This window comes from Coptis chinensis, chromosome 4 (genome assembly GCF_015680905.1).
Source record: "Coptis chinensis isolate HL-2020 chromosome 4, ASM1568090v1, whole genome shotgun sequence".
Classification (NCBI taxonomy): Eukaryota; Viridiplantae; Streptophyta; class Magnoliopsida; order Ranunculales; family Ranunculaceae; genus Coptis; species Coptis chinensis.
The window spans coordinates 12615479-12757989 of NC_141459.1; the positions used below are offsets into that span (position 1 = coordinate 12615479).

The 142511-nt window shown below is 36.8% G+C and overlaps 14 protein-coding genes, 1 long non-coding RNA gene and 1 pseudogene across 37 annotated transcripts in view; 6 read left to right on the forward strand and 10 right to left on the reverse strand.

Moving 5' to 3' along the window:
* The first annotated feature begins 13600 nt into the window (after positions 1-13600).
* On the forward strand, positions 13601-15684 carry LOC147501944 (14-3-3-like protein). The gene is made up of 4 exons (XM_086606931.1): positions 13601-14508; positions 14590-14712; positions 15262-15378; positions 15472-15684. The coding sequence occupies exons 1-4, from the start codon at positions 14032-14034 to the stop codon at positions 15520-15522; spliced, it is 768 nt and encodes a 255-aa protein (XP_086463057.1). The 5' UTR covers positions 13601-14031; the 3' UTR covers positions 15523-15684.
* Positions 15685-24521: 8837 nt separating this feature from the next.
* LOC147501945 (VQ motif-containing protein) lies at positions 24522-25663 on the reverse strand. Its single transcript, XM_086606932.1, is given in 3 exon segments — positions 24522-25186; positions 25189-25276; positions 25354-25663. Coding segments are annotated over 3 exon segments (636 nt in total). The 5' UTR covers positions 25521-25663; the 3' UTR covers positions 24522-24805.
* A 1509-nt stretch (positions 25664-27172) lies between these two features.
* On the forward strand, positions 27173-28062 carry LOC147501946 (uncharacterized). Its single transcript, XM_086606936.1, has one exon. The coding sequence runs from the start codon at positions 27274-27276 to the stop codon at positions 27835-27837; it is 564 nt and encodes a 187-aa protein (XP_086463062.1). The 5' UTR covers positions 27173-27273; the 3' UTR covers positions 27838-28062.
* A 1297-nt stretch (positions 28063-29359) lies between these two features.
* On the forward strand, positions 29360-32788 carry LOC147501947 (alcohol dehydrogenase-like 2). The gene is made up of 10 exons (XM_086606933.1): positions 29360-29544; positions 29635-29771; positions 29857-29903; positions 30400-30725; positions 30980-31062; positions 31644-31719; positions 31892-31956; positions 32046-32141; positions 32267-32428; positions 32525-32788. The coding sequence occupies exons 1-10, from the start codon at positions 29496-29498 to the stop codon at positions 32639-32641; spliced, it is 1158 nt and encodes a 385-aa protein (XP_086463059.1). The 5' UTR covers positions 29360-29495; the 3' UTR covers positions 32642-32788.
* Positions 32789-33222: 434 nt separating this feature from the next.
* LOC147501948 (alcohol dehydrogenase-like 1) lies at positions 33223-38421 on the forward strand. 3 transcript variants are annotated; one of them, XR_015221515.1, is made up of 10 exons: positions 33223-33405; positions 33514-33650; positions 33758-33795; positions 33939-34264; positions 34508-34590; positions 34692-34767; positions 37427-37491; positions 37590-37711; positions 37930-38091; positions 38202-38421. XR_015221515.1 is itself a non-coding variant. In XM_086606934.1 (10 exons), the coding sequence occupies exons 1-10, from the start codon at positions 33354-33356 to the stop codon at positions 38316-38318; spliced, it is 1152 nt and encodes a 383-aa protein (XP_086463060.1). In that variant the 5' UTR covers positions 33223-33353; the 3' UTR covers positions 38319-38421. The 3 variants fall into 3 exon arrangements, 2 of the variants coding, with proteins under 2 accessions (XP_086463060.1, XP_086463061.1); XM_086606934.1 differs by having other exon boundaries at positions 37590-37685; XM_086606935.1 differs by lacking the exon at positions 33758-33795 and having other exon boundaries at positions 33299-33405; positions 37590-37685.
* A 7195-nt stretch (positions 38422-45616) lies between these two features.
* Positions 45617-46919, forward strand: LOC147501949 (uncharacterized). 2 transcript variants are annotated; one of them, XR_015219910.1, is made up of 3 exons: positions 45617-45749; positions 45968-46390; positions 46474-46919. XR_015219910.1 is itself a non-coding variant. In XM_086603842.1 (2 exons), the coding sequence occupies exons 1-2, from the start codon at positions 46316-46318 to the stop codon at positions 46732-46734; spliced, it is 336 nt and encodes a 111-aa protein (XP_086459968.1). In that variant the 5' UTR covers positions 45770-46315; the 3' UTR covers positions 46735-46919. The 2 variants fall into 2 exon arrangements, 1 of the variants encoding a protein (XP_086459968.1); XM_086603842.1 differs by lacking the exon at positions 45617-45749 and having other exon boundaries at positions 45770-46390.
* Positions 46920-49325: 2406 nt separating this feature from the next.
* On the reverse strand, positions 49326-51830 carry LOC147501950 (uncharacterized). The gene is made up of 2 exons (XR_015221516.1): positions 50291-51830; positions 49326-50080 (listed from the first exon to the last, which is right to left on the reverse strand). It is a non-coding gene; the product is annotated as an uncharacterized LOC147501950 (long non-coding RNA).
* A 204-nt stretch (positions 51831-52034) lies between these two features.
* On the forward strand, positions 52035-55218 carry LOC147501951 (Myosin heavy chain-related protein). The gene is made up of 3 exons (XM_086606937.1): positions 52035-52540; positions 52727-52841; positions 52970-55218. The coding sequence occupies exons 1-3, from the start codon at positions 52515-52517 to the stop codon at positions 55088-55090; spliced, it is 2262 nt and encodes a 753-aa protein (XP_086463063.1). The 5' UTR covers positions 52035-52514; the 3' UTR covers positions 55091-55218.
* A 2582-nt stretch (positions 55219-57800) lies between these two features.
* LOC147501952 (pentatricopeptide repeat-containing protein At5g56310-like) lies at positions 57801-61236 on the reverse strand. 2 transcript variants are annotated; one of them, XM_086606942.1, is made up of 3 exons: positions 59789-60754; positions 58752-59563; positions 57801-58658 (listed from the first exon to the last, which is right to left on the reverse strand). In XM_086606942.1, the coding sequence occupies exons 1-3, from the start codon at positions 60582-60584 to the stop codon at positions 58620-58622; spliced, it is 1647 nt and encodes a 548-aa protein (XP_086463068.1). In that variant the 5' UTR covers positions 60585-60754; the 3' UTR covers positions 57801-58619. The 2 variants fall into 2 exon arrangements, with proteins under 2 accessions (XP_086463068.1, XP_086463069.1); XM_086606943.1 differs by having other exon boundaries at positions 57801-59563; positions 59789-61236.
* A 601-nt stretch (positions 61237-61837) lies between these two features.
* On the reverse strand, positions 61838-63480 carry LOC147501953 (histone H3.3). The gene is made up of 3 exons (XM_086606946.1): positions 62651-63480; positions 62478-62549; positions 61838-62384 (listed from the first exon to the last, which is right to left on the reverse strand). Exons 2-3 carry the CDS (start codon positions 62547-62549, stop codon positions 62046-62048), a joined length of 411 nt encoding a protein of 136 aa, XP_086463072.1. The 5' UTR covers positions 62651-63480; the 3' UTR covers positions 61838-62045.
* Positions 63481-63891: 411 nt separating this feature from the next.
* Positions 63892-65492, reverse strand: LOC147501954 (uncharacterized). Its single transcript, XM_086606945.1, has one exon. The coding sequence runs from the start codon at positions 65411-65413 to the stop codon at positions 64079-64081; it is 1335 nt and encodes a 444-aa protein (XP_086463071.1). The 5' UTR covers positions 65414-65492; the 3' UTR covers positions 63892-64078.
* Positions 65493-68587: 3095 nt separating this feature from the next.
* LOC147501955 (Pentatricopeptide repeat (PPR) superfamily protein) lies at positions 68588-74185 on the reverse strand. Of its 3 annotated transcripts, none has more exons than XM_086606939.1 (5): positions 71238-74185; positions 70559-70682; positions 70389-70485; positions 69344-69456; positions 68588-69241 (listed from the first exon to the last, which is right to left on the reverse strand). In XM_086606939.1, the coding sequence occupies exon 1, from the start codon at positions 74035-74037 to the stop codon at positions 71419-71421; it is 2619 nt and encodes an 872-aa protein (XP_086463065.1). In that variant the 5' UTR covers positions 74038-74185; the 3' UTR covers positions 68588-69241; positions 69344-69456; positions 70389-70485; positions 70559-70682; positions 71238-71418. The 3 variants fall into 3 exon arrangements, with proteins under 3 accessions (XP_086463065.1, XP_086463067.1, XP_086463066.1); XM_086606941.1 differs by adding an exon at positions 70948-71100 and having other exon boundaries at positions 69344-70485; positions 71238-74135; XM_086606940.1 differs by lacking the exon at positions 69344-69456.
* A 14-nt stretch (positions 74186-74199) lies between these two features.
* LOC147501956 (putative carboxylesterase 2 pseudogene) lies at positions 74200-75483 on the reverse strand (annotated as a pseudogene). Its single transcript, XR_015221517.1, has one exon. The product of XR_015221517.1 is annotated as a putative carboxylesterase 2 pseudogene (transcript).
* Positions 75484-82725: 7242 nt separating this feature from the next.
* LOC147501957 (O-fucosyltransferase family protein) lies at positions 82726-89141 on the reverse strand. The gene is made up of 12 exons (XM_086606944.1): positions 88793-89141; positions 88572-88664; positions 88287-88386; positions 88128-88195; positions 87111-87199; positions 86842-87022; positions 86632-86760; positions 86399-86532; positions 85480-85693; positions 83984-84168; positions 83703-83798; positions 82726-83231 (listed from the first exon to the last, which is right to left on the reverse strand). The coding sequence occupies exons 1-12, from the start codon at positions 88940-88942 to the stop codon at positions 83078-83080; spliced, it is 1593 nt and encodes a 530-aa protein (XP_086463070.1). The 5' UTR covers positions 88943-89141; the 3' UTR covers positions 82726-83077.
* A 40620-nt stretch (positions 89142-129761) lies between these two features.
* On the reverse strand, positions 129762-136172 carry LOC147501958 (uncharacterized). 16 transcript variants are annotated; one of them, XR_015221522.1, is made up of 8 exons: positions 135791-136172; positions 135462-135515; positions 135317-135365; positions 133645-135235; positions 133359-133528; positions 132925-132980; positions 130196-130251; positions 129762-130016 (listed from the first exon to the last, which is right to left on the reverse strand). XR_015221522.1 is itself a non-coding variant. In XM_086606947.1 (6 exons), exons 2-6 carry the CDS (start codon positions 135485-135487, stop codon positions 132494-132496), a joined length of 267 nt encoding a protein of 88 aa, XP_086463073.1. In that variant the 5' UTR covers positions 135488-135515; positions 135791-136141; the 3' UTR covers positions 131765-132493. The 16 variants fall into 16 exon arrangements, 1 of the variants encoding a protein (XP_086463073.1); XR_015221519.1 differs by having other exon boundaries at positions 129762-131213; XR_015221520.1 differs by having other exon boundaries at positions 129762-130251; positions 135791-136170.
* Positions 136173-137408: 1236 nt separating this feature from the next.
* LOC147501959 (signal transducer, putative (DUF3550/UPF0682)) overlaps positions 137409-142511 on the reverse strand; it is a 7034-nt gene continuing 1931 nt past the window's right edge. Inside the window, 7 exon segments of the mRNA XM_086606948.1 lie at positions 137409-138038; positions 139856-139992; positions 140077-140262; positions 141473-141564; positions 141766-141957; positions 142046-142112; positions 142445-142511. The exon segment at positions 142445-142511 is cut by the window's right edge and continues 173 nt beyond it. Of these exon segments, the coding sequence (XP_086463074.1) occupies positions 137828-138038; positions 139856-139992; positions 140077-140262; positions 141473-141564; positions 141766-141957; positions 142046-142112; positions 142445-142511 (952 nt within the window). The 3' untranslated portion in view covers positions 137409-137827.

The following is a 142511-nucleotide window of genomic DNA, read 5'->3' on the forward strand; positions in this document are numbered from 1 at the left end:
AAGCTTTCCAGGAGTTAAAGGTTTATTTGGGAAGAGCCCCTATCTTGTCGCGACGGGCAAGAGAAAAAACCGATCTCAGACTGGGGGGGTCGGAGTACGCAATCATCAGCTCCGGTTGATAAGGGTGGTGGACAAGATAGAGAGGCGGTGTATTTTCGTGAGCAAAACCATGTTAAATGCGTAAACCCGGATATAGCGGGGATCGAGAAATTCGCCCGGGCGTTGGTTTTCTCAAACTTTGAAACTAAAACCGTGCCGATGCTCACTCGGTAGTGGTGGTGACAAATTTACCACTCGACAGGCCCAAAGCGGAAAAGTCGGGAAAGAATGTTGAAGTGGGCGGGTAGTCTTTGAGTTCATAATGCGACATAGAGTACCGTCGGGGACAGCAGAGAAGCCGCACGGCTATGGCGTAATTCCCCGCGTAATTCCCGGCCGAGGACCCTACATGGGGAGAGGAAATGGTTATGGAACGAGAGGCGATCCTAGTCATGACCCATTCGACCCTTGGATATGAGAAACGGGTGGAGGGTCTTCGCAGATGGATCTGCGACCGACACCGGAAGCGGGATCGGGGTGGTGTTGGTTACACCGGAGAACAACCGATTAGAATTATCGATGAAGTTGGGGTTCACAGCTTCGAACAATGAATCGAGTATGAGGCGGTGATAGCGGGGTTGGAAATGGCGGCCGATCTCGGGTGAATAAATTAACGGTGTATTCAGATTCCAATTTGGTAATATGTCAAATGAACGGAGAGTTTGCAGCCCGGTGCCCCAGGATGGCAAAATATTTAGAGGTATTACAGAGAAAGGCTAACAAGTTTACTCAGATCAAGTTCGCCCACCTGAACCGCGGTGAGAACCGACACGCCGATCGTTAGCATATGTTCTTGGCGCTACTTTAACTGGCGGGCGGGCGAGCCGTCGAAATTAAGGTCTTTGAACAAACCAAGTACGTCGAGGGTGAAACAGTTTTGGAGTCACCGAGAATGAGACAGGTGGAGGGGAACCCATAAAGAGTTTCCTTTGGCGGGTCGAGATCGAGGACAAACGGGAGAGAAAAGAATGGAACAGTGTCTCAAAGATACACTCGATAGATGGTGACTTATACGCACGCAATGTCACGGACCGTTATTGAAATGCATTGGGCTTAAACAAAGCGTAAGAGGTCTTGAGTGAGATTCATGAGGGGATTGTGGAGTCATTCTGCCGGGTAGGGGCGGCACATCGATTATTATCTCAAGGGTATTTTTGGCGCGACATGAAGCGGGACCAAACGGAGTATGCAAAAGAGGTGTGAGAAATGCCAAAGATTCTCACCGATACATGCTCTCGCTGAAGTCTTTGCATAAGGTATTCAGCCCTTGGCCTTTCGCCATGTGGGCTTCGATATCGTGGACCGCTCCCCGGCGGTGGCAAACGAAGGTTCGTGTTGGCCGCGACGGATTATTTCACCAAATGGGTTGAGGGTGTGGCACTGCAGCAGGTTAAGGAGGAGCAAGTCAAGAAATTCCTGTGGGAAAATATAATTTGCCGATTTGGGCTGCCGCATACCATAATCGCAGACAACGGTACTCAATTTCATCAGCAAAGTACGCGAATTCCTCCAAGCATTCAAGGTGAAGCAAGGATTCTCAGCTCCTTACAATCCAGAGGGGAATGGTCAGGCAGAATCCTCTAACAAGACAATAATGGATAATTTGAAGAAGAAGTTAGAAGATCGAAAGGGGCGGGCGCGACGAGTTGAATCAAAGCTATGGGCGCATCCGAACAACACCACGAACTTCCACTCAAGAGTTGCCATTTGCCATGGCCTATGGAGTGGAGGCGGTGATTCCCGTAGAGATGGTGGAGGCGACAACGAGAACCAGAGCCGTAGAGGGAGGAGTCAATGAAGTTATTTTAGCTGCGGACCTGAACCTTACAGAGGAAAGGAGGGATATGGCGCGCATCAAGTTGGAAGAGTACCACGAGATTTGCGAGGCAAGATGACAAGAGGGTGAAGCCACGGCAGTTCAATGGGGACCGCGTTAGAGAAGAGTAACCCCAGCCACCAGAAAAGAGAAGGACGGAAAGTTGGGGCCCAACTGGGAGGGGCCATACACCGTGGTCGAGAAGGGCGGGGCCGGGACCTATCGGTTACAGACTACGAAGGGGGAGGACATCGCGAGACCTTGGAACATAAGAATGTTGAAGAAATTTTATGAGTGATGCTTTGTACAGTTTTATTTTAATTAAAGACAAGCTCTGGAATCAACAGAGATTCTCATCTAAGTGTATGATGATGTTATGTGTCGCCCATGCTGTCATCGAATCAGGTGCAATCGAGACCAAAGAATTTGGCGGTGTAATGGCCGTGAACACTCAAACCAACTGGGGGCAACCGAAGTTCCCCAACAGCCTCCGGTAGAGTAGAGACAGCGGGGGGGACGAGCCCTTCGTGGACGATGAGGTCCAAAACAACCGGGGCAAACCGAAGCCGCCCCAAAGAGCCCTCACGGCTACCGAGAGATAACGGAGGGGACGAGCCCTTCGTGGACGATGAGGTCCGAAACCAACTGGGGGCAAACTGAGCTGCCCCCAAAGAGCCTCACGGCTGAGAGAGATAACGGAGGGGACGAGCCCTTCGTGGACGACGAGGTCCGAAACCAACTGGGGGCAAACTAAGCTGCCCCCAAATAGCCCCACAGCTGCCAGAGACAGTGAGATGGGAAGCCATCCGCGGATGCGGTGGTCCAGAAACAAATTTTGGGCGGACTGTGCGGCCCCAAAAACAAATTGTCACAGACAGCTAAGCATAATATAGTTGAGCAACTTGGAAAAACATTTTCCCCAAAAAATATCTGTAATACATCGAGATTGGCAAAGGTTTGAGCCCGCTGGGAACACCCAGAAATACGGGGCACGCATAATATCCAGAACACCAAGTAAAGAACAAGTATATTACAAAAGATATTGAGATATAAAACAAAGGGTTGAACTCCGATCACTGCTCCTCGGCGGGTGCGGGAGTAGAGGTGTCCTCGGGCATCTCTTTCTGGGGTGAGCCTTCGGATATGTTCACTACCTCATCAGTGGCCACCGGACAAAGGTGCCGCCCTTTTGTCGCATGGCGGTGGAGGGGAGGTAGCAGCTGGATCGGCGGCTTGGTCAAGGGCAGGAGGCGGCGAGGGAAGAAGTCTCCCAAAGAGCGGTGCTTCGGCCATCGGCCATCCGACGCTCTAGCGATTTTCTTTTTTTTCTGCTAGAGTCGCGGAAGCGAGGAGGCTACCGAGGACCGGTCAAGGGTGGTTTCTTGCGCTGGCTCCATTCTTTGCCTTCTCACTAGTCGGTTTAGCTGAAGGTCCGCTATTTGGTTGACGGAGAGCCCCTTCGCGGACCTTATTGTCGTTGTGTGCCTTGAGGGCGCGATCACGAGAGTCATCGCGTTCTTTCTCCAACTTTGGCATATTTTGCCTTCCGGCCGTCCGCCCATGGATCTCCGCTTCCACCGCCTCCAGGGTGTCCAAGGTGTTAGTCAATCCCCGGATGACGTAGCCTATGTCCAGGCTCAGCTGAACACAGAGAGGAGTTAGAGGTGACACAAAGTAATGATGCAAGGCAAGAGAATCAAGATGAGACTCACCTTCTCCCACCCAGTGTAGATGGCAGCGCGGTGGGCAGCAAACGTTCCCGAGTCACCGTAGGCTTGATCTCGTGGAAGATGGGATGAGAAGAACAGAGAGGCAGCCACCGCGGCATTGTCTAAAGCGGAGTCTCTAGTGGTGACGGGGCGATCCCTGGCCTTGAACTCGGGATGCCAGATTTCAGGCCCAACGGGCACGGGATCCTTACCATGACGGCGCGATGGGACCAACGGCCGTGGGGCCGCAGCTACTGGGGCGGATGGGGCAGCAGGAGTGGAGGTGTTTCCCGCAGTTCTACACCTCTTGGCGGGTGGCCCCTGCGGCGCCGAGTCGGTCTGCTCATCTTCAGGGTCGTTGTCCCACAATTTGAGTTTGTTGACATCCATGTTCTGGGTGGGCGGAGGTGAGTCGGAGACTGCAAAATCGTCCTCCCAATCAGCAAGGGAAGAATATGAGCCGGGGACACCTGCTGGGGTGGATTGGTCTGGAGCAGCGGTAGAGGGTTTCTTGGTCCGTGCAGCAGCGGCTCTAAGGGCCTCGGCTTGTGAATGAGAGATCTTTTTGGTGTAGCCTCTCTTCTTAGTCTTGGGGGGAGAAGGTTTGGGCAATCTCTCTTTAGGTGGAGGCAGACGATAGAAAGGGCCTTGATACGGGCCGAAGTCTTTGAGGGTTGGGTCGAGAAGGAGCGGAGTGGCTTTTTCAGGATCAATGCCTAGAAGGCCGCACTGGTCATTTCCCAGATCGCGGAGTTTCTGAAAGATTGCGGAGTAGACACCGTTGTAAAGTTGTGAATGAGAATCGGGCCTCCAACCTGTGACAAAGAAAGTTAGCGGCAGGGTCAAAGACGGATAAGAATGAATACAAGGACACACCAACTGCTCAGATATACTTACCGCTCCTGAGAAAGTGTAAGTGCCTTAGAAACCTCGGAAGGGATGTCCGTAGCGAAAAGTTCCCTGACACATACAAAAAGGGTAATGGTGCCACACTTTATCGAGAGGTGGTGATGTGAAGAATGAAAGATTTCTTTAGGTGGGCGACTACAAAAGGATTGATAGCCTACACTGCCAAACTTGGTACTCTTTTTGATGAAGTAATGGGCAATGACATCGCGGAGTTTGATCTGGGGAGAGTTGGTTTTGTTGTAAAAGTTGGCAGCGTACATGACACACCAAAAATTGCCAATGCCTTGACATGGCGGAATGTTGAAGTGATTGCATACTTCTATGTCAAGCAAAGACAGGGGGAACCTTAAGCCGGCTACTATTTGCCCAACGGTAACGACCAGGCTCCCTGGCCGCGGTTCTACAAGATGGGGAAAATGAGTTATGCCCGACACATGCTCTAACAGCACATCATCTGGGATGCCATAAGCGGCTTTGATCAAGGTCTAGGTTGGGTCTGCGGTAGGATGAGGGGGGTGGGGGAAGCTTAAACGATCTCCCCGAGGTAGAAGGGATAGCGGCAAGGCTTGTCGCCGCGGAGGTGGGAGAGTCTGATCCGTTAGCGATGGTGTTACTAGATCTAGAGGGTGGGGTCTCCGATCGATCAGATCGGACGACAGAGGAGTTCGAGGACTCCGAAGCAGACATGAGATTCGAGAGTGGGCGAGGCAAAGAAGCAGTGATTTCCAAAATTCGATCAAGATAAAGATATCCCACAGCCTAATGGGCGGGGAAAAGAGATGAACAGTGATCGGAACTAAATAAAAAACCAAGAATGGAAAAGAGGGAAGAGGAAGGAGAGCAAACCTGACCTTCAATGCAAACAAAGCAAGGAAGAGAAAGCACAAATGACGGAGACAGTAACCGGTAAGAGAACCGCTGGAGGAAGATGCTAACAAGAAGAGCGGAACAATTAGAGTAGAGGAAGAGGAAGAAGAGAGAGAGGTGCTGAGGTTAGAGAATGAAAGAGGGAAGAATAATGGGAAAGATGAAGGGTTTGAGGGTTTGAGCGGGATTCGAGGCATCAGGGGTAACCAAGTAATTTTCCGGAGGGTAATATCCAAAGGCCAAGAGAAATGGTCCAGAGGATGGGCGCCGCGTGGATATCGAAGAACGAGGTGTCGTCGTTCCTTGGTAATCATGACGCGTCGCGGGCATGCTAAGCACGCTGTGAGAGAACAACAGAGCAAGCACGTGTCCGTTGAGAGATAGCGTGCCCGTTGAGGGAAAGCACACGCTGATATCATTAAGCAAAAAGAAGTAGGGGCAGCGGATCGATAAATTTGAGAATATCTCGGACCCCCAAACGAAGTTCTTCACGAGGTTCGGGGGGCCGAGAGGGGGCATTTGTATCTACCAAATTCATGACCATGGGGATGACATGTCTCAAAGACCGAGGTAACTTAAGAAACCAGAGAGTGAGAGTACAGGATATAGGCCGTGGTACTTGAGGCAGTAGTGGACGGTTAGCGGTTATGAACTGGAGAGGTGGAGATCATGGAATCAGGAAGCGGTTAGCGGTTAGGGAGTATAAGAGAGAGAGAAAGAGAGAAAGAGAGGGGAAAAGAAAAAGGAAGAAACTGAGAGAGAGAAGAGAAAGAGGCTGTAAGATCAGAAGTTACATAGGGATTTCAAAGGTTGTAAAATCTGATTATACACTTACAATTCCTTAGTTTTAATTCCAGTGCAAAAAGTATTGCCAAACAGGATAATTATTAATTTTTGAAAATATATGTTTGAATTCTATCCTAAGAGCAAGTCCAATGGAGGGCTGCTAAAAGGGGCCACATAAGTTTTTTAGCAGTCCCAGCCATATTTAGCAGCCCAAAATCAACAAAATCATTCCAATCACACTTTTTAGCAGCTGTTATACTGTCTGTATAGAGCAGTTATTAAAAACGTGAATTTCTTTCTCTTCTCCATTTCTCTCTTATCTCTTTTGTCTCTTCCCTCTCAATCTCGCGGCATCCTCTCTCTCACCTCAATTTATGTTAGATTATTTTGATATACATTCACCAGGTATAAATTATTACAACTTTGAAATTCAATTTTATTGAGTTTATTTTGATTGGTTGTGAGTTATTTTGATTGTGAGGTTATTTTGATTAGTTTAATGTTGAATTGTTTGTTGAATTAGAATGTTGGAATTGTGAGGTTAAAGATATTAGTTTAATGTTTGTTGAATTAGAATGTTGGAATTGATGTTTTAAAATGTTAGTTTAAAATTGTGCGTTTTGTTTAAATTGAAGTTATAAAGAGGATATTGTTGATTGAATTGTAGGTGTCACGCAAAATGAATAACAAGGGTAAACGATTTTTCAGTCGAAAATCAGTTAGTAGATTAAATACAATAGTCAACGTCAGCGCTAAACGTCAATGAAATCTATAATTTGCAAAACCCTCCAGTAATTGAATTTATGGACCCAGTCGATCCACTAACACATGCTACATTGGCTAGAAATCCGAAAACTCACATCTCTTATCGTGTAAATATGGTAGGCATTTGATTGTTAAATTTGATTTTTTCAACATCATATTTTGTATTTTCTTTAATTTTAATGAATAAATGTTTAGGGAGGAGTGTGTGGGGGGAGATGAAATTGCGGTGTTGTTGGGCATCCGTGAATAATTGGTGGAAAATAATGGTTGTCAAAGAAGATTGTTTTGAAAGTATAAGAAATGAAATTTTACAATCTCCGTTTGGGTCATTGTTTCGATGTGGTTATCAAAATGCCTGTCACGCCCCGAGACCCCAGCACACATCCTAAGGACGATGAGTGAATCTCGAGACTGACACCCTCACAATTCTACCGAAATTTCGACAGAGTTTTCTTTGTTTAATCGACCTTCGTAAACCCTAAAACATGTCATAAACCTGTCATAACCTGGAAATCCTAAACTACAAACTTCCAACAACCATATATATACAACCCAACCTTCTAAACAACATTATATACATCCACCCACTGTTTAAGTATAACTGCTACTCGAATACATCAAATAAATACATCAAAAGGAGCGGAGCTCTATAAATATACAGCCAAAATGCCTAGACTATCTCTATACAACCCAAACTACGAACTTGACTCTGTCCTCGTCAAGCATAAGGGAATCCTCCCAAATCGCCATGACCATCATCGCTAGGGTTAGGAAAAACCTCCTCCGCAACTGGCTCGTCTGAAATGTTAAGTAGGATGAGCAACAACGATGCCCAGTAGAAACACACATAACCAATAAATAGTCTACTTATAGAAAATATTTAAAACATCGCGGGGTTTCTATAATAGTATTCAAATATTGTGACTATGTATATATACATCACTAACTAGCGTAAAATCATCTCGACATGCTTCATTGATATACAAAATAGAGTTTTCACAATCATCATACAACTATTGTGGTCGGCGCATCCTATTAGAATGGTGAGGGTAATGACCGTACTTTTCGGCCTCGATCCAGCAATCTCTCGGTTCAGTACTTTCCAGTGTGAACCATGCACCGTTGTTTTCCTGATTTTACCGGCAGGGAGCTGAAATGTCGTTGTTGTGTTCGTACACACAAAATCCCCAAAGCTTTTAGGGCTCAGGTGGGCTCTGTGACCACGACCCCCATCTGGTACACACCTAACTTACGGTGGTCAATTTGTTCGATGATCGCAGACCGCTTTCCCGATCGACACACATCCAGGAGTGGACTAAACTCTCACTCCTCGCGTCTAAAATCTCATCGAGGTAGCATGTAACCCCACACAAGCTAATCACCATACAGCGTGACACGTACAAGCATGGTTATCTAGAAAAGTAGAAAAAGAATTCCCGGACTACATCTAGTGATGCATCCCTTTAAAGGTGTCCCACCACCTCGAAAGGTGTACACCACAGTTGGAATCCTATAGCGAACTGCCGTCTCCGGAATTTCGACAACAGTTCCTTCTTTATAGGAATTCACAATTCCTTTTCTAAATCCCCTCGTGATAAGCATAGTAATATCTATATATATACTCGTATTACCGATTGTTTTCAAATACTCTATTTACATATTTAGTTTTTCTTTTTAAAACTGTTGGTTCTTTATGTGTGAGTTCCTGGATTTCCCACCATCGAGTAAAAACAACCTATGACTCCTAAACGGGCCAGACATAGTAAATAACAACCGATGATTCCTAAACGGCGAATCATCGTAAATAACCACGAAACTCTATCCCGGGGACAATCCAGAACCTCACACATATTTACAAACAACCCGGGTAATCCTCACCCGCATACAAAATCCATCTCTCTGTCTCCTTACTGAGACAAGAGACGTGAACCCTTCCCAAAACCAGTTTTTCTCTTTTAACAAAGAAAGCAAATCTCCGCTACCCCGATTTTACCAAAAAACCATTTCACACGAAAGCTATATATATATACATTTTATATCGAGGAAATACAGTGCAAAACATGAATATCACATATACATGCATGGTTGATAAGCAACTATCTATTTCCTATTTAAACAATTCAAATCATGCATGAAAATAAGCAGACTATATATATTGGTATGTAGGTTCCTACCTTAGCAAGCTCCGTTCTCCTCAAGCCCACTTATCCGAATCAAGCCCGCTTAACCGAGTCAACTCTAATTCACTCCTATAACAGCATATACATATACGTCGTTTATTAGAATTGATCGAACAACAACGAGGAATTATTATCTAGCGTAGGCCGAGAAGAAATCCCGATGTTAAGAATTTGGTTTCGGGTATTTTTTTTTCCTATAACTACGGTCAACAGAGCTACAAGCCATTTCGGGCACTGTTACTCTGACGGTCTCTACGGCTATTCCGGCCATGGCAGGCCCTCATATCGACGTCAATCCTATCACATCTCAATTCAAATTCCAAATTTTAACTACAACCAATCCCACGCCCTTCGATTCATATTACATCTCTCGAAATTCACATTAACAGTTATAAATCGACATGAATCTCTCGAACTTCACATTAACAATTGTAAATCGACATGAATCTCTCGAATTTGAAATGATTAACCAAATTCTTACCAAATCAGCAGCAAAAATCGCTCCTTAGCTTGCTTCTCCATAATTTCGCAGCGCTCTCTCCGTCTCCAAACCACCCAAACTCTAGACATTAAACCCACCCCATTTCAATTATACTTCCTCAATACAACCAACTACATAAAAATCGAGTTCAAATTATTTCTTGTAAAGTTTAAATTCACTAACCTTTCACTTTGAAACACGGCGCGACTCCAAGGATTTTCGACCGATTTTAGTTAAGCCATTCCTCTCCAAATAGCTCTTGTCGAATTATACAACCACCCCATTCAATATCTCTCATCAAATACAACCTCAAGCTATTGAATTTGAATCTAAACATTAATTTGAAACGAATTTAACTTACCTTTCGCGGAACTACGATGAAATTCCACTCAATTTTCGTTGCACACTTGGTTTATAGTTTCTAAGAATTTGGTTTGAATCAATCGGTTTGAATCAATTTGGGGAGAAGGGAGTTTCTCTCTCCTAGGGTTTTAAAGAAGTGCGAATTAGGGAAGAAGAGGTGCGATTTGATTTCGCGATTTTTGTTTTTTTTTTCTATTTGGGCTGCGATATATTTAGGCCCAAGCCCAATATATCCTAATTAGACTTAACGTCCTACTTAGACTCCTAACCACTAACGAATTTGACGTCGCGTCGTAATTATTTTTCCGGCTCATCCCGCTAAATTTAATCTTCTACATTCTATCTCACCGCATGCTATAATGATGACCCAATCATGCGTGTAAAATTTTGTTAACTTCGTGCCGCTTCGCGCTTGAGAAAATCGCTAACCGCCATTTTTGGTCAAATTTTCGTATAAGATTTGCTCATCTAACGGGGCTTAGGAGTCGGAGTTAAGTTTCAGTAAGTTACGTACGGTTGAAATATAAACCCGACGACCAATTTACATAAATGACCCTAGATTTATTATGAAATTTACAAAAATACCCTTAATAATAATTCAAGTCTTTACAATGCCGACCGTGGTTTGATATACGCTTTGATCGAGCGGTGGTGGGACACAACTCACACTTTTCACTTTCCACAAGGCGAGATAGGCATCACTCCAATGAATATTACTATGCTCACGGGAATGAGCGTAAGAAGGGGAAAAACTGTTACGTTTGGAGAAGGTCGGTTCGCAACTTTTGATTATGCACATAAAAAATGGCCGAATATAAGGCGGGGCATTGGGCTAAAGGGGGTATCAAACCCTCCTTTTTTGTGAATGAGTTCATGGAGAAGATGAAAGACAGTGACGAAGGTTGGTGCCAGACGAGTACATATTGGGAGAGATATTTGAGAGCATTATATTTTTACTTAATCACGCAGCTAGTGTTTCTTCTCCATGGGTGATAGTTCACTGAGATTAGGTTGGATAGAGTGTTTGGTTTGGTTAGATTACATGCATCAGTATGATTAGGGTGGTGTTATATTTGGAGCTTTGATTTACGCATTGGATCAAATGTGCCGAGTCACAGCTAATGTTGCGGATGGTCAATGTGGTGGCTTCACCCCTCTTTTACAAATAAATTTTAAATTTTTAGTATTATAATTTTATGATAGTATTATAATTTTTAAATTACGTACAAGTTTGATTTTGATATTTGTTTTTATGATAGTATTGGTGGCATGAGTACGTACCTACCATGACTCCTCTTCTGAGACCGAACATGGACCGTGACATCGTCCCATGGATTAGAGCATGAATGAATGACTTTAAAGATCGTCGAAGTGGTTAAGGACGCCACAACATTCACTTAGATCGTAACCAACTCGAGACTAGATCGGCATTGGCGATACAGTGGATATCATGGTTTCATACTCGATATATGGAATTAAATGTTGATGATGTGGAGGGAGATACTATGGATGATATTTGGTTACGTGAGGCGATTCATCGTGTAAGTCGTTCATATAATCTTACAATGCGCCAAATCGTCTTTGAGTTTGGAGGTATCATCATGTGGTACCTGGACGATAGGTGTTGGCACCAAATCGTTGAGACACCTTTCATCCTACACCCTCCTCCGAAGAATATGTGCCCATTGGGAAGAGTCAGTCAATGGAGGTCCTATCTTAGAATGCATGAAGATTTGTGGTCACAAGCTTCTCTATATTTAGATATGAATGGTGACTACGATAATTACTGGGATCGCATCTCAAGGGGTCATATATTGCCTGCTACCATGTACAGAGCTGCTAACATGGACTTTATAGGACATAAGGCCATTAGAAGTGATTTGCGTATCCCACACCCTGCTGAGCCTTACTTTTCATCTCAAGGTCCTTACGAGTCTTTTGTTCCAACTCTTTCCGATTCGGATAACATATGGAGCTATGACATAGTTACATCTCAAGAAATGCATGCCGTCATACCTATACCTCTTGTTGATCAAAGTTATCTTTCGAATCTTGTCTCGGATTTTGACACTTTAGATGAGGTTAGTATTTGGTTTATATATTGAAACTTGAATTATATTTGGTTTATAGTGATGATTTTTATTAAAGTTATTGATTTTTTTGTAGGCTACACTTGGAGCGCGATATGTCGAGTCACAACTAATGATGTATGGGATGTGCGATTTGTTTATGACTACAACCGACAAATACTATCATTATTTGGTGCCCGAGCGAGAAGAAAATAAAAAGATACATGATAGAGTCGCGGAGTCAGAAGCGCAGGTGCTAGAACTGACATTGCGAGAATCACGGCGAGCAGGTAAATCAAAGAAGAAGCAAGCTGTCGAGAGTTCGAGTGGAAATTAGTTTATAATTTGTTTTTATGTGTGTTTTGATTTACTTTTATGGATTTTGTTTAGTTGAATGAATTGAATCATATTTGTTTAATCAATGAAAATTGTTTAGTTGAATTATATGTGTGAATTGTTGTCTCTATTGTATAAACGAAATGGATTGGAATAGAATGAAGTGGAGTGAGTTTATATATGAAAAGAATAATGAGATCTGTCAGTTTTTGCGTCTGGCAGATACAGACGGCAGAGTTTCTGTCGTTCATCAATTTAATTAAAACGGGATACGGACGACATAGTTTTTGCTGTTTATACATAAATAAGCAACAGACGACAGAAATTATACCGTCTGTCTCCCGGAACTTATTATGGCAGCTGCTAGCGAAGGTCTTAACTTTGGATGAATTTTTAACTCCTTCCAAATTTAAAACCCTTTTAGCATCTCGAATTATATTTTTGTGTTTGGAGTGCTATATTTGCCTTTAGCAGCCTATATAGTCAGCCCTTCGTTGGACTTGCTCTAAAATCCTAGTTGCCAAACACACTTTGCATAATCTCTACACTATATGATAGACGGGTTTGTAGGAGCCACACTTCTCAACCGAACAGTGTATTTCTAATCTCTCTATTTTAAGATTTTAGAGCCACCTCCTTACGTTTATTTAAATTACATCTCTCCTATTTATTAATTACGATTTTAGAGCCACCTCCCTACGTTTATTTAAATTACATCTCTCCTATTTATTAATTACAATTGGCTCCCTGATCTCTATTAAAATTGAACCACCTCCAATAATTTTAGGATAGTCTTCTTAGAGCATCTCTTTATTTAAATTACAAATCTCTTCCAACTATTTATTAATTACAATGGATGCGGATCGCGGGCCCTAATGTCGATCTCTATTTTTTACTAAAATTTTTTGAACCACCTCTTTTTTTTTTTTATGACCCGAATTTTGCGGCCTGCAATTGGTGAAATTTCAATAATTTTAGGATAGTCTTCTTAATTTAAAAGCTAAAATTTATGTATAGGAATTGTATATCTTTCTCATTTTGTGAAAATTATTTCTCTTTTCTTAGTGAGAGAAACAACTTGGCGAACTGATACGTAGCACAGGACACATACTAGTTAGAGATCTATACTTGGTTCGCTCGTGCTGTGCGTGGGTGCCTCACTCGCTCGCTCTTACGAGCTCACACCATTCGCAATCAGATCATAAACCGTTGGAGTCTACGACCAAACTTTCCCAGCAAATATCGAGACATGACACACACACTTTGTTATTTTCACCCTACTTAAAAAAACACAAGAAAATTTCAAAAACGTAGGATTCCCATTTGTCCTTCACCCTATCATGGCCCATGGACAGCTACCCAACCGTCTGTGCCAGCTCTTTCACGTATCTCATTACTACCATACCCCCCACCACAACCTACCTATCCAACACCCAACCATCACACCACTCCCCTCTAACAAAACTTCGAGATCCACGGTGGATAACTAGTAAGTAACAAAACTATGTCACGACATTTAGCACCCTAGTAAAACTCTCCACAGAATAAGACCTCTCCCATTCCTCCCTCTCCTCTTCTCCGCTCTCGTTTTTTTTTCCCTTTCCTCTAAAAAACCTCCTCCCGTTTTATCAGAAATAAAAAACCGAGCCAAATGGCAACACCACGTGAGGAAAACGTGTACTTAGCAAAACTAGCAGAACAAGCCGAACGTTACGAAGAGATGGTAACTTTTATGGAAAAAGTAACCACTTCAATAGACGCCGAAGAATTAACGGTTGAAGAACGCAACCTACTTTCTGTCGCGTATAAAAACGTTATAGGCGCCAGACGCGCGTCGTGGCGTATTATTTCTTCCATCGAGCAGAAGGAAGAGAGCCGCGGGAATGAAGAACATGTTTTGACGATTCGTGATTATAGATCTAAGATTGAAGCTGAGTTGAGTTCGATCTGTGATGGGATTTTGAGGTTGCTTGATAATAGATTGATTCCTTCGGCCTCGGCTGGTGATTCGAAAGTGTTTTATTTGAAAATGAAAGGAGATTATCATAGGTATCTTGCTGAGTTTAAAACCGGGGCTGAAAGGAAAGATGCTGCCGAGAATACTTTATCTGCTTACAAAGCTGCTCAGGTTAGGATTAGATTTGGTTTTGATGTTAATGTTTTGGGTGTGTTGGTTGATATGATGGATTGTGTTGTTTTTTTGGTGCAGGATATTGCGACTGCTGAGCTGGCACCAACTCATCCGATAAGGCTAGGACTGGCTTTGAATTTCTCTGTGTTTTATTATGAGATCTTGAATTCACCTGATCGTGCTTGTAATCTCGCCAAACAGGTAAATGGGTAGTATGGTTGGATATGTTATTATGTTAAAAATGATTTTGAAGAAGATAGAATTTAGATGGACATAAAATGATTGGAGGTGATTTATTTCGTGATTGACATGATTTATTAGACCCAAGAATAGACCTAGCAAGAATTTTTATTTTTTTGACTTGTTGCATTTGTTGTCGATGATCTACGAAACTCTAGTTTTGGCTTTTTGTGAGATTACGTTTGGATCTTTGCTTATTAGTTTCTGAAGGGCTAGGTGCGCTCCATTTGACATTGCTGAAACTTTAAAGTCCATTTTACTATTATATTTGTACTGTGAACTGTGATATATGTATTTCACCCGAAAATATGATTTTGAAGAAGCTTTGACTTGTAATATTTCTGGAAGTCTCATTTTTAAGACGGGAATTTGGACATTTTTGGTATTACAAATGGAAATAGTGCATGTATTTTTTACAAGTTACAATCACACGAACATTTCAGAAATTCGAAATGGGTCAGTTACTCTTGTAACTAGTATATTGATTTTTGTTTTGGGGATTATGTTCAGGCATTTGATGAAGCTATTGCGGAGTTGGATACCCTGGGTGAGGAGTCCTACAAGGATAGCACTTTGATCATGCAGCTCCTTCGTGATAACCTCACATTGTGGACATCGGACATGCAGGTATTGGATCTATCTTGAGTCCTGATTTTTCTGTTCTTTTTTGAGTGTATAGTTGACTCATTTTGCTAATATAATTTGTGTTTGTCTGTTTAGGATGATGCCGACGAGATCAAAGAAGCACCAAAGGGGGGTGATGAGCAGTAGTGATTCTATTCATCTCCAGATTAGGGTTTCTCTATTTGCTCTATTTATCTTTTACAGAATGTGCTTGTTGGTGATTCCCCAGTTACTCTGAATTTTTAAGAACTCTTGCATTGTTTTCTCGGACCTTTTAAGGTACAGGGTTTTGTGAGTTTGTTAGTTCTATATTCTATGTGTCTTTAATTGCCTTGATCTTTAAATGGTTTTGTTTAGTGTACTTATGCATTTTATTACCACACCTCTAGCCTGTATGATGATGTCATCTATCTTGAGGTTGGTGCTTGCTCTATAACTCGAGCCCATCTGACATAGGCACGTTACAACTTTGGTGATAGATTGTATCTTCTTGTTGGTTATTTCCCATCATATTGGATTGCATCACTCTTAAAATTCATGTTTTTAAATCATTAGATATCTCATTTTAGTCTCGAGTTGTAAAATCAAGTGGAATGTGATTATGGTGGATAGTTAGGCGGTCATCGAGGAGAAAGGGTTGGAACACCTTAGTAGTTATGATATGTCTGGTAAAACGGAAGCTCAACTTGGAAATCCAGTGGTCTACTGGTCAAGCCTTAAGGGGTTGGTCCCAAGATCTTGTGAAGGCACGAGGAAACTTGTGATGTTAAAAGTTATAACATGAGTGAATCGGTTTGAGAGAGAGGTTTGATAGTGGAATTTGTAGGTTACTAGGATGGATCTTGGATGGGGATGATTTAAGTGCAGATAATAATTAGTTCTGGCGGACCATTTGTAATGCTTGATACAACATTAGTTAATGATTAGTATAGTATAAAGTTCAACCTTGTCTTCTTTGGTAGTGATGTTTTTGCTTTCAGTAGCAAGAGACTTGTTTTGTCTATTTACAGTCGTCAGTCTCTGGCTATGCGCCATTATTAGCTGCTTATCTTAGGAAGTGCAAACTAAGTTTTTTGTGTGTGAAATGATTTGTTTATGCTCTGCTTGGGATTGTTGAAGTTGGTGAACTGGTGGTCATATTGGTGGTTGAACCTTGTGTCTGGAAAGATGATACTTGGTAATAGCATTGTTTCCACATTGGTAAAAAATATTGGAATTTCAAATGATATGATGGTTAGTTGGTAAGTCATACCCTCATCTATTGTTAATTTATGGGGTGTTTCGTTGTAAATGTTCTTAGATTAATGGTTTTTAGGGTAAGTCCAATGGTTTGGTGCGCCATCCCGCCAAACCACAATAGCATAGTGTATACAGTTAGCGGCTTAGCGTTTCCCAACCCAATGGTTATTTTCACGGTTATTTTCACAACCGCCAATGCCTATGGCGGATAGATTTTTTTTTTTTTTTGGACTCTCCAACCGCCATTCCCACAGGTGTGAAAAAAAAAAAAAAAGTTTTTTTTTTAGGACTCTCAACCGCCGCCATTCCCACGGGTGTGGGAAAAAAAAAAAAAAAAGTTTTTTTTTTAGGACTCTTAACCGCCAATGCCTATGGCGGGTAGGATTTTTTTTTTTTTTTTTTTTTTGGGACTCTCCAACCGCCATTCCATGGGAAAAAAAAAAAAAAATTTTTTTTTTTTTTTTGGACTCTCTAACCGCCATTCTCAAAGGAGTGTGGTTTAGATTTCTTTTACCTGCCACTTTGAGTGGCGTGTAGACTTGACGCTATCTCGTTAAAACTGGCGCTATATATAAGTAAACTTATACCGATAGCGTTGGCGGGTTAGCGTTTTGACGCACCATTGGATCAAAATGTCCGTGATATTTGGTGTTTTGTCGCCCCATTGGACTTAGCCTTAGACATGTCATTCCTTGGATAAGGTTGGGGGTGTTTCATTAGAGGGGTGTTCAGGTGTTTTTTGCAAGTGTTCTCAAGTTCAGGTTCCGTAGCCATGTCACTTCTTGGATGAGCCCGGTGTTTCATAAGGGTTATGGGGCGTGTTCAGGTTCTGCGAAAGTGTTCTTTGGTTCATGGTCCTTGGAAGGGACAGTGATTTGGAACTTTAATACATTATATCCAATCTGTTGTTATGTAGTGCATGTAGTTATGAGGGAGAGGTGGCACTTACTTTCGAGGAGAAGTGGGTAAATGGAAAAGGTGATCATGTCTATTAAAGAGGGATGGTAGTTTCTTGTCGAATGGGAGAGACTAATGGGGTGGGTGTTTATTAGTGAAAAAACATTTTTTGAAAAATAAATGGAAAAAAAAAAGGTTTTGATCCCAAAAAGTTGTTTTATGATAATTAAAACTTGAGGGATGGTTTAGTTTAGTGATTTATCTTGTCGAATGAAAAATCACAACCAAACATGTTTATTGAAAAACTGTTTTTAGAATAAATACTTTTTCATAAAAATGTTTTTTAAGAAAAAATGATTTTTTGAAAAAATGAGAACCAAACACCCACTAAGCATAGACCATCCTACTAGTTTTTCTCATATTTGCATCTTCCTAATACTGATCCTAGAGACCCAGTAGAAAGAGTAAGTAGCTTATTTATTTTGAGTTTCTTGTGGTCTCATCCAAGGCTGAAATGTTAAGTTAGCATTTCAAGACGTATAAAGGCATATCACTCGCATCAACAAAGAAGTATCTAATACTCAATCGTAATGACTCCTAGTTTATGGGTAGAAGGGTTAGAGAGTAGTAGGGGTTACTTCGGATTGGATAAAGGGCTTTCGGAAAAAATTTCAATTTTTTTCGGATGATAATATCTTTTCCAAATCCGATCCAATTATTTTTCGGATGACAATTTTTTTTCCGAATTCGGAAAGTTCATAAAATTAGATTTTTTTTGGAAATTTCGGAACCGCAAAATATAGAACTAAATCGGAAATTTGAATTATATAATCAGATTCTCTTTTAGAATAACTATTTTTTATCTAGTTAATACATTCATTTTTAGCAATCATTTTGAAATGTATTAATTCAATAAACAATTTAGACCTTTTAACACGTTTAGTCAGCAAATTTTTTCTTCATATGTTAATGCATTAATTCAGTAAATAGGAATATGAGATAAATTGAGACATATATTAGAATGACAATATTGATTTTTGAAGTTGTGAGAGAGACAATATTCTACTTCTCTAGGGTTTTTATTTGGTTTGTAAATTATATGTAGTTTTAATGCAGTAACTATATGAAATAGACCGCTATATGTTAAAAATTTGGAAATTAATCGGAAATCGGATCGGATTTTGAAAGCACATCCAATTCGGATCCAATTATTTTTCAAAAAAATCGGATATCGGAATTTCGGATATTGGAACACAAATACCATTGCCAAATTTGAAAAAATATCGGATCGGAATTCGGAAAAAAGAGACCCTAGAGGCTAGGCACCCTAGGTTGGGTCAGCTATGGTTTAAAGAAGACTTTAACACGAGACTTCGTGTGGGTTTTGGTCTACTGCAAGTCATATGTGTAAATTAGGGAAGGTGTGATTTGAATTGGCACCAGTGAACTCTCTTTAGAATTTTACTATTGGCTTGTATTGTTTTTCATTAGGGCAGGGAATGGGTTGAGTTCGGGTCGGATATGGCTATACGAATCTGAACTACCCAAATAGTTTGACAATATCCGAATCTGTATAAAATTGAAATTTTCAATCTGAATCCGAATCGAACCCGATCAACCCGATCGGATAACATTAAAAATAAAATAAAAAAAACTAAAAATTATATCCGAACCCGAATCCGATATACCCGAATTCAAACCCGACCCGAATAAATAAACGGATATAAAAATCAACCCGAACTAGGGTGATAAAAGGGTTGGGCCAAGCTAGCCCTCCCCTCAAACCATAAAAACTCTCGTGATTGAGGGCCAAGTCAGTCCGCCGATTTTGTATTGAGGGTTGGGTCGAGTAGGATCAAATATGAAAACTCAAGCCCTTAACCCGCCCTTCGACCCTCATTTTTGAGGGCCAAATGAAGGCCGGGTTAGGCCCGATCTAATTATACTTTATTATTTTTTTTTTTTTTTTTTTTTTTTTTTATTTATTTTTATCATACTTTGATTATGTATATCAATTTTAACTAAGTATACAAAACTAATTGTTATGCCTTTAGAAAAAGAAAAAAGAAGAAGAAGATAGAGATGGTGGAAGAGATGATATTTTTAAAATATCTACATTTTTCATACTTAATTATGTTGTTACTTGTTAGGTTGAATTTGCTTGTATATATGACTTATATACATATCATTAAATCAATTACAAAAAACGCATATGTTATGTTATGTTTTAATTTATTTTCCTATTGAAAACTAATTTAGTGATTTTTTTTTATACAACTTAGATAATTAGAGTATAATACATAAATATAATATAATGTAAAATAACAAGAAAACGTATGAGGGATGATGAGGGCTTAATGAGGGTTGGGAAGGGTCAGGCCAACCCGCCCCTCAAATTTGTGAGGGCCAACTTTTGAGGGCTTGAACATGCAATTTTTAGGGGCGGGTCGGGGCAGGGTTAGGGATTGAGGGACAAATTATCACTCCTAACCCAAACCGAACTATTTGGATTCGGATTTGGGTTGGGTCCAATTCAGGTCAAACCCAACCCAATTTCCTGCCCTATTTTTCATGGGTTAACTTAGGAGTGACAATTTGGCCCTCAGGCCATCAACCCAGCCCGAAAAAATGCGTGTCAAAACCCTCAAAAGTTGGCACTCACAGATTTGAAGGGCCCTCATGCTTGTTAGGGGCGGGCTAGGGTCTAGGTTCTGGAGCATGGGCCCGACCATTTGGCCCTTCCAAGCCCTCACTTCGCCCTTCCAAGCCCCCTCACTTAGCCCTCAGTACTCATAAGATATATTTTATTTTTTTACATTATATATGTATGGTACCATAATTATCCCTATTTGAACTAAATATTTTCACTACAAATGATGTTTAATAATGGTAGTTTACCACATATCATATGGAAGTATTTTGTAATTTGAGTAAAAGAGATCAAATATAAAAAAGAAAGTGATTTATGATTATTTTGTGTAAACCCAAAATAGGAGTGATAATTTATGTATTATACTATATATTTGTGTAAACCCTAACCTAAAACAAAACCATGTTTTCTTATTATTTTATATTATATTTATGTATTATACTATAATTATCTAAATTGTATAAAAAAAATCATTAAATTAGTTTTCAATAGAGGATAAATTAGAATATAATATAACGTATGCACTTTTGTAATTGATTTAATGATATGTATATAAGTCATACATAAAAACAAATCCAACCTAACAACATAGTTAAGTATGAAAAATGTAGATGATTTAATAATATCATCTCTTCCACCATCTCTATCTATTATTTTTTCGAAAGGCATAAGAATTAGTTTCGTATACTTAGTTAAAATTGATATTCATAATCAAAGTATGATAAAAATCACAAAAAAAAAAAAGTAAACTAGTAAAGTATAATTAGACCGGGCCCGACTTGGTTCTCATTTGACCCTAAAAATGAGGGTCAAAGGGCGGATTAAGGGTTTTGAGTTTTAATGTTTGATCCTACTCGATCCGGCCCTCAATACAAAATAGGGGCGGGCTGACCCGGCCCTCAATCATGAGGGCTTTTATGGTTTGAGGGGCAGACTAGTCCGCCCGCCCGACCCGACCCTTTTATCACCCCTAGGTTAACTAGTACTACCCCTGAGCTAATTAGGAATTTAGGATTGCCCCTAAAAAAACACACACAGTCAACCCATTTTATTTATTTTTTATTTGGAGGGAGAATCTAATTTCCCATGGAGACCACTGCAAATCCATCATTCAATGACAATGAAAATGGCTGTTATCAATTTTCACCTCAAACTTAATTTTGCACTTCGTTTGCACACTGCAATCCATTGCTAAATATTTCTTTGTACACTGATTCTTGCGTTATTAAGTACAGTGCAGAATCCATTTATAAGGTGAAACGTTTCGGTACTTTTCTTCGTGATTTGATCATTTGAATTACAAACTTCATTTTGAACTTTCGAAGACCAATTTTTTAGAGTGGTTTGGTGCAATGACGCGTCTCAAGATTTTTTGACTTCTTGGATCAACAACAGTCCTAAATTAAGCAATTCTCTCAACTCTTCAGACACAAATCACATCGAGTCATGGACTAAAAAAAAGTCAGCCTAATCTTTCTCAACCAATATTTTTAGGCATTCCCTCTGCTTCCCTGTTCAAGCCTTGACGATTTCAGGCTGTCACATTTTCTTCCTTTAAATTCAATCTCAAAAGCCCAAAACCAAAACCATCTATAACCAAAACCTTTATTCAGTTCTTCTCTCCCACTTCAACAGGAGAAGAAGAATGAGGTGAAGAAAATAGAGGGTACCAGTATGATTAATACAGTAATACTATATACCAAAGAAAAGAAGAGTTTGCTGACAATGCTGCAATTGGCGACCAGTGAGATGCGCAATGGTCCTGATTGGAACTAAACTTTAAAATTTCTCTCATTATTAACAAGGATAGATCCTAAGCAAGCAAAGGATGTCTTGAAGATGCTTAAGAAGCGTTTTGGAAGTGAAAATCCCAATGTACAACTTCTTGCATATTTTGTGTTGGAAACCTGGCTAAAATTTGTGGGGAAAAAGTTCTTCAGCAGATTGTTGAGCAAGGAATTTTACAACAGATGGTCAAACTAATGAAGACGAAGAAGTTTGATGTGAATCTAAGGGAAGAGATATTGCTTCTCATAGATGCATGGCAAGCAACCTTTGGGGGGAAGTTATCCTCACTACTACAAGGCTTATAAAAAACTAAAATCATCTGGTGTGGAATTTCCACCTAATGCAGAAAACATTGCTTACTACCAGCAAATTCATCTGTCCACTTCAACATCTGAGGATGAAGTTGATGCTTTTATATGGAGTGATATCTGTTATCAGCTTAAATGAAGTACAAACTGCTTGGTGTTCAGTGGATGGGTTAACAGAAATTCTAACTGAATTGGATCCACAGTTCCAAGGGTGTAAAACTAACACGTACTGTCGATCTTATCAAACGAGTTTAATCCTTCTCATGAACAATATACAACAGATGAGGAACTATTACTATTACGCAGGCATTGGCTTTGAGTGATGGCTTTCAGCGTGTGCTTTAACATGACAGTACAGTGGAAGAAACTCCTGTGGTAGTAGTAATATGGGAAACTACGCAGGCACCTTTCCCCAATGTTAACCATGAAGATGATGAGTCTGAAGATGATTTTGGCAAATTAATTCACAGGTTCAAGGCACAGTGTGCAGGGGAAGAGTTCACTTCCATCTCCATCCTCCCCCCCACCCCCAGGCAAAGAAACCTAGCAGTAGGGATGCCGGTATGGTTTATCATCTTAGCAGCAATACCTGCAAAGCTGATAGTCTGACCAAAGTGCCAGAACAGACATCTCACTGCTGATCTGCTTCATTCTGACATCACTCACCATACTGTTAAAATACTAACTTCTAGTATAGAAATTACATAAAGAAGACAAAATTTCAGTAGTCCTGATTGATGTAGTCGTTTCTGATTATTCAATCTTTTTTCTCAAAAATTTCTAAGAATGTAAATCAGATTAGAAGTTGCAAAGATACAATTAAATCTATCTATTTTTGTTTTAAATTTGAGTTAAAGGGTTCTCGTGAAGCACAGGACAAAAAGACTAAGCAGTATTTCAGTCGAAGTTGGATGTGAAAAAAAAAGATCACGAGGAGACTTGGAAAGAAAAACAAATACTTAGTTCATTCCAGAGGAGTGAAAATTTTAAACGTAGAACAGTCATCCTAACAGCAGGCATCTCCGATGACTTATGAGACTGAAACTAGGACATCAATGAAGTATTCTCAACAGAGATTTCCTTTCTCCATGACGCACTCTGCACTCTAGGCATCTGCCACACCAACTTGCTAGGTTTTTGGTAAACCTAATGGACACCAAATCAGTAAAAGAAGTGGGATAAATGATGATGAGAAGCTTAACCGTACTTATGAAGTTAACCGTACTTATGAAGGACATCTCTATAAAGCGAAGGTGCAACTTCTCCTTCCTCTCTTTTCCACAAAGAGGTAAAGTGACTCCAGTTATTTACGGCATGAACAATATGACAAGCTCAAGTATGTAATATATACCATAAAATTTGGCAAACTAAAGAGACTTTCTACGATACGCAGGGACAACCACCACCTGCAGCTCATGCTGCTGCTATACATACTCATTTCATAAAGTCCACCTGATATCTACTACATTCATTGCTTATGTACATAAGAAATCCAGTTTATCAGGATGGGTGAACAACATAAGAGTCAGCCATCTCAGCATGCGCCTCAAAAGTGCTACTTACCAACATCAATGATCTTCACTATACACAACCACATGTCCATCTCAACCACCAACCCTTCATTTAGCTAGCTTCCATAATTACTCTGCTTAGGTATTGTGTCTCCAAACTCTAAACTTATCCATACCAGCATCCTTATCTCTACTAATATGATGTTTGTGGGTCTCATCCACAACATTCTACAAACATCTCAAAATTATTCACCAACACTACTCTTATAAGTTGAACATAATCTTTAACCCTTGTGTTTATTTCTATGAATGCAGCAAAAGTGATTCCTACGGTTAATTCTTCCCATTAATGGAAGAGTATGCTCCTAACCGTACGAGTGTCTGCATATCTCCGTACTTACTTGAGATGAAACTCTAAAGAGAGAAATGTTCTTTCACTTCTTTCTAATCACATAGCATGTACAAAGAACAAGACATTGAAACATCGCCCCTATAAGTTATATTCAGTTGTGAATTCTAACCATTTCTGCAATGGAAGAACTTCATTAAGCCTTTCTAAAACTAGAAGTTCTAGCAACAAAATTCCACAAAAGCGGATAGGACTGAATGCTAAACCTTCGAGTACACTGGTTATATCAATAAATTTTGCTTTAAAATCAACACTAAAATTACACAAACATGCATATAAACTACACAAAATTGTCTATATCATCGATTAGCACAAACATTTAAATAATTCAACACAGACCAATATGAAAGAAGTACATTCTCTTTACATTACCATATCAAAAGAACAACAAAATCTAGAGAAATATGTAATTAAACATTAAAACATCCATTTACATGTTTAACAGTGTCAGAACGTAGAACCCATTTCCTTTCAACAAACTGCCAAACCACCCCGAAACTTAAAAGTATCTATCCAACGAAATATAAAACCCCTAACTTCATTTTTTTTTCACAGTAAAAAAAAGAGCTACCTCAAAAGTAATCTTCTGTGACTTCTAAACCCTCAAAACAGCCTTCCCCAATATAAGTCACTGGAAAAACTCCAAACTAGCTGCCGTAGGCGACTTTGGCGAAATCAAAGGGTAAGGTGACCTTGGTGATGAAACTAGCCCAAACCCCAAAGGTGAGCTCGGTATTACAGACTGCGATGCCAAACCCATAGACGAAGGAGTGGACTCTCTAAGGTACTTCATGTAAGCTGAAATTGGGGAATCAGCTGCAGCATGGACGGTTGGAAAAGGCGGTAGAGGCGAAAAAAGCGACGTCGATTGATGCCCACTGTTGGCAGAGATGGATTGAATAGGGATGGCGTTGTTTAAAGGAAGTGGTGGAGGGCGAATACGTTGAAGGCGTGAAATTTGAGGCTTAGGAAGATGCATGGGTGGTGGTGGTTGTTGTTGTTGTTTTTTAGTGGTGTAGTGAAATGAGCAGTGGAACCAGTGAGTCTTTGAACAACGTTTCTGAAATCATTTTTGTTTATATTGTATACTGGTGGTTGACTTTGTGGGTGTTGCTGATAGTTTTGATATTGCCCTTGCCCTTGTACTTGTTCTTGTTCTTGTTCTTGTTCTTGTTTTGTTTATGTAATTGTTGTTGATGATTAAATGGTGGGGGTTTTCTTATGGGTTTGGAAATCTTGTGATGAGAAGTTTTGTTGAGTTGTTTGAGGTAGTTATGTTGATGAGTAGTTTGATTGTTGTTGGTGTTGCTGCTGTTGGTAGTAGTAGTAGAGTGTTCCATCATAGCGTTGTTGATGCTGTTTCTTTGATTTGAAGGTGTTATGTTTCCTCAAGTGAGGGGGGATATGTTTTGAGGGTTTGACTAAACACTCTTAAAGTGTTTTGGAGTGTTGACTTGGTTCACTGTTTGAGCTAGAAGAGAGAGAGTGTGTGTGAGATAGAGATGGAAATCTGGTCAAAAGGAGTGAGTTTGAAAAATGGTCGGGAGAGGAAGAAAACGATGCTTCGGGTCTAGAGTCTACTAGACATAAGACGTATAGTACAAAAAGTGTGACACAAGACATGATCTATGATTTTGTTGTACTACTGCTGTTGGACACAGAATTACTTTCAATCCAAAGACCCGTGCTGCTTTTGTGATAAACAATTTCATCTTGAGAATCAATTCAGAATCACGACTCTTGAACACAGTTGCATTTGCACGACTCTGAGTTCTGAAAGCGGTGTTAGCTTGTTAGGGAATAGGAAGGGGTGTGTGTATCAGTGTATGGGAGTATGGGATTATGGGTAGGTGATTTTTGTGAGTTTAGCAACACACCCTTTCGGAAGCCAAATTCGCTCAAAACTATGCTGATTGCTGACCCAAGAATCTGACCGGTGGAGTGGCGTGAGTTTTGGTGTTTGACCTTCAACAAAGATTGAAGTTCTGCACTTCTGCCAATAAACTAATATCGGACTTAAAATTTTAAAGTCCAAGTCTAACTCATCCGTTTGCATCCAATCGATCCATAAGCCTGACCCATCCAAGGCACATGTTCAAACTTCGAAGTTCACTCCTCTATTCCAACCAAAAAAATGTTTGGGGTCTCTTCGATCTGGTCAGGGCTCTGTCCCAACGGGTTTTTAATTTTTAATTTTCGTAGTTTCAGGTTAATCCTATTAGGGGTGCAACTCGTGCGGGATGGGTCGGGTTGAGGTGGCCCTATTAGGCCCCAGGTGAAAATACATCAATCCAAAGTCCAAACCCTATTCGGGTTAGCCGAGTTTGCTCCGTTTTTTCTTTTTACCAAATTTGAAAAAAAATGTACAAAATCTCTCACTATCTCTTCTTTTTGGAAAATGCATAAGAAATACATAAACAAATTGAAATTTGAGAACAAAAATTTACTAATTTGGTTATATTTTTCTCTAAATCAAATCAAAGATATTCAATCCATATGATTAACGTTTGAAAAAAAACATGCAAGAAACAAAATAAATGTTAAGACATGAGATTAGTTCGATCATCCTTAGGATCGGGACTCATGTTTCTCGGGTATATTTGACGTACCGACGAGAGCCCAACCCAAATTAATTTGGGTTTTCACTTTCCAATCCAAGTCCGACCCAATGAAAATTTTATGCAACCCAAGCTTGCTAGAATTTGGGTTTCAGTCCATCAGACCCCAAGTTGCACACCTAAATCTGATCCATTGCCAGCAAGTAAAAATGGGATCCTGGATTATGCACAGGTGCAACTCTTTAATTGAGTTGCTCAAGAGCATATCTATGAAAACTAGCCGTTACACAACCCACTGAACTTCAACAATTACTACCGTTGGCCTACAGAAAAACTAGCCGTTTGGTCACTTTGTCTCCTTTCAAATATGACCGTTGCTCTTTGATTCCATCTCAATTCTTCTCACTGCTATATATCCCCACTTCATTTATCTCTCTGCTTATCTTTCTCTCCTCCACTCACCATTTCAGGTCATTGAAATCACCTGAAACTAACATCCAAAGCAACTTCTTTCCTTGATTCTTTCAAATTTTTTATAATGGGATTGTCAATCGACAATGGCTCATCTGCGATAAACCAATCACATCACCGTACTCACAAGGTCTTCTTACTAAGCAATTACATTCTCTTAGGTGCTGCATCAAGTTGCATTTTCCTCACACTCTCCCTTCGTCTATTCCCTTCACTTTGTGGATTCTTCCTCATTTTACTTCACGTTTTCACAATTACTGGTGCTGTATTCGGTTGCACTGCTGCGTCGAATGGGACTAATAAATGGTACGCTTCTCACATGGTGTTTACAGTACTTACAGCTATATTTCAAGGATCAGTATCTGTACTCATTTTTACACGAAGTGGTGAATTTCTTGGGAAATTGAAGTCTTATGTTAGAGAAGAAGATGGTGTTATGATCCTGAGATTAGCTGGAAGTCTTTGTATTTTGATCTTTTGCTTAGAATGGGTGGTTTTATCACTTGCTTTTGCATTGAGGTACTATGCTTATGTTGAAGGTGATGAGAGTAGTAATAGTTCAAGAAAGAGGAGTGCCAAGGTTCAAGAGGAAGATATTCATAATGACTGGCCATGGCCCTTCCAAGTGTAGAGAACGGTTTCCTGATTTGTTTGGGGAACAATTGCTTATGTTGTTGCTTTGACTAGATTCCAATTTATATGTATTGGAATTTTATTCGATCTAGTACACTAGGTTTATATTGAAATTCCTTATTGTATTGATTTTTTATTTTATTTCAGTCTGATTTGTGGTTACTGTATACTGTTATGGGGTTGATCTATATAAATGCTACTTGCAGTTTGCTTTTTCTCAAAAGGTTTTTGGGTATGAATGGGCTTTAATTTTTCTGGGCTGAAGTTCTGTTCTAAATGCATGTATACAAAGCTGTCTCCGTCTTAATTTCTCTGTGGAACTCAAACACGTATTTTTCTCCAGCTAAAGTTGTTGGGACGACGTAAACAATTCAAATGGGAAAATTTCATTGTTACCACTTTCTAGTTGAGTGGTTGGTCATTGTACTGTAGGCGTAGTAGTGGACTAGTGGTTAGATTCAACCATAATGGTGTGGAACGATTTATGTAAGTAGCGTCGGTTCTACTGCAAAAGTTGTGGCCGTAATAGCCATACTGCCAAACACGCATATGGTGTGGAACGATCATCAAATTAACAGAAACTTTTGCCAAATTTTTATTTGTTAGGAAATCATCCTCACCTTAAAAGATGGCTAAAATCCAAAATTTGTATGTGCAGAATTTCCACGAGTATTCATTAATTTTGAATGAAACAGTACAAAGTTAGGATTGTAAAACTTTTTTAACATTTCCACGAGTATTCATTAATTTTCCACGCACCTAAAACTAAAACTGTTGGATCTTCAGTCATCAGATGAAAATGCGAGAGAGGTAATGCCAAATGTAGATAAAAGTTGTGGTTTGAAAAAATAAATAAAAATGGTTGTGGCTTGTGCATCACACTTAACAGAATCAGAAAAAAAGAATGAAAATTTAGTTGGGCTTTTGTTATTTTTATGTATATCATCAACTTTTATAAGTGTTCCATTCTTATATTTTTAGTAATAAATTAAGAGCATGTCTTCAGTGCACAGGTAATTATTGGCTTTTGGATAAGTACTTTTGCCATTAAATACACACACACCCTTGGTATGGGTGGCCGAGATGTAATGGCGCACCATACATCTCGCGCACCATAGATTTAGCCATAAATTAATCTAAAAACTTAGTTTTTATATTTTTTGGACAATATTTAAATTGTCATGTTATGATGTGTGTGACAATATTTAAATTGTCATGTTATGGTGTGTGTATTTTGAAGTTTGAACTGTAATTTCAATCCAAAAACAAATAAATTAAAGTATAGACTGTTCAATTGGTTTCAATATTTTTGTAGCTAAATTGTTTAAATATGTTTGTTATGTTGTAAAGAATGACAACTATTATTAATATTTATTAATATAATATCACGAATTTTTGCAACAAAATATTTAAAACACGTATTAATTAAACACTGCGTAATTGCAATATTACGAATTTTTGACAAAGACCGTACCATTTTTTTGAGTCTTTTTGTTGTATCCGCCATGTAACGTTATATTATATTAACATGCCACAGCTAAACGTTGTTAACAAAGAAAGGAGAATCTCTCACCTTCCCGTGTCGTCTTTCTTGAAACTCCATCTGCAAGAAGTGGAGGTGAGAGACTGTATCTAATCGTATCTGAACTCTGAAGAATGGGAAGCACATCACCAAACACAACAAGAAAACCTATAAGATGCAAAGGTTAGACTTCTCTCCAACTCTTCACTCAAATTCAAGCCAGTACGTGTTCTTTTATAATTGAGTAATAATATGAAGTTTATAAAAGTGCAGCTGCAATAGGTAGAAAGGCGGGGGAACCTCTGGTTATAGAAGAGATTGAAGTAGCTCCACCTAAAGCTTATGAAGTTCGGATAAAAATACTTTGTACATCTCTTTGCCATACTGATATTACCGTTTGGAAAAGGGAGGTAAGCTGAACATACAATTAGCAGATAGTACTGAATATTTGCTTCTGTTTTTTCACAGTGAATTTCCTTGTTTTTTTCCTTTTAGGCACCTATAGGAGTATATCCAACGATTTTCGGGCATGAAGCCATTGGGTAACTGCATTTAATTAAAGAAGTTCCCTTTCTCTTCCAGTTAGCTAGATAGCCTGGTGTTCTTCATCAAATGACCAGCTGCGATTCTGAAATAATCACTACGACGATGCATTACAAACTTCATCTTTATCGACGTTGAACAAAAAATTATGTGGAAAGTGACCTTCATTTTTATACTTTAGATAGTATGACAAATAATAATTTGCCACAGTCGGCTAAAACTACTGCTCAAGTCATTAGAAAAACAAATGCAAATGTAGACTGATAGTGAAAGTTCACATTTCCTAAATACTGATTTCTATGGCAAATCATATGTATATGTCAAGACTGATTGAACTGTTATGATTAAAGAACTTAAGACCAAGTCTAACTTAACAGCACCTGTTTTATTACTTAGACATGTTAAAGAATAAATTAGTCGATTATAAGGCTATTATCCTTTTCTCCAGAAATATCGTTGTCAAGCCGGTAATAATGGATCTTTTTCAACATATAGGGTGGTGGAGAGCGTGGGAGATTATGTAGAGGAAGTGAAGGAAGGAGACAGAGTTGTTCCTTCTTTTCTAGCAAATTGCAATGAATGCATTGATTGTAAGTCGGAGAAGAGCAATATGTGCACAAAATTCCCGTTTAGAGCAGGTGCTGGTATGCCGAGGGATGGGACGAGCAGATTTATAGATTCCAATGGAGATGTTGTGCATCATTTCTTGTCTGTGTCAAGTTTTGTTGAGTATACTGTGGTGGATATAGCTCATGTAGTGAAGATCAGCACAGAAATTGCTCTAGATAAGGCCTGCTTACTTAGTTGTGGTGTCTCAACTGGTAAAATTACTTTAAACACATTGTCAATCATCTAATAGAAAGAAATATTTCAGATGGTATTCATCTGGAGTAAATCAATTTTTTTTTTTGCACAAGCATTTTCAATTGCAAATGTACGTGATTAATCAAAATTGCAAATAGATTATTGTATGAAATGAACAAGTGATGCTGTTGAAAATACCTGATGCCTCGGGTAGGTCTCCAGCATTTTCCATACAGTTATTTGATAAATCTGTGAATGGAGATGCGTGCAGGACTTGGTGCTGCTTGGAAAGTGGCAGACGTCCAAAAGGATTCAACAGTCGCAATCTTTGGACTTGGAGCTGTTGGACTGATGGTAATATAAAATGACATATGGAAGTATTTGCTTGGAACAACACATAGTTCATACGACTTTGTAATGGATATGATTAACAGAAAAGAATTAAGACATGATTTCCCAAAATCTCTATTCTTCTAGTAGGAGGCATGAGTTTGTTCACACGCTGATCTTAAGCGCATCAACTTGTTCATGTTGTCTGAGTAATTGGTCTGTGACCAGAAAAAACTGTTATATAGATTATTGCTTCCAAATCCACTTGTATTAGGTAATGAACGGTGATGAGTTGATCCTGAGTCCGAAAAAGACTGATGATCAGCTGTGATATGATCCATGTCTTAGACAATATTGGCAACACCGAAAGTCGAGACATAGTAACTATCATTGTAATATCTGCATTCAGTTGAAGACCGATGTAACTTCAAACAGTGATAACCTCATAGGTTGGTGGGGCGTCTTTCTCCCCTGCATTGTGATTATTTTTGAAGTCGAAAACAATGAATAATCTTTTTACAATAGGAACAAAATCCTCAACAATTATACCCCCTAAGCTTAACTTCTGTTTGCTACTTTCTTAACACTTGTAATCTGATCCACAGGTAGCTGAGGGAGCAAGACTGCGGGGAGCTTCAAAAATCATTGGTGTGGATATGAATCCTGAAAAGTTTAAGATCGGTATGTTTTAACTAAATTACTTGGAAGTTGTTCTACATTGCTGCCTTGCTGGGGAGTGATTATGACTAGGGACTAGGGAGTTAGTCAGTTAGAACAACAGTAGTAGACCAGTAGCTGTAATGTAGATCACCATTCTGATATATGCTTTTGTCAATTATATCGAGGAGCTCAGGGAAGAAATTTGGAGTGACTGATTTTATCAACCCAAAGGACTGCTCAGAAAAACCGATCAACGAGGTCAGTTGAAATTTTCACTAAGCACATATATTTAAATGACTTCCGTGTCATTTCCCCCCTGATTTGGTCGTATATGATATTGATGTCAGGTGATCAAAGAAATGACAAATGGAGGGGCTGATATCTGTTTTGAGTGTATAGGACTGGCATCGGTCATGAATGACGCCTTCACTAGCTGCCGATGGGTTTTCCTCTTCTCTCTATCTCTCTATGTTCTGGATTGAGTTTTCTGTTTACAGTTCACATGCTAACTAGTAACAACTAGCCTTACGCAAAGACAGAGATCTATAATTATTGGATTGGAATGCAGGGGTGGGGCAAAACAATTATCATAGGTGTGGAGATGCACGGCGCACCACTAAGTGTAAGTCCTTATGAGTTGTTATGGGGCAAAAGCATCACTGGCTCCTTCTTTGGAGGAATAAAACCCAAGACTGACATTCCGCTCCTAGCTAAACGCTATATTGACAAGGTAATCGAGTGTGTGCATTTTTCACTCCCCACAAAGTGCGCATGCTACATTTGATGTAAACGTTAGACTTAATACTGTTGCATTTTCGTTTTGCAGGAGCTCGACTGGGACAAGGTCATAACTCACGAGGTTGGCTTTCAAGACATTAATAAGGCCTTTGATTTACTCATCCAAGGAAAGAGCCTCCGATGTATCATTTGGATGAATAAATAGTTGCATTATTTTTTTTCATGTAGTTGCCAATAAACAAGAATGTTTACAAGACTTCGGGGGTAGATTGTTACCACAAGCCTTGAATTTGAGCTCATGGATGACAACTATTTATTTGCGGAAATTGAAATAAAAAATTGTTCCGAACAACTCTACTTTTGGAAAATGAGGCAAGACTACAGCTAACAGTCCAAAACTGACCTTGCCCTCAAATCCTCAATCATTAAGTTTTATATATCTGTTTTCTTATCTGAACTAATGCTCTCAGTCCTCTCAGGCTCTCACCATATATTTAATTTTCTTATTTTGTCGTAAAATACTACTACCAAATATAAAACTTGGCTTTCTCTTCTGAAAATTTTATCTTGTTATGTAAATAAATACTCTTTTCCTAAAAAAGTTTGCATATAGAAGAGTGTTCAATATATTTTCAGTGACATTGTACGTGGTACCAAAAAAATGAAAATGAATCTATCAAGTATCAATTAATCAACATCGTAAAAAAGAAATATTGTAAAAGAAGACTGATATATTTTTAAATTAAACTTTCCTGGATTATCTTATTCTTATCAACTCTTTGAAAGAGAAAGACCAACTACGAAATGGACAAATGGTTAAGTGATTTTAGCCATTTATATAAGTTTAGCTTTGTCTACTTAAGGGGGCTAAGATTTCTCTTTAATTTCCAACTCTCACTCAGTCACTCTTAAAAGATATGGAGAAAGCTCCATTAGTCAGCACTCTAGGCAAAACAATCCGTTGCCGAGGTTCAAACTCTTAAGTAACTTTTGATTTTCTTTTCAATTTGTAGTACGTCTCTCTCTATCAACACTAATCACTTCAGATTTTTTGTATCTTTTTTTGGTGAAAAATAGCTGCAGTATGTAGAAAGGCCGGGGAAGCTCTTGTGGTTGAGGAGATTGAAGTAGCTCCTCCAAAAGCTTATGAAGTTCGGATCAAAATATTATGTACCTCTTTGTGCCAAAGTGATGTTACCTTTTGGAAAATAGATGTATGTCGAAGCAACATAATTTCAAATCAGATTTTTCACAATTCATATTTTAACTTTTTCTAGATACTTTGATTTTTGATGGTCTTCTACTTCATTTTCATATTTAGGGACCATTACCAAGGGTTTTTGGTCATGAAGCAATTGGGTAATTTGGTCTTATTTATGAACGTTATCTGTCTTTTTTATCTGCCTCGTATTTTCCATTGCTACTATAAATGTTTGTTATATTGCTAAACTTCATACAAATTCATACGTCTCCATAGTGGCATTAACATATTTGATTCACAGGGTTGTGGAGAGCATAGGAGACAATGTAGAGGAAGTAAAAGAAGGTGATGTTGTAATTCCAGTTTTTCTTTCGGATTGTCAAGAATGCGTTGATTGCAAGTCGGACAAGAGCAACTGTTGCACTCAATTTCCATTCACAACTGCGCCGGGGATGCCGAGAGATGGAACCAGCAGATTTAGAAGTTTAAATGGAGAAGTTATATATGACTTCTTGTGCGTTTCAAGCTTTAGTGAGTATACAGTGGTAGATATTAGCAATTTAGTGAAGGTCAGCCATGAGATTCCTCCTGACAAGGCTTGCTTACTTAGTTGTGGTATCTCAACAGGTAAGCTTGGGTGGTGATATTGGATTATTGGCAGAGGCACTATACGTCTATATGTAAAGTACTATACGTCTATAGCCGTTAAATTTATTCATGAATGTTAATAGTCCTGCCCCTAAAAAGAAATCATTGAGATCTCTATATCACCAAAAGAAACACACACACACACAGTCACACACACACAAGATAACAGAACGACCCCTAGCCAACTGATAAGACAATCAATTCTTCCTAATGGGATTGCAGGTGTAGGTGCTGCGTGGAAGGTGGCAGGCGTGCACAAGGGATCTACAGTTGTTATCTTTGGGCTTGGAACTATTGGACTCGCGGTATTTAACTTCAAAGAGTTGATAGAAATGCTTACTATTAAAAGTATAGGATTTGATGGATTAAACGGCCTTGTCGTATGTATATCAATGTTGCTTCACAGGTTGTGGAAGGTGCAAAAATATTTGGAGCTTCCAAAATCATTGGTGTTGATCTAAATCCCGAAAAATTTGAAATTGGTATATCTTTATTTCTTATTGTTGTCATTGGATTTTTGAGTTGATTATCTGTTTTCTTCCACAACAGCGCATCTCGAGTTTGTTTTTTTTTTTTGAAAATGTTATGGGGTTAAGGCAGACCCCCACCGGTTTTTATTGCAAAAAGGTTAACCTTACAAGCCCCCTAAGAGTTGGATCGGATCATTAAAGGAGGTACACAAAGACGCAATATCAACAGGCTTCAAGCCTAACATACCTTAGATCACTAGATATGCTACAATCGAACCCTATGAAAGTAGAGATAGGAATCCTACTTTTTAGTCATGATTTCCTTAACAATCTTAAGATGATATTTCCTAAGATGAGTGTGCACTTTCTCATAGTTACAAAAAAAACTTTCACAAGCACAACACACATAAGTGAGTCCCAATGTATCATCCCAAAACTCTTTTGTGTAGTCTTCAAGATATCTCATATTTTTATTTTTGATTAGCGACTTTACCTTCTTCATCATTGTAAGTGTAGACTCTATTTCTCCTGACGAACGCTCTTGGATCATTTTACTCTTTTTTGGCTTCATAGTAATCTATTGATTCTCAAAAGGTATTGCATACTTTGACGTGCTCTTAGGCAATGCAAGCATAGGAGCCCCTATATACGTATCCCCAAACAACTCAGATTCACTCTCTGAGAGATCGTCATCTACATCCTCATTTCCAACAACTAATCTTTCATACATGTTTATTTCTATACTATTTGAGAGTACGTTGGTTAAGAGGAGTAACTCTATGCTGGTGACTTTGGATTGGTAGATCCAATATAGTAGGTATACTTGTTCTCTCGCTACCAAATCTCCTGCCCCAACAATAGTTGTTGGGCTTGTCATCGGTTCCTTGCCTCTAGCGACATTTGAATAAGTTATTCTATCTGTATTTCCACGAGTATTTTGTCCATTTGTACTATAACTCTCTGCTTCATTCATGTTAATACCATTGCCTTGATCATTGTTTGGTTGCAATACTATGCTCCTTTGTGTGCGTGACACGATAGGAGTACCCTCGTTTTCTGTTCTGGTCGCTACACTTTGATTCTATGTAGTTCTTCCACTACTTTGAGGAGTGGCTCTACTAGTACTAGCCTGGTGTAGTACACTTCTCTAGGGTGTGGCCCTACTAGTAGAGGCTTGATGCGGAACTACTCCTTGAGCAGGTGTTTCTGCGTTGTTGCGCACTATATTTTCCTCCTATGGATCTTCCATTCTCTGTACCATCGCCAATTCTGAAATCCTAATCTCATTTGGAACTGGTGTGGCATTCACTGCGGCAGGAGCTCTAACTCTCTATAGTTGAGTTTGGGGCACTTAGAATTGAGATGCCCAAACCTACAACATTTCAAGCAAGCTACTAATTTCACTTGATGTTAATGGAAGTAGGGTATGTAAAGTCCAAGCCAATAATTATACAAATCCTAGCAAAAGACAATTTTTGTCTCTTTGAAGTGGCATCATCCATACACTTAGGCTCAGCTAGTAAACTAGCTAACCAAGAAATTCCATTTAGTGTCAAAAGTTCTTTTGGTACTTCTGACAATTTTACCCATATTGGAACTGTTTGGGTTTTGTTTCTTAAGCTTTCAACTCCTGCCGACCATGGTCTAATTACAAAGATTTTACTTGAGATGAAGAGAGGCCTCCTTCAAGCACCATGTTACTATTTTCAGCAAGTGAGAACTTGATGAAAAATAAATTACGATCTGTTGTAATATCCATGTGACTATTCAACTTCCATGCTTTCTCAAGAAAGTTCTTGACGTATGGGAAAGTTGATCGCTTGTTGAGAAAATATCCTACTAGTATGTCCTTCCACACCTCCACCCCCTCATCAATAATCTCTTGAGGGACAAATGCCACTCCATCAGTAAGTGGGGGTGAAAGACTTTAGCATTGTTGAAGTGTTTATACTTGGTCTGTTAAAGAGAGCACTCCAAGAGAGTTGAGGTTGTTCTAAAGTTGTCATCTTTAGTACAGAACATATCTAATTAAAGGACATAGCAATATTACATTCTTCTTCGTTGGTCTTCAAAAGCTTACAATAAAAAGACAGATTGAATGAAGAAATAAGATAAGATTGTTATTCACCAAACTGTTTTTAGCTAAAAGAGTAAGAGTTGGTATACTAAGAAGAATAGGGCGTACTATTCAAGTAACTCCCACGCTCTCATAAATCGCCCAGAGTAAGGCCCTCAAGTTCATACACCATATGTTCATGTATCATCTTTATTTTTTCCTAATGAAGATTTCCAGTTTTTTACAACGGAAAAAAAGGTCTAAGACAAACTAATTTATGTTTTTGTCATCTCTATGGTGGATCTAATGCTACTTGTGAGTTGTGATTTTAATTAGAGAGAAGTAGAGAACTAGTGGGAAATGCACTTGGGAATTCCATATATGAATATATTCTACCTCATTAAAAAAATCTAATCTAACTAGTCTAACTAGTCTATGTTGTTTATAGGAATCTAGGGGGTCTATGAACGGTTTCTGCACTATTATATAATGACACTCTTGGTCGATTCACTCGATTGGTTTCTTAAACTTTTATCTGACATGGTTTATAGATCGGGATTACTTGCTTATGAACTACAAGTATACCGAAGTTTTAGTTGCCAAATCCTGATGCAGGGAAGAAACTTGGATTAACTGATTTCATTAACCCAAAGGACTGTGTGGAAAGACCTGTTAATGAGGTCAGTTGATTATTGTGTTCATTTTTAAATAGATTATTTTAGCAATAGTATTAAACAATCATGCATTTGAATGAATGATCTAAACATTTTATTAATAGGTTATAAAAGAGATGACAAATGGAGGAGCAGACTACTGCTTCGAGTGTATTGGACTGGCTTCCCTCATGAATGAGGCATTCAGCAGCTCCAGACCGGTTTTTTTCTCTTCACTACTCCATGTGTCAATGTCTAAACTCTAAAGACTTCGATAATTACTACCTTGTCAATTCTTATGTGATAGAGGCTATGTGTTACACGGTACATATGAGTATATGACTAAACAAAGACAAGGCGTACGTGCGCACACACATTTTAGTTACTAGATTTATCTTTTAATAGATCAAATTTCAAATAACAGAAAAACAGAAATAACAGAAAAACTGAAAATTTGGAATGTAGGGATGGGGAAAGACTATTGTTTTAGGTGTGGAGATGCATGGTGCACCACTAAGCATCAGTGCCCTTGAGCTCTTGATGGGTAGAAGTATCACGGGCACTTTGTTTGGAGGAATTAAAGCCAAATCTGATATCCCAGTCTTGGCTAAACGTTACTTAGACAAGGTAATAATAATTTTCTGTATAATTTCTTAACTGTAAATCACAATGGGCCTGTCATTTGTTTAATGATGTTCTCATTTCCAATATTTTCTGAAATTTTTTGTTTCGGGCAGGAGCTTCATTTAGATGAGTTCATCACTCATGAGGTGGACTTCAAAGACATCAACAAAGCTTTTGATTTACTCATTCAAGGAAAGAGCCTTAGATGCATTATTTGGATGGAAAAATAGAGCAATTGTTGACTCACAAGTTATCGAAATTATCACCTTCAATTAGCTTTCCTATTGTCTTTCTTTTTCTACTAATGTGAAGTGCAGTCTTAGTTATTGGTAACTAGTGTATGCCCGTGCCATACGGCACTGTTTCAAAACCCAGCCCATCCGACCCAATTTAAATTTCAGCCCAACACGCCAATAGAAGCCTAGCCCCTACAGCAGTTTTTGTTGCTTCTTAATCCACTACTCTTGTTGCTTCTTAATAACTTGTCTACTCTCCCACTATTTTTTGGATTTGCCAAGTCATATTTTAAATCCAAAAGTAAATAGGTGGGTGTGGGGGGCCTACACCGTTATGTTTTATTAGATAGAAGATATTATTCAGAATCAGAAAATTAAGCTAGAGGGGTTAGTTAAGAATATTTAGTAGTCCTAAGACTCATCTTAAATTTTTTTAGAATTTAATACTCCAATTTGACCAGAATATGGAACTGACCACCTGTTATCCAACTTTACCAGGAATAGACGAAAATATCCTCACTTGGAAACAAACATAACCGACTATCTACCCAGTAACGTAGTGGGATGCAAAACAAAATTTTGAATTTCACACAAAAATTTCACTTATAACCACCTGCCTTTACATTTAAAAATGCATATAATGAAAAAACTAAAAATATTATGTCTCCAATATTTTGTGGATGCATTTGACACTAGTCATTAAGTCTAAACCCCAAACCACTAGACACTAAACCCAAAATCTTTATAAACTAGACTCTAAGTCTAAACCCTAAACCTTAAAATACTAAATCCTAACCCCTAGAAATTAGACCCTAAGCCTAAACCCTAAACCTTAAGACACTAAACCCTAACCCCTATATCCTAAATTTCTAAACATTAAACCCTAAACCAACCCGTTGCATTTAATAGTAGTTAATCAAACCCACAAAATAAATAATCAAATGCATTTAAAAATGCGTGGTGTGTAACTGTGTATGCATTTTAAAATGTATAAGTTTATAACGTGGTGCATCTGCATTTTAAAATATATAAGTTTATAACATGGTGCATTTGCATTTTAAAATGTATAATTTTATAATGTGGTGCTTCTGCATTTTAAAATGTTTGCATTCAGTAAAACTTTTTTCATAGAATCTGCAAGTGTATCCATACAATTCAAAACCACTGATTTTAAGATTTAAGATGGGGGATTTACAAACCTATAAAATAAGGGGAGAGTCATGTGTATCAAAACTAACATGGCAAACATCAGAGATACGAGGTGTTGAGAAAGAAGTACAGTCAAGTAAAAGAAAAGAATACACCATTAATATCATTGATAATCACAAACCGAAACTGTTGAACATCAACCAGATAAAAGTAAGGTGTTCTCCTACACCTTCCCTAAAAAATTACACACTCCCACAACTTTGTCAAAATAAATTCACATTTTCTAACTCTATATAATTCTATGCCCAAACAAAGGGTAATGCAAAGGAATTTAATAAACTCACACACACAAATGTAGTTTTTCAAACAATACTTTCCCATTCATGATTCTCGATCGCTCCTACAAACCATTAAATTTGTATCAGCGAGCCCGAACTTGCTGATGTGAACCCAAAGAAAAATTAGGATCTGAGATATCATTGTGGGTTTCACTGTTGCCTCTACTGCAAGAGATTTGTTCATTACTCTCCAAACAATGTCTTGCTCATTAGATGATCAGGAATTGTTTTGGCTCATGGATTAGCATCATGCGCTTTTAAGAAGAGATTAAATTGAGAGGAGATTAAAATAATGATAATTGCATAAACTAAAAAAAGTTATGTAAAGAAGAAGAACAAAAAATAAATTAAGGGTAGTTATTATTTATCTGATAAGTAGTTATTTTGCAAGGGCGAAAAAGTAAAGAAATTATCTCAAAAAAATCACAAGTGGCGGGCAGTCTCGAGTCAAAAGCCCAAATTCTAATGCTTTTCTATAAGAGCATTTACAATGCAGGTGACTATTATCCCCCCCTTATCACCGCCACCTCAGCACTTATTCACCCCATTTTCACCAAATCGGTGAAAACCAAGGTGAAGCTATGCAATGCAGAGGTGAATAAAATATCTCGGACGGGATGTTAGATTCCGTCTGGAGGTTTTTGATTGAGACGGAATGTAACATCCCATCTGGTTACTCAATACGAATAGACGTGAACAGGCTCCATTTTCACTTTCTTCCCAGCCTCCATTGCGATTTTCAAGCCTCCATTAACAATCTTTTATCACAAACTTCTATTCCTAATGACTTCTCCACCCCCCAATGCATCCCCACCAACCTCACCACACGAAGAGCGTAGTAGATGGTTTGGAAGTTTTAAAATTTCCAAAAAAAAGGGGCAAAAAGGTTTGTCGTCACGAATGCAAAATGTGGGCGAGGAGGACGAAATTGAACTTGGGTTCAATTTTCCACAGCTGTTGTGAAATCGAGGAACACCCACCATTAGCATCAACTTCGATCCGACACGTAGCTAATCAAGTGGTGGAGTCTCAAGTAAGTTTTAGATTTTTTTTTTATGTTAATTATTATTATTTATGTAGTTTATATCAAGTTTGTTGTTGTGTAATTAGTTTGAATTTGTCGCATTATTTAAAAAAAAATTAGTTGTAATTATATCGTATTGCGTGTTGGTTGAATGTAGGAAGTACACTTATGGAAAGTGCGTTGTACACTTTCAAATGTTGTGTCGTGGTGGCGTTGTATGAAGTAAAAAACAGATCCTAATTTTGTCACGGTTACCAATAACCACACCATTTGGGAATTTTTTGAATTCTAATTTGGGACAAAATGATCAAGCGTTGTTGTTTGGGATAGTTGAGCGGTGGTGACAAACTACCCACACATTCCATTTCCCATGGGGTGAGCTTGGGATTACCCCTCTTGATTTCACAATACTCATGGGTATCCCAATTGGTTATGGAGATCGATGTCGTTCCTTTTGATAAAAATTTAGAGGTTTTTACTACGGCGATGAGTTTCTTTGACGGTTTTGATTTGGATGAAGATGATGAGGAAGACGGGTTTTTGAGATTATCGGCTGAGCAGTTTAAGGGAGGAGCTATAAATATGAGTTGGTTTACTTCGAGATATTTGAATAGACTCAAGGAGAAGCCAAAAGACTATCATATTGGTGAGGAGTCGATCCACGAGTATGTACGTGCCTTCCTTTTCTACTTTGTTGGCGCGGTATTATTTGGATATGTTGATAGTTATTTACGTATCGGGTGGATGGCCGATGTCTCAGACGTAGAGAGGATGTGGGATTATGACTGGGGTCAATCCATCTTGACATACCTTTACCGCTGGCTAGACCTCATGATTGAGGAGAAAAGCCACTAAAAGGCAATTTGTGCGGCTTTGTTTGGATTATACCGGTAAGTCTTATTTATTAAGTTATTGTTTCTTTCATTTATTTATCTAATTGTTATTGTTTCATTTTATTTATTTATATATATATATATATATATATATATATATGTTTATATATATATATATATATATATATATATTTATTTATTCTATTGATTTAGTATTGGTGGTACGAACATTTTTAGGTGTGATGTATCCCCGTTGAAGAGGTTGGAAGAGGATGAGACTCATGACCTGATTCCACGTATTCAAGCATAGGGGCTTCATCGTGAGGCGAGGGGTATGAGGATCTATCGCATAATATTCACAACACTTTCGTCAGCCATTGAGCTTTTAGGAGCTACCATTGAGTGGCAACCGGCAACCGTTTGAGTCCTTCATATTTCGGACCCTTATGTGGATATTTCCGGATGTTCCCGAGAACACATCAATACATGAACTATCCTATATGTGTCATAGAGCAATGTTTCTTTCTTAGCGGCGAATGATACTTATAGGGTCAGTAACTACATGGTACCTTGGGGACAGATGTTGGTGGCAAGTATCTGGAGAGATTGTTATACCTTACCCACCACCCATAGATATGACTGTAACGCCCGTATTTAAAATACATTTTTTTTTATTTATTAATTAATTAAATTATTTATTTAAAAATTGGCTGGATTGGATTCAAAAACGTGGGCCTGGTTTCTGGGCCCGAGTCTGTATTGGGCTTGGGTTTCAAACCCAAATATATATTCGTATTGTTCTGGAGAATAGGGTTCTAAGAATAAAAATATAATAAAAATGGAGGTAGAGCTAGAAACCCGTTTTCTAGAGCGTGGAGCGCGACGACTCGTACTCGGAGGAATTTCGTTGAGTTGTTCATTATTGTGAGTAGATATTTTATAGAATTTTTTTATTAAAGTCTCGTTACTGTCGGTTTCTTTTCGGTTGAAATTTGTGTGTTATTTAAACTTGAAACTATGGAAATTTTATTTGAACTGTGATACTTTGCCTTAAACTGTCGAAGCTTCAAGAAGCTGTTAATGGCGGCGAGCCAAAACCAAACGGTTGTCCTGTGTACGGTTTGATACTGTTAGTATATTATTTGAAATTGTTTGTGTATTCCTCTTGTTGTATTGATTGGGGTTGGACTGTGGAAGCTCTGGACAGGGAGGCGCGAGCTCATATGGTTTTCTTTAATTCATCTTTGTTGTTGTGTTGTTGGGTTTGGTGTTGATTAAATCGTGATTAGGGAAGGGGCTGTAATGCCGTCGAGATTAATTGGTGTGGAGATCAGTTGGAGAGGAGTGGGGCAGTTCATGCTCTGCTTAAGCTCTGTAAAAAGTGCTAATGGCGGTTAGAGGAAATCGCGCAGTCGATTAGAGTAGGTGAAGTGTTATTGTTGGGAAGTGTCGGGTCGTGTAGTGTGTGTGAGGGCGGTAGATGGGAGCTGTCGAAGCTCCATTAATGGCGGCGGGAAGTATTTCAGATATGGATTTAGGAAGAGTTTTGATGTTATGATTTTCGGTTTTTGCTTTAATTAAAGGTGTTTGGTTTTTGATAAGGAGTAAAATCGGTTTGATGAAGTGAGGAGTGGGTGGCCGGCGCGATTTGGTGGCTGGTGGTGGAGGAAGAGAAGCCTGGAGAAGATGAACAGTAGCCGATTTGGGCTTGGGCCTTAGGTGATTGTTGGGCCATATTCATTTCTATTTTCTGTTTTGGGCCGATTTTAAATCTTTTGAGTTTGGGCCGATCCAAATCTTTTAAGTTGGGCCGATTCTATTTTTTTGGATGGGGCCCGTTTTAGTTTTTGGTATACATGGGCCGGTTTTCTTTTATTTTGTGGGCTGGGTCATTTTGGTTTTAAGTGGATCTGTTCCCTTTAGACATTTCTAGTTGAGCTAAATCTATTGTTGGGTCGGTCTCTGGTTTGGCTTTGATGTTGGATCAGGCTAACTTTATTTAAATATTTGGTTGAGTCATAGGCTCGGCTAGTTGGGTCAGAACCGTTTCCTTAGTCATGAGCTCATGAGTCATGCACCTTTGACCTTAGCCATGAACCATAGCTATGACCATGAACCTGTTGAACATAGAAACGACAGTTTGACTTTGACAATGATAGTTTGACTTTGACCATGACGTGGTGACTTTGACTTTGACCGTTGATTTTTATTTTATTTTTTTTTTCATATATTTAAGACAATGGACAAATATAGTAATAAAATATTGTCGGAAATTATATAACGTTGTTTGTCATTATCTAATTAAGATTTGACGTGAATAGTATGTAAAGCATATATATATTGGGCTTTGATTGTGGACTGTTGACTGTTTAATTGTGTTACGTTTTTATATATTAAATTGTATGGACAAATCAAATGCTAAAATGTTGTGGAAGATTGTATAATTTTGGTTGTCATTATCTAATTAAGATTTGACGTTGATATTGTGACATTATATCATATGTTGGTATATATTATTAAATGCAATAGTTTTGGAGAAATAAATATATAGACACTCCATTATTTTATTTGTGAGATGCTAGTAGAGTATTTGTGGTTATTTCCCACGGGATTGTAGCGTAGTGCAATAATATATTGGCACGTGAAAGAATGAAAGTGGTTATGAGATATAATTGAGTTATTTCTAAATATTGTGGCTTAGTGTAATAAGGTAATTGACCTGCACGTGATATAGTGGAATGATTATGAGTCATAAATGTATGACATTTGAATAAATTACGTAACGAAAATCCTAGAACCTGACTACCACAACTCATGTGATTTGCCCTGTGTGGGCGTATGTGATATGATTGGCCCTTGTGTAGGGTATATACATATGAGATGTTGATTGACCCATGTGTTGGGCAATCGTGAGCGAATAGTGGCGAGTTTTGGGGCGGTCCGTATAACCAAAAATGATAATAGTGATTATTCCGTTAAGAAAAATAGAACAAGGCGCAATATTTTATGCCGAATAGTGGCGATTTTGCATAATGGCTTCCGTGTGAGGGTTACCCGGTAAAAAGCATCCCGCCAGGGGTAGTTCACATATTTCGAGTGGTTCATTATGTAAAGGAGGCATGTGGATGTACATGTTAAATGCGCTGGGAAGCGATTGTGGTAGCCAGGGAAACTAGGTAAGACATAGATCTGACGTGATTTTAGGGACACACAAAGAAAGCCTTTAATTAATATAATTATGGTAATGTGTTGGTTAATAATATATCTTAAAATATATGATTGTAGATGGTTTTGCATAAGTGTGGGTCAAACTAATTACTTTTTATCTTAGAATTACTAATTGCTTCCGGCATGAAATGCGCGCATGGATATAATATGTTTGGTTGGTTATTTATTTATTAAACCTAAAGCATGAAATAACTAATGGAAGGTTATGGATATAATTTGTTTGGTTAGTTACTTGGTTATTTGTTTAATGGAACTTTTATTATGAATCTAGATAGATGATTGGTTTTTGTTTAGTTAGCCTTTATTACATAAGGATCTTGTATTAGTTGTTGAAAGTTCGGTGCCTCGGGAAACTACATGCCTTATTTATTATGTATATATTTGTTATATGTTAGTTTTAGAGCTTAAGGCCCCTTTTTATAATTGGAGGAACTGTTTGCTTAATTATTCATTAAATGAACATAGGATGTTGTTTAGTTGTTGGTTCTTAAGCATTGCATCTCGAGGTTGAAGGAACTATAGATTTTCGTTTTACCATTTGTAATTTTAATTAAAGAGTTATTGAAAAGAGATTTGTAACCTATTATTTGTAAATGTATAAATATATGTTGGTTTTATTTTAAAATGTTTATGGGTTTTGGGAGTGGAGAGTCTCACACCTCGAAATCGAAGAGTCGGGACAAATAATAATGCCGAAATTGATAATCCCGATTTGCATGTTTTGCTTATCGGGTGTGTTCATTAAATGAACATAGTTGATAACTCTTGACAGGTTTAGTGTGGAAGAAGATTGGTTGCTGCTCGTGATTTGCGTTAGCGTCGCATTTCAAGATAGGTTTTGTTTTCCTTTGAGGTGATATAGATTTTCAGTTGAGATAATGTTATTTGCATTTTCATTTGTTAATTTTTGTAATGAAGATGACTTTTTTTAATTTGAAATTTTTATTGGTCTTTAAATTATCCTCATGTTTAAAACTATTTATGGGTTTTTGGGAGTTGAGAATGCGTCACACCTCGGAGATCGAAGAGTCGGGAACAAATAATGTTTTTCCGAATTCTGTCGAAATTCAGGGTGTGACAATGACAGCCTCTGATATTCTTCCTGCTGCTCTTTCACACTATAGAGCAAACCCAAATGATTGGCCAGACACACCAGTTTTCATTTTTACAGGAGACTGTGACTTGTATTGGAAGAGGGTTGGTCGAGGTCTCTTGCTAGGTGCGTTATACCGGGGCACTAATTTTGAAGGGGTTACTTCTGAAGCATTGAGGCCGGACATTCATTTCCCAGAAGGAGTGGAGTTGCCACAGTCACAGCCTAAGGTGTTTCATGATATTCACATGCCGCAAAGAACTCCACAAATATTTGATGAGGATGACCTTTGGCACTGGAGCATGATTACTTCTCAGGGGTAAAATATGAGCATACCTATTCCACCAGTAGATGCCGCAGTGGTAGCAGATTTGTCAGTACAGTTTGAGCAGTTAGCCGAGGTTAGTATGATTTGAATTTATTCATGATTTATTATTATTATTATTCACTATAACCCCTAACATGCATTTGTTTTGTTAAACAGGATGAAGTAAGGTCGGAGCTCCTTAACTACAGCTCTCTCAGTTATGCCATGCGTGCGTCCTTCATGGAGTCATCTCGTCGCAGTTTTGAGTGCTTACAAGAAGAGCGGAATCGAACTTTGCAGTTTCAGAGACGTATGCAAGAGTTGGAGAATGCTGCAAGTGCCACACTTCAAGCTCAACCTCAACCAGAGAGGCGACAACGACATAGGGGGGAGAGCTCTTCGACCGAGCTTTCTTGTAGGGGGAGGAGGTCTCAGTAGATATTTTTTTGTAGTTTGTAATAACTGTGCGCCATTACTTGTCTTATGGCATTTGGGATTGTTGTTTGTAACGACTATTGATTTAGCAGGTTGTTTTTTTTTTTATGAGTTTTGGATGTGAATATGTCATTAAACAAATGAGGTTATGTCCAAAAAAATTCAGAAATTATAAGTTAGTTTTTTTATCGAGTTTCTGTGTTAGACTTGGGTGTTGTTTATGATTGTTGTTTTATTTATTATTTCCAAAGTATATTAGCAGGTTTTGGATATGAATATGTCAATAAAACAAATGAGGTTATGGCAAAAAATTTCAAAAAATTATAAGTTCGTATGTTTCCAAAAATTTTATATTCGTTTAACTCATTTCACTCGTTCCAATAGTTCGTAGGTTAGGCTAGACCTCGCATTTAACTCATTTCCTATGTCTTGGTTGAAACAGAAAATTTTGATGGAATATCACTCATTTTTGAAGGTGGTTTGGTCATGACAGGTTCTAACAGGAATAGTGTATAGTGTAGACCGAGACGGAATGTAACATCCCGTCTGGTTCATGGTTCCTTCCCACTGCGCCTTTTACTATTCCATACATTGGATTTGTGAATGGTGGGCCATAAATTGGAATTATTGAGCATACATTTGGATAGACATTTGGATGTGTTGCCACTTGGAGAGTGAATTTTTTTTTGATAAAATGTGTTGTCAATTGGAGAGTGGACCAAAATCAAACTATCACATGTGACCTTACCTTTCATATTTTGTTTTACTCTTCTTTCTTTTAGATCAAACAAACAAACATCCATCTTCTTCCCTACAACCAAGCTAAAAATAGAAAAAATGTCAAGAGAAGAAAGAATTGCATTTAACCAAAGGTTATGGGGAGGATTTAGTAGTAAAGTTCGTCTTCTGGTTTTACCGGGTCGTCTTCTGGTACTTCCGCTGAAGATGACTACATGGAAAGAGTAAGAGATGAGCATAATGATATGATGAGGCGAAGGAGGAGGAGGAGGAGGTTGCAATTATTATCCACTGCTGGGGCATTAATGACTCAAGCAGCCATTGAACTTGAAGATATGGATACAGACAAACGCGGTGGATCTGTGAAGGGCAGAGAGTACACGTTTAGAGATGGTGGTGATTTCAGTACACAAAAGATAATGAGGGATTACTTCACAACACCGTGTAGGTGGCCTCCTCATAAGTTTAGACGAAGGTACATGATGACAAGAGAGCTTTTTATGTATATATTGAAAACTGTTGTATCATTCGACGATTACTTTAAAGACAAGGTGGATGGATTGGGTCGGCAAGCAATTTCTGGGTTACAAAAGGGACTAGCTGCAGTTGCACAATTAGCAACTGGTTGTTCTTCTGATTCAACGGATGAGTATTTACAAATTGGAGATTCCACAACAAATGTATCTATGAAGCGTTGGTGCAAGGCAATAATCACGGCATTTGAGGAAGAGTACTTGAGACGACCAACTGAGGCAGACACTGCTAGGATATTAGCTGAAAATGCGGCAAGGGGGTTTCCAAGAATGCTTGGATCAATCGACTGTATGCACTGGGTGTGGAAGAATTGTCCAAGTGGATGGGCTGGAACACATGTAGGGTACAAGAAGGAACCAACTTTGGTACTTGAAGCCGTTGCAGACAAACACTGTTGGATATGACATTGCTTCTTCGGATTACCAGGTTCGCATAATGACATTAATTTGCTTCATCGTTTTCATGTTTTTGAATCATTAGAGCAAGGTGAGGCTCCTGCTGTTGCATTTAATGCGAATGGTAATGACTACGATATGAGATATTATCTTGCTGATGGTATTTACCCAAAATGGGGCACATTTGTTCAAGCCATTCGTTATCCAAGAAATAAGCATGAAAAGATTTTTACTCAACGTCAAGAAGCTGCAAGAAAAGATGTTGAGAGGACGTTTGGAGTTTTGCAGGCACGATGACATATTGTTAAGGCTTCTGCGCGTTGTCATAGTGTTGTTGTTCTTGGAGATATAATGAAGGCATGCATTATAATGCATAATATGATTGTTGAGAATAAACGTGAAAGTGGAGTTTGGAATTGGAACTGTCAGAGGAAAGAAACAATACCTGATCTCTTTCAGGAAGAGGATGGTTTTCATTTTGTCTATCAGATGATTGAAGCAAGAAATAAGATCAGAAATGAAGTTACACATACTAATCTTCAAAAGGACTTAATTGAGCATATTTTTAATTGGACTGACATTGAAGAAACAGCAGATCCGGTACTAATTTATGATCCAAATTGGTCGGATCCAGAGGAGGGAGAAGGAGGCGAAAATTAAAATGGAAATGAAAGTGTATTTCCTATGTATTTCCTAACGTGAACTATGAAGTTCCAAAGTATTTCCTATGTATTTCCTAACGTGAACTATTAAGTTTCAACATATTTTCTATGTATTTCCTAATGTATTTCCTATGTAATTCCAATAAGTTCTTATGTGTTTAATGAGTTGTATTTTTATCTCACTGTTTTTAATATAATTGTATTTCTATGAAAATAATTATATTGGAAAGAACATACATAGTGCATTAATTAAAATCAATAGTGATATAAAAATACATAGTTCATTAATTAAAAATACAATGAAATAAAAATACATAGTGCATTAATTAAAAAGACAGTGAAATTAAAATACATAGTGCATTAATTAAAATACATAGTGTTTTAATTAAAATAAAATACTAGATATTACATACGCTTAGTTAGAGCTAGAACCACCTCTATCCCTTGCCCATTCAGCACGTATTTCAACTTGTTGTTGCTCGATTAAAAAAGCGGTATCGGGATGGAGAACACTTGTATCGGTCGCTAAAATCTTAGCTTCATATTGCATCTTTAGAAGCCGATTTTTTTCCAATTGAACTTGATTTTTTTCCATTTGAATCCGATTTTTTTCTTCTCTTGCCATCACAATTCTTTGACCATATGCAAATTCCATTTCCCTAAGTTCTAAGCATTTTTGTGTTTCATTTGCATCCTGTAAAAATGTATCCTCTAAACGTGTAAAGTAACCCTCCAACATACCAACTGATTTTTCTTGGTTCCTCTTGGACTTGGCTTTTTTCGATCCAAGAGGAACGCTCTATTTCTTTATAACCCTCCAATTCAACTCCACCAACACTTAGTGAATTAGAAGTTTAATCTTCACCATCCATCTTTGCGACCTTTTTCCTTTGTGGGGTGGCTTGACCTTGCCTCAAAAACGTTACTCCACTTTGGATTATCCTTGAGTATAACGTAATAATGATCAAGTGAAAAAACCGCTTTTTCTTGTAGTTGGTACGTCATTCTTGCTTCGGACAACTAAAAAATAAAATAAAAATAATTAGACTAAAATAATCACTAAAATAAGACTAAGATAATTAAACTAAAATAATAATTAGACTAAGATAATAATTAGACTAAAACTAAAATGGAAATAATAAATACACTAAGATAATTAGACTAAGACGGAAATAATTAGACTAAGACTAAGATAATCAATAAATTCCAAATTGACAACGTTGTAATTACCAGGCTTTGTATTGTTGTACCACTTGCATGTCGAGCCTCCACCGCATTCACAATTGCCACGAACTTGTTCATCATTTTTGAAATATATTTCCATCTACCCACTAATTGAATCGGAAGACCTATCCGACCCACGTGCTTGATTGAACTCGTTTATTACACAATTCCAAAATCCTTTTGCATTTTGGAAAGCACCAACAATGGAGTCTTCACTCATTTTTATCCAAACAAGACATAGAGTTTGATCTTCGGACATGCTAAAGTGAGTTTTTGTTTTTGCTTGAGTGCTACCACTTGCTTGAGTGCTACTACTTGCTTGAGATGCTTGAGTTGATGCCATTTGATATTTTGTTTTTTTTGAAGAACTAATTTTAAGGAAGAAGAAATATGATATATGATTGTTGAGAGTGTAAGTTGAAATGAAAGAAATGTTGTATATATACCAAAGTTTTTTATTTTGACCGTTTTTTACCGTTCTGACTTTCTGACTGTTGGTGAACTAGCCGTTAGGACTCCGGACGGGATGTTTGATTCTGTCTGGAAAAAAAGAAATATAGCGAGACGGGATGTTGGATTCCGTCTGGTGAGTTTTGTAATCCAGACGGAATCTAACATCCCGTCCGAAGTTAACAAGTCACCCACTATCTCAGTGATGAGTTTCACCTTGAAATCAATTGGGCAAAATATTCACCAGATAATCATCTCTACATTGCATAGCAGTTTTTGGCCAAAACTGGTGACTATAGTCACAAACCCCTTGAAACCCCCGCATTTGCAAATGCTCTAAAACAAAGACTTATGCCGATGAAATCGTCTCCGCATTGCAGAACAGTTTTTGGCCAAAGCTGGTGACTATAGTCACAAACCCCTTAAAACCCCCTGCATTGCAAATGCTCTAAAACAAATATTTATGCCGATGAAAAAAAATTAGAGAGTATTAAAACCCAAAAAAATTATTGGTCCGGCTTTTAAGTTTGTTTTTAAAACCAGCCTCTCTATCCCAATTTCTTGTATTCAGAATTGAGACCAGTTCGCCGAATTGCGTGAAATGAATAAGGCGATCAGTAAGAAAATTCATTCAAAATTAAATTACAAATAAAAAATAAAAAACTTACTTCGAATCATTCAAAGTTCTGCTAGATGCTCCTATTCCCTCGTCTCAATCCTAAACAAAGATTTGCAAGTATTGGTCAAAATACTTTTTATTTCCACACCAGCCCTACGTAAGTATTAGCTTGTCTTTAAAATAACATAATAAGTAATGATCACGCTCTCCTCTCGTCAAAATAAATAAGTATTCAAACATAAATAAGTATTGAAACTTATTTATTCATCTCAAAATCAAAATTTGCTCCTCCTCTCGTCAGCGACATACGAAAAACTTGAGTTAGACAGATTAGTAAATGCAACAATTCAGAGATCATATGAAAAGGGTCCTTATAACGCGTATGACTTGATCATAAGGTAGAACAGACATTCATATTCTGCACGAGTTTAATATGGCAAAAGTCTGGAAGTGGTGCTGGTCATATAACCAAACCCCTTTCATACCCTAAAAATGATATTACAATGGTGACAAAGGTCTTTTGGAGGCCGGGCAAATGGAGCAGTTGGGACTTCGGAGTAATCTACAAAATTAAGTTTGCTTTAGAAATGTCATTCAAAAATAAAAGTTGGTAATTTGGAATATAGTCTAGATGGAATGATCCACATCTTTTTCTTTTTTTCTCTATCATTTGTTGTTTTTTCTGACCAGACCAATTTTGTAAGATCTACATGAACAAGGGCCATGTAGCTCTGTATCGCCAATTCAAATTTTGGTTGGATGAGCAACAACTCCACCGCTTGCAATTCACAAATACAAACGAAAACTATATCCATCCTCCAGCCGGCCAAAGACGGCCACCAAACATTACTATCAGGACCCTGACCAAATCGATTTCACCTAACAAGGACATTCTCATAAATATAGAGAAACTAAAGGACAAAAATGGTCACTCTATGATCGTCTAAATACCCGCCAAAACACTACAGCCAAAAAGAATGCAACCAAACCAGCTAAAACGTAGTGAGAGAATGAGAGAACGACCCGCGAGTTTCGGATTTGTAACGCAACAGACTCATAACTCTCTTCCCTCATATGCTACTTTCTCTCGTCTTCATATTCTGGCTTCTAAACATTGGTGGTTGAGAAACCAAGGAACAACGATACGTCACTAATACCAATATGGTATCTTCTAAACCAAACCAAAGGTGATTATTGTACTTGTTTTTCTCCTATTTATTCGTTCAAACCTCATGTTTCTTGATTTGGCTTTTTTTCTGCTTTTATTGAATTGCCTTTAGTTATTTTGTGCTTGTTCCATGTTCCTAAGAGTTTTTCATTATTCATTTTATTCCATATATGATCGCTTGTTGATGATTTTGTGTGAATTCTAGAACTGGGTCACTGGATTTTGATCAAAAGACTTCTTCATCTGCTCAATCTAAACAAAGCAAATCGGCCCTTGTTTCGTCAGGCGCTAAATCATCCAAGATCACATATTTAGCCCAGGTATTGCTATTCTCCTTGAATGGTTCTTTTTTTGGTGCGTGTTTGTGTTTGTTTGAGATGTTTTTTTTTTGTTTTGCACTGATTGAACTGGGTTTTCTGAATTAATATTGTTGTGTTTTGTGAGTCAGAGTGTTGTCAAAGGATTGGAGATGCAACAACAATTGGGTACTCTTGAAGAAGAATTTAAGAAGACAAAGGAAGAATTGGCTGCAGTGGAGGAAGCCAAACTCAGAGTTGTTTATGAGCTTGGTGAGATGAAGAAGGTTGCTGACGCAGCCAACGCAAGGCTCACTGAGGCCTTATCTGCTCAGGAAAAGGCACAGGAGAGATCTCGTGTTCATGAACTAGAGAAGACGAGCATCGAGTCAGCTAAGAAGAGAGACCAAGCCTGGCAGATTGAGTTTGAGGCGGTTCAGAAGCAGCATGCCGTAGATGTGGAGGCTCTCTCTACTGCTTCTGAAGAGCTACAACGACTCCGTCAGGAACTCATGTTGGTCATGGAAGCCAAAGATTCAGCTCTCAAAGAGGCCTCTGAGGCGAAGAACACTGCTGAGGTCAATGCCAATACGGTCATGGACAAATCTATAGAGCTCAGATCTGTTAAGGCATCACTGACTGATTCGAATGCAGAATTGGAGGTCAAACAAAAATACATAGAATCCATAAAGCTTGGACTCGAAAGAGCCAAAAACATGGAAAAGGAGTTGAGAGAAAAGGATGCTTCCTGGGAGGAACTAAGACATGAGCCGCGTAGTGCAAAAGATTCAGAACCCAAACCTGTGGATTTATCATCTGATAGTAACATAAGAGTTCAGAAACTTGAACTCGAAGTAGAGAAGGCCAAGGAGTCGGAAGGGAAAATGTCTGAGGCATTACTTTTCCAGACAAAACAATTTGAAGAGACAAAGGTTTTGCTCGAGGAAGCCAAACTAGAAATTACTTATCTTCAAAAGGAGGTTCAGAGCTTGGAAGCTTCAGTTGGACAAAGTAAAAGGGATCTCGATGTATCACATCGCTGTCTTGAGAAAGCAAAAGTCGATACACATTCCATAAAAGAAGCTGTTGAGACTCTCAAATTTGACCTCAAAGTAGCTAAAGACGGCCTAGCACATGCCAAAGAAGGTGAAGAGAATGCTTTATCAAAGGTTAGAAGTTTAATCAAGGAAATGAACATACTTAAAAATGAACTTAAATTAGCCACAGAGGCTGAAGAGAAGAGCAAGAAAGCCATGGACGACTTAGCATTGGTCTTGATAGAAGTCTCTAAGGAAAACAAGGAGGCGAAGGAGAGCTTGAGGTTGACGCAATCTGATCTCGACAGCACTAAGGTGGAGGCAGAATCTTCAAAGCAAAAGCTAAACACCACAGAGGAGCAGCTCCAACAACTCTTGGAGGATGCAATGAAGGAAACTGATCAACTTAAAAGCGTGTCTGAGAGATTAAAATTGGAAGCCGAGGATTCAATATTTGCTTGGAATCAAAAAGAACTCGAGTTTGTTAGTTGCATAAGAAGAGCTGATGAGGAGAGCAATGCCTCAAAACAAGAGAACAGAAAATTGAAAGAGTCGCTGAGAACGGCAGAAGACATGGCTAAGGTAGCTAGGGAAGAAAATTGCAAGCTGAGGGATATACTCAAACAAGCCCTAAATGAAACTTCTGCTGCTAAAGAAGCTGCGGAGATTGCACGGGAAGAGAATTCCCAGATGAAAGACAACCTGTTGGATAAGGATGATATGTTGCAGGATCTTACCAGAGAGAATGAGCGCCTTAGAATTAAAGAATCAGCAGGTCATGAAACTATCAAAGAGTTGAAAAGGCTGCTCTCCAGCAAATCATCAAAGAATCTGAAAACAGTGAATATGGATCAGGAATGGATATTCAAGAAACAGCATTCCACAATGAAGGAGCATAAAGATAATGTAAACATAAAAGAAATTCTTAATCTCAAATTTGAGGAGCCGCAAATTCCTAATGGACACAAGGATGAAAATGAGGACCCTGAAATGACCGAGATGCTCAAAGGTTCAATTTTCGATGTAGTGGCTTCACCAGATGGTCCAAAACCAGTTTCACATCACCGTAAAATGTCTTCTTCAGGAGGAGCAATAAACTTGGAGGATACTGATCATCAAGATGGAACTCAGTCAGAAGATTCGGAGGATAAAAACTCACTGCGAAAGAAGAGAGCATTGCTACGTAGATTCGGGGAGCTTCTCAGGAAAACGAGCTACAACAAGAGGGAGTCCTAAGTTAGCTGAGCACTTCTATGTACAGCCATCTTCCTTCCTGTCTTTTTTCCCTTTTCCTTTTATTTCTTCCTCACTGTTGTAATTATACTAATGCAGTTTCTTTCAAGAATAGAACTATATTCCCATAATGATATTCTTGAGTTTCATCCCAGACCAATACAAATCTGAAGTATAAGTATTTTCTGACTCACATGACCAGTAGCTTATTGTGAGTGTACTTCTTAATTCTTCCATGTTTCTGTTGATAAAATCAATCTCCTGCAAAGACATCCCACTACAAAGCTAAGTGTCAGTAACTATGCTGCTCCATATCTTTGAAGTTGAGCCTTTGGTATTAAGATGTTCACAGGGAGCTGAAAAGATGTGCCACAATTTTGCCAAGCTGAATTCTATATGACTACATGACTTCTCATATATTCTGCAAACTACCTAGGTGGAGACTTATTAATGTAGATTGAAATGGCGGAAGCAACACTTAATCAAAATCTACACATTATAAAACCTTAAAAGTCTCACTTTTATTGATAATCACTCAATAATTCATAACACACATAAACACAACTAAAAACAACTCTCTGAAACCCTAACTATAAGCCCTTATTTATACTAATCCTAGAAAGCATAAACCAATAAAAACACGACATGTGTCACAACTAACTAATGGACTCAAACCATGGGTTTGGACTCAACTAAGGGCGCATGCCCATGACACTGACAATAACAACTAATGTTCTACATCACTCTCCCCATGTTGAAGAAGCTTGTCCACAAGCTTGTTGACATGAAAACCCACCAATATGCAAAAATTCTTCAAATTTCAATTTTGTATATGTCACCCTCCCGAGGTTCTAAGGAATTCGACCTCGAATCTTGCCCAAATATCGGCTCAAACGAATAACATGACACCACAATGTTGCTAGTACTCCTTTCTTAAAACACAACGGATATTGAAAGTCACGAAGTATACGTTGAAGTGTTTTGTGGCTGCGAGCAAAAACCTTCTCAAAATTGGTTAGAAAAGGATCAATATAACCATCACTTTATGCTTGCTGAATTCGATGAATAAGACCTTCATAGATCTGGTCAGCAAGACGTCTTTGTTGCAAATGAAAGTGATGAACCTGCTGATTTCATTTGTTATCACACTCAAGACATGATACAACGACTTCATAAATTCTTTCCTTCTCTTTGTTGTCATCAACAACAACCGGTGTTTTATGTTGGGCTATAGAAGCTCCACCAATGCTAGGGGTTTGGGCTGCAAAAGCTCCATCATAGCCTCCCTAAGTCGACTAGTCACTTCTTCTAATCGATCAAACCTGTTTTGCATCAAGGCTTCTCTCCACTCTTCTAATCGAGCAACCCGTACTCTAGGGGTTAATATGAATCCATGAGTTCTCCATGAATTTTTCATCTCTGACGTTGTAGACATATCTTGATTTACAATAATAAAATTGGATTCGCGGTGAAACAGTACCATAAACAGTATTCGGTGAACAGTACTATGAACAGTGTTTTTGCACCAATCTCCCAAAAATTAACCCACTCTAATACCAAATAATGTAGATTGAAATAGCAGAAGCAACACTTAATCAAAATTTACACTTTATAAAACCCTAAAAGTTTCACCTTTATTGATAATCACTCAATAATTCATAACACACATAAACACAACTAAAAACAACTCCCTGAAACCCTAATTATAAGCTCTTATTTATACTAACCCTAGAAAGCATAAACCAATCGAAACACGACATGTGTCACAACTAACTAATGGACTCAAACCATGGGCTTTGACTCAACTAAGGGCGCATGCCCATGACACTGACAATAACAACTAATGTTCTACATCACTTATGCTTTCATCTGAAACATTGTATCAGCTTACTACTTTGTTACGACTAAGTAAATATGGGTGTCAACATATTCTGTACATCCAAGTGCGTGCCGACTTTGCTGAATTGCCTTAACTTAGGATGTTGTATTGTTCAAACTGAACACTAACCAAGTGCTTCCAAATGTCTGTGGTCAACCGAACAATCATATTATTCAATTGAATTATCTACACCTATGTCTTCTGACATTGAAGTGTCTTGAAGGTCGTTTCTCATCTATTCAGTTCTGTTTTCTGAGAATGATTCCAAACTTGAGATAGCATCAAAACCTAGCCCGGAAATAATCTCCATACAAAACTAACTTCATGACAAGGAACAGATGACCAAAAGAAACAGTATAACTCAACTAAGTTCTCCATAGTTCGTCACCAATTTCAGTTACTCCTAAACAAACTTCCCAATCTCTTGACACATGTTTTTTCTATCCAAACAGTGATCTCTTGCTGCATTATGCACACTTACTTGTTTACCAAGTCTTTCCCAAACAAGTTCAAACTTGAACTAACAGTACAGAAATTTCAAGTCAGCAGCTCCTCTGGGAAAACACCCTCAATTATTCATATTCTCTACCTTTTTGGTGGGAAGGAAGGAAAAACTTGTACCACAGAAGTTCTGCAACTACAGAGTAGTATAGTACTATAGGTACATATAAATCGAACAGTAGAAACAATAAAATCAGCGGTCTAAAATTACAAAAGAAGGAAAAAACATATATAAATCAATAATAAGTTGCATGCTCTTCCCAACACCTTCAGAAATTCAAAAATAGGTCATACACAAGAAACATTTTACACGTCATTTTGTTTCGAGTCATAGACGACGCAAACTTCAATATTCAAAGATTACTTAAACCTCATTACATTGATAAATTCTGAGTAATGAAGCACGCAAACTTCAATACTCAAAGAGTACTTTACACTCCACATACAACATATTACCAATTCTGCAAAAGTAAGTAACACAATCATCAGTTGCATAGTTACAAGCATCTAGACTAACTGATTGTGCTCCTTTATCCCTCTGGATTTTAATTGATCTAACAGCTCTTAGCCTCTAACTGTTACTAATACATATGCCATTTTTTGTTGCAAGTGATCAATCTCAGCACATCTTTACATAACAAACTTCTGTCTTCTTCTAAGTTTCATATTAGTAATTAAAGACGAAAGGACCAGAATGTGTGTACCTCATGGCTTAGGACATTGACTGCACCTTTTCATGTCAGTGATCCACTCAACTTTGAGGACCTTCTGACCCTTTGCCATTAAAAAAACTCCCTAAATATTAATTTCTCGTAACCAGTAATACTTCCAGTGATGAAATTTCTTTACCAAAATCTCACCTTCTTTTACTTCTATACAAGTAGGGACGTTAGATGAAAATCAATCTCAACATCTATAGTCCATTCCTTAACTTCTGATGTAACCACACACTGTAGAGTATGATGTTTTCCATAATAATTAGAAATAGTTACAAACGAATAGTATCCATCTTTAGAGCAACATGCATCTCGACCTTCACAAAGAACAATGTTGTTGTATTCTTATCTTTTTCCAACTTGTCCAGCCTAATTTGATCCAATAACGTATAACCTATTAATGCCGGAACCAGAGACGGAATTTTTTTGCAATGTGCTAAAGTAAATTATCTCCATAATCAACTGCCACCTTCATCTGCAATAAAATATATTTGAGCTCTGAGTAAATTTTATCTATCTCTGGATGTGATATATCCCCTCCCAAAAACATATGCAATCTACTTCCTACCTCAATCCAGCTGTACCCTGGTTGCTTCTTAACTCCTTGAACTTTCATCAAGCTCCTCATACTTGTAACTTTATTCCACATGCCAACAGCTGCATATATATTGGACATCATAATATATGTCCCTGAATTTTGAGGCTCCAGCTCTATAAGTCTTGTTGCTGCTAACTCTCCCAGTTCCACATTTGAATGAACCCGACAAGCAGCAAGAAGAGCACCCCAAACCCCAGCATCTGCTTCAAATGGCATTCCTAAAATTATCATGCACGCCTTCTCTAACTGTCCTGCTCGACATAGGATATCAACCATGCATGCATAATGTTCAGCTCTGAGTGCAATCCCATGGTCATTAGCCATTATGCCAAACCAATCCATGCTCTCTTTAACTTTCCCTGCATGCCCACATGCAGTCAAGATATTGAGGAAGGTTATTCCATCTGGTTTAAGACCATTCAATCCCATCTCATCAAATGAACTCAGGGCTCTGTCGTAGTGTCCATGATGTGCATACCCAGCTATGATGGTGTTCCATGAGACAAGGTCTGGACTGTCAACTTGTTGAAAAACAACTTCCGCGTCAGGGATGCTACCACCTTTATTGTACATTGTAATTAAGGCATTACATACAGATAGGTTTGACTCAAAGCCTTCCTTAATGACATGTACATGAATCTGCCTTCCCTCTTTTAAAGATGCAAGACTAGAACAAGCAGAAAGAACAGAAAGAAACGTCGAGTGATCAGGCTTCATACCCGTTTCAAGCATTCCTGAAGTCATGCTCAATGCTTCCTCACCATTCCCATTTTGCACATAGCCTGTGCAATGTAGAACTTATGTATTAATAAAAACTTAAAATTCATTTCTTTCAAAAACATTGGAGACACGAGTAGTTATAGGAACTTAAAGAAATTGATTAGAGATGAGCCTCAACTCGAAACAAAAATTATTTGTGGACCAGACTAACCAAATGTTCTTAACGACGTACTCAGGGGCATATTCCATATGATAAATATGTGATTCAATAGGTTTTGAAATAGCACCTGCAATCATGGCATTCCACGAGATAATATCCTTATTCCTTATCTCTTCAAAAAGTCTTCTTGCACTCTCCATATTTCCCTCCTTACAAAACCCTGTGATCATAGCTGTTATAGCAACAACATTCTTTTCAGGCATCATTCCAAATAATGCCTTCGCTTCATCAAATTTCCCATTTTCGACATAGCCACTGATCATAACAGTCCAAGAAACAGCATTTTTGTTAGGCATCCGATCAAATAAACTCCTAGCTCGCTCGACGTGCCCTTTCTGAGCATATCCATCCATCATTGCAGTATACGAAATCACATTCCTCTCCGGCATTTCCTCAAAAAGCCTAGTAGCTTCCTCAATCCGACCACTCCTAACAAAACCAGATATCATAGCATTCCACGAAGCAGTATTCCTCCTGGGCATCTCGTGAAAATAATCACAAGCTTCATCAATCCTCTCATTCTCTACACAACCCGCAATCATTGAATTCCATGACACCACATTCCTTTCTGGCATTACCATGAACAACTTTTTCGATTCCTCCATAAAACCATTTTGCCAGTAACCAGTGACCATAGCATTCCACGTGACGACATCTCTTGAAGGCATTTTGTCAAATAGTTTTCGAGCTGCTTCGATTTTTCCAGAACGCCCATAGTGTCCAATCTTTACATTGCATGAGTAAATGTCATTAGTGGAGAAATTCCTAATAAAGCAACGGTTGAGGGGTTGTTTGAAAAAAGTGTAGTTTCTATAGAGGGAATTCCATTTGCAAAGAGTTAGCCAGTAGAGGTGAACGACCATATGTGTCTTCAATTCGGAATTTGAGCCGAGGTTCAAATTTGTCTAGTACACGCAATATGACCACATTCCCATGGCAGTACAAAATATACCTTTTCCTATTTAGCACGTTAACAACTTCATAAAAGGAAACCGAACAGATACAACATTAAATTTTGTTTTACTTTTGTTTTAGGCAACGATATCTAGTAAGCTGCCCAATAGTGGTTTTTTTCTCAAATTAAAATGCATCCCAATCTTTTGTTTGAGAACAAATTTAATTTAACACAACCACAAGTACAATCTATCTAATAAAATAGGGGTTTTTTTTTTTTTACTAAAAGACAAAATAACACGCAAAGGATGGTCCAGATTTATTTGAGGAAAATCTAACGACTACTGTACTCTAATTTGAATTGTTAGAATCTGGCACTAATGGGAACAACTTTTGTTTCCATGTGGGTCACAGGTTCGACTCACTATATCACAAACTTCATTTATTTTTTTGGGTTGGATCGTTTCCGATTTTTTTAGAGTGACCACCAAACAAGCATCTTAATCTAATGGAAAGTATTGCGTACATAGAAGAAACAAAAACTGTCATTCTATAGTATTGACACGTAAATCAGAAACACTTACATAAATCAAAAGCACTTAAATTAAACCCATCACGAAATAGTCTGGTTTGATTTTGTTGGGAGAGGAAGGAAGAGTCCGGCGGTTTTTGGATTTAAACTAAAATGACCAAATTACCCTCTTCAGCCTCAAATTTGGACAGATGTCAAATCTAATGGATGTAGTGAGCTGTTAAGATGGAAACAATTTTTGTTTCCATCTAGCTCGACTGAAGAATCCTTAACCAGACTTGAACTAAACATTCAAAATATTTTAATTAGATTTCCCAAATACGAAAGTGTTAGAAATCGAATCCTATATTTTAAGAAATTTTGGGGCATTTTAGGATTCAATTTCTAACAAAACGGAGATACTTTTTATTCAAATCTCTCCACTTATTTGTTTATCATTCTCTCTGTTAAATTATCAAAATGTAAAAAGTTTCTCATTCTATTTGTTAAAGGGTATTATGTAATGTATATTAAGTTGGTTTGTGAAAAATAAAACGCATAAAATTACCATAACCTCAGATCGATCCATGCTACCATGGAAATATCCTTTGGAACGCAATGTTATGTGTTAAATATTTTTTTGTTTTAAACGCCGATTGGCACGGGCACTAACTAGTATGCAAATAATGTAAAGAGAAATTGCAAACAGAATTAGACGACTAATTTCCATTTAAGTTAATGAATATATCCAAAAACATATTATGATAAACACAGAAGAGAACCCATTGTTCACCACAAAATAAATACCAGAATTACACTTTCATTCCCACTACTACCGATTCTCCACCTAAAATTCTAAAACAAAACATCAAAAAACTACTACTACTACTACTACTACAAACATCCACAACACATCAGCTTAAGCCCTTTCACCCCTGATCCTTCTTGCAAGCTGGATATCCTTTGGCATGATTGTTACACGCTTAGCGTGGATTGCGCAAAGGTTAGTATCCTCAAACAGGCCAACAAGGTATGCTTCAGCTGCTTCTTGCAAAGCCAAAACAGCATGACTCTGGAAACGCAAATCAGTCTTGAAATCCTGTGCAATTTCTCGAACTAGCCTCTGGAATGGCAATTTCCTTATCAAAAGCTCTGTACTCTTCTGATACTTCCTGATTTCACGGAGAGCAACTGTTCCTGGACGATATCTATGTGGCTTCTTCACTCCTCCAGTTGTTGGTGCAGATTTCCTTGCAGCCTATCATTCAAAAAACAATAAAGATTCAATCTTTAACCATTTAAACAACAAATTCAACAATGGGTATGAAAATTTCTTGTTATTGGAACATACCTTGGTAGCAAGCTGCTTCCTTGGTGCCTTTCCTCCCGTTGATTTCCTTGCAGTTTGCTTTGTACGTGCCATCTACAAAACCCAATTCAACAACAAGAATTAATTAAACCCTAAAACAAGAACCAAACAAGATTAAAAGAAGATGAGAGTTATTAAAGGGAGAATAAACTTACCTCTGAGTTTTTTGAGAGAAGAAAATTTGTTGGCCTTGGAAAAGTGAAAAGTGAAATACAGGAAAAAGATTTTCTATCTTGGAACTGATTGTGGTGTATTTATAACCATTTGAGTCGGCTATAATGATGGTTTTAAACGGTCTTTGCGCTTTGAATTAACGGCCACGATTTAGTTTCATTGTGTTTTTCTTGTTATGCTATCGTAGGGTTGGTTTTGAGTAAAAGTGTGTTTTCTGTAAAGGAATGGATGGGTGAGATGTGGTTTTGAGGTTTGGTGCGGATCGTGGAGATGGAATGCTGGATTTCTATTGGTTAAGAAGAAAGAGAGTGGATTGTGGTTGTGTTGGTAAAACCAACTTAGACTTGGACTTTTATTTGTGTTTTGCTGAGTTGGAAACATTAAGTACGTTCTTTTGTGAAAACGAATCGACGGATGAGATGTTTTTTTAAAGTGGAGGTGCTGATTGGATTGCTAGATTTCTATTGGTTGCGATTAGAGAAATTGGATTGTGGTTTAGTAGTTTAGTTAACAAACCAAGTTGGACTTGGACTCTAATTTGTGTTATGCTGAGCTGGACTATGCAACATACTGGAGGGGTTTAAATTAGGCCGGGTAAAATTGTTAAGGCCCTCTTGCTTTGAGGGCAGAGCCGGGTCAATTATACTTCAATTCGTAATCCCATAGTCCTTAGGGCATAGGGTCACAGCTCAAGGGCCTGACTCTAGGAACAAGTTGAACAGGCTCTATGAACTCTAAAAATCCCAGCATACATGACAAAACTAACTTTATAATCAACTTGCAAGTTTAATTAAATGGCATCAAAATCTTATTGATGATCGTATGTCAATTAGATGCTCTTAGTTGGACACAAAAGCGTCTAACAATTGCACAAATGAATATGAATCTAAGGCAAAGCTACTCTCAACATCAACTATTGTGTAATAATATTTAGATATATACATACATCAAAATTCAGTACGTTAATAGAAATATTGAAAATGTGAGGTAAAGATTGTACCTGTTCAGCCTCCCTTTCCTTTTGGATTTTCTCCTCTTCTAAGATGTAGTCGATGAAAGACATCATTCTTCCATTCTTTTCAACTCCATCATTAACAGATTTGGAACTCCTATTTGGTAGCAATTTCTCCTCTTCATCACTCAGCGCCACCTCAGTTGAATTGCCAAAAAAACTCCCCTCAACAGATGACTCCTCTTCCGAAGTACAGTCCTCTATTTTCAATTTCTTTTTTACTTCATTGGTCAAAACTTCATCTACGCCTTCCTTGTCTCCCACAACTACATCCTTCTCCACACCCACATTTAAACGAGACCCTCCATCATTAGCTGAAATTGCATTTTGCTCCTCCATAGGTTCAGATTGTCCTGTTTCTTCACTATGTGTGATTGCATTCTCCCTATTCAATGGTTCAGATTGATTGTGCCGTTTTTTCCACTAACACATGTTCCAACTCCATGTTAGTATCTTCATTACGAGCTGCTTCTACTTCCACCATTTGAAGTTGCTTCCCAGAACTAACAGCCGCCTCAGCATTAACACTATCGTTCACCACATCAGTGAACCCACCATCATTGCCTGAAATCGCCATTTCTATATTCAAATCTTCAGAGTGTCCTGTCTTTTCCACTGACACACGTTCCATCTCTATGGTAGCATTGTCATTACCAGCTGCTCCTTCCATCGTATCATTTTGCTCCCCAAAACTAACATGCGCCACATCATTCACACTATCATTTCCAGCTGTTCCTACTACCGTCTTTGACACCTCGCTTTGCTCCCCAGAATTAGCATGCGCCACAACATTAACGCTATGGTGTGCCGAACCATTCACACAATCTTCCGCCTTCTCAACACTATGTTCAGATTGGGATGTTGTCTCATTATTCACCTTCACTGGAATCTTAAGAAGTGGTGTTATACCCCTTAAATCTGATCTTCTAGAGACACTACTAGATCTCAAAGATGAATGACAACTTGATCTTTTAGAAGAACCAGTAGTGCATTCCGTCTCCTGTGAAATTGAAAGAGAATACTCTTCTTCACACTCAGACTTGTTATGTCCAATTTTTGAACATTTTGAACAGTAGTTTTCCAATCTTTCATACTTCAAACTAACTTTAAGTACAAAATCATTCTTACCTTTCACTTTCAACACAGATTTCAAATGCTTTTCAGTATTAATAACAACTCTAACTCTCAGAAAAGGCCCATCATCATCAAAGTTATTTTGATCATCAACCTCATCAACTTCGCCAATTTTGGGACCCAACTCATAACCAACTGAACTAGTAACCCTTTCTAAAGGAAGCCCATGTATTTGCACCCAAAATGTAACTAAATGAAACCCCATCCTTTTTAATGGAACATCTTCTTGCCATTTTTTAACAGATACAATATCACCATTTATAAGCCATGGACCTTGTTTAAGAACAAAGTTCATGTCTTCAACATCAGTGAACTCAAAAAGAAATGTTTTTGCTGCTACACATGAGGTTTTAATACCAGCTTTTGGTTGCCATTGCATGCAAAGCTGATCTAAGATGTGGTTAGAATCAAGATTATTGGGTTTTGGTGTTAGAAGCTTACCGAAGATGGTTCTTTCCCATTTGTTCTTTTCTAGTTGAGAGAGATCATGCTTGAACTCTGTTGGTGAGTCTGATTCATGATCAGTGAGATTGAGTTTAGAACTGAAAGAAGATTGTAGGGATTTCTTTGAAGAAGTTGAGCGGGAAGAAGAATCCATTGATGAACATGCAAATGGAAATTCCAAAGGGTAGGCGTAGAGCAACTGAGCAAGTAGTCGAAGTTAAACACTCATTTATTAATTAGTACACAAGTCTAGTACTCATGTAGTCCATAACATAAACCTGTTAGTAAGTTCGCGTTTAATTCGCGTGCCTAACGCGAATTTTTTAAGTATCTTCGAAAAACGAATTATTCTGTTATTATTTGGATTCCGGAGTAATTTAGGATCAAAAAGTTCTACACGGTTAAAGTTCGGATTCAGAAATAATTCGGTCCAAAATTTTGGCAATTTAAAAAAAAAAAATCTTGAAAAAAAAAAACCTATTTGTTTAGTATGGTGGATTGGTGGTTCAAAATGAGTATGTATATTAAAATTCTACTTAGAACATTTAGGGTGTGTTTGTTATGATGGAAACATATGGAAAATTAAATGAAAATAAGAGAATGTGTATTTTTTAAAGGTTTTGTCTTTCCAAATATATAAAAGGTTTTGTGTCTTTTAAAAATTAACCCCTTGAAAATTTTGTGGAAAGGAAAGGAAAGGAAATAAATAAATAGGTTTATGTTTCCATAGCTTTTTGTAAAAACAAACATTTATTCATTTCCCCTAGTTTTTCTTTCCTTTCCCCAGAAAATCAATTTAAAATTATTTCATTTCCATTCTATTCCATAGTGGACCACCCATTTTATTTCCTTTCCTTTCCATGAGTTAAAATTTAACAAACACATATAAGTAATTGTGTATGGTTTTGTCCTATATTTTGTGAAATGAAAGTGGTTTATGTTTACGAATTTTTATTAGAGAAAATCGAATTATACACGAATATTTTCCGTATAGCAAATATATTACTGTATCTAATATTTCAAAATTAAAACTGAATTATACCCAATGGATTCTGGTTCCAATAATTCCCATCTCCAAATTTACCAACTAGGGACTCCATGAGCACAGCATTATTCACAGGAGGATTAGGAGAAAGATAAAACTAACACACATGGCCCACAAAAAACACGTCCTAAATCAACTCTGATTGTTTGGTGGTCAAACTCTCTCTCTCTCTTCTTTTCTCTCTCTCCACCAGCCAATCACAAATCACAGCCGACTTTGGATGTTCTTTTTGTAATGGCGATGTGGTAGTGTAGTCCAAGGCCCAAAATTTCGATATCGGTTAATATATCGGTGTACTCAAAAACCGATATATATCGGATATCTCGGTTTTTTTTGTGACCAGTCCAAAGTTTCTAAAATATCGGATATCTCGTCGATATATTTCGGATATTTCGGATATTTCGGAAATTTCAATAAATAATTGGTCAAAAAGTCAACTGATATATATCGATTATCTCGGAAATATCGATTATATTGGCGATATAAACTTTCATATCGGAAATTCCGATATATCTCAGAAAAAAATGAGTTCAATATTCGGTGGATATATGTCAGAAATATCGATATCGGTGTACCAATTTACCGAGATATATCGGCGAGATATCGGATATCTCGGCGATATTTTGGACCATGGTGTAGTCACCCTCCTAGGAGAATGCAAGGACTTCGAAAGTGGTGCTATGTGAACACACCCTCATTAATCTTTAATTCAAAACTTTTTACCTTCCCCCAAAATTTGATCGGGTGCGAATGTCCCATCCCCCGAGAGAAGCAAAAATGGTTTTAGTGTTCAGGATAAGATTTTGCTCTGTTTAGCTCTATATGGGTTCGGGCCTTTTACTTTCATGACCCACTCTAAGGATTGAATTTAGAGGAAAGGACTTGAGAGACTTAAAAAAACAACAAACTCGTGATTGATGAAGCACTCGACAGTTTAGATTAGGCTTCTTTTTCTTTGTTTTTTTTTGAAGATGTATCTCCTTACTCTATGCTAGTATACTGCCATATACTGCCATTGTAATAAGAGCGTGAGGAGAGCAGTGCATTTCGGTTAATTATGTGTATTTTTAATTATTTTTATTATTATAAATTTTAGTCTCAAAAAAAATTGAACGCCACACCATGGGCTATGTAAATATTTAAATTTATCCTAAAGGATTATTAGGATATTACACTAAATTAAGACTTAGCTCTTAAGTTATAGTAATGACAGAGGAAATGGTAATGAAGGTTGAGTTAGTAATTTTGATTATAATCAATAACTAGATTGGAATCAACTCATACATAGTTCTTGGGAGTGACTTTTATAGGTATTAAAAATGTACATCAAACGCGACACGTGTACTAATGAGTACAAATGTGGTCGAAATGAATGACATGTTTTCTCAAAGGGGCATAAATGACATGCTTCCTCAAATGGGCACGTAGATAGTAGCCATAGGTGTCTAGGCTTGTCTAAGCTGGCATAGGGTGTAATAATGATGAGTACTCCGTAATAATGGTGAATGACTGTAATGGTTTATATATTACAACGGAAATTAGACTTAAGGATAATAGTAGTAATGATGATATCGGCAAGTGATGATTGCACGAGATGGAACTGAGTGACAAGTCGCTAGTGTTGATATGTATGCGAGTTTTTGAGTATGGCGAGTGTCTGAGTCGGCCTCAAGTGTGACGAGTATTCATATATATGGGATCAAGCCATACTAAAGGAGTCGTTGCATGTGGGGATTGTGGGCTTGTACACATCACATGTCTAGTGGGATGTCCCTTACAGGCTATGTTCACAGAACATGGGCTTGTGTACATCACATGTCTAGTGGGATGTCCTTTACAGGCTATGTTCACAGAACATGTATAGAACATTTAAACGACACTAACCTTTGAAAAAGATTCAAACTGTTGTCTAAAATAGTACGATATCAGGATGAAGTGATTAATGAAACCAACCAAATCAGATCCAGTAATTCCAGAACTCAACGGGAGATGGGAGGTCCTTCACACAATACATCATAGGCGCCGGAAAGCTCTTTCATAGCTCCTGTAGAGTGCAGATAAAAAAATATCCTTTCGGACACTATGTAGTTCTTTCAGTTACCAGTGTGTATTGAGTGCTTGGTCACCACGAAGATAACTTGATTACAAAGATTTCAAACTGTCCAATGCGAGACTCCAAATAGGCAAATACTAAAGATAAGAATAAGTTCAGCACAATGCATACAGAAGAAAACATCCAATTCTTTTGTGCAATTAGAAAGTGCAATTGGATACCCTCTGCCATGAGAAATTGGTTGAGCTTTGATATCTATGGATTCAACAAAAGATTTTCACTCTTTGCAAAGCAAAACATACAACTTAATCTCATCACTGCACAACTTAGAAACAACATAGATGGTAGAGGCAAATCAAACACAGTGTAACACCTTTACAAGTCATACGTGATTTAAATTCAAAAAAGAGTGGTCACCTAAGCTCCTTTCCCCACCACTTACGTCAAAACACTAAACCAAAGATCTGTCACCCACCTTACTGCCACTTTACAAAGCCAAAACACTAAACCAAGATCTGTCACCCACCTTATTGGACACTCACCCAAGCTCATACGAACTCAGAGTATCATGGATCAATATTCTCCAGCGTTACTTTTTGCACCTCAAATGCGTCGAAGATGAAAGTTGCTTCGGTTTGATTTGAAAGCTATGGATCCCAGCAGCACAAACAAACAAGTTCCACTCTTCTCCACATATATATATATATATATATCAGGAGACTGTATCTTGAAAATTTACCCCATCACCCACCTTCAGAGAACCATCCTTCATCAAGTAGACTCAAGCTCTTAAACCTCTCTCTTGAATAGTGATGAGAAGCCTTCCTCCAGTCAGTTCCAGTTTTCATCATTGCAACAAATTCTTCATAACTTATACATCCATCCTAAAACACAAGTACACACGGACAATGTTAGGAGAAATATGAAGAGGACACAAAAGACTGAATGTCTGAATCCTGAAAACCACATGAAGCAAAACGACAAACCATGTCTGTATCAACTTCATTTATTATGTCATTCAATACTTCAATATCCACTTCACCAGATTCATCTACTAAAGCTGCACAAAGCTCTTCTCGTTCAATATACCCACTCCCATCTGTGTCAAAGAACAAAAATGCCCTTCGGAAGTGCTCAACATCAGCCAAAACAGAAAATATCATGGTGTCATTCCAACCACAATAAATGAAAGATGATCTCAAAAAATGTACAAAAGGAATCAAGGAGAATTTATTTTAAAAAAATGGTGGTTATTACAATTTCTATAAACATATCTAAGAGTTAGTATGCCCTTGCTGAATACACACCGCTGATATTTCACACAATCCCACAATATACACTTAACTCAATGTTATGAGATAATGTGAGAGTGCATACCTGCACACTGATATGACAGTACCCTGTCTGAATCTAGGTTGAAAGTAGATAACTACGTTTTACACCAGAGTTTTCCTAAAGCCACGTCAGTGAAAGTATACTAGACATCATTAAGTCCAGTTTTTGTACCAACTTATTATTAGAAATATACTGTACTAAAGTTGGCAGAGAGAAAGTCCCTCAAGAAAATAAAAAATTACCAAGCCCCCACAATCTTTGACATTTAAGAGATCCACTTTATTAAGGAAACTAAGAAATGTAATGGAATTAGGAAATTATGGATCCATGGGATAAAAAAAAAAACCTTAAATTTAGACAAAGTTGGATTTCTTATATGAATTATGGATCACTTTAGCTTCATGACCTTGCTACACATCTCAGTGAAGATCTTTGATGCAAAAACAAGAACTATATGAAATCACCTGTGGTGTTACAAACTCTACTAACGATATGGCAAGATCCATCGCTCGCTCATTACACAATATTTATTTTTCATCAATGCACCACTGGGGGAAACACTAAAACACCAGACGACTAATTGTAAGAAAAACAGAATCTTCTGCGTATGTAACAAGTGATGGGCAGGTATTCGAGCAATTTGAGAACTTGGGTAAGAGACTCTCTAAATCAGAATATTGATTACAGCATACCAACCTTTTCTCACTCAAAATTCGCATTGATGGCAGAGACTGAGACTACTAGGAAGAGTCCACGGAAATATATTAAAACACCTACTGCTGTATGGCATAACCTGTAAAAGTAAAAAGGTTATCGAGTGAGTAGATTTTCTGGCACTGAGAGGAGAAAACAAGAAAACTTCATACCTATATCTGAGTTGAGATTGAGGACAGTCAGACGAAAACCGCGTCATTTGAGGTTCCAGTCGATGCCAAGACCAGGGTACCACTTCTCTTATAATATGAGTTACCTCATCTGTTTAGTTTGAAACTGAAAGGTATAGCAGATCATTTCAGGGCAAACTGATCATTTGTCATAAAGAGGATGAGTACAATACAATATACCAAAAATGTAAACATTCTCAAGCTCCCTGAAGCTCAGAATATTCACATTCCGGCGACTTTACATAGAACAAACGGCTTGAAAGCTTCAATATAATAAGGAATAACTATACCAACAACAAACCAGACCAAAAAGGCTTATTCTGCTAACAAAAGAATTTGATTAGCTGAATCTATCTACTAATCTAAGATACCTTTATAGTTTATACTAGATGACTCCTGAGTCCTGACACAAGCCATCTGGTCTGGTAAAGGGCTCACATAAGATAAAATGCCTCTGCTTAGCAAAACCTCTTCCCTTTGTAACTGAGGTGGGAGTGTGGGACCTATTCTCTTCATTGGAGACCCTTGTATGTCCACCAAAAGATGAGTTCAGAACCTCAGATCCAAGTTACAATAAGAAAGTAGGGTTCTAAATTCTAATACAACATAGTATCTGATGCTTCTCTCATAACTAAAAAAACAGTTTAGTGATAGTATTTACCGAAATGAAGATATGCCTGTTCTCTCCCTTGCTCCTTAATGATAATCCCATGTCTAACGTTCTCTGGAACCAACCTTCACTTTGCCATCAACTTTGCCTTTCGTGCTCATCTTTAAGAATCATGTTGTGTAGAACACCTCTTTAGGTGATATACCATCAAAGTATCACTCTACTTATCCATTCAAAGTCGGACTTGTGATGAGATGTATTCTAACATCTCTTGCTGTTCTTCTTCTTCCAAAATATCAACCGCATCCATGTCTGGCACGTACCCAGCCCACTTCATTTCTCCAATCAGACCTTCCAACATCTCATATATCGCTTCACTTTTTGAGTGAACTTTGTCCCCCACAAGAAATGTGTTCACCTCACTCTTTACCTCAATCCAACTACATCCTGGTTCCTTCTTCAGACCATTTTGCCTCATCATCTGCCTCATCTTTGAGACCTGACCCCACATCCCAGCTTCAGCATAAACATTGGACAACAGCACATAAGCAGCAGAATCTTGAGGATCTAACTGAAGAATGGAACTGGCTGCAAGCTCTGCCACCTCTACATCTCCATTAATTCTGCAGACACTGAGCAGACTTCTCCATACGATAGCATCAGCTTCAAATGGCATCTCAAGAATCAGTTTCAAAGCCTCGTCGATCTGGCCTGATCGCCCAATAATATCCACCATGCATGAGTAGTGTTCCAACTGTGGTTGCAAACCATAATCATTGAGCATGGAATGGAAGTAACACTTTCCCTCCTCAAACAGACCCATATAACCACAAGCTCGAAGCACTGCTACAAAGGTTGCATGATTTGGATTTATGTTCTCAGACTGCATCTTCGAAAATATTTGAAGTGCTTCCATTCCTAGACCATGCTGTGAATAACCAGATATCATTGCATTCCATGATACAAAATCCCGCTCTCGCATTTTCTCAAACATTAGACGAGAATCTTGCATGTTCCCACACTTAGAGTACATGTCGACCAGAGTGCTGCATATATATACATCTGACTGCAATTCTTGCTTGATAATCTGGGCATGGATTTGCTTTCCAAGTCCAATGGTAGCAAGATTAGCACAAGTATCAAGAATTGTTGCATAGGTGAAGTTGTCAGGCTTCACACCAGTGTCCAACATCTCACAAAAGAAATCTTGAGCCTCTTCACTTTGTTTCTGTAGAGAGAACCCAGATATAATCGCATTCCATGATACCATTGTTTGTTTTTCCACTCTATCATGGAGCTTCTTTGCTTCCTCCATCATTCCACATTTAGAATACATGTCAATCAGAGCACTACCAACAAAAATGTCAAAACCCAACCCAGACTTGATAACTCTGTCGTGAACCTCCAATCCATAATCGAGGTGTCGCAAACCAGCACAAGCTTTTAGAATGCTTCCGTAAGTGAACTCGTCAGGTTCCAGTCCCGAACCGAGCATCCAACTGAAGAAGAACAGTGTTTCCTCTTGACATCCATTCTGCTCGTACGCTGCAATAATTGCATTCCAAGTGACAGCATCTCTTCTGTCCATGGCATAAAACACTTTGCATGCCTCAGGTATAACTCCACACTTTCCATACATGTCCAATAGGGCATTTGCCACGCATATGTTTGATTCAAAGTTACTCTTAATAGCTAAGCCATGTATTTGTAACCCCTCCAAATATCCTTGGACCATTGCACATGCACTAAAGACGCCCGACAGAGTGATCTCATCTACACCAAGACCTGACCTCTGCATACGCCGAAATAGCTGCAGAGCTTCACAACCTTGATTACTCCGAGCGCAACCAACAATAATAGCATTCCACGATTGCAAATTATGATGTGGCATCAGCTCAAAAAAATTCCGAGCATCTCTTAAACTATCACATTTCGCGTACATGTCCAGAATTGCAGTTCCTACTATGACATCCGACAAAAAATTGTTCTTCAAAGCATGGCCATGCAATTGAGAACCTAAATCCAATGAACATAAACTTGCACACGACCTGAAAATACTAGCATAAGCAGACTGACTCACCCCAATTCCCTCTCGTTGCATCTCCTTGAAAAACTCTAAACTCTCCACAAACCTAAAATTCTGAACACAACCTGCAATGACTGAACTCCAAGAAACCCAATTCCGTTCAGGCATTTCGCGGAAAACCTTGTGCGAAGCTCTCAAATTCTTACATTTCGCATACATATCAACAAGAGCACTGCCAGTTACCACATCATAGTCAAATCCCGTCCGCACAACAAGACCATGAATCTGAATTCCCAAACTAGAATCCACCAACGCACCACAAGATTTAAGAAGCACAGCGAAAGTGGTACGATCAGGAAACGTACCCAGTTGTCCCATTTGTAAAAACAAGTAAACCGCTTGCTCATAATCCTTATGTTGCAAGTAGCTAGAAATCATGGAATTCCAAGAAACAACATCTCTTTCAGGCATTATATCGAAAAAAGAGCGCGCGAGGGTCAAACCATCTGATCCAAATGAAGAGTAACCAAATATCATGGCGTTCCAAGAAACAGTGTCTCGGTTGGGCATTTGATCGAATAGTTTATGAGCGTAGGGGAGAAAGGAGCATTTTATGTACATTTGGATTAAGCAGTTGGTTACATAGACAGTGGGTACGAACCCAGATGTGATCATGTGTGCATGGGCTTGTTTTCCTACTTGTACTGATCTTTGCTGACTTGAACATTGTCTATATATTTGGGAAAACTGTATTTTTGTAGAGAAAGTGTGGATGAAAGAGTAATTTGAGAAGAGTGTAATTTGAGGAATGCGATAACGTGTCATTGTAAGTCTTCTGGGAAAATTGGTAAAGGACTAGGAGTTAATGTTGCGCCTAACTTCATATATCTTCAGAAGGCATAAGATAAAACCAATATATATAATCTGTACTTACTGTATAAACATGAGTATATTGACATTCACATTCCACAACAGTAGAAAAACAAGTGCCTGTAACAGAATAATTTATTTATTCAAAAGCAACTAAATAGAACATCAGTATGGATGCCTGGACACATGGTGACACTTATAAATAGAAAATACAAAGTACAAGAGAAACAATCAACTCAGCAACTGACTCCAGCACTCCATCCCACAGAGACACAACTACAGTACATGGAGACTTACCGACTTATTAGCAAACAGACTCCGAATGACTACTACACTACTAGAAGGGCACAAGATTTATTCAAACTAAAGTGATAGTTTATACTCGAAGAGATCGAATACTCAATTTCATGCACTTAAGAAAGCAACCACACGGTTCATAAAATCACAAGCATTTTCAAGCTCAGGTGTATGGAGATGGAACACATGTTCCTCATCATATTCCATAAACTCCACTACTCCATCATACCCACTTTTTCTTAACTCCTGATAATAAGACCTTCCCCTGTGTATCAAAATATCTTTCTCAGCAACACACACCAATACCCTTTTGCATACCTCCTTGGAAAAAGGGCCCTTTGAAAAATTTGGATCTTTAAATGGATTGAGAAGCGGGTCATCGGGCCCACTTGTCGCTGGACAAACTGCAGACCATAGCTTCCCTAAATCATCCGTCTCCCCTTCAGACTCAATAGGTTCAACACCAAAGAAATAAGGATGGACTAGAATGATCCCATTAAACTTAATCCTGTCATTTGGTTCAGAATGAGCTCGAATCGCCATATTATGCACGAGATTTGCCCCTGAACTATCACCTGACATGTAAACTTTATTGAAGTCTGCGTAGTTACTCAACCATTCTTCTCCAGATTCATTAGAAAATACCCATTTAACTGCAGTCCATGAATCTTCATAAGCAATAGGTACAGGGTATTCTGGCGCTCTTTTATAATTAACAGAAACCGCGACAACATTAGTTTTTTCAACTAGCAAATTTAGATAGTTGTGGTATGTTGGGCTGAAAGCAGATTCTATGATAAAACCACCACCATGAAAGTAAATGAGAAGGGGTAGTTTTGAATGAGGTTTTGCTCCTTTGGGCAGATATAATCTTGCTGATAACACACTTTCTGGTGGGAGTTCAACATCTTTAGAGGAAACACTAGTTTTTGGTGGGATTACAACATCTTTTGAAGAAACACCAGTAGATGGATCGACTGATGGTGGAACGAATACATCCTGTCTAACTCTTTCTATTCTACCATCTTCATGAACTTGAATAAAAGGTGGATACCTAAAGGCTTCAACCTTCTTTGAACCCATTGAAGAAGAGGAAGAAGACATCAAATATTTTGGTTCTTAAGAGTTGAGAGCAAGGGTGTGAGGAAAGACAATAGGAGGATCTTGGTTTGTATAGTTTTTGTAAGCTAGGTGGGTCAGTGGCTTGAGACGTGGAATTAGCCAATTAGGTGACCTTTGAGGAACCATGTACACGTGGGAATGAAAATTTAAGTTTTCTAGACTTAACGTTATTCTTGAAGTCCATCGTCGGCCTTCACCACGCGTAACTGCACACAAATACAAGAAATGGGTCTCAGCCCTTGGTCAAATAAGCCTACAACACAATGACAACATAAAGAGGATAGAACTACTTGAAGAGAGGCCAAGACAAGATTAACAAAAGGAAAGATTTTGCTTTGGAAAGTAGTAACTGAAGATTAATTTTCCAAAATATAAGTGTCGTTCATCAAACTACTTTATAAAAATCTCGATGCAAGTCATGTAATCCTATGGCCGGTGTATGCTAATTTTAAATATAATGTTCAGTATTCTTCGGACTATGCAACTCGTGTTACCTGCCTAACTTAACACCTGACTTTAATAAAAGTGCATTAGAAAAGCTGTTCATTAATAACTGAAAACCGATAAACAAAACCGAACCGGCTGTTTTTTCCGGTTCCTAAGAGACTCAGTTCGGTTTTCAATTCCTAAAAATAAAAACCGAGGGTTTTGATGCGGTTCTCAGTTTCATACCCCAGTTAACTGATAACAACCGAACCGTATATATATTTATATTAAGTTTTAACTACAACCATTGGATTATATCTGATATTCTAATTTCTATGGCTCAAATTAAAACTCTATTTTCTCCTTGTGGACAATGTTAGTCCTCCTCCACCGAGAAAGAAGATTTCAACTCACCTTCTCTATCTCCAACTCTCCATCAGATCGCTTTATAGCCTTATTACCAACAAGAATACCATAGCAAATAATTAACTATTCACGTGCACCAACAAGGCATTCACAAATAAGTAGTTTACTTAATCTAATTATTCACTCTCTATTTCCCCTCCAACTTAGATTCACAAATTCTTCAGTAAATCAAATAAATTTGGAATTACAAGATGGTAATGTGACACAAACACTTGAACCTGATAGAATTAAAGGAAACGAGGTAGCAGTGAAAAAGCGAAGAAAGAAGATGGATAAATCACTTTGCCAAAGTTGAAGGTAGTGTTCCTTTAAGTGCTACCTATAACTATTGTAAGACCCCATTTGAGTTTGATTATGTTCTTAATGGGACTTCCAGTACGAGTTTCGAAACAATCGACGTTGACTTTCAAACCCAAAGAAAAAGGTGGGCATGACCGCATGAGCTTGTGGTTGCTAGTAGCTACATTTAGTCGAGACTCTTGCGAAGAAGTCATTGCCCAGTTGATGACCTTCCATACAAATTTGTCGAGTTTGAACCAATGTCTAAGGATTTTTGTCAAGTTGTTTGTCTAAGGTTTCATGACCCAAGTGGCACAACAATTACTAAATGTTCTATTGCTTTGTATATGGACGGGGAAAAAAGAGTTGAAGCAGTCTAGTACTTACACAATGATTGCAAGAGTAAGTATATAATGATGGTCACTAATTCAAAGCTAGAAGGCTCCAATTTCATTCTAAGCTAGTTGAACTGTTAAATGGTATAAGTGTACTAGAACCAATGTCTTGACTGTGGGTGGTGGTCTAGAGAGAGTTGTTGGTGGTGGTGGTATTGGTATTAGTATTGTTGTTGGTATTGTTGAACCCAACCACCATAAACTAGTCCTCACCAAAGATTCCCACAAGGACCCAATAAAACACCCCACTGAAGGATGACTTAAGAAGAATTGTTGTTGAACCCAACCACCATAAACTAGTCCTCTTCCTTTGTTGGTCAAGCATGTAGACAAGAGCATGGGTATATTATATTGGTCGCATTCACCAAAACAAAGCTCAAAGTTCTAGTTTTGAGCTAGTTGAACTGTTGAAGAGTTCAACAAAGCGGCTAAACAAAGTGTATTAGCACAAAAGTTCATAATACGTCAATAATTAAGTGTGAGAGCATAAAAGTCTTGAGCTGGTAAATTTATAGTCCCACATCGTCCAGACCAGAAACAATAATAACATTACAAGTCTATAAATATATAGGCTTGGTTAGTTAACCTAATATTGGGTTTGGGCTTGGGCTTGGGCTTGGGCTTGATGCAAATCAGGCCTTAAGTTGGTAAATAAGTATTTTTGGAAAAGTGGTCTAAGTACTGGTTTTTAAACCGAACTGAACCAAATTTATAGTTCGGTCTGCACCCGATTTTTGTGATCCATCGGTTTGTTAACGGTTCTATTTTCAAGAACCGAGTACTAACGGTTCGGCCCAAGATTTCACCCAAAACCGGACCGAACCGAACTGTGTACACCACTAATTAGAACCTTCAAAATGCAATAGACTTACTGAATTAGTGTATGAGCATAAAAGTCTTGAGCTGGTAAATTTATAGTCCCATATCGTCCAGACCAGAAACAATAATAACACTAGCCATGCAGCCCGACCTGTGGCCGGGCCTGTTATTCTTAAACCCATCATGTGGGCCTATATTTAAGGAAAGCACTTGGAAGTTTAACATATCCATATCTATTAACTAATACATATCCATATCTATTAACTAATACATATCCATATCTATTAACTAATAACTAATACATATCAATTAACTAATCCATTGTTTTTTAGAATTTGTTTTTTTTTATTCTATGTGTACATTTGAAATAATGAAATAATGCGTAGCTTTGTTTTTTGTTTTAGCATAACACATGAAAGGACAATTTTAATTTATATTAAATTAGAGAGCAGGCCAAATTCAGGGTTAGTTTGGTAAGAAGGCAAATAATTATTTTTCAAATAGGGACTATTTTAAAAACTTTGCTGATGTGGCTCATTATGAGCATCTTGGGAGAAACGGATATTAATATAGGTAGGATTACAAGTCTATAAATATATGGGCTTGGTTAGTTAACCTAATATTGGGTTTGGGTTTGGGCTTGGGCTTGATGCAAATCAGGCCTTAAGTTGGTAAATAAGTATTTTTGGAAAAATGGTCTAAGCACTGGTTTTTAAACCGAACTGAACCGAATTTATAGTTCGGTCTGCACCCGGTTTTTGTGATCCATCGGTTTGTTAACGGTTCTATTTTTAGGAACCGAGTACTAACGGTTCGGCCCAAGATTTTACCCAAAACCGGACCGAACCGAACTGTGGTACACCACTAATTAGAACCTTCAAAATGCAATAGACTTACTGAATTAGTGTTCGTACCCTACACTCTCAACCAATCACTACAGACCACGTGTCCAATATCATATTAACCAGAAGTCTAGAATACGATCTAGAGCTACTCCAAGATGGATAGATAGAGAACACGAAGACATACTCACAGACCTATGGGTATCTACACCAGTTCGACCATAATTAAATGCTCATTAATGGCACAAGGAACCGAACCAATCTCAATTGATAGACAACTCAAAGGCCAAACTTAACGGACGACAATCATTAAAGGAAATAAGAGTAAGAGTTTAATAGGTCATTACTTTATAACGGCTTCATACAGAAAGCAAGAGACAATCCTACAACTATAAAAGAGAAGCAGGAATTACGATTGGCTTGATTCGAGTCTGGCTAAAATACTCAACACAATCTTTCTCCAAAAGAAGAGTGCAGCTACTTTCTCATTATCACAACCTAAGTTTATATGTAAAGTTTTACTCCTTTACACTAGTGCCGTCTGTAGATTGTATTATTTGGAAATTTATCTACTCAAGTCTAACAATATTTGTAAAGATCTCAATTTCCAAACTCATGAAGCATGGTAACCAAAACGAAAAGCTACCAAAATTCATAGAATTGGAGGGAAATAATCTGTCATTTCAATAAATGGCAGCAATGCAACTAGGTTGCCACTTGCAAAACAGTCAAACTTGTTTGAAAATTTGGTGCCAACAAGTTTGTAAACCGGTAATTTGAACTTCAAAAACTTGTAAAGGACGCGACCTCGAATCATCAAAGATCAGACATTCAGACAGACTGGCAGAGCTTACTCCTGTCTCTTTCCAGAAGAAGTTATCAAAGTGAAATTTTGATTTCAAAATTCAGAACTAACGTTTACAATGCAGGAGGATTTTCAGTTCATAATTAAGGTGTCAACCCGGCCTGAACTAGCAGCAACCTAGCAGACACTACTGGGAATATCGTGTCCGGCCATGGCTAACTGAAGCAGCAGGTCATGTAAATTTTGTTAAATATTCATTTTCTTTCAGCTAAGGACAAAATGTCAATGACCTAGTCAAGTCTTAAGGTCTCGGCAATGCAAAACAGAGAATTCATTTATTGGAACTGCCAATCCCTAGAGTCGGACGTTTCAGACTCCCTTGATTCCTCTACTTAATTTTGGAATACTACTATTAAGTTAAAAGTGTGCTTTTAAGTTCAGCTATTATACTAACGATCTTTCTCAGTATTGATCAGTAAGTTGCCGATCAGTAAAATTTCGACTTGGGACTTCTGCTATGTCCATTGACGCACTTCTTTTGAGTGTGAATTTATAACCCGATCCATTAGATACCACTGCTCACTCAGAGTGCAAGTCAATCAAACTCCAACACTGGGGATAAACAAGGGTACTAAACTCACATATTGATACCTTACTCGGGATCCATATCTCCAAATTGCGATCTCAAACTCACAATTTCCAAATTACAATTTCCAAATTACAGGTTGCTTCCACTACGAACTGGACCTAGCTACAACATCTCTGAATAGGGGCTAACCAAAGCCATCTTGCCATGTCCAGTCCAGCTCAATACAACATGCATCTCCAAAATTATTACAATTGATATTGACGTGTAATAACTGATTAGTACTAACTCTTTGGTGCTAGCTTGTTTTTATTTTTTTTAACAGGTCACTCAAACTCCAAAATTGGGGCTAGCTACATCACGCCAATTCAAAGCTAATAACTATAGTAACACCCCCAAAAAGCTAGCTATCAACCAATCAGCTTAATGCCCTGCTAAGAATCAAGTTTAATCTATGAACTATGATGTCAGATCGCAATCAAGAATGCTCAATGGGAATCAACCATAATAATGCCCCTAAAAGGTTAGTTATCAACGATAACGACCCCCTTACAAATCGACTTGATGTTTATCCAAAAGTCAAGTCCAATTCAACCGTAATTGTCACTCAAAGGCTAATTATCAATCAAATTCAATAAAAAAACACCCCCAAAAAACGTACATATTGATTTAACATCTATGCAAGGATTAAGTCCGATTTAACTGAAATTGTCACTCAAAGACTAATTATTAGTCAAATTTAATCAAAAGTGCTCCCAAAAAGATTACAAATCAACTTAGTGCCTCTACAAGGATTAAACTTGATTCAACTATAATTATCACTCAAAAACTAATTATCAATCAACGCACTATGATCTAGGAGCACAAGCTAACATATCTGCTCGCAACAAAGCTCCACACAACAAATGTCATCCAACTTAAAAAACGTGATATAATTCGTAACAATTTTATATATGAGCATGTATTAATTAATAATTAGTAGTTTCTATTTTATTTGGTTTTCTAATTCAATTAGGATTAGGATTTAGGATGGTTTCCTATTCGGTTTCCAATTAAATTTAGTAGCTGTTTTCTTATATAAAAACATCTACGCCTTCATTGTTAGGAGATTATTATTGAATATTATTCTTTCTTCATGTTTTTTTTATCGGATTCTTTCTTCATGTTTGAAAGTTTAAACCTTAGTTTTAGGTGTTTTGTCCATTAATCATAATTGATGTTCATCCATTGTTGAAGCTTCCGCCAACAAAATACATCACAATCTCTACTACAAACCAAGTAAGTCTAAAGACCTCCACCAATTCTCCTCATGGTCTCATTTATTATCTTTATTTACACCACTGTTTCAAAAACAACAATCTAAAAAAAAGAGGGTTGTGTTAGTACCCTACGCTCTCAACCAATCACTACAGACCATGTGTCCAATATCATATTAATCACAAATCTAGTATATGATCTAGAGCTACTCCAAGAGAGATAGATTGAGCACATGACCTAAACATATCAAGACATGCTCACAGACCTATGGCTATCTACACCTGTTTGACTTAATAATGGCACAAGAAACCGAACCAATCTCAACTGATAGACAGCTCAAAGGCCAAGCTTAATGGATGGCGATCATTAAAGGAAAGGAAAGCAAGAGTTTAATAGGTCATTACTTTGTAACCGCTTCATACAAAAAACAAAGACACAATCCTACAACTATAAAAGGGAAGTAGGAATTAAGATTGGCTTTATTCGAGTTTGGCTAAAAGACTCCATACGTAGGCAACCCTTCTCCATACTTTCTCATTTACAGAAATAAAGCCTTTCGTAGTTCCTTCGAAGTGGTGTCTATCAATATGGTATTAACATCCTCGTCAAACTCATTGCCAGAGATATAATTTTATTAACATAAAGAACAAAGGCAAAAATCTAGCACCTGAATCAATCAAAAGAAAAATAGAAGAAATAAGAGAGTAGGAATTACTTTGGAATTAGCTACCAAGCTTTGAAACCCAATCCTTCAATTCTTCTTTCTCCTTACTCAATTGAACTTCTCTCACTTCTGACTAATTACCCACTCTTTTTATATTAATAGATTGAATGCTCAACATCATTTTTTATTAGTGGCTGAGAATCAAAAGGCGAAACAAAACCAGGCACGTGTAGTGTGTTTTATGGACTTCGAAATTAGCAAAATATCTCCCATCTCCCTCTCTATAACTATAATACTTTCTATGTAGTGGGGATATTGAGAGAGTCCGGTTCGCTCCTATTCTTGGCGCCAACCCCAACAACTCGACAGTCGACACTTGACTACTCATCCAAAATCAAATCCTCAATGCACATTGGCATGTTGCACTTCATATTGTCAGAAAGTCTGAACATAACCCGATAAAAGCCGCTATCACCTATCACAAACTTGTAAAACCTGTCTTGCCAGAACATAAATTTAGATATGGAAGAAATGAAAGAGGTCTAAATCGCTTTGAAACTGTCAAAACAGACTAACAGAAGGCAACATGCCAGTTTGTCGTGAAAATTTCATTTTACCCCATGGGGAGACACTGTAAGAAAAGGAAATTAAAAACATTCACTAGATAGTGGGATTAGATTCATCATTTCTTTTCTATTTACTGGATGTGTAAACGAATACACTAGTTAGCATGAAACGATTCATCATTTCTTATCTATTTACTCTGTAACTGCCGAAGGTAATAGATACATGGAATGAACTCATTATTTTCCACATCATGTGTGTAAAATATAACAAATATCCCTTTCCCCACACCCAAGAGCTGGCCAACTAAACAGGCATATACCTACATAAATATATAACAGAGTGAAAGGTCTTCTACTGAATTTGGTTCTGCAGCTGCCTAGGCTCAGAATATTCACATTCGGCAACGGCACAACAAGCTTGGAACGATTCAATAGAATAATGAATAAATACACCAACAACGTGCCAGATCAAAAGGATCTATTCTGCTTCCGAAAGAATTGGTTAGCTAATCTATCTAATACTGTAAGATGTATTTATACTGGGTGAATCCTTCCGACACAAACAATCTGGTAAAGGGTTCACATAAAACGCCTCTTCTGATCGAAACCTGTCCATACCCCTTGTTCCTGAAATGGGGCCTTTCCTCTTCCGTGGAGATCCTTGCCTGTTCAACATAAGGGTTCAGACAAAAGTTACTGAAAAAGAAGCATAACCTCCCCACATTATTATACCAAATGTTGCTTTTTATGATTATAGTGTAAAACAATTGCGCAAGTGTCTCCATATACACACTTCTTCCAACAAAGGACTGGAAATCTTTATTAGAAGACCAAACTTAACCATAAATTCACTTCCCAGTCCTTTTAGATGGTCGAGAAAGAATGATTCGTGAAATCGTGAGAGGAAAAGCTCCACAATGTTCCCAGTTAGAGATCAGTAAAGCAACTAAGAATATTGACATTTAGCCACTACACACTGTAAATTAGTGGGAGTCCCAAGATTAGGCAGTTCAAAACCGTTATATGGTACAATCAGAGGTCCAATGCAAACGTATGATAATAAAAGTCCATAAAATTAAAGTAATATACCAATTCCCCTCATGTAAATACCAAAATGTTGCTGAAAGAACACATACCGTCTTCTATGAATTTCTATGATTCTATCAAATAACCCTTTCCCCTCCTTTAGTGATCCACGCTCCACTCTATCAAACAGATGAACCAATGCTTTCCTGGTTGGGGACAAGGTAAATAAAACTTAATTTGCAACTCCACCAAAGCTTTAAAGGATTGCCCAAGAATGGCCAAGATACTTTCAAGTGAGAAATTTTGTCTTGAGACAACAATTATCTTGTTCTTTTGGAGGATACGCTCCTCATCAGAGTTATGTATAATTTTAGAAGTGGAATTTAATTACCTGTCCGGGGATATAGTTTTCCGGTGCCCTAGAAAACGACGGTGACCTTCAACCGCTCTGGCCATATTCCCAGAGTATGAAGGAATAAAAACATCGCTCTCAACCGACACAATGTAGTCAAGTGCAGCCATTTGGGATGCATGGCATGAAAAAGGTTCAAGTTCCTCCACAGATGCTAACTTTTCCTGTTAAAGCACACAAGGATATCTCTCACCATTGATACTGTTGTAATCATAAAACATGATATGTAAAAAAAATATAAACAAGTCATCAAAGTCTGTACTCATCACATAAGCATAATATGAATATGCTGAGCCAATATTATAGCTAATTCTATATGATATCATACATATATAGAACTTTGGTAGTTCATGATGAATTGCTGAAGTAAGCTATTAATAAACAAACACCAATATGTTTCGCACAGAGAAGAATAGTCATATTGATTGCAGTCTTTGCAGATATAGCCTACTCAAAGCTTTGTATGCAATACCAGTATGTTTCAGGTTAAATGGTCGGTTTAGCACATATGATAGATTCAATTTGTTAATGCGATCGGTAAGGAGCTATGGAATGCCCAAGAAGATCCCCTCTACCCTGTTACAAGCCCTTTTATAGTACAAGAGTATTCCAATTACAAATAAATTCATGGTAGGCCACCCCATTGAAACATGGGTTAGCACATGCCCAATTATGTACCTCCTCTTTGATCCCTTCTACTTTGTGAATTTCTTTTTCTAGTTGCTCAAATATCCTAGCATTCCTCTCCTTCCACAAGTTCCAAACAATAACAATTTATTAAGCTTGAAATATCAATTTTCAATACCATTTGTTCTTTTATACTCATTCTCAAACAAATTCAACTGGTATATTCATCTCTAAAATCCTTATCACTGTACAGCATTTACTACTCTTTTCGTTTCTCCCAAAGAATTGTTTAAAAGTACATATAACTGGATCCAGTATGAAGATATAACAATTAAAGATACACGATTGATTTCATTAAACTTTGCAATTGTTAATTGCCTCTCACGGTATTCCAACTCATCATGGGCCAAGATTTTGGCATCAGTTAGGTAGCATCATCTCAGTTCTAATTAGTCTTTAGGGGAAAAGGGGAGAGAACTTCCCCTTTTCAATTTGATCTCTACTTTCTAGTTGTTGGTCGTCCAATCCAATACATCACTTGATCTTACACCAACAAGTATTACTTGGTGCTTTAACTCAATCCATAACTTCCTAACTACTTTTCTTGCTAAAATAAAGAACCAAATTCTACAGGCTATCATGCTGGATGTCCTCATCCACCAGGCAAGCAAAAAAGAAAAAGAAACGAGAGAATAAATCACAAATAATGCAAGAGCATGATCAAAGATGACACAAGCTTCTGATGTCAAAGAATCTCTACCAAATATCATAAAAAATAGTGAACTGAGATATTTACAGGGAGGGGGGGGAAATAAGTGAAAAAGAAAATATAGGTGTCAGTTTTCTACCTTGCTCATTAATAGTGGAAAGCGGAATTGAAGATCATCCATGTGTGCATCACCTCCATATATATCCCCTGCAGCAATATATATGGGTGTGGTTGATGGATATCCAAGGGCCGAAAGGAACATACCGACCTCCTTTGGAGTTAAAGGACAGTAACCCTTGGCCCTTTGTTCCCTGGAATCAATTTCCTTCACCTTCCAATATGCTGTGTTCTCTCTGCGTGAATTATCATACATGAAGTTAATATAATATAAACACTGCATGTCTGATTCACCATGTGCAAGCATACTAAGTTACTAACTAATTGGTGGATTGGATTGGACCCTACCTCAGAAGGAAACAAACTTCATGGATTCGAGTCCCACCTTACTTATCCACAACATATTTGAAAAGAAAATTCAAAAAGGCATATTATTAGTGGCTTGAGGCTTTGGTTTCTATAAAGTTGATAGGGAATTAGTTATTCATTAGAAGACCTTTTCTAATAAATGGAGGCTTCTTTAGAGGATGTTACCCCTTTTCTGTGTTATGGTTTCTATAAGTAGAGCAGGGGAATTGAGAGCTGTGAGCAAAGGAGGACATGAAAGAAGCAACCTATTTGCAAGAACAAAGGCATGTAGTAGTCATGAATCTTTGTTGAGTGGCGTGGAAGTTGTGAAACAACTTCAGCATTTGATAGTTCGCATGATTGTACTATTTCCATTAAAAACAAAGGTGTTGTTCTTCATCAACTGTTGATCCTTTTACAGAGCATCCCTATTACAATTTTCAACAACCTTGACAAACAAACAAGCAAAAAAAAATGTTTTCCTTTTAATTTTTGCAACAAATTTTGTTTATCTGGAAATATCTTATTTTTTTCCTTTTAATTAACAGTAAAAAAATGAATAGCCTTCAGAACCCTGTCTTATAATCTCATACCTGATCAGAGTTAGTTCATCTGCTTCAGCTTGGGACAACCCATGTGTGCATCCACTAAAAGAAAGCATGTCCTTCTCATAGCGTAAATGTAAAGCAATGTATGGACCATATGACCTCATTCGGTCAACCAACAACTGCAAAACAGATGAAACGGAAAACTTAAACCTCTTTTACTAGTAAACAAATTTGACAATTTTGATCATTCAAAATAATGAAAAAGGTTGTTTATTTACTTTTCCCATAGCCTCAATTTGAGGAGAAAAACGAAGGGCATCATAAAAAGCACGACAACGTAGCTTTTGTATGTCTGGAGGCAGATTATTATTTGCAAGACGAGAATCAGATTTCGCAGCTCGAATAACCTACATAACATGCATGAGCTAAAATCAGAAAACTCATAAGTATCAGTTTTGGATAAAACCTTCAACCTTCAAAGAGCATACCTTATACTCTTCCCACATGCTAGCTATCTCATCTTGGTAGTAATCCATGCCAGACCAGCTCCTAAACTGCTTAACTGCTCGGGTGGCATTTGTAAGTTCCTTCGGTAGCTTTTTTATAACTTTGACATCGTTAGCTAGAGCATTAATAAAATGGTCTTCATCAAAAACGTCTGAAAAGTTGCTGCAATTCAAAGAACAAACTTTGTAAATCTTAAACCACATCAGCACCTGGATAATTACGAACATGTGCAGATGAGAAATATTCATACCTTGTATCTTGCCAGAATGACCTTTTATCAAGTTCTGGAACAACAAGAGTAGCATTTAAGATACGGGCCACAGCCACCATGTCACATATCTGCACTCAGAGAAGAGACTTGGTTCAGTTTCAACTGACCAATAAGTGGAATAACAATTCTATCGTAGTTGTATATTCAATTAAGCATCCAAAACTGAATTATAGTACACTTAAATATATGAAATGAGAAGCCAAACATGTACCATGGATCCATAACACAATAAAGTAATGCTAATAGCCTAATACATATAAAGAGTACAGACATGATAAAATTTTCTTGTTGGATTCAAAACTATGACTTTAGTGGCTAATAGGGGTGGGGAAGGAAGTGTTGTAGACTTTAGGGACATGCTGACACCTCTAGAATATATCTACTGATGTACAGACTAAGATACAAACATATCAACTCATAAGATTAGATACTGTTTAAGAATCAGTCACAAGGTCTAAATGCATCACTGCAACCGTGAAACATTGTTAGTAGAATAATGATTTAACAAATATTGGCTACGAATGGAATGATGTCCCAGTACATGTTTTCCCAGCTGTAACACAGTATAGAATGTCTTAATTATTAAAGACCAACCAAATCCCTCAAAACACTTCTCTAAGTTTTATCTTATAATTTTTCCTATAAATTTTAGTTCAATATCAAAGACAGCCTCAATTTAGTTGAACTAATGAACTATTGAGATATAGTAGAGAACTAGATCAGAGAGACAGAGGGGATAGAAGCAGCATATTGGCTTGAACTTCCCTCAACAAAATAAACAAAGAGTAGACTCTTCAGATGTATAGTTCTCTATATTATTTAGCCGTAGAGCATGTTGCATTACTCATCATTGACTAGTATATGATAAACATGTGATGCTAAAACAGGAGTGCAACCAGATATTTTTCACACCCACCCGGAGTTTTCCAGAATAAAATGACTACAATTAATTTTATGTAACTATATTACAAAAATTAATAAAATAACGCTACTAACCCCAGCACGCATCTGGTTGAGACCACCATTAGTATGAACAAGCAAGTATCCCCGCGACTCGGTAGGAGCTGAAAAACCAACAACAACAACTATAAACAAATACACAGAGGAAATGCAACCAGCATGATTAAAAAACCATTCGAAACATGTTTCACTTACGTGAGTACAAAGGGCTAGGCTCAATACAGGGCAAAAAATCACGACTCGGAGGCGGCTTCCATAGCTTGTTAAAATCCAAAATCCCCCTTGCACCAACCAACTGTTCAAATCTAAAGGAGTGAAAAACATGAAATATGCATGACTAATTTGTAGTTTGTACTACAAAAAATATAACAACTCTACCTAAAACTAATATAATGATCTAATCTAACATGACATCATTCAAACATACCACAAAAAAATGAACAAGTAGGTGAAACTAATTTCAAGAAATATAAATATAACCTTTTGAGCTGAAGGTGGCACTTTTGAAAATTGAGGTGGTGCAAACTCTTGTGTCCAGCTCAACTCACTCTTCCATCTCTGGTGTCCAATTTCCTGCAAACCCAACATTCACAAATCACCAAAAAAAAAAAGAATTGTAAAAATTGAATCTTTACTTGCACAATAAAAATCTTGAAAAAATAATAAAAGCCCAAGAAAGAAAAAAGTATAGTGAGAGTTACCCAAGGGAGCTTATAAGAAGACTCAGTAGAAGAAGGAAAGATATGAAAATGAAGATGAACAGCAAGAAGAGCTAGTATAGATATTGCCCCTATGGCGTATGTTAACACTTTTCTCAACACTCCTATGTTTCTTAACCTGCGCCTAGGCATCTCTCACACTTTCTTTCCTCTCTCTAAATCCCAGAAACCATTATTTGACTCCTCTCAAAATGCTTAATCACTTTCTTTCTTGTTTCTTTGTCTCTCTTGTAGTCTTGTGCTATGATTAAGTTTTGCTTTTTGAGTATATTAAAACGTTGTTGTTGTTGTTAGTAAACAAGAAGAATTATAGTACGAAGAGAATCGTGGCAAGTTTTAAAAGATAGAGAGATGAGAATGTGAGAGTGAGTGAGAAACCGGATTTGTCGAGATATATTCCAAAACCGTTAACTTATTATTATTACTTAACCCCACCTCACGTACATACCATACCCACTTTGACTCACTTACTTTACAACATTCAACTTCTAGTTATGTTATTTCCTTGTCTCATTAATCTTGACGGTTCATGTGTGTTTGGTGACCAGTCCAACTTTAGCTACAAAATTTAACGGGTTTTCTGTCAAAGAATTTGCAATTAGAGGAAGGAAGAAAATACTACGGAGGAACAAGTGAAATTATCCCCCCAAGGCATAATGACTCCCTCAGATTGTGAATTACTTTCAAAATGCATAGGTTTTCATTGTTTCAAATATGTACGAGTCTGTCTCCTACAAATCTTATATCTGGTGGAAAATATTTCTGACTCAAAATCTGTCGCATTCTACAATTTCCAATTATGTGTACGATCATCAGTTCACATGGGGCGTTATTTTGGTTTCGTGTCAACTAATTGACTAGGATATTTTCTGTCGACAGAGTGTAAGTGGACTTTTCTGATGATTATAATAGTTTTAGTTAATTTTGTGTGGCTTTCAGAAATACATCTCGTTTTTATCGAACACTAAAGTGGTAACTTAGTTGGATCATGTCCATTTAGGAGTGACTTCGATCGGATCGGATTAACCTCCTTCGGAATTTTTCCAAAAAAAATTCGGAACCTAATATGCTAGCCAAATCCGATCCAATTTTTTTTTGGATTTAAAATATATTTCCAATTTCAAAACTTTCGAAATTTCGGAATAATTCGGAAATTTCAGAATATTTGGTAAATTTTCAAATATCTCTTTACTTTTAATTATTTTTGAAATATCATACGCCAATGTTCATTGTAGGGAGAGAAAATCATGTCCATAACACCAATGTACCAACAACAATACACACTTGTTTATTGAGAAAATCCATTTTCATTCAAACAAGTGATCCAAGAAAAAAAAACGGTAAAAAACACCGCAGCCCACCAATAAACAAACATTGTTGATTCTGCGGGTATTTGTTTGTATGTTTCAATCTTTTTTCATGTGTGGAAATTGAAGCGTGAAGCATAGTACAAAATATCAGGATATAGATATTTATCGATATTTAATTTCTGGATATGTATCGTGGATATATCCTCCTCTTTGGGGATATTTGACATTGTTTCACATGCAAATATCGTTGATATATCTAAAATATCTAAAATATCGTGGATATTGTGGATATTTATTGATATATCATGATACATTATTTATATTTATTTTAAATATAATGGTAAATATTAAATAAAATTATTATATACACAAAATATCGCCAAATATCTCCAAATATCCTAAAATATCACAAATATCATAAATATCGTCAAAATATCACCGATATTTATAGTCGTATATATCTCTAAACATATCGTGATATTTATATATCTTTTTCTAAAATCTGGATAGATATCCCCAAATATCGCGATATATCGGGATATTTTGTACTATGGCGTGAAGTGTATGCATAAATAATGGATTATGGTCTTGGACTCAAAGTAGCTTTACATAATATTCTATCTATTGGTATCTATTGGAATTTGGCTTTTGGATTGGTCTGGAAGTCATTGTATGGCTCAATGACATTTTTTTCCATATCATTGTTGTTATGGCAGACGGTGTAATGACAAGAGAGCTGGTCCAATTCAAGTGGGAAGTAGCGGGTGGTTATGTTTTGTTTTGTTTTGGAAGTAAAACTATAAAATGAATGAACGGTCGAGATCTAATCAAGTGAATAGTGAGAGAAGTATATATTTTCGGAATAAATTGGCAATAATATCGGAAATTTCGGATCGGATCAGATTTTAGAATTATATCCAAATCCGATCCATTTTTTTTTTCGGAATTTTCGGAAATCGGAAAATCGGCCAATGAAAACTACACCCAAAGCCAGACCAATTTCGGGTCGGATTTCGGAAAAATCGGAAATTCGGCAAAAAGAGACACTCCTATGTCCATTTATTAAATCTTAGTTGGATCATGTCCATTTAACAGCGATTCCAAACTCTTAAAAATGGTAATTACTAGTGCCAGACAAAGCACTACAGCATATTAATTGTTTCTTCTGTGATACTCTGATATTTGCTGTCACTGTTTTAGGTAGGGGTGGCAATGGGTCGTGTTAATGCCGGGTTGAAATCAGATCACGGGTTGAAGGACCAAACCTAAACCCAATCTATTTGATAAACAGGTCAAGATTGTCTAATCCGAACTCAACCCCGCTAAATTGCCAGGTTACCTAACATATGGCCTGTTAAGTTAGCGGGGTCAAACTCGGATTAGGTTAACCAACAATCCGTTAATAAATTTTAATTTTTGAAAACATAAACTGATAAATAACAATAGATTAAGTCTAAATTTATTAAAAAGACATACTTAATTGTTACACAACATGATACTACTACTAATTCTTCTCTTTTGTTTTAGGGAGTTGGGATGATAATATCTTAAAACAAATCACGGGTTGATGGCCCAACCCATTAGACCTGATAACTAATCGAGTCTACTCACAGATTATTTGGGTTAACATATGTGACACTAACCCAACCCATTTATTTGACGGGTTCGGCAGATCAACCCCTAAATGACCAATTTTTTTTTTTCTCCAACCAAAACATGTACAAAGCCGCTAATTTCATATCGGTTTCGCAGGTCGTGTACAAAACTGTCACCCCTAGTTTTAGGAACAAATAGCAAATTGATTTGAATTGCATAGGTTCTTGGATTGTGTACAAGTTAAATATTCTTGTGCACACTTTGAACCTAAGCACCTTAAGTTCGGTACGATGGCTCAAACGAGAAGTTGCTTTTCCTACTGAAATTTTAGCAAAGTTAAGATTAGACTAATTATTCGTGATCTTAACTAGGAGTGTTCATGGGTCGGTTCTAGTTCAGTTCTTATCAGTTTTAGATTTGGTTATATTTTTAACGATTCCTACCGGTTTCAGTTCTTTCGGGTTTTTTTTATATTTAGAAAACCCGAAACCATACACATTAATTAAGTCGGTTCCAGTTCCGATTTCGGTTCCTTCTCGGACTATACATTATTATTATTATTATTATTATTATTATTATTATTATTAAAAAATTACGTTTTTAATTACATAACCGATATAAAAGTTGGTTTTTAGTGCGACAATAACACTTGTAATGGTTTTAAATTCAATAATCGCTGAAAATTTTCTAAAAACTCTAAATAAATCTCATAAATTGTACGTACGCATGTATTAACTTGCATTTCAAATCGAACACGTGTACATTTTACTATACGTACGTACATACATACGTCCTATATAAATATATATCACACACTAAATTGTTATCATTGCACGCATTCATTATCATATATATACATGTATGTATACACGTACGTATAATATATCAAGCACGTGCACTTATGTAAATATTATCATGTACACATTTATATTAGTTAATATATACAGTGTATTAATTAATTCACAGTATGCGTACATGTAGTCGACATTATTATTAATATTTATAATATATATACATGTTCAATATATGTAATGTTACAAAACATACGTGCATTTAATAACATACATTCACTATTATGCTACCCCTACCCCTATATATTTAGTAGACTTTGACGCCTAAAATTGCAAACAAACTATATATTATAATGTTTGGGTTTGTATTTATTTAGAGTAATATAATACTAAACTTTACATATCAAAATCATAATAATTGGTTCCGATTTCGGTTTGGGTACCCATTGGTTTTTTACTATTCGGTTCTTTATCAGGTCGGTTATTAAAGACCCGCTTTTAATGGATCTAACATTTTACGACCCATAACTATTATAAATGGTTCCAGTTCGGTTTCGGGTAATCGAATACCCATGCACACCCTTATTCTCAGAGCAACGATCTTTAGGAGAGAAACCAAAAAACACAAAATATTTGAACCAAATCAAATACTAAACAAAAAAAACACCAACCAACTTCAGGAGCGATATCAAATAGTTGACATCAAATGACGCGGTTTTGGATAAACTGCGCCATATATTCCACGTTGCTTTCGCAAAACTGCATCATAGACGCCCAAGCCCACGCGGTTTTCCAGAAACCGCACAATGTGTCACACATCAATTTTCTTCTTTCTTCTCTTTTCAAATCTCTCGCGCGGTTTTTACAAAATCGCGTGATTGAAGCCCACACTCGAGCCTAAGCTCATGCGGTGTTCAAAAAACCGCGAGAGAGATTTGATACAACACCAAAGCAAACACCAAATTTTAGTTGATTTGGTGTTTGCATTGCTTTGGTGGGTTTTTAGTGTTTTCATCAATATGCGTCTCTCCTGAAGATGAAAAAACACCAAATTGTTAGTTGTTGTTTGATACTAGGATAGTGTCTCTCCTAAATATGCTCTTAACTATGTAAAGCATTCCACAAAATGCAAGTCAATCTGGAATGTTGTAATTAATAAATCCAATTTTAGTTGTTGGTCTAATTTATCGATCTTGTTATATGAACTCCACCACCAAAAATAGATTTATAAGATCAATTGAGGGCTGATTTTTGGTGAAGATAGTCTTCACATAGTATAAAATCTTCTTACAAAAAAATCAGCTCAAATAAAAAAAAATTAACCTTGTCAAAAGTTATTTTGAAATTTGATAAATTTGGACCGTTGGATAATTTTATAACATTGAAATCAAATTTTGATACATCTAAACATCTTCAAACGTGCTGATTTTTTCTAAGAATAATCTATATTGGGGGAAAAACACAATTTTTTTTAACCAAATCAAACACCAAACAAAAAAAAACACCAACCAACTTTAGGAGAAACATCAAATATTCGACATCAAATGACCCGTTTTAGATAAACCGCGTCATATAGCTCACGCGGCTTTCTCAAAATCGAGCCACTGGCGATGTGTCGCACATCAACTTTCTTCTTTCTTTTCTTTCCCAATCTCTCGCGCGGTTTTCGCAAAACCGCGTGATTGAAGCCCACTGTTTAGCCCAAGCTCACACGATGTTAGAAAAACCGCCCGCAAGTGAGATTTGATACAGCACCAAAACTGGAACCAAATTTTGGCCAATTTGGTATTTGGTTTGGTGTTCTCATCAACATGTGTCTCTCCTGAAGATGAAAAAACACCAAATTGTTAGAAATTTATAGCATTTTTAGGAGAGCAACAAAAAAAACACCAAACTAAAAAAACACCAAGCAACTTTAGGAGCAACATCAAAAAAACACTAAGCAACTACGCGGTTTTGCCAAAACCGAGCCATATAGCCCACGCGGTTTTGCCAAAACCGCGCCACTAAAGCCCAACTGACAGGCCCAAGCCCACGCGGTTTTCAGAAAACTGCGTGCTACTTCTATATAAACAGCTCCAAATCCGCGCGGTTCAGTCACTTTCACCTCTTTTCACAATTATAAAACCCTCTCCTTAGTTAAAAAAAAAACAAAAACCTACTTAAACTTTTAAAATTTGATATGGATCCTTTTAAACCTTTCGACGGTGATGATTGGCAGTACACAGACGACATTGGCGATGAGGGAAAAGAACCTGAGGAAGTAGAATACAGTGGGGGAGAAGAACCCGAGGATGTCGCGCCGACTGATAGACATCCCTATGTACTGGAGTATCAGATGAACGACTTCGATTGACAATTTGCACCTGGAGAAGCACTTGATATGGAAGTTGTGTCTTCTACACGTGATACAAAACACGGTCGAAAGCGCATGGCTAATACTCGTCGTAATTAATTAGTTTTGATTAAATATTTTAAATATTAATTAGTTGAGTTGGACCAATTAATTATTTATCTTATATGCATTATTTTTTTTTTATAATATCAAAGATGTTATTGAACTACCGAAGTTAGATCGGCTTTACTTGGTGTTAGAGAGTGGTGGAAGGTTATTAGGAGTTTGGATGAGTTTGTACATATTAGAGATAGTATTTTGTATACACCTTTAGGTATTTTGATTGATGCGGATTATGAGAAGGCTGATTGGGCAGTGGTCATAGCTTTAGTAGAAAGATGGTGGAGTAAAACTCATACATTTCATTTCCCTTGTGCGGAGTTAGGGTTCACACCACTAGACTTCACTATGATTTATGGGTTGAGTATCGGTATAGGCCAACCGATACCTTTTCATACAAATTATGAGAATATGGACAATATGTTTATGAGTTTTTCTCGTTTGGGTGCGGATGCTTATGATTCTTCTGGGATTAAGCTATCTCATATTAAGATTGCATATATGGAACCCCTCTTGCATCCTGATATACGAGCGGAGTTAGCTTTGACTGTTCTACCGGGTAGTGAGGGTTATGATCAGTATGTTAGGGCTTTTTTGATGTTTTTTATTGGGCATGTTTTGTTTCCCAATGGTCATTCTACGGTATGACTGGGATATTATGCTTATGTATCTGATTTGCATACTATGAGAGATTATGACCTGGGTAGCTCAGTATATGCCACATTGATATCGGCGTTAGATAAAGCTTCAAAGACATTCGTAAGTAGAAGTCCCGATTGCGGGATTCACGGGACTTTTAGAGATTTGGTTTTATGAGTACTTTTGATGTCTTTGTCCTAACATAGACATGATTCTTTGATACTTTTCGCCCTAGATTTGCTAGTTGGTCGGGGCCTCCTCAATTGAATGTAGGGCAGGCGATTAGGAATAATATATGTATGGCTCGTGCTCAGATTGATATTAGATCATTGTCATCTATTGAGTGGAGACCTTGGCGTTTGTCTACTGCCTTTGACGATCCAGTTGTACAGCATGCTTGTGTGTTGTCACGTCACAGAGTTGTTTTTGCCGCACGTGACTGTCAGGTTTGGTACTGTGGCGACAGATGTTGGAGGCAGATGACTGGACGTTATGGAGTTCCATGTGCTCCCATGCCAGATGTTAGTGATGCGAAGTCGTGGGGTAGAACTCAAATTCATGAAGTTCATGCTAGTTATGGTCCTTGGCGAGATGCATCTTCTTTTGTTGTTGAAAGCGGCGATCGGGATTATAGATGGTGGAACCGTGTCTCCATGGGTCCGTTTGTTGCCTCCCCGTTGGTTGGGCTAGCAACTTCGAGTTTGTGGGCTGGAAGGGATGAGACGTGAGCTCACGATTCCTCATCCGCCATCGCCTGTTTACAACCCACAACCTCGAATGCATATCATCCAAATCACGTGGTTTGCAAGTAATCCTCGATATTTGTCGTGTGGGACTGATGGGGAACCTACTTATATTTCCATTCCCGAGGTGCCTCATGCTTGTTTCTCGAAAGTTAGAGCCGCATATTGATCAAGATACCCATGGTGAGTTTAATTGTTTTATTTATCTTCTTCATTATATATATAATATGTACTCACACCGTATTTTCTTAGATTTTAGGGTTGAGGTTCTAGAAAGATATGAGAACCAGTTCTTATGTTTGATGGGATGAGGGATGTATCATTATAGCCAAGAAAGAGAGGAGGCATATTCTCAAACATATCAAGAATCCCAGCGTCGTATGTGAGACTTCGAAAAGACTCTGAAAGCGATGAAGATATGCAGCAAGTGTACACGCAAAGAATCATCGGGGATATGAGGAACTTCAGTCAGTAGTTAACATCCATCGCAGATGAGAAGATCATAATTCTCGATTAGGAACTTAGAGGAGCGACGGGCGAACGCCCAAATAGAGAGAGAGAGGGATCGAGTGGTAAAGGGAAGAAAGAGAGCTAAATAAATTTGATGTAATATGATAGGTTTTGGATTATTTTGGATATTATATGATTATATCATAATCATAGATTTTGGACCGCATAATCATAATCATAGGTTTTAATTTCTTTAATTTTTTCGATTTTGAATTACAATTCTTAATTTCTTCAATCGCACAATTGTTAATTTCTTCACTTCTATACACAACTCATAATTTTTCAAGTTCTATGCACCACGCTTATAATTTTCGAAAAACGCGACGCCGGTTTTGGCAAAACCGCCATCAGTTCTCAGCCCACCACACACGTTTTTGCAAAACCGCACCATAGAAGCCCATTTAGCATTTAGCGCAGCCACGCTGCCCAACCGTGCGGTTTTGCCAAAACCGTGAGTGATTTGATACAAAGACGCAAACCCGAACCAAATATTGGTCGATTTGGTGTTTGGTTTGGTGTTTTTTTAGTGTTTTCATCAACATGTAGTTCTCCTGAAGTTGAAAAAACACCAAATTCTTGATGCTAGGTTGATATCACTGCTAAAGATGCTCTTAGTGTTTGATGCTAAGAAGAATTTGGTGTTTGATGCTAGGTTGATATCACTGCTAAAGATGCTCTTAGTGTTTGATGCTAAGAAAGTATCTTACCTAAAAATGCTTTAATTTGCTCTGCAAGAGTGATTTGAAACTACTATTCCAGGTTCACCCACACCTAATATATTCACCCTACAGGCCTACATGTATGGGTTTTCTCATCAAGTGAGAGCATTATATCCATTTTTGTCTATATACACCTGTACGTAGAAAAGAACATCTAAAATGGTCGCTTATCATGTAAGGATAACTGGAACGTTGAACTAGACAAAATGAGCAGCTAGCATAGGATTTCATTTCTCGTGACACCGGCCCCCTTGCTACAGAATTTCCCCACTACGAAGATCACGTTCCCAGTGATTCAAAAGACAAAAGTGTATGAGAAAAGATTGAGTCTCATCACACTACTCTCATGTACTTTGTCCCATGCCAAGTGATATTATAGGATGCTTTTTAGGACTCTCAAACGTGTTTTGGTGTTCTTTTACCACATTCATTCACTTGGCATGAAAGTCAAGAGTAAATAAACCAGAAGCAGCTTTATAAAAAAAAAAAATCGTCAGCATACTAGTTTTACTATTTAAGATACACAGTAACTCAAATACTGAAATACACAATGGTACGGTGTGAAGTTTTTTTGATAGATAATGGGAACTGTGAAAAGGTATGTACCGTGATTATTATAAGGTGGGGAATGGCTATTTTTGTCACTAGAACAAACTATTTGAAAACGACTTACTATGGTCTATTTCCAATCATTTGATTATAGCCAATATTTTAGCGACACCTATTTATTATGCATTACATTCATAGTCTGAAGTACTCTGGACTCATTGGTGTATTTGCACTTCAGCTTATCACATATGTAATGAACTGTCTTTCCATCTTTTTTCAACTAGATCCACATCTGACCCAGCACGCCAACATAGGCGGTGGAGTCCCCAAACATTAATTATGGCCAAATTATTTGCGGATCCATCTCGATCTCACCTACCCCAGTGTTCGGAATCACAGTTGAAACTTTATCAATAAAGCTACTGATATGCCTGTTAGTCGAGTTACTTGAGCTTGGTTTGAGCTTTTCTTATTTTGGCTCGCTAAAATTCGATACCTACGTTATGAGCTGGTCTAATCCAGCCTAAATATAGAAATGAGCTGAGGCCTGAACGGCTGAACATACTGAGTTTCACTGGCGCCTCAACTACGATTCAAAAGTATCCCATTATTTCATATTTTAACACGCCTCTCGTAGTCCATTATGAATAGCCCCTGAGCATAAACCGAGCTGAGCTTGAGCATGCCAAATCTCGACTAGATGTTTAAGGCAATAAGCTAATCCAGTTTTCTAAACACTTTGATTGCAACTGATTGTCATCTGTTTGATGGGAAACCGCGTGGCGTCCAAGGTATGGTCCATTATGTTGGTCAAGTGCTCAAGTATCTTCCTTTTCATGTTACTTGTGATGAATACTGCAGAAGCCCCATGAGACATGAAGTGTGAGGTGTCACTAGATCTACATGCACGTACTAATTATTGTAGAGGAATACTAGCGAGCTACCCCTCTATCGATCAGAAAGGAGAAAATATTGCTTCTTCTTCAACGTCAAGACTGAAATTTTATGTTTTTTTATTGATTGTGTGTTGATTAAAAAACTAAGATTGTGTGTTGATTAAGTTTGGGGGTATCGATCTCTGTTTACAACATCACCTCTTGTTCTCCTTAGTTCTGGACTGAACGAAAAATATGTCAATGAATTGAATTGAACAAATAAAAAAAGACTCTTCATAAGAGCTAAATCAAGAAGAAAACTTGTAAATTATTGTGTTCTAGCCTTTAGGTACCGTCAATTGTTAATTTTTTTTAATCGATTATTTTCCCCCACATTCCCTATTTATATTTCTTACAATTTTCTCCTGCATAATGACGAAGCAGAAACAAATTAAAAATTAAAAATGTATATAGAAGACTTATTAAATTTGATATTGATTATTGAATGAATTGAATACAGAACTTGTTATGTATTTATAGAGTTTACAAGGCTAATGGAAATAGAAATACTACTAAAAGTATGATAATGCCTAAACTAGCTAGAACTCATAATCTATTTAGGAAAAGAAAGACTAATTTTAGAACTAAATATGAAAATAGAAACTAATACTAGTTTACTGTCTTGCATCGGTCCCCTGCTCTTGAAAAGAACTCAACCTCGAGTTCACTTCAAGTAAATAAACATATTTATCTCCATATATGATAAGGAAAGATATCCTAAGCATTAAATGTAGGAGAAATATTATAACACCCCGTGTTTTTATTATTTGTTTTTTTTATAATAATAATAAAGATAATAATAATAGATAATAGATATAATAAAAATAGGATAAGTGTTAGTGGAAATAGGAGACGTGGGTATGGGATAAACTCTCTTCCCTATTTCGGGGGTTGTTTTTTTAAAACAGAAAAGAAAAAAATAGGGTTGGTCAAGAACAGAGAGTTTTTCAGAAAAGAGAGTTTCACAGATAGGAAAGAGAGAAGTTTCTTGCTGGAGATTTTGCTAGGAACAGGAGCGCGCTAAAGGTGAGTAGCTATTCTTGCTATTTCACCGGTTATCGTTTTTAGTGTATCGGGTATATCTTGTATAAGATTTCTGCATAGGGATACTACTTATTATCTTGTTTTATTCTACGTCGATGCGGTCAGTATTATTAAACTTCGCTAAATATCGAAAATGGGGATTTAACTGTTGGAAGCTTTGAATAATGTGTTAATGGCGGCCAGAGACAATAAAACAAGATAATGTGTTAATGGCGGTTGTATTATTAAGCTTTGTATAAATGTGTTAATGGCGGTCAGTACCGTTTATGTTAAGCTAGCCGTATGTGGGTGGTTTGTGTTGAAATTTGGAACTTGTTGTTTGGTGATTGAATGTTGGTTTGGAGGGGGCTGTGGAAGCTTGAAGGGAGCGTCAATGGAGGCGCGAGCCCCAAACCTCCTCCCCTGTAGAAAAACGTCCTTACTGTGATATTGTGGGTTGAACTATTATGTTTTTGTTTGTTTGAACTCGTGTGGTGGCGTTATAGTTGGTGGTAGCGAGTGAGTGAGTCTTTGTATAAAGTAAAGGGGGCAAATTATTAAAGCTTGGAGAAACTATTAATGGCGGCAGTAAAAATTTCTAGATCTAGATTTAAGGATTTGAGGTTTTATTAGCTTTTATTAAAGTTGTAGGGGTTTGGAATCTGGGTAAAATCGGTTGGTTATTTTTGGGTGGCGATTTGGAATTGGTGGTGGTCGATTTGGGCTGGTGGTGGAGGCTGTTGGAGAAGATGAATAGTAAATTTCGGGTTGGGCCTTGGGCCTTAGCAAGTTTAAATTGGTTGGGCCAAAACCTTATTGTTAGTTGGGCCGAAATGTTTTAGTTTTGTTGGGCCAAAACTTTATATTTTATGTTAGGCCCGATTCTATTTTAGTTGTTGGGCCGGTTTCAGTTTAATTTTCGGGCCGAACTCAGTTGTGTTTTGGGCCAGTTCAGTTTAAAGGTTTTGGGCAAATTTCTAATATTGCTTAGGGCCAGTCCATAGGACTTAATATAGATCCAATTGGGTCAGGTGGAATAAATAAGTTGGTTTTAGACTTTCGGGTTCTAAGGTTTGGAAAAACGCCCGGTTAGTCCGAACCATTACCTTAGTCGATAATGCATTTAGCCATGACATTGACCTTAGCCATGAACCATGGCTATGACCAACCCATTGAACATGGAAACGACAGTTTGACTTCACCATGATGGTTGACTTTGACTTTGACAAGGGTTGACTTTGACCAGAGTTGACTGTTGACCAGGGTTGACTTTGACAAGTTGACCCAATTTGACATTTTAACTCGGATTATGATTTGGGTTATTAAGATAGGTCTAAGACTATTAGCATACTTGACTTTAGGCTAAGACCTCTATATATATGTGTGTATGTGTATTAACTACTATGTGATTTTGCAAGATTTTATGATATGCAACGTTATGACACTAAGACATCCCCAAATTAATAACGCCGTAAATCAAAAAAATACAGAATCAAGATACTCATTCGTTCTCTAAAATGATATATAAAATAAAGTTCAATAATCGTAAACAAATTTATCCGCGACTCTTTTAGAACTCTCCACGCTCAAGTTTTGGAATTGAGGTTATGAGTGATGATGTCATATGTTAGGTGGGCATTTATTGAATGTGCCATAAATGACCCGTTAAGCGTATATAAGGGTATTCATTGAATGTGCCATGAATGACCAGATTGTAGTGGTGGCCCTAAAGGAGGAACTAAGGTATTAAGCTTACCATGGGTTAGTTGTATTCCATGAGTGTACGGGAATGTAGGATTGGGTATTCCTTGAATGTGGCGAGGAATGACCAGGGGCATTCATTGAATGTGTCATGAATGGCCCGTTAGTGATATGATAGGTATTCCTTGAATGTAAATGGAATGACCTAAGGTACATAGTTTGTGAAATATGTGTATAAGAAAAGAAATTGATTAATTAATAAGAGAAATTAAGTTGATTGTGCGAGTGTGTTTGGGTTTATACGAATACCTATAGGATATCGACAAATGTTAGAAGTTCTAACTTTCTTTTTCGCGGAGGAGGTAGGACTTAATAACATTTTGTGCGGGGACGCCGGTCCTACCCTTTATACTGTGAAAGGATATCGGTAAGTTTTAATTCAATGATTTAGATATTAAAACAAGTTATTAGAATGAGTTAATAAGATGGAAGTCTTGCTTGGGAAGAAGTTATGCCGGTTGAAATGACGGAACTACCTGTCTTCTAAGCTGTGAATGATTAAGTTATGGGAAAATATAAAGTGATTGTTTGGATAATTAAAGTATGATAATGTTTATATGTGGTTAGTCTACTCATACCAAAGAAAATTCCATTTTGTCGATCATGTTTTGCTTTGTTTTGGCAACGTGGGTGTGTTCTTGGGAACATAGGTGGAAGGCAAATGGAACCATAAGCGTGTGATTAGGATTCTCTTTGGAGCGAGCACGGGAGTTTAGTTTATTAGGTCTAATATTTTGGAAGGATGTAATAACGTAGGGTTACATTTTATATGACATGAGAATACGATGTTGGAAATTGTTATTCTTAAAGTTTGTTTATGTTTGTATTGGGATGGAAGAAAGTTTTTAATAAAGTGATAGTTGAGGAATTTGGAGATTTTTGTTGTTAAGTTGATCCTGTTGTGATTTGGGTTAGGTTTTGACATGTGTTGTATCAACCCCGTCATAGTCTGGGTTTTTAGACAATTGAACCAAGTGATGTTTGAGATATTTATATTTCAAATATTCATTTTTTTAATTGTTTAGAAATTCGGGCTGTGACAAATATGTATGTCTTCAAGTAGGTCGACAACATAAGCATCGTCACTTATCTTTTTGAGAATTCGTAAGGGACCAATTTTCTTCCTCTTGAGCTTGTTGTAAGTACCAATTGGAAAACGCTCTCTGTGAAGAAAAACCATAACCATATCACGTTCTTCAAAAGTCTTTATACGCCTATGTCTGTCTGCGCTCCATCTGCTTTGTACCTAGTATTAGAAAACTCGAGATTCTTTTTCACATCTTCATGCAATGTTTGCACATTATCAATCAACTTATTTTCATCAGCGTGTGAATCTGGCAAATATGACAAATTAAAGTAACAAGATCCCAAGTATGGTTAGGCAAACTAGCACCTGGAACAAAATCAATATGATGTTGAATGTTCCTCATGGGAGGCAAATAAATAGGGTCATCATAAGATAAAACACATGAAAATTATTGGAAGATAGGTGGAACTTTATCATGAATCTCAATAGGAGAATCAGAAGTAGTAGGCTTCACGACTACTGCAAATATCTCATTCAATTTCTCAAAATCAGATTGAACATCATTAGAAACCAATAAAGTAGGAGCATCAGCAGTAGATGGAGAAGACTTAGGCTTGGCATAGGAAGGAGCTAATGTCACTTTCAAACCATCCTTGACAAAAAATAAATATTCTGCTTGCAACGATGAATATCATCCACATCAAACATCCAAGGACGACAAAAAAGAACATGACAAACATTCATATCCACAACATCGCAAAGAATAATATCCTTATACTTGCCAATAGAAAAACTGAGAAGGCATTGTTCCTTAATGTTGGGTGCGAATAAAGAAATCAATAAAGAGACAAAGACAGCAGTAACAGGGAATAACCAAGGCGCGTATCAGGTTGTCCTTAAGAAAAGATTTCGCTCCTTCCAGTAGTGCAGAAAGGCAGCAGTGACATCTTCCTCACAGGATTCAATGGTGTACAATAGATTGACTTGCACTAGAACAAACTACTCTCTAGAACAGCAATATAACTCTCTAGAGGCTATAGTAAGAAGAGAAGAAGAAGTAGGTATGATGCGAGTTTCTATTTCTCTGAGATGCCTCTATATGGACGCATGGTCCTGTATTTATAGAGGTAAGGTGGTCAGTTCCCAGTTATGAGATGGACTCATACTGTTACTCTAAGTCGGTTTCCAAAAGAGATAAACATGGAAGAGAAACCAACTCGAATTAGAACACCCACCGAAACTTGTTGCTGAAGCAAAAGCAAAAACAAGTTTAGGCAATTGGTAAGCCACTACCCACTAGACAATAAGCCCAAGCCCAAGCCGACATGACTCGACTCGACTCGGCTCGGTGCGGGCGGTCCCGTGTGGCTTTGGGTGAGTCTTCCCTCCTAACACAAAAGCATTTGTACCCTAAAGGCACGCCCTTATAGTAGAGGAATGTCTCTTATACTTCACTTGCTAGTGGTGGATAACCAATGTGGGACTATCTATTATGCACTAAAGTGGAGAGAACACCCTTTGTTCATCTCCTCCACTTTGCACATGCACACTAGTATTTAGAAATACACAAGAGATTCCAACAATCCCCCACTATTTTAAAATACTAATAGTCCCCCACTATTTTGGAATAGGATATTACAAAAGAAATGGGTTAACGAAATGCCAGAGAGAATCGAAAAAACAATGCATAAGATACTGGTGTTTTACGGGCTTGAACCAGTCATAGGATAACATGTCTTATAATACGTGAAAGTGGTGGATTAAAAAATCTTTGAACCAACATTCCTTTGTAGTAAAATAGATCACATGCACCCACACTACTCTTTCATTATATGCCCGTCATTGTTTTAAGCTTTTTGGCCCTTACAGACCTCGTGTTCTATGAATGCTCTAGAGTACTTGCCCGTATACTCATAAGAACCGACCCAGTTCTACATTCATATAGGTGGATATCCATCAAGTGTACATTGCAGTTAAAATACACTATTTCATTATAAAATGGATTATGGATTCCAATAAGAGTATAATAACTCATCCTTACTCATTGCAATTCAAGTTATACAAAGTATACAAAAATACTATCTCGTCATAGGCTGGGACGTCTAAAAAAGGACAATAGCATACTAGAGCGACTTGGTGACTTGTTTTTCCCTTTGAACCTACTTCATGGGATCTCCAATCACATAGGTGGGGTTGCCGTCAGTGTCGCCCTCTATCTTAGGCAAAAGTCCTATCCCCCTCGACGTTTTAACCACTTGCCTCTTGTTAAGCGGTTTGGTCAGAGGATCGGCCAAATTTAACTGTGACCTCACATAATCTAGAGCCACAACTTTAGATTCCAGCAACTGCTTTATAGACTGTAGTCTTAGACGGATATGTCTGCTTTTCCCATTATACAATTTGCTCTTTGCCTTTGCTATTGTGGCCTGACAGTCACAATGTATAGGTACAGCTGGAGGCAATTTTGTACCAATAGGAAGATGTGCCAAGAGGTTTCTAAACCACTCAGCCTCAACACTTGCTTTATTTAAAGCAATAAGCTCGGACTCCATGGTTGAACGAGCTATCAAGGTCTACTTAGAAGATTTCCAAGCGACTGCACCTCCACCAAGGGTGAAAATATAACCACTAGTGGACTTGATATCATGAGAATCAGATATCTAGTTTGCATCATAATAACCCTCTATCACAGGTGGAGTTTGTCTAAAACGTATGTCGTAATTCATTGTTCCTCTCAAGTACTTGGCTAGTCTCTCTAATGCACTCCAATGTTCCTTGCTAGGACAATGAGTATATATGCTTAACCTGCTAACTACATAAGCAATGTCAGGTCTAGTGCAATTCATCAAGTACATGAGACTATCGTACAAATAATTTGGGCATATTTAGACTGAAGGACACTATGTTGATGATTTTTCTGAAGTTCACTACTTGCCTCATAAGGTGTCGACACAGGCTTACTATCATAATAGTTAAACTTCTTCAAAAACTTCTCAACATAATGCTCTTGTGAAAGCATATAACCATCACTATTTATGATGATTTTGATTCCAAGAATCACATCAGCTTCTCCCAAATCCTTTATTTCAAATTGGGAGGATAAGAACATCTTGGTGTTTCTCACAACATCAAGGCTAGGACTCATGATTAACATGTCATCCACATATAGACAGATAATCACATATGTATTCACATCAAAAGATTTAATGTAAATATATTTATCAACATCATTTATTTGATATCCATTGGACATCATGATACTGTCAAACTTTTCATGCCATTGTTTTGGCGCTTGTTTCAACCCATATAAAGACTTAACTAATTTGCATACTTTTTGCTCATTCCCTGGTACTATAGTACCCTCAGGCTACATCATATATATTTCTTCATCAAGATCACCATTCAAAAATACATTTTTTACATCCATTTGATGAATAAATAAATTATGAATAGCAGCAAAAGCCATTAGAACTCTTATAGAAGAAATCCTAGTTACAGGAGCATAAGTATCAAAATAGTTAATGCCTTTTTTATGGGAGAATCCCTTGACTACTAGTCTAGCCTTGTATTTATCAATGGAACTATCTAGCTTCAGTTTCTTTTTGAAGATCCACTTGTAACGTATAGGTTTCGCCCCAGGAGGTAGATCAACTATCTCTCATGTGTGGTTAGATATAATCGAATCTAGTTCTGAGTTTAAAGCATCTTTCTAGAAAGGTGCATCTCTAGAACTGATTGCCTCATTATATGTCACAGGATTATCATCAAGGAGAAACGTGTAAAAGTCATCACCAAAATTGGTGGATTTTCTATCTCTTTTACTCTTCCGAATTTCTTGTTTAGAAATTTCAGGATCTGTTGATTGTTGTTCACTAGGAGCAACCAACCTCTCAATGCCAATTTTCAAATGAAACATATTCTTAAAGAAATCAGCGTTTTACTATCTATAATAGTGTTAGCATCGACAAGGTTATTATCAGATTTTACTACTAAAAATCTATATGCATCACTATTATGAGCATAACCAATGAACATACAATCAACAATTCTAGGTCCCAATTTTCTCTTTTTAGGTTCGTTCACTAGAACCTTTGCAAGACACCCCCACATTTTGAAGTATTTCAGGTTAGGTATATGAAATTTCCATAATTCATATGGTGTCTTAATTAGCACATGAAAATCATTGATTTGAGACGTTACATATCTATCCTCTCTCATCTGGAACTTTAGAAAAGTCCCAACAGCATACTTCTGAGTACCAGCATCCTCTATTATGTATTTTTTGTTCAAACTCTCCCATATATCATGTGCATTCTTATTTGAACAATAAATATAAAAAATTTCATTGGACAAGGTACTCAAAATAGCAGGACGACATATCTTATTCCTATTGAGCCAAGCAGCGTGATTTCTTTCGAAATCATTAGAACCCTCCATGGGTGTTGTATCAGTGAGATACTTTACATAGTTGAGTACATCTAGGGATGTGAACACCCTTTCTCTCCATCGCTTGAAGTGTGAACCGCTGAAGGATTCAATATTTGACACATTGGGTAAGTTGCGAGCATTCAGTAGAGGTGCAGCATCTCTCATAGTCGAAGTAACTTCCATGACTCCAGAATTGGTTTCTTTGTTCGGCGTGTCTGCTGGTGTAGACATCTTGATTCTTTCCTTAAGATTGTTGGATGCGAATAAAGAAAACAATAAAGAGACAAGGACAGCAGTAACAGGGAACAACCAAGGCGCGTATCAAGCTGTCCTTAAGGAAAGATTTCGCCCCTTCCAGCACCGAAACTTGTTGTTGAAGCAAAAACAAGTTTAGACAATTGGTAAGCCACTACCCACTAGACAGTAAGCCCAAGCCCAACCCGACACGACTCGGTGCGGGCGGGCGCGTGTGGCTTTGGGTGAGTCCTCCCTCCTAACACAAAAGCATTTGTACCCTAAGGGCATGCCCTTATGGTAGATGAATGTCTCTTATACTTCACTTGCTAGTGGTGGATAACTAATGTGGGACTATCTATTATGCACTAAAGTGGAGAGAACACCCTTTGTTCATCTCCTCCACTTTGCATACACACATACACTAATATTTAGAAATACACAAGAGATTCCAACACTTAACATGTTGTTTGCACTCATCTTATATCCAACCAACTTCATAAGGGCAAAGATGTGGTTAGGTAGGAAACTCTAATTTTTCAACCATTTTCTTTGACACAATGTTCTCACTACTACCACTGTCAATAATCAGATAACACAATTTACCTTAAACTGTACAAGTAGTTCTAAACAGATTATGCCGGTGTGGACTTAATGTCCCGTATGTTCCTAATTTTTTTACTAAAAAAATATCAAAACATTGAAACGGCAAAACTTGACCCGTTCAAAAAATGATGATGAATTTTTTTTATAATAACCGTTTTAATTTTTTATTTAAAAAAAATTGAAAAACTTATAGACGGCAAAAGTTGACCCGTCCAACATCTTTCCATGAATACTTTCTAAACATTTGTTAATTTTATCAATAAAAAATCAGAGAACACCACAGAAAGGAGTTGCTTGTCGTTAATATTAAGTCGTTAACAAACTACTACATTTTGTGCTTTATTATCAATTCTAAAGCTAAATGTTTTAGTTTAATGATGTCACAAGTCAACAAGTAAGATATCCATCTAATTAACAAATCAATGAAATAAAAACTATAGAAATGGAATGTGAATGAGAGTGGTCTAGTACGTGGAGTGAAGTGGGCACTCAGATTCACAAAAGAAGCTCGATTTGTTGGCAACTTATGGAAATATCAAAATCACAGTGAAGTCAAAAACAAAGGAAACCTTGATAAAGTCAATTTGGCAAAATATAGATATTAGATGCCAGATATATCACCCTCATTGTCAAAGTGTTATGACTGAGTTAGGCTATGACTGAGTTTAGCTTCAATCATATTTGGAGCCACCGACTACTTTTTTTTTTTTTTTTTTTTCCCTGAATTATTCTATAGTTTGATTATTAATCTCTAACTAAATGAAATCACTGAAGAAGAAAACAGATGCTGTTTAGTCCAAAACGCCAATAAAAAAGTATAACACCCCGTGTTTTAATTCTTTGTTTTATAATAATAATAATAATAAAGATAATAATGAAAATAGATAATAGATAAAAAAACAGGATATAGGATATCCAAAGAGCTTCTGAGACGGATAAAAGCCCGTAGATAAATGGATAAGTGTTGTCCTTGTTTTTCGGAGTTTTTCTCATGCGTAGAGTTTTTGGGAAAAAACACAATGGTGGTTTTAGAAAAAAAAAAAAAAAAATGGAGTTTTACCGGCGAAGAAAAAGGAGATTTTTCATGGTAGCTTGGATGATAGTCGGGAGCTAAAAGGTGAGTAGATATTTTATGGATTTTTAGTTTATAAAATCCTTATTCTTTGTCGATTTCTTTTAGGTTGAAATCACAGCCGGGTTGTTAAAACTTAAAACTCAATTTGATATTTAACCGCTGAACCGCGGATACTCAACATAAACCGCCGGAACCGCTGGAACTTCGGAAGTCGCCAATGGCGTCGTCCGCGAGTCCAACAAATGAAAATCGCCAATATTTCATTCGAACCTTGTTTGGGCTTGTTAAAGGCGGCCAAACAACCAACCAAAAATCGTCCCATAGTTTTGGTTTGAAACCGCATCGATGGAGGTTGTGAAACCGCATCGATGGTGGTTTTGTCGAACTTCGGGTTTTAGGTGTGATGCTAGATTATTATTTTGTATGGTGTTGTGATTTGGTTGTGTAGTGTGCTGTTGGAGCTTGAGAAGGCTTTAATGGCGCCGAACGCCATTACTGTGATACTGAGGGTTGGGTTTTTGATGTGTGATTTTCGTTGTTTGAATCATTTGATATTGTTGTTGTTTGGGTTTGATGATGATGGGGTAGTGTAGTGTGGGTGTAGGGGATGTAAATGGGGTCGAGTGGAGCTTGAAACAAGCTTTAATGGAGGCCGAAATTTCTCCCAGATCTAGTTTTGGTGAAGTTGAGATTTAACCATTTGAGTTTTTGCCTTTGTTAATGTTGTTTGGATTTGGAGGGGGAGTCTAACCGGCTTAATGAAATGGGAGTGGGTGGCCGGCGCGTTTTGGTGGCTGGTGGAGGAGAAAATTTGGGGAGGAAGATGAACAGTAACCGATTTTGGGCTTGGGCCTAATCGGTTGGGCCAAAAACATTAGCTATGTTGGGCCAGTTCTATTTTTGTTTTCTTTGGGCCTTGGTTGTTTTGTTTGGGCCCGGATTCTATTTTAGTTGGTTTGGTCCATTTTCTTTTAAGTCTTTGGGCCAGAAACTTAGATTGTTTTGTTGGGCCAGTTTCAGTTAAATTTTCGGGCCGAACTCAGTTGTGTTTTGGGCCAGTTCAGTCTAAAGTTTTTAGGCCAGTTTCTAATATTGCATGGGCCAGTCCATAGGACTTAATATAGATCCCAATTGGGTCAGGTAGAATAAATAAGTTGGTTTTAGACTTCCGGATTCTAAGGTTTGGGCTTGGCCAGTTGGGTCCGAACCATTACCTTGGTCATGAGCCCATGAGCCATGCACATTGACCTTAGCCATGAACCATGGTTATGACCCTGAACCTGTCGAACATGGAAATGACAGTTTGACTTTGACCATGATAAGTTAACTTTGACGTTGATATGGCGTATTTTAGACACGTGACAAGATTTATATTTTAAGAGACATAGCCATAAAGACCTTTGACTTGGCTATGATTAAGTCTATTGGGATAGGTGCTTGACTTTAGGCTAAGACTTGTATATATATACGAGTGTACGTGTATTAACTATTATGTGATATTTCAATCTTTTATGATATGCAACGTTATGACACTTATACATCCATGAAATTAATAACGCGTAAACCAAAAATACATGAATCAAGATACTCTTTCGTTCTCTGAAATAATATATGCAATAAAGTTCAATAATCGTAAAACAAATTTACCGCGACTCTTTTAGAACTTTTCACGCCTCAAGTTTTGAATTGAGTTTTATGACGCTTGATGTCATATGTTAGGTGGGCATTTATTGAATGTGCCATAAATGACCCGTTAAGCGTTATATAGGGTATTCATTGAATGTGCCATGAATGACCCAGATTTGTTTGGACTACCCTAGAGAGGGAACTAAGGTATTCGCCTTTGCGGGTTAGTTGTATTCTCGAAGTGTACGGAATGTAAGGTTAGGTATTCCTTGAATGTGGCGGGGAATGACCTAAGGTACATAGGTTGTGAAATATGTGTATAAGAAAAGTAATTGATTAATTAATAAGATAAATTAATTTGATTGTGCGAGTGTGCTTGGGTTTACTTTTGAATACCTATAGGATATCGACAAATGTTAGAAGTTCTAACTTTCTTTTGCAGGAGGGTAGGACTTAATAACATTTTGTCTGTGGACGCCGTCCTACCCTTTATACAACAAAGGATATCGGTAAGTTTTAATTAAATGACTTAGTTATTAAAACAAGTTATTAGAATGAGTTAATAAGATGGAAGTCTTGCTTGGGAAGACACTATGGCGGTTGAAATGACGAAACTACCTGTCTTCTAAGCCGAGAATGATTAAGTTATGGGAAAATATAACGTGATTGTTTGGATAATTAAAGTATGATAATGTTTTATGTGGTTAGTCTACTCATACCAAAGAAATTTCATTTTGTTGACCCATGTTTGCTTTGTTTTGGCAACGTGGGTGTGTTATTGGGAACATAGGTGGAAAGCAAAGGAACCGCGGGCGTGTGATTGAGATTCATACCGGAGCAAATCCGTTAGTTCTTTATTAGGTCTGATTCTTTTTTGAAAGGATGTAATAACGTAGTTTCCTATTCATATGACATGAAATACGATGTTAAAGACCTGTTATTCTTAGAGTGGTTTAATGTTTTATTGGGATGGAAGATAAACTTTTTATAAAGTACTAAAGAGAATTTTTGGAGATTATTTTGTTGTTAAGTTGATTCTTTATGATGTGGGTTTTCGGGTTTTGACATGTGTTGTATCCACCCCGTCATAGCCTGGGTTTTTAGACAATTGAATCGAGTGATGTTTGATATATTTATATTTCAAATATTCATTAATTTTAATTGTTTAGAAAATCGGGCTGTGACAAAAAGTGTCAAGAAAATGGTGCATCGAAGATTTGAAGCTGCTCGATCTTGAAAGTATTTCAAAGAACTCACCTGTTCTAGCTTATTTTTTGTAAACTTGCTAAAATGTTATTCCCATTTTAGTTTCTCCAGTTTTCTCTATACATTGCGATTTGTTATATACCTCAACATCTTTTACTCTCGATCGATAATTATTACATTCTAATTTCCAGAAAATTTGGACCAATGTGGCCGTGCCTCTCTTCTGGTCTTCCGTGTTTTCTACAGAACCAGTAGTATGTGTCACTTTGACATGGGGTTCCACACAAATGCTTATCTTACTAAACCAAGACAAGAATGCTTAAATCGGGCATAGTCAATAGATAATCAAAAAGAAAAGTTTGGGTATACTTGTCTGCATTAGTAGGTCATTGCAACACCCCGTATTTTCTTTTATTTTTCCTATTACCATAATAATAATAATAATAATAATAATAATAATAATAATAGTAGTAGGTAAAAAAAAAAAATAGAATAAACTTTTGTTAAGGATAGGAAATCCCGTAGGTTAAGAGATAAACCTTCCTTCCTTGTTTTTCGCGGGGGTTTTAAAACAAAAAGGAGTTTTGCATGGAGAGTTTGGAAAACACAGAGAGTTTTATCCGAAAAAAAAAAAAAAAAGTTATACTGAGAGAGGAAAAGGAAGATTTTTTTTGATAGCTGATATCAGCAGGTAGTAGGAGCGTATCACGGGTGAGTAGTTTAGTTTTCTCGTCTATACAGAGATAAAAAGTTAAGTTTTACTGTAGTACAATGTTGCTGCTTATTTTTCTGCTCTTCCTCTCGTCTGTGATTATTCTACTTGTTATTGTTAAAACCGGTTTTATTTATGGTACTGCTGGAACTGTGAAAGAGTTAATGGCTGCGCAAGCTAATAAGCCCACATGACAGAGAAATCGTCCCTGAAGGAGTTAAAAACCTGTATATTGTTTGAATGTTTATTATGTGTATAATGTTGTTGTTAATGGTTTGATGGTTGGTGGTAGTGGGGGTGTGTGAGGGCTATCGAATGTGGGCTGTTGAAGCTTGGAGGGGTCGTTAATGGTGGACGACCCAGTGTGAAGGAAGGGTTATTGATGTGGATTATTTCATAGTTGGTTTGGTTGTCTGATAGTTGTTGGTAGTGTGTGTGTGAGTATTATAGAGTGGGGGGGGGGGGGGGGGCTGTTAAAGCTTGAAGGGGGTTGATAATGGCGGCGCGATTCAGTTGAGGGAAGAGTGAGTGATGTGAGGAAATTGATTTTTGGTTTTGTTAAAGTATTAGGGGTTTTCATAAGGAGTAAAACCGGTGGGATGAAAGTGGAAGAGGAGGAGAAATCATGGTGGCTGATACGGTGGTGGCTGGTGGAGGAGGTTGCTAGCGAAGGGAGAAAGATGACTCTGTTGGGCTTGGGTTGGGCCAAAACCAATAAGTTGTGTTGGGCCAAAATCTATTTTTGTTGGGCCAAAACCAATAAGTTGTGTTGGGCCGAAACCTATTAGTTTTGGGCCAGTTCTATTTTGGATGGGTGATGTCCATAGAAGTTAAAATAAATCCAAGTGGGTGAGATTATAAACTTATAGGCTTAAGTTTAGATTGGGCTTGGAAAAAACTAAACACTTTAGGCCTTAGTCTTTCGGTTTTTGGTTGGATGACTTTAAGACTGGTTGACTTTGACTATTGACCAGAGTTGACTTTTAACTCGGATGATGATTTGGTCTATTAGGATAGGTCTAGGGCTATTAGCATGCTTGGCTTTAGGCTAAGACCTTTCTATATATACGTGTATACGTGTATTAACTACTATGTGAAATTTCAGTCTTTTATGATATACAACGCTATGACACTTAGACATCGATATATTAATAACGCGTAAACAATAATACAAGAAACAAGATACTCCTCCGTTCTCTGAAATAATATATGCCATAAAGTTCAATAATGCGTAAACAAATTTACCACACCCTTTTAGAATCTCTCCACACCTCAAGTTTTGGAAATAAAATTTTATGACTGAAGATGTCATGTGATATGTGGGTATTCATTGACTGGGTCATGAATGACCTGGGTATTCATTGAATGTGGCGAGCATGACCTAAGGTACATAGGTACTAAAAGGTGGGTGTATACGACAAGTAATTGACTAATTAATAATATAAATTGATTTGAGTATGCGAGTGTGTTTGGGCTTACATTTGAATACCTATAGGATATCTACATATGTTATATAAAATTTCTAACTTTCTTTTGCAGGAGGGTAGAACTTAATAATATTTTGTGCAGGGACGCGGTCCTACCCTAATACAGCAGTGGATATCGGTAAGTTTTAGTTCAATTACTTAGTTATTAAAACAAGTTATTATAACGAGTTAATAAGATGGAAGTCTTGCTTGAGAAGAAACTATGCCGGTTGAAATGACGGAACTACCTTTCTTCCAAGCTGAGAATGATTAAATTATGATATATTTAAAGTATTAGTTGGATAAGTAAATATTGGAAAGGTTTATATGTGGTTAGTCTACTCATACCAACAAATTCCATTTTTGTTGACCCATGTTTGCTTTGTTTTGGCAATGTGGGTGTGTTCTTGGGAACATAGGTGGAAGGCAGTGGAACCGCGTCGTGTGATTTGGATTCTTGCCTGGAGCAGTCCGTTAGTTCTTTTATTAAGTCCGATTCTTATTGGAAGGATGTAATAACGTAGTCTACTTTTTATCATGACATGAGAACATGGTAGTGAGGAATTTTATTCTTAGAGTTTGTTTGATGTTTTGTTTGGACGGAAGATAGTTTAATAAAGTGATGTTGGAAATTCTTGGGTTTATTCTTTTATGATTTGGATTTTAGGTTTTGGCATGTGTTGTAGCCCCGTCATAGCCTGGGTTTTAGACAATTGAACATAGTAATGTTTGAGATATTTATATTTCAAATATTGGCTTTGTAATTGTTTAGAAATTCGGGTGGCAGTATCATGAAGCAACTTATTTGAAAGCATTTATTAATACCATTTATATATATATATATATATATATATATATATATATATATATATATATATATATATATATAACAAAGGACCTTAAATAAATACAAATCTAAAACACCCACAACTTCACCTACAAAATGATTTAAACCCTAATATTTTGTGCATATGATTTACTAACTATAAAAAACATATTTACAAAAATTCAACTCGTTTGACAATTTTTAACACTGGCAAAAGATAATTGCAAAAACTAGACATTTCTGGACCTTTATATATATATATATATTCAAAAGTGGAAAACAATTTTATCTAAGTTAGAAGATATCAAACGAGTTAAATTTTTGTAGAAATGTTATTTATGGTTAGTAGATCATATGTACAAAAGATTAGGGTTTAAATCATTTTGTAGGTAAAGTTGTGGGTGTTTTAGATTTGGTACTTATTTAATGTCCTTTTAGGAGTCGGGCTGTATATATATATATATATATATATATATATATATATATATATATATATGGGGGTTGGCTACCTTGACAGCTCTAATTGACCGCTAATCTTGACATCCCACCACATACACTAGATTATAGTCCATCCAACGCCCGATCTTGATCTCATTTAACAAAGGAATTAGGGAGGTAACTTAGTCATTTGACTTTCTATTCTAAAAAAACTCACCAACAAACCACCCAACTCTTCTTCCCCTTCCACCCAACAAAACCGATCTCTCCCAACAAATCCCAGCTCTTCTCCTTCCACCCAACAAATCTCAGCTCTTCTCCTTCCACCCAACAAAATCAATCTCTCCCAACAAATCCCAACCGAGAGCTTGATGAACTCTCTCCCTATATAAAAATCTTTGATCGCTCTCCCTCACCTAAAGAAAACAATTCAAGTTTGAAGCTTTTACTTTTTGGTGAGTTATTTCTATTTTGTTTTAATGTATCAAATGTTAGGAAGAAACCCACCCACCCACCTTTCACGTTTTTCATTTTTTCTAGTGTTTGTGCATGGTTAGTTTAATAGGCGCACACCCACATTTAATTACTGTCTAATTTTTTTAAGAGTTAAAATTGGAAATTTAATATGGGAGTCGCTTGATATTTATTTCGTTATGGTTCTGCATTTATTCTGTTTGATATATTTTCCTCGCTTTTTGAATTTTCTAGAAATGGAAGGGAATGTTGGAGCTGTTGACGGTTCTTCTTCTCGTTGTACTGATTCCCAAAGTAAAGATGTTGAGATATTAGTTGCTCCGCACTTAGGTATGAAGTTTAATAGTGTTGATGAAGCAAAGACTTACTATAGAGAGTTTGGTAAACAAGAAGGATTTGAGATTCGTGTTCGGACTACAGATAAAAACAAACCTGGTGTGGAATTGTCTTCTAGTTGTCTATTGGTTTGCTCATGTGAGGGGGTCCATAACAAGAAAGAAGAAAGTGAAGGTGTAGCTTCGAGAAATACTTCAACTGTTAGGTGTGGTTGCCAAGCTAGAATGCGAGTTACAAAAAGAAAACTTGAAAATATATATGATGTGAGCTTTGCTGCAAACAACTGATAAGAGCCCAAAACTATAGTTTTCACCCCTTAACAATAAAACTTTTAGACTAATTATGCGAGTAATAAATAAGAGTTAATGCTGATTACGTGTTTTTATGTATTTCAAGCATTGAAGTCAATTATGTGCAGAAATGTGCTACTTTGGCGAGATAAATGAGCAAGGGTTGGTTGCTAAGAAGTTCTGTGATTAAAGGCTAAGATTCAAGGAGAAAAAGCCTTTGTAAAGTCCGATCAAAAGCTGAAAAGTCAAAGTCAACACGGCGAAACAAAGACACAAAAGTCGTGAGAACTTTTTCGAAGACCGTATCTTTGGACTCAGACCTCGGAATTGGGCCTACCTTATGTCAAAACGACCGGCTCAGAAAGAGATTTCCAATGGTCCAAGCCTTGACTCAATTAGAGAAACAAAAGTGGACGAAAGGTCTACTGAAGTCAAATTCGGCTGGAAAGGGGTTTGTAGACTGAAGAAATTGGGCTTTGGGCTCGATTTTCCGGCCCAAAACATGGTTCCTCAACCCATGCACGAAAATGTAGATCTTGTCTCCTCCATTTTAGACACACAAGACTTAACTCTTAAGAAATAATTAGGTTAGGTAGCAAGTAGCCATTAGAGCATAATTTTAGATCTAGTTTTACATTAAATTAATTAGTTTTTATTATCTTGTTTTGAATTTAGTTAATTGAATCATTATTTTATTATTCATTAGATCAATAAAATAGTTAGTTCTTCATAATTTCGGTTTTGATTTATTAAAGTACTTAGCTCTAAATTAAATTACTTAGTTGTTAATCAATTCTTAGTTGTTAAATTAGATTTGAATTATTGAATTGAAGGTTTATATTAGTAAAGTTAGAACCTTTATATGATGTCTTGTTTGAATTCCATGAGAAATGATAGTTTTATGAATCAAGGCTAAACCTCCATTAGAGGGGTTTGATGAAGCCTTGATGAAAACTTGATTATGTAATGTAGAATCGTTGTAAGAGTCTATTCCACTCTAGAAGATATATAGTTGATTTGCCATGAGAATGGGTAGAACTTCCTTACATGCTAGTCATTAGTTGGTAGAGATTGTCATGAATGATTAGGGATTAGAACACCCAATTCTTATCGTAAGAACGTAAGAATTTGATTACAACAATCTATGCTAGTTTATTAAGTTGGATTCAGGGTGGATTCAATCCCCCCTAATTCTTTATCTAGATTCAAACCTTAGTATTTTCCGTCATTTCGTTATTCGTATCTTGTTAGTTGAATTCACATCGTAGTATAAATTCCCACCATTACTCTCATTAACCTTGGCTAGGACTGATAATATATAGAAAACTTTGAATGCTAAAGAACTAGGAGTGGAACGAATCTTTTACTCCACTCTATTTCGATAGATTCGAGAGTATAATAATCTTTGATAAATTAGTCTTCGTAAAGTTTTAGTTTTACTTGTGTTTGAATTTCATCATTTATTCGTAGGTAGAAATATCATTTTTACATTTTATCAACAACCATAGCCACAATTTCATCTCTCCATCAAAGAGGCAGTATATGAAAGGTAACAAAAATATGCCTGAAGCTGCGAAGTGTTTGACAGAGGTTTTTCATGACAACGGTATACATGTAGGGAAAGTGGCAAACGTTTTCCATGGGGATGCGATTGGATTTAGGAGAAAGCATTGTTGGAACCACCATTATGGTTTGACGAGAAAAATGCCTAAAGACAATGATGTTACTGCCGTACTTCACTATTTTAGGCAAAAGAGTGCTGAAAATCCTCGCCTACTATGCCATTCAATTAGATACAAAGGGGTTATAGAAATTTCTTTTTGGGTTGATGGAAGGTCTCATGTCCAATATGAGTACTTTGGGGATGTCGATATTTTGATACAACATATAGAACTAATGTTTACAGTATGCCTTTTGCCCCTTTTATCGAGTCAACCACCACATGCGCCTATTCAGTTTGGTTGTGCCCCTCGCTACTTGATGAGACGTAAGAGACATTTGTGTGGTTGTTTCGCATGGCTTGCAGCTATGGGTGGGTCAGCCCACCAACTTCAATGCTTATTGACCAAGATTTAGCAATGACTGCAGCAATTAGAAGAGTTTTCCCTGCTACTCGACATCGATTTTGTCTTTGGCACATTATGCAAAAAAATTCAGAGAAGTTGTCCTTTGTCTACCATAAGCTCGATACATTGTGTTCGGAGCTTACATATATTATTTGGAAGTCATATAGGATTTCTGATTTTGAAAGAAGGTGGTATGTACTACTGTTGAAATATGACTTGACTAAAAATACTTGGTTGACAGAAATATATAAAAACCGTACGTCTTGGGTTCCGGCTTATCACAATGACATTTTTTTTGCTGGTATGCATACGACTGGGCAAAGTGAATCAATGAATTCTATTATGATCAATTCGTTAGTTCGACGACTACACTTATGGAATTTGTCCATGGCAACGAGATGTCTTTGGAATCAATAGCCAGGAATGAAAGGGAATCTGATTACTGCACAGAACATACTTCTCGCATTATGGCTAAGGATGCTTTCCTCCTCAAGCATGCAGGTAAAGTTTATACCATTAGTGTTTTCAATAAATTCAAGAAACATTTAGAAAAGGCTAAGATGAAATATAGAATTGTTGGAGAAAAGATAGACATACATGGAACTGGAATTTATACGGTGAAAACAAGGGACATCAAGCAAACTTCAATTTGGAAAGTGACTTTTAATAGAGAAACCTTGGAGGGTGACTGTGAATGTAAGAATTTTCAGTTCGAAGGATTACTTTGTGCTCACATTTTAAAGCTTTTTCAGCGTTATGACATCGAAGAGATTCTAGATCATTTTATTTTGAAATGGTGGACGCAAAAGGCAAACACATATAGAGTGGTGTTTGATGGTGGACTAGTGGCCGGTCATGAAGACCATGAGCCTTTAAGAGTTGCCCATTATATCAACGTTGCTACTCAATTAGCTTATGATGCATCGATTAGTGTTGAGACATATGCATATTTTATTCAAAGATGAGTGAAATGTCTATTGGAGTTTCGAGCTCAAGGAAACTATCAAAGAAAACAGATATAATGAATAATGAAGCACCTCCAAATTGAAGAGTCTATAGTTGATACCTCTCACGTAATTTATTTAGTTTGTTGTTTATCTTTACAATGATAAAAATCTTACTTTATTTTAACTCTTAAATCTTCCTTTCAGCTCTTGGTTTTAAATCCCAACATTTCTCAAACGAAGGGGAGGAAAAAGAAAGCGGAGAGAATGAAAGGCCCCAGGGAGGAAGCCTTAGAGAATTCAGGAAGAATGTGTAAAAGTTGTAATAAGATTGCTAAGCACCACTCCAGAAATTGTCCAGAAAAATTAAAAAATAAGAGTGTTGAATGACATGTTTGTCGAGTGTGGAAGGACCGTTGTGTTCTTACACTCTTGTTTTTTTTTGGGTGTTTATTTTTATTTTTTTTGAATTGTTTGAATTTTAAATTGACTATCCAATTTTTTGGGAGCTTACAGTGTGGAAGGACCGTCATTTTAAACATGCCTTCACGAACACGAGGAGGATCAAGCACCCAAACCCAAAAAGAAAATGTAACGAAGTGCCACCAATTCCCATTGTTGATGAACCCAATGAAGAAATCGCAAAATCAACAACTCAGTGGACTATGAACACTTAATGTTCATACTTTTGTTGGACTATGAACATTTAGTGTTCATACTCCTAGTGGACTATGAACACTAAATGTTCATACTCTTGTTAGACTATGAACATTCAGTGTTCATAGTTGATGCAATACAGTTTGCTAATGATGTCAATGAAGTTGGCATATGATGTGTATGTCAATGAAGTTGACATACGTCAATGAACTGGAAAAGTAGGTAACAAAGTTGGAAAGACATGGACGTGCCCATATTTGATTGGAAATGTCAAAATAAGCATAACCCACAGCTTTTCCATGGGCACCACCTTCTTGGGCCCTAAATCCATCGTTTAAGCCTTCAAAATCACGTTTTTGCCGTTTTAGGAAAGTTTTGTTTTTGCTATATCTTTTGATAGGAGAGTCCATTTTTTATTTGGTCAGTTAGGTTAATTCTATTTTGATTAGTAGTTTCTTAATATGTGGTTATCCCAAAACTTTTCATTTTTGGAAAATTTTTAGTTTTGTAGAAATTAGGGTATTTTGCCTATATAAAGGCTGGTAGTTTGTATTAAAGTTTTCAGTTTTGGTTTTGAGTTAATCATATTAAGAGTTACCACAATTGGACTATGAACATTGATATTAAGAGTTAATCATATTATGAGCTATGAACATTCTTTGTTCATATCACAATTGGACTATGAACAGTGATTGTTCATAGTTCGGTAGCTATGAACACTTATTGTTCATAGTCCATATTGTACGTACTATGAACAATCATTGTTCATAGTCCAATTATAGTATACACAAAGAATATTCATAGCTCATGACTATGAACATTGATTGTTCATAGTACGTACAGTATGGACTATGAACAGTGTTCATAGTCCAATTGTGATATGAACAAAAAAATGTTCATAGCTCATGACTGTGGTATGAACAAAGAAGGGTTAATTTGAGATACCCCCTTGTTTTGCAGTGAGAGGAGTGATTTTTCCCAATAATAATATCATCTTTATTTTTGTTTTGGTCAACGGTTGAGATTAGATCATCTAATTTATTTTAGATCGACGGTCGAGATTAGATCTAACCATTTTGGTAGTCTTCCACACATGCACAACTTATACATTGTCGTATATAAACTTTCTCTATTATAAAGTGTTGTACATAGCTTATACAGTAAGGTATGAACATTGATTGTTCATACCCCAAATAGGTATGAACAATGAGTGTTCATAGCTCATATTGGGGTATGAACAGTGATTGTTCATACCCCAAATAAGAGAGGGTACAATGGTCATTTGACTTTCTATTCACAAAAAAAATATATATCCACAAAAAAACCACGACCCCATTCTCTATATTAAAGCAGAGTACATTTGAGGTGGACAATCACTATCCTAGGTGGCAATTTCTTATAACATAGCTCTCCCACGTAGATCTACTAAAATTGTCACATAGATTCATCTCTCTACTAAAACTCTGTAGAATTTTCATGAGACAATAGCAAAACCCAATTCATCGCCACTTCTAAACCGATGCCAAATAAAAGTTGGCTTATCTTCCCCTCATCATAATCAATGCAACAAACTCTTCAAACTAATAGGAAAGTATAAACCCAAAGCTACGTACTCCACTTCCTCTCAAAACTACTAATGGATCATGTCAAAAGGTGTGCTTCAAACTCTAACTCACTCTCTCTGTCTCTCTCAATTTTTACATCATGTTCCCTTATGGCGTATTGCTACTTGCTTGTTTTTTTACTGCATTTTATATATATATATATATATATATATATATATATATATATATATATATATATATATATATATATATATATATATATTTTTTTTTTTTATTTTTTTTTTTTTTAATTATTTAGTTTCAAGTATGTAGTTGTGAAGTTATTGTTGAGCATGATCATAGTTAACAGAGTGCTACAAATTCATACTTAATGATTATATCTAGAATATGAAAAAGGCTTAACTTGCTTTTCTAATTAATGAAGCAATACTTGCTAATTTAGATTAATTGAATAAAGCAATGCGCCAATACACAACATAGAATAAGTTTGATTTACACTCTTTAAATTCATATTTGATTATTTTCTGTTCCAGTTTAAGATCAGTTATCTATTTGCAGGAGGTTATCTTAGATTGAATACTTTGTAATATTTAGGCTCTGGCTTTATGATATAATATTGTTTCAATCGAAGAAGTCTTAATTTGGGAATTTAGTAGTTTTTACGCCAATTACTTAACATTGTTGATATAATGTACATCCCATTGATATATTTTAGTAGCTATTGAGTGGTACGTATCACCAGTAGATCCACATTATTGTTCATCTTCGATCTTGATCCACATTGTTTATGTGCTTTAAACAACGTGAGGAAGGAAAGCAGACTGTAGAGTGGTGCAATAATTAGGAGTCTATAAGCAATTGGCAGTGAGGAGGCCACAATATGTATGGCTTGACGTAAGCAATGCCAACTTTTACACTCCGCTTTAAGGAACTAGGTAGCGGAGGTGAATCTTATATGTATAAGCGACGATGGTGAAGGCCGGAATTGAAGAAGTCGTCGATACACATTACGACATCATGAGTCCAAATAATTAGCAATCAACAGTATGGTGAGATCAAGAAGAGAGCTTGACTTGAAGATTAGTAATTAGCTTAAAAGTTTGTTATCTTCAATTCATTCAGCAATTTAGTGTGCCTGACTGCCGGTTTAGAAATCTTTCCTTCTTCAAATTAATTTGTTTGTTTGGAATCTCTGAATCTCTACTTCCAAGAAGACGTCAACCCAACAATCAACAGATGATGCTTCCAATGAGTATTAGATGTTGTTGTAATTACATCTACAAGGGCACTAAATTCAATTCTAGAAAAGAAAGCGTTCTCGACATTCTTTCGGGCTATATACGTTTGTTTGATAATACGAATAATATCCTATGTTGTGCTATGATCCATAATTTTCTTCTTATGTACCTTAAAGGTGTGGTTCTGTGGCTTACTAATGCACTTTACTTTTGTATGTATAATAAACATTCCTGCATATTTAATCAAGGCAAGATCAAGAGGCAAGATCAGGATTTCATTATGAAATAGTTCCACGATATTTGTGGCGATTTTGGTAAATGCAATGTTGCAAAGAGGATAATGGTATTTCAATATTGTATGATATGTTTTTTTTTTCTTTATTATAAATTCTTTGTGTGTGGTTATTGACATTTTGAATGGGTTGTAGGAGGTATCATATTGGATGGTGGACTAGGGATTTCCGAATTGCATCCAACCTGTTATTCCCAAAACTCAAAGATACGTTTTTCCACTTTTTTCTTTAAAAAAATAAACAAAAAATTCACTGCTCATTCTTTCTTCATTGATGCATACCATCATAATTACATTGTTAATGGGTTTGTGGGTAGGATTTTTTTTTTAAGTGGTCATGTTACTTGTTAAGCAACTAAAGATACATCATGCCCTCTTTGAAGGTGACAGTAAAAACGTTTATGGAAGTACTTTCAATGATCCTGATTAATTGGAAATTGTTCCATTTAGTTGAACATGTAAATACTTTAACTAATATTCAGTTTTGAAAGTTTGATTGCAGTTGAAAGTGGTTCATCTATATTTTTGGACTCTATAGATCGACCCTTTATGCAATGATATGATATTATATTTAGTGGTGACAAAAAAAAATGTACTTATATACATAATTAGGTCATTGTTTTCAGTTATTAGCAGTGTCTCTTTTGTTTATGTTTGTTAAGTGTGTTGCGTTTCCTATTGTTAGTGTACATTTTAGATTGTGATTTCTTAAGATGAACCATTTTCCGTCCAACAAAAAATCTGAAAGATCCCGATTATATGGCTGGGTAAAAAACCTTGTTAATATTAAAGCTCCCACAAGGGGTATTTTTCTAGCTATCTTAAAATTCCATAACGTCAACTCATATTAAAACGGGAATTCCTCTCCTAGCTATTGAAAAGAGAAATTCTAGCATTTCTAATTAAAATGGGAATTCTTCTCCTCTTGAAAAAGTAAAATCGATCTAACACTAAAACAAGAATCGTTCTCCTATTAAAAACGGGAATCACACTTCTAAATTAAAGCAGGATTCCTCTCCCAATTAAAAAATGAGTTTTTAAAACTTAATTAAAATAATTTGTTAATAAATTAAAACGGGTTTTTAAGACTTAATTAAAACAATTGGTTAGGAACTTAAAATGGGTTAGCGACGAAAACAAGAATTATGATTGTTGAGCAAGTTTTTAAAAGAGCCCGTACGTATACATGTGTCTACTTTCTAGTATTAATATTAAAGCTCACATAATGAGTATTTTTCTAGCTCTCTTAAAATTCCACATCATCAACTTAATAATCATATCCAACTTAAAATGGGAAACACTTCTTCTTTTAGAAACCAACCTAAAACGGGACTCTCTTTTGCTCCCACAAAAGGTATTTTTCGAGTTCTATTAAGATTTCATGTCATCTCCTATTAAAATTGTAATTCCTCTCCCTATTAAAAAGAAAATTCTAGCACTTTTATTTAAAATGGGAATATTTTTTCTAATTAAAATGGGTTTTTAAAGCTCAATTAAAATGATTGTTAGAAAATTAAAACGATGTTTCAACTGAAATGGGATCCGTTTTTCCCAATTCAAATGATTGTCATGAAATTTGTATATTTTTGAGAAAGTTTCAAAAGAGCCGGTGCATATGCACGAGCCTACATGCTAGTATCTATATAAAGCTCCCATAAGGGGTATTTTTCTAACTCTCTTAAAATTCTACGTCATTAATTCCTATTAAAATGGGAATTCCTCTCCTATTGAAAAGAGAAATTCTAGCACTTCTAATTAAAACGAGAATCTTTAATTAAAATGTGAATCATTCTCCTATTAAAAACGGGAATCACACTTCTAAATTAAAATGGGTTCCCTTCTCCAATTAAAAAACGGGTTCTTAAAACTTAATTAAAATAATTTGTTAAGAAATTAGAACGAGTTTTTAAGACTTGATTAAAACAATTTGTTAGAAAATTAAAACGGGTTAGCAATGAAAATAGGAATCATGATTTGTTATGATTGTTGAGCAAGTTTTTAAAAGAACTGGTGCATATGCACGGGTCTATTTTCTAATTAATATCAAAGCTCCCACATAGGGTATTTTTCTAGCTCTCTTAAAATTCCACGTCATCAACTTCTATTAAAACGGGAATTCATCTCTTATTGAATATTGAAAAGAGAAATTCTAGCACTTCTAATTAAAAAGGGAATCTTTCTCCTATTATAGTGGAAATTCCTCTCCTATTGAAAAAGAAAAATGTAATATTTTTAATTAAAATTAGAATCCTTCTCCTATTAAAAACAGGAATCACACTTCTAAATTAAAACGAGATTCATCCCCCAATTAAAAAACATGTTTTTAAAACTTAATTAAAACAATTTGTTGATAAATTAAAATGGGTTTTTAAGACTTGATTAAAATAATTTGTTATGAAATTAAAACGGGTTAGCGACGAAAACAATAATCACAATTTGTTAGAAAAAATTTATATGTATAGTTATGATTGTTGAGCAAGTTTTTAAAAGAGTTAGTGCGTATGACACATGTCTACTTTCTAGTATATATTAAAGCTCCCACAAGGGATATTTTTCTAGTTATCTTAAAATTCTACGACATCAACTCCTATTAAAATGGAAATTCCTCTTATATTGAAAAGAGAAATTATAACACTTTTAATTAAAACGGTAATTTTTCTCCTATTATAATGGGAATCATATCCATCCCCTATTGAAAAAGAAAAATCTAACACTTCTAATCTATATCTTAATATTAAAGCTCCCACAAGGTGTATTTTTCGAGCTCTATTAAAATTCTACGTCATCTCCTATTAAAACATTTATTTCTCTCCTATTTGAAAACGGAAATCCTTTTTTACAATGGGAATTCCTCTACTATTATAACGGGAATTATTCTCCTATTAAAACAAATTTTAGCATTTTTAATTAAAGCGGGAATCCTTTTCCTATTAAAACAGAATGTCTCTCCCAATTGAAAAAATGGGCTTTTAAAACTTAATTAAAACTTCATTAAAAATAATTTGTTAGAAAATTAAAACGGGCTAGCGACTAAAACAGTAGTCCTAATTTTCTAAAAAAAATCTAAATATACGTTTTCAAAAGAGCCGGTGCGTATGCACGGGCCTACAAGCTAGTCTTAATATTAAAACTCCCACAAGGGATATTTTTCGAGCTCTATTAAAATTCCACTAAAATTCTACATCATCTCCTATTAAAACAGAAATTTCTCTCCTATTTGAAAAAAAGGAAATCCTTTTTTACAACAAAATTCTTCTCCTATTATAACCGGAATTCTTCTCCTATTAAAATCGGAATTCCTCCCCTATTGAAAATTAAGAAAAAATATGGGAATCATTCTCCTATATATTAAAACATAATCTCTCTCCCAATTGAAAAAACGGGTTTTTAAAACTTAATTTAAAACAATATGTTATAAAATTAAAATTGGTTAGCGACTAAAACGGTAGTCCCAATTTTCTAAAAAAAATCTAAATATTTTCAAAATAGCCAGTGCGTATGCACGGGCCTACAAGCTAGATAAAATAGTAAAGCTCTTATAAGGGGTATTTTTCTAGCTCTCTTAAAATTTCACGTTATCAACTCCTATTAAAATGAGAATTCCTCTTATATTGAAAAGAGAAATACTAGCACGTTTAATTAAAACAATAATCATTCCCCTATTATAATGGGAATCCATCTCCTATTGAAAAAGAAAAATCTAACACTTCTAATTAAAACGAAAATATTTCTCCTATTAAAAACGGGAATCACACTTCTAAATTAAAACGGGATTCCTCCTCCAATTAAAAATGAGTTTTTAAAACTTAATTAAAACAATTTGTTGAGAAATTAAAACGGGTGTTTAAGACTTGGTTAAAACAATTTGTTATAAAATTAAAATGGGTTAGCAACGAAAACAGGAATCACGATTTGTTAGAAATTTTGTACATGTATAATTATGATTTTGAACAAGTTTTTAAAAGAGTTGGTGCGTATGCACGGGGTCTAATTGAACTGATTTTTTTGTGGAGATGCTATCCAAAAATCAGCCCTTAGTTCAATGTATAAGTCTGTTTTTAAAATGCATATGTCATTTCTGCATGTTAATTATGTATGTCGACGTAGCCAACCCTATATGTATATATATATATATATTAGTCTTCGAAGGTGTAAGTCATCTCTACCAAAAATCATCCCCCCTTAGTTCAATGTATAAGTTTGTTTTTGAAATGTGTATGTCATTTCCGCATGTTAATTATGTATGTCCACGTAGCCAGCCCTATATATATATATATATATATAGTCTTCGAAGATAAAAAAAATTATCCAATCTTAAGCTCATTCGTTCTGTCTTCTTTCTAATTAAGTCCACTCTTAAGACCGTAAGTGGGATTGAAATCGCAAGTGGGTTGGATAAATAGATGTTCAATTTGTTTAAGATAAAGGTTGATGATTCTTTGAGCAATAAAGAAGTCTGTGCAGTTGTTTGAATTAGTGGAGTTGATTCACCAATGCATTGGTGCATTGCTAAAAAATACTATACTAAAATCTCATGAAAAATTCATAATGATTAAAGAGGTCATAAACTCATAATTAAATGTTAGTAATTTAGTATGTCCAAAACATCTTCAACTTACAGAAAGCATAGAACACACAGCTCGTTGAGCTTCGGCTAACACATCGAAATGGATACAGCCTGGTCGGCCCACGTTTATTTAAAGACATTTAGTTGAACCCTCACATTACCACAAGCCCACAATGCAAACATATTGTCATGTCTTGTTTTATACTAGTTATTGCCCGTGGACTAGTTAGTGCCCGTGCCTTCGGCATGGATTTTATAAAGTTATTGCACAATTTGTAATAATTTGAATAACATTTGTGAATTTTTTTTTAATTAATTTTCTTCATTTGTATTGTTTGTCACAAAAATAGTAGCAATATGAATTCAACCAAATTTAATAGTTCAACTCATATACATTGACATGGTTTTAACCAACAGTAGCAATTGGACATACTTTAATTCATGTGCTTTTACAAATGGAAGAAATTTAGTAGGAAAAGAAAAGCATTTGTGATATTCATCTCACCAAAATTCATTTGGGTACAGTATAGGTGAATGAAACATTATGTTGGTTATTTGAAAAGACACTCTATGCATTTTCATCTATTTATTTGTCCATGTCAAGATTTCTTAAAATTGCATTAACATCCGCAAAACAATTGTTATAGTTATTTTTATTGGTAGATGTTTTGGTGAAGTTTATAGGTGTATTAGACTACACATCACCTAATATTAACTATGAACGATCAACCATTGGTAATTACGGAAAAAAATAAAATAAAATGAACCATTAGTCGTAATATGCTCCATATTTAGTTGATGCACATTGAATTATAAAATTACACGTGTATTGTTTATAATGGAAAACAGATTTTGAAATGTAGGCAATAAATTTAAAGAATAGATGGTTGACATCATGCCTCTAAAGTGCACTCTACATACTTAGACTATTAGCCTCAGCCTATGTTACGCAGACACCAAGAAAGCTCAATTGTTTTCAAATGCATCCCAACTCTTATACCAAAACCAATTCCAAGATTCATGTTCCGCTGTTGAGCCCTACAAATCTCTTTTCATAAGTAATCTATGATTCATGTATCATTTATTATTGTCACTCTGAGTTTAGCTTGAACGGAAATTGTCTTAAAAAACTGATAAGTTTCTATCTTTCTAAATGTGCACCATGAGGTGAAGAACTTTAGTTGTGAAAAAAAAAAAACAATTAGCTGAAGAACTTCGGCTGAGCAAGCTTGTCAGTATGAAGATTTCCAAATTTTGGTCGGCAGTAGGAATCTCTTGTACATTATAACTTATTAGCTAGTCTTATGGTCCTGATTAAAAGCCATTAATTAAAGCAAAATAATGAAGGAATTGAAAAGAAGAGAATACCCAAGACAGTACACAAAAGAAATTTAGTGACCCAATTTTTTTGAAAATTCTAACTTCATCAAAACTACATTATTAATAATGTCTATTATACTAAAATCCACTAAGGAAGGTACTTATTACTGACCCTTCAACTATAAAAACTCCAAAGAATGGTAAGATAATATACAAACAGTGAAGCCTCACAGAGCCGTTAGTATATACCTTGAAATACTTCAAACAGTTGCAATTGGAAGACACAAATCGGCCATATGGATGGTCCTGGCCTTTTACCATAAAGCACAAACCCACAAATTGGTGATTACAAATTTTAGGTGAATACATATACCAGCCAAAGAAACATACAATATGTTGAATCTTCTATGTTTGGAAAGTTTGCCATAAGCAAGAAAAAGTCCTTTGTTTCCAACACTTCAAGCCACATGCCCACATATCATAAAATTTAAATAGACATATACACAGTATATATATATATATATATATATATTTCAACTAAGGTAAACCTTTCACCATAAATAAAATTTCATTGAGGATACATTATTGAAAAGTTCCATAAAATAAGAGAACATACTTCAACATCTCTTAATGATAAACCAAAATTTTAATTACTACGTTGACCTTCAATATAAGTGAAGCACATGGAAACTTGAAGCCTTGATGTCGATATTAGTTCATGTGTTGTGAAGTTGACGTTCGAGTTGATACAGTGCTAGAATGTAGTCTTATCAGCATCACGTCTATTGGTACACGTCAAAGTAATTGGCAAAATTAGACTAACTTTTAAGAATAAAGTCACAAGCAATGATGAATCATATCCATACATATCAAATAGAATACACAGTGCATACAACACTTGTTGGCCATACATAAGGATGGAATCTAATTTTGCAGTACAAAATGAAAAGGCTAATGTTACCACGACGATAGGTGGCATCAAAGAGAACCCCCACCTTTAATCCAACTTCATAAATACTGAACCAAAAGCAAAAACACTAACAGATATAAGGAGAAGCAAAACTTGCATGCAATAAGTCCTCATCCTATATATTACACACCAAATAAATCACATCCATACAATGAAGTACATAACAATCTATTAGTATAATCAATGACCTATTATTCCCTTAAAGGTTGCCAACCAATCTGTTCTACATAGAAGTGATATGGTCTTTGCATATCACTGCATTTGAGTAATATCTTTATTATGGAACCCTTGCTTTCAATGTTTCTAACTCTATCAAATTGTGAACAACTCATTATACAAACACACGCACACCCTCTCATATGGGCTAAATTCTTATTGAACATCAAAATTGATGCACAAAAATGTGGTCAACAGATACTTGCAATTCATTCTGATTGATCAAATTCAATTCATTCCAAAAGACCAAATTCATGCCAGAAAAAAGAAGTTCAAAAGCGAAGCCGACTCACCGACAATTCCAAACTGAGAAGATAAACTTCTCCTTCAAGAGATGCAAACAATTTTGGAAGATCTGTAAAGTGCTTCTGAACCTAATAAATATAATTGAATAAAAAGGGAAACATGAACTTAAATTGGGAAGCTTCAATTCACTCAGTGAAGACAATGGCTATAGTACTAATGGTGTGTATCTGAAAAGAGAACTTTCATAATATAGTTCCTATCGATAAGTGCTTCTGCACATTAAAAAGCCAAAGAAATTGAAAAAACAGAAAAATGAAAGAGGAAGAAATTTAGAGACAATAGAAACTCAGAAATGAGGAAGGAATAGAAGAACCCTTGAGAAGACCTTTTTTTGTCCGGAGTTGTCGTTTCGTCGAAGAAGAAATTCCATTGACTGTGAAGCTTGATAAAGAAGAGAACCAAAGCTTTCAATTTATTCCATTTCCATAAGATTTTTAATTAAAACCTAATCCTGGTTATACCGCCACTCGAAGCGTGAGAGAGCATCCTAGCCACCACTCAGAAAACATAACATTTATTTTACAATAGGAAGTAATTTATTTTACTAACAAATGAGACGTAGCATTTTAAAGATGATTCCAAGATAAGAAAAACAAAAAACAGATCGAAAAATATTTAATACTATATGTTGGTTGTCCAAGTATGAACACCATTTGTTTTGCACCCAAATCCTCATCAATTCTCTAAAATGAAGGTCATTTGGCAGCAAGTTGTTGTGCACTTGTGCCTTCAAACCACCTAGAATGTATATTCGAAAAATCAATTACAATGGTTTAGAATAGTTGAATATCCTAAGGCCAAAACTAAATTCTAATTCCTATGCATTCATAAACTAAAGTTGGCATTCCCACTTTTCCATCTAAATACCATAAAATATGTAACTGGTGAATTGAGCTAAAGATAAATCTATATCTAGAGAAAAATATTAAGGATTGAAGATCAATATACATCAAGATCCTTAGCCATCTATGTGCAAATCTGCTCTAGTATATATCCTTGCCCATGCATTTCTGTTGCTCACCGTTTTACCCTGGTGATTGTACATCCAAAACAGGAAAATGTACACCGAAAAAGAAGAAAGAGTTCTAAACGTCGCAACAATTTCAAAAGGTAATAAACACATACTAAGAATTGCCTATGCAGAACTATGCAACACATTGGTAATATTGAATACAATAATTGTTCCTAGAACTTTTTTACATGCGGTTCTTTTGATTTTAAGTGTCGTAGATGTTAATAAGGAAAAAGGAAAAAGTGAGAACAATAGCAGACAGAAAAAACAAATACGTTCATAAATTAATGTATGAAACAAAGGGTTACTGTCATACGAAGTGGGTATTGGTGATTGGTATTTCTACCCCAACTAATATAAATATTCGACTCCCTGGTAAAATCTTAGTATGTCATTTTGACCTTTGTTGTCCAAATACAAACCATTAAGAGAGAAAATTGAAAAACGATTTGTTAAGAAATAACTCCACTATGAGAAGCAGGAAAATACCTTAAAAAGAACCAATATAGCATGTAAATAAAGTATGGATTCACAAAAGGCCACCAAAATACTAAACTTGAGAAAAAATAAAAATTTAAGAATCCATCACTTGTTACATACTATTTTTCTAATATTCACCTCACTCCGCTCACACCCAAAGAAGATATTTAAACAACAAAGATTTGAATCCCAGCACAGGGATATCTCATAAATTAATAGTAATTCCAGTTCGTTATTTTTTTTTTTTCTGGCTATGTTCTCAGTACTACATCAACTTAAAGAATCATTGTTCTGTTTTTCCAACAATTATTAGATATAACCATTACTGACCAAGCTAAGTCTAATTCTTTGTTGTCTTTTCCATACAAATCCTACATTTTAAGCAATAGAAATAAACCTGTTAATTAGAAAATTAATTCAAATGAAAACACATTTCATGTAACCTTGGCCATAACTGATTGATATAATAGAAATCAAGTTGATATTTAACTTGATTCAACAACAACCAAAAGAAGCCAACTAATAACTCACATCAAGTATACAAAGTATCAAAGAATTAGCTTAACAAAAAAAGATAAAAGATGGATCCCTTAATAAATTTGCTAGTTCCAACTCAAAACTAAAATGACAAATAAGCTAGGAAGTATGAATTCTGATTTAGTTAAATGAAGTTCATGTTATAGAATATGAAAGTAGAGGTACATACCTGCCTTCCATGAGTTCCGCCCTCCATACTCGTGTTTCCATTGCTTAACTGAAAAACTAAAAAAAAAAATCCCAAATTATGAAACCAATAACACGTTTTAAAGAAAAACTTCAATAAAAATATTATTGGTTAATCACTTAAACATTCAAAATCAATAAAAAATTTTAGTAGTCATCAAAAATAGAAAAAATAAGATAAAGAACGAAGAGAACAAAATAAACAAACAAAAAAGTGGCCCAATAATTCTCCAACCCATTTTAAATACCATTTCATTCTCTTTCAATACATTAAAACTGAAATGGATTATCGAGAGAGAGATGGCAGAGAAGAAGAGGGGAGAAAATAATGGCAATTGTAAATAATACATACTCGGTATAATCAAAAGATCGGTAGAAAATCCATATATTATTAATCATTCAATCAAAATAGGTTACCTGATTCAAGAATATTTTATGATTCATGGTGAGGCGCAGAAAGAAGGAGATGGAGAACCAAGAGTTTAGTCGCTTAGATTGGTGGGAAGTTGGTGGAATTTTTTTTCTAACGAAATTTAATTCCAATCATCTAATTTATTGCCCCTCTAATCAAGTCCTAATCAGTAGACCTGCAAGAAAAGAAATACTTTGATGAAGGATGAAGAACAAAAGAAGGAACGCTAGAAACTTTAATTTTCTTTTGAAACAACTAAGATTACTAGAGGAGAAGAGAACGAAAACGTACCTGATGGATGGGAGACCCGATTGGACGTATTGAGAATTATTTGTTGTTGTGAGGGTAGAGTGAAAAAAGACGGAAAGAACTTTGGAGAACGAACGGTTTTGACGTTTCCATTTTTTTATTCGCAATTAATTTTTTTAGTTTAAGACTATTAATTAATTAGTTTCTAATAATCTCTCCCATATAGTAGCGCATTGGGGACCCTCGATTTATACCCCCTTATATTGAATCCTAGCCACGAATCCCATATGGATTAGGTGTTCTAAGACCTCATTGGAGTTCTCTTATGTTGAAACATGTTTCTGCTTCACTTTCCCATATAAGCTTCCCATATTTCCCATATTTTCAAGTTTTAATTATTAATAAGGACATACTTGACTTTTTTATTTTTTACTCTTTCCAATTTTACCCTTCTATGTTTGGTATGCACTGACGTCTGTGCATACTTCGCATACCAAGAGGTGGTATGCACTGACACTTGTCCATACCATTTTCTTTGTGATGTTTGGTATGCACTGACGTCTGTGCATACCAAAAGGTAGTATGCATTGACACTTGTGAATACCATTTTCTTTGTGATGTTTGGTATGCACTGACGTCTGTGCATACCTCGCATACCAAGAGGTGGTACGCACTGACACTTGTACATACCTCACACACCAAGAGGTGGTATGCACTGATACTTGTGCATACTATTTTCTTTGTGATGCTTGGTATGCACTGACGTCTGTGCATACCACCATGCACTAACGTCTGTACATACCTAAGGTGGTATGCACCGACACCTATGCATACCAGGGTACTAACAAAAAGGTATGCTGCGAGTGTTTCAAACAAAAGTCAACTATTGTCCTTGAGAGTGTTTTTTAAATTAGGGTGAATTTTTTGAGTTCGTTATTTCGGAATTTTGTCCTTCACTTTTGCCCCCCCCCCTCAAAAAAAAAAAAATTATATTGTATTGGATCTAAACATTCCATTGGACTATTCTAATCACAGATTGCTACACTCATCATCACAAAGTACACTTATATGCATCTAAAAAGGGGGAGCCCATAAAGAGATTGTGTAAATCTCCTCGTGTATCCAGACATATTACATCTTTAGATAATATAATAGGTTTTACTCTTTCACAACATGCAAAGATTAGTGGTGGCAAGTGTTATCCCCAACATCAGCATCCCATGGAGAAATTTACCTTTGATGAAATCATCTTTAACCTAGTTACCCAGTATTTGATTTGTTAAGTTTTGGCTTTAACCATAGATGATTACGAAGAGAAGCTTCGTACAATGCTCAGTAACCAACCAAACACAAATTGCAAAATATAATTGTATACAATGCAGATGCACTGGGACCAAATGTTTTGCAGGTTCATGAATTATACGTACAACATGCTGATATGAGAATAAACCTAGATATAAAGTTCAACTCGTCATCATCTACATGGCATTGTCTACATATATGGGGTTAACTGACTGAGCTAATAAATATCATAACGTTAATAATATGCATATATAGGACATAGAAACATTAGGCAAAAACGCACCTTCGCAGTACATTTACTGTACTTCTCAATGTCTTCTTTAACTCCGCTCTACAATACAAACATATTAAATCATAACACATAAGAAAAAGGCCTTGGTCAAAAATATAATTATGTTCTCATTGCTCACACCTCAATTGCAACTGCCAAATCTCCAGCTGCGTCCATCCTTTTCACATACCTGTATAGTTCAATTAACAAAATATATATGTCACGTCAAAAATGACAATATAACCAAGATACCCAAACAGTACGTGAACTCTAAAAGAAGACGCACCGTTTTGCCAACTCTTGCTTCTTCATGTCCGGCGGCTTCCCATCAAATACATACCTGCAATTTGCATCAAAATAAGAAATAACACAAATGTGGGGAGCTTCTAAATAACTAATGAGTCAAATTTAAATGAATAACAATGTATTACACAGGTTTTAATCCAGCTTCCAAAAGACGAACCGTCCTAGAAAACATTCCTCCAGTTTTTTTTTACATTTTTTTACATGTCTAATAATTTTATGGTTTGCATGTTTTTTATGCAAATGGGAAAATGTAAAAAAATAATAAAAAAACAAAAAACAAAATAAAATTATCAAAATAAAACGGCATACCTAAGAAGAAGAAGATAAAATTAGAGAGGGAGAGTGCTTGGTGACTGGTGTTATGTGGGTTAATTTTAGAAGGTGAAAAGGGAGAGAGATTGAAAATTGCAAGTGAGATAGTTACGTAAGAAGGTGGAGAGTTTTATTGTGCATCAATGGAGAACTCGAATGGAAATTAGATATTGAGAATGAGTTTGGAGAGAGAACGGCTGGAGAACCAAAAGATTGATTTATACCCCCTCAAAGTGAATCCCAGCCGCGAGTCAGGAAACAGCTCTGTTTTGTTATATTGATTGTTCTTTTTTATTTCTTGTTTCATATCTTTGTTTGTAGATTACAATGTCATGAAGTCCGAACAACATAAATTACTCTTTTTTTGTCTACTGATAAAGACCATTTACATGGCAACATCGTGTATAGTTTTTTCAGGAATTCTCCACTTAAATTTCTGGATATCTTAGGCACAACTCTACAAACATTTTACCACTCCTACAAACTGGCCGCCACTTGGCAGCCCAGACTGAACAAGGTCTGGTTTGCGGGCGCAGGCTCTTTGCACGGTACTTTGTGCGGCTCTTCGCTTACAGTTATGCTCCAATTTTGCCTACTAGTTTCACCACTGGATGGACTCAGGATTTCGGAATAGACGAGCTAAAATTAATTCCGGAATTTGCCACGAGTTTATATGGATTTTTGTCCCAAAACCATCTGTGCCTATTAAGGCTTATTAAGCCAACTGTTTCAGTAACTTCATTATAGAGTTGGGCTTCAGTAACCTGTAGTGAAAAATGAGGCATGTGGGATTACATATTTACTTCGAAGTTTAAACATGTTTCTTCTCCGAACTTATGAATTATGATACAAACCTTAACGGACATTTGAGGGCCCCAAGAAAATGAAAAAAATCCTACATGGTACAACTGTAATACTGTTTGTCGATGTATGCTTACATTTTTGGGTATGTTCCAAATCGTGGATTCTTGTTCCCGAAGACCACTCACTCAATCTTAGGCTTTACTTTTTCATTAGGATAGTGAGAGAGAGACCTTGTTTTTGGTTTCGTACCTAAAACAAGCTTTTTCTGGACACGGAAAACAGACCCCCAATTCAGCAAGGATATGCTATCACTCATGGTGGGCTCTTAGGGAGACCAAACACCACAAATCCATAGTGCTTTCCTCAGCAGTTATAAATGGCCCAACTAGTCAACCTATGCTTTGGACTTTGGACTACGACCCACAAAGCGGCTTAACTCATATAAGCCCAAGGGGAATAGCTTAGCTTAGCATATTTTGGCAGAATTTTGAGGGTGAACCAAATCATCAGTGCAACGACAAACACCAACGTTAAGGATCGAATATGACATTCAAAAGGGAAAAATTAAATAAAACAATACTTCTTGACCAAATAGAACTCTATTGGATGAATGTAGAACCCATAAGATGAAACAAGATCAGATAGTTTATGAGTGCATAAACAAGCTGTTTAGGCTTTCATTTACAGATCAAGAACGGTCCAGATAACTTGCATTTGGATCTAATAAACCGTTCTGTATTTCTGGTTCAGATACGAAAGACAAACTACCAATAATACTTTGACATCTGTCGCTTTTGTCTCAACTCTGAAGTAAATGTAAAAATTTCATCTTTTTCATTGACTTCTTGGTAGTTTACAAGGTATATAAATAAATTAGTTATACTTTGTTACACATTACACAGACTACCCAGTATAACAATCAAATTATACAACACAACCCCCACAGCGTGAATACTCGCACAGAAGGGGGAAACATCACAAAGCCTCAACATGATTGAACAACAAACCACCATAACTTCATCGAGACACTCAACAAACCTGAGGTGCCGTGGTACCATAAAAATTAAATAACATCTCACATAAAAGTGCTCCTCCACATGACCAGCCTGTTGCATTCTACTCGCTAACTGGCCTTTCTTCAAAATCATGTCGAGCGGATTCTAGGAGCTTTGGCAGAGTGGAATCAATCAAATAACAAAACTTGTTTTCCAAAGACGACTTCCTTAACTATCATTCACTCATATCTCTAGTGTGCAATGATGCACCAAAGTTAAAACATTCAGCCACTCCGAGGCTAGTTGCAAGTCTTAGGATATTATACTGCACAGCTTCAGAGGTTGGAGAAACATAATCGGGAAGAGGTGGTAAGCATTCCGGCAAATACTGACCGTGGTCTTCTGAAATGCAAAAGAGAGAAAGAACGGATCGGCAGAGTATGAACCTGGAGAGAAATTAGAATTCACATGTTTGAGCAGAAAATAAAGGTTACTAAACATTCAGAAAAGATCGTGGCAATAGTCATGACTCATTATGGTTGCTCCATTTCAAACTTTGATGTGAGCCAAGATAATATTTTTTAGGACCAAATCAACATGACCAGATCAGACTAGATATTTAAAAAACATGATTAACATCTATTGCGTGTTTGATTTGTAGGAATATGTTTCCGAGAAATTAAACATGGCAGAAGCAATGTCATTTTTAAAGGTTAAGAAAATATATATTCTCATCAAACAAACACATCATTGAAAACTTTTGATGGTAATATGATATTCCAGAAGATAAATATGAAGCCAGGAATTAGAACTAGTTATCAATCTTCTTGACCCTTCATTTATGGAACGGTGCAATCAACATTAGAAGTTTAGAACTAGTTATTGATCTTCTTAACTCCCTTATTCATAGAGGTATGGATGTCTCTCCCATATGCTCAATGTGTCAAACCTTTCATGAGAATATTTTTCACCTATTTTTCATTTGCTCCTTTGCGCTGGAATTGTGGATGCTTATTATGCAGCCGGTATGCACTGCATTTCCTAGGATAGCTCAGTTAGATTCTTTGGAGGAGTGGCTACTGGCGTGGCAGTAGTACTAGGGGTGACTTCGGATCGGATTAAGCTCCTTCGGAATTTTTTCGAATTTTTTCGGAACCTAATATGCTAGCCAAATCCGATCCAATTTTTTTTCGGATTCAAAATATATTTCCAATTTCGGAAATTTCGGAAATTCAAAATAATTCGGAAATTTCGGAATACTTGGTAAATTTTCAGTTTTTCACAGATCTCATTACTTTCAATTATTTTTGAAAAAGAAAATTTGACATCACTAAATTTCAAAATATACAATAGCAGTAAAACACTTTCGAACTTAAAAAAAACAAGACTTTACATGTAAGGAACTAACAAAAGCCTAATACATGTCAGAGAGGGAGTCAAGTAGCGACTAGGTTATGTTGTTTGTTTTGTTTTTGAAAGTACAAAAACTAGAAAATGAATGAACGGTCGAGATCTAATCAAGTGGACAGTGGAAATTTATTAGTTTATAAGTACATATTTTCGGAATAAATCGGTAATAATATCGGAATTTTCGGATCAACTATATATCAGAACTTTCGGATCGGATATCAGATCGGTTTTTAGAGTTATATCCGAATCCGATCCAATTTTTTTTGGGAATTTTCGGAAATCGGATATCGGACCATGAAAACTACACCCAGAGCCGGACCAATTTTGGGTCGGATTTCGGCAAAATCTGAAATTCGGCAAAAAGAGACACCCCTACGTGGCACAGACTTAGAGGAGCTGGATTCGGTGCTAACTTATGGAGAATGACACCATACGTAGTGATTTGGGTCTTGTGGAATTCAAGAAACAATAGTCTTCAGAAACAAGTTTACTAGTGCTGAAAGAGCTGGTCATTGGCGACACTAGAGAGGAAGGATTATAGGTTCAGGGACTTGGTGCTTAACTGGCAGGGGATCATAAATAGTGCATTGTAATTGGTGGTGTGTGGACCTTTTAGGTTGTAGTACTCCACTAGGTGTTGTACTCCTTGTTTCTGTCTTATGTTATGCTACTGGTGATCCTCTCTGTCACCATAGCATACCAGTTCTTTGTCTGGTAGTAAGTATATGTATCAATGTAACTCCTTTCTTTTATTAATAAAATTCAATTATCAAAAAAGACGGAGCTGTTCTGATCAAAATATCTCTCTTACAGTAAAAATGTGGGCGACATCTTGAAGCAAAGAAACAAATACCTCAGAATGAGCCTTCTTAGAAATGGATCAGATATAATTTGAGCCCAAACCAAATCCAGGCCAGGTGTTGTACAAAGTTTTACTTCCCACTCAGAGAATGCAGACAAGAGTATAGTTTCAGTCTTGTCGAGAATATCCTGAAAGTGTCACAAACTTTAATAGATCTATCGAGACAATGATCAGATGAAAGCAGCAAATACAAAAGCCTTGCATTAACCAACCTTATTGGAAGTGTCTGAAGGAGAAAGGCCAACCAATTGGCAGAAAGCTTGTAAAGGAGAAGTAAGGAAAAATGTAAACTGACTCCCATTATTTGTTGGATCAGCAGCAAGGGTGGTCCGAAATGCTGGCCTTTGAGGAGAAAGAAGCAAGGCAGCGGTTTCTCCTCTTTCTGCACCATGAATAACCTGGAAAATATTCACATATAAGAAGCATGACAAAAACAAAAGAGTGAAATGAAGCGTTAATGCGTCTCTAGAGCTAATGACATTCTGTGTGAAGAATTATATACAGACAAGGAGGCTAGTCATTGTGCAATCCCAACAGTTCACATATTAACCCTAGACAGTCCCACCACTTATAATTCAATCCACTAGCTATAACAGCAAACCCTATTGAAAGAGAATTCAACTTGAAAGAGTATATATAATGTGATGAAGGCAAACTATTTACACTTCTAAAAGAGTACCATCAGACATTGAATATTTCTCTCTTCTTAAGAGGTATGAAATGCATCTGTCTCATAATAGAGGTCAACCAATCAAACATCGGCAATCTTAGATAGAGAAGCCAACTGCTAGACTGATTCTTATGCAGCAAAAGATTTAGATTCTGTCAACTCTAAACAAGGGTAATATAAAGCGTCTCTAGAGCTAATGACTTACTCTATGAGGCTACTTATAGCGTAATCTCAACCTTTGATATAATAACTTGTTAAACAGTGCCACCACTTATAATTCTATCCCCTATACATATTGAAAAAGAAGCTTCACACGTAAAGCTGTTCAAAAGTCGAAAGAGTCTTTGTTACACGAGGACTACAAGTACCTACTACACTTAGACACAGACACATTCTCAGTGACTATTCATGGTGTGAAATGCGCCCAAATCATTCTGGGGGTGAAATACACCTAAAATATCTAGATAATGTAAGGTTGACTTCATTCTGCAGACTACCACCCTTTTCTTAAGTATGATATCATTTACAATGTTGTACAGTTCTGTTGCTTCTTTGAGGACCTCTTACAACAGTATTGCATGTCATAAACCATTCACAAAGCTTATTTTGTCGCCACACACTTAAAAATTGATCTAAAATACTGAAAGATGTAGATGAGATTTTCAAGGTTTAGTCGTCACCCAAATAATTGAGCTAAGATAATTTGCTTCTACCATCTTATGAAGAGAAAAGTAGAAATGGATGACCACATCATGTGACACAAGGCGATTGAACATGTAAAATAAGATACTTCACTATTCTTTTGTTTTATTCATTTCTAAGGACATAAAAATTTAACTGATACTTTATCAGCTTCAAAGCAATTCAAATCAGTCCAGAGAGTATGAAATGTGTTCTGACAGTAACACCAAAACAGAAGAAAGTTCTGACAAACCTGCCTTGAATGCATGACTGCTGTCGCTATCAATGATTAGAAAAAGTGGTCTTCGAGTAAACGGAATTATGTCACCAGGATATAGATGGTTCGGACCTGAAAATCGTTACAGCATCTCTAAGTTGAGTGAAGATATATTTCGACATTGTGAAGATATATTAGGAAAACTAAATAGAAACTAGACATAATTATGACAGAATAGATTTAGTTTAAAGAAACTACTCCTGTACGTAAGCAGTCAGCAGTACACTACAGTATTTTATATGTTTTTGCTAGGTACACTACAGTATATAGTACCTCCACTTCCCTTAGGACCCAACCACAAAGAATCCCCATGAAAATCATTTGAATATCTCTGCTCATTAGCAAGGACTTCAGAAGATGAGCTATTGTTTTCGGGGTAGGTCTGCAAAGGAATTTTCAAGTTTGACGAATTCCTCAAACCTCCAGAAGTTTCCATCTGAGGTGCAACATTTCTACCAGCCTTTCCTGAGATATAGAAAATGTAGTCATGAAACCTAGATATCTATAAGATCATCATGTATTTCAAAGTTAGGAATACAAGTTAAGTACAAACCTGATGCTGCTAAATATATTAGAAATATGCTATCTGGAGGAAGATCCTCACAAATTGTAGCAATAACCTGGACCATACAGCATGTCACTTGATATAATTCAATCTCACAAATTCAGAAAAATCCAAAGATAAATAAAAAGCAAAAATTTACAAGTTACAACATGGTACTATATGGAAGATATATATTTGAATCGTAGCCTTGGTATGTGGTTACGTTTCTTCTTGTATAGCTTTATCTTATCTGTTTTTTTCCCCGTCTCTTTAGTAATGCAAGTGTAGATTAGTCTCAATTGTAGAGTATTTTGTGTATTCACTAAAAGGTAATTTTACAATCTCACGCTATTGTAGACCCAAAGTAAAATGAAGAGAATGACGTAAAAGTAAAACACTGGTACTTACACTGATTAAATGTGGAACGGATGGCCGGTAGAGAATGGCCTTTTTTGGATTTGGTGGCAAAGTTGGA

What these genes read in the sequence shown, in the direction of transcription:
- LOC147501951 (XM_086606937.1), top strand. Translation starts at nt 52,515, where the DNA reads ATGGTATCTTCTAAACCAAACCAAAG. An exon ending in TCTTCTAAACCAAACCAAAG is followed by an intron (nt 52,541 to 52,726) that starts GTGATTATTGTA and finishes TGTGAATTCTAG; the next exon opens with AACTGGGTCACTGGATTTTG. An exon ending in AGATCACATATTTAGCCCAG is followed by an intron (nt 52,842 to 52,969) that starts GTATTGCTATTC and finishes TTTGTGAGTCAG; the next exon opens with AGTGTTGTCAAAGGATTGGA.
- LOC147501952 (XM_086606943.1), bottom strand. Translation starts at nt 60,584, where the DNA reads ATGGTCGTTCACCTCTACTGGCTAACTCTTTGCAAATGGAATTCCCTC. An exon ending in GTGGAATGCCATGATTGCAG is followed by an intron (nt 59,564 to 59,788) that starts GTGCTATTTCAA and finishes TACATTGCACAG; the next exon opens with GCTATGTGCAAAATGGGAAT.
- LOC147501958 (XM_086606947.1), bottom strand. Translation starts at nt 135,487, where the DNA reads ATGAAGAAGCAAGAGTTGGCAAAACG. An exon ending in ATTTGGCAGTTGCAATTGAG is followed by an intron (nt 135,236 to 135,316) that starts GTGTGAGCAATG and finishes TTTGTATTGTAG; the next exon opens with AGCGGAGTTAAAGAAGACAT. An exon ending in GCGGAACTCATGGAAGGCAG is followed by an intron (nt 132,590 to 132,924) that starts GTATGTACCTCT and finishes CTTAAAATGTAG; the next exon opens with GATTTGTATGGAAAAGACAA.
- LOC147501953 (XM_086606946.1), bottom strand. Translation starts at nt 62,549, where the DNA reads ATGGCACGTACAAAGCAAACTGCAAGGAAATCAACGGGAGGAAAGGCA. An exon ending in GGAAGCAGCTTGCTACCAAG is followed by an intron (nt 62,385 to 62,477) that starts GTATGTTCCAAT and finishes TTTGAATGATAG; the next exon opens with GCTGCAAGGAAATCTGCACC.
- LOC147501957 (XM_086606944.1), bottom strand. Translation starts at nt 88,942, where the DNA reads ATGCCTAGGCGCAGGTTAAGAAACATAGGAGTGTTGAGAAAAGTGTTA. An exon ending in CTTCTTATAAGCTCCCTTGG is followed by an intron (nt 88,665 to 88,792) that starts GTAACTCTCACT and finishes TTGGGTTTGCAG; the next exon opens with GAAATTGGACACCAGAGATG. An exon ending in TTCCACTATTAATGAGCAAG is followed by an intron (nt 84,169 to 85,479) that starts GTAGAAAACTGA and finishes GTGCTTTAACAG; the next exon opens with GAAAAGTTAGCATCTGTGGA.
- LOC147501955 (XM_086606940.1), bottom strand. Translation starts at nt 74,037, where the DNA reads ATGACACGTTATCGCATTCCTCAAATTACACTCTTCTCAAATTACTCT.
- LOC147501954 (XM_086606945.1), bottom strand. Translation starts at nt 65,413, where the DNA reads ATGGATTCTTCTTCCCGCTCAACTTCTTCAAAGAAATCCCTACAATCT.
- LOC147501948 (XM_086606934.1), top strand. Translation starts at nt 33,354, where the DNA reads ATGGAGAAAGCTCCATTAGTCAGCACTCTAGGCAAAACAATCCGTTGC. An exon ending in TAGTTGTGGTATCTCAACAG is followed by an intron (nt 34,265 to 34,507) that starts GTAAGCTTGGGT and finishes ATGGGATTGCAG; the next exon opens with GTGTAGGTGCTGCGTGGAAG. An exon ending in TTGGAACTATTGGACTCGCG is followed by an intron (nt 34,591 to 34,691) that starts GTATTTAACTTC and finishes GTTGCTTCACAG; the next exon opens with GTTGTGGAAGGTGCAAAAAT.
- LOC147501944 (XM_086606931.1), top strand. Translation starts at nt 14,032, where the DNA reads ATGGCAACACCACGTGAGGAAAACGTGTACTTAGCAAAACTAGCAGAA. An exon ending in CTGCTTACAAAGCTGCTCAG is followed by an intron (nt 14,509 to 14,589) that starts GTTAGGATTAGA and finishes TTTTTGGTGCAG; the next exon opens with GATATTGCGACTGCTGAGCT. An exon ending in TGTGGACATCGGACATGCAG is followed by an intron (nt 15,379 to 15,471) that starts GTATTGGATCTA and finishes TTGTCTGTTTAG; the next exon opens with GATGATGCCGACGAGATCAA.
- LOC147501947 (XM_086606933.1), top strand. Translation starts at nt 29,496, where the DNA reads ATGGGAAGCACATCACCAAACACAACAAGAAAACCTATAAGATGCAAA. An exon ending in TTACCGTTTGGAAAAGGGAG is followed by an intron (nt 29,772 to 29,856) that starts GTAAGCTGAACA and finishes TTTTCCTTTTAG; the next exon opens with GCACCTATAGGAGTATATCC. An exon ending in CTAAACGCTATATTGACAAG is followed by an intron (nt 32,429 to 32,524) that starts GTAATCGAGTGT and finishes TTCGTTTTGCAG; the next exon opens with GAGCTCGACTGGGACAAGGT.
- LOC147501946 (XM_086606936.1), top strand. Translation starts at nt 27,274, where the DNA reads ATGGGATTGTCAATCGACAATGGCTCATCTGCGATAAACCAATCACAT.
- LOC147501949 (XM_086603842.1), top strand. Translation starts at nt 46,316, where the DNA reads ATGAGCATACCTATTCCACCAGTAGATGCCGCAGTGGTAGCAGATTTG. An exon ending in AGTTTGAGCAGTTAGCCGAG is followed by an intron (nt 46,391 to 46,473) that starts GTTAGTATGATT and finishes TTTGTTAAACAG; the next exon opens with GATGAAGTAAGGTCGGAGCT.